Raw genomic sequence first — 144,179 nt, 5'->3', positions numbered from 1 at the left:
TACCACAAGTGAGTGAGCTATTCCTTCGTGGGATAGGCTCCGGAGAATAGGGTGAGCCTTCGTGGCGTGGGGAATCCTTCGTGGGACCTCCACCCCTCCAAACGTGACGTACCTTGTTGCAAAGCAAGGGAACACGGGAATACATCCTCGTCTCCGCGTGCTATCGGTTATCTCTAACCGAACTCCTTACTTGTGATTTAAACTGCCTGAGAGAGCCTTCGTGCTCGAGATAGTTGTATCTTCATATAGGTTGCTTCATCTAGTTTGCATTAGGCTCACCTTTATATTCCACAAAGCCTAATATTGCAAAGAAAGGATTAAAATCTGTAGAAACCTATTCACCCCCCCTCTAGGTTTACCATCTCTATACTTTCAATTGGTATCAGAGCCTGGACTCTTATTAAGGGCTTCACCGCCTTAAGAGTGAGATGGAAAAACTATTCGAGGGTCTAGATGAAAACTCTAACCTTTCGGTTAAAGAGATGAAATCTAGATTCTTGGCATATGATGCCGAGAAGAAGAAAAAGGAGGATGAGCTACAAAGCCAAATGGCAGAAATGTCTACCATGCTTAAGAACTTGACTAGTGGGCCTCCTAGTACGGCTTCGGCCTCACTAGGGAGCTATCGCGAAGTCAACCATGACTATCCCAAAAACACTTCACCCATGCCTCATATAAACCATAGTGGGAATGTTCCCCACTTTGATGGAACTCACTTTCCTTTTTGGAAATCTTCTATGGAATCTCATATTCGCAGCTGCAGCGTGGAGTTGTGGGAGATCATTGTTCATGGATACCGGGAGCCACAAGATCCCATTCGGTTGACCTCCACCGAATTCTATAACCGTCAACTCAACGCCTCCGCCCGTGACAAGATTAGGAGTGGCATCAACCGCAAGCTCCTTGATCAAGTCAATGACATAGAGTCCGCTAAAGAGTTGTGGGATCGATTGGTAGTACTCCAAGAGGGAACCGATTTGATCCAATCCGCTCTTTATGAGACCGCAAAGCAAGAGGCTCATCAATTCATGATTCGAGAAGGAGAGTCCATGGCCGATGCTTATGCAAGACTCGGTGCTCTTAGAGTAAGGGTCAAGGGACTCGGTGTTGAGAAGTACAATGACGGCTTCGAGATGAATGAAGCATTCATAAAGTCCAAGGTCATTGCTATGATTGCCGTCAAACAAGAAGACACCAACCTTGCACTCAACTTGCAAATCATGACCAAGAGTGCCGACCTCAACTCCGATGATCTAGTCTCCTATGTGGCCGCCAATGAAAACATGGCCAAAGCGGGAAAGAGGCTCATGGCAATGAACCGTGTTGATGAAGCCTCACACAACCATGAAGCGCCACGCAATCTTGCTCTCAAGGCTAGGGCCGATCATGGAGAAGAAGAAGAATATGAATTTGAAGAAGAGGAAGAGATGACCTCAACTAGTGACATTGTTACCGACTTTGCCTTCTTTGCCAAGAAGTACAAGGGAAAGCTTCCAATGCTCTTCAACGACAAGAAGAAGAAGAGAACTTGCTACAATTGTGATGAAGATAGCCACTTTGCAAATGAGTGCCCTTATGAGAAAAGGGTAGACAAGCCAAAGTTCATCAAAGGGGTCAAGCCAAGGTTGAAGCCAAACCCAATCAATGATCGATACAAGAAGAACAAGGGAAGGGCCTTTGTTGGGGCCGAGTACTTGTCCGATGATGAAGAGGAAGATGAGGAGAAGGAGGCCGGGGTGGCCGGTTTGGCTTTCTCTAAGCCCGGGTCACTCTTCACATATGACTACTCCAAGGACTACTCCATGGAGAATGATGTTGGATCCTCTTTCATGGCGAGGATAACTCAAGATGATGACTCCGATGACTCTACCTCATCTACAATCATTGGCTCTTGTCTTATGGCAAGGGAAACCAAGGTAATGGAACCTCCACCTTCCCTATCTAGTGTTCTAGATGATGAGAACGAAAATCAAGATGAATTAATTGTGCTTAAGGAACTCTATGATGTTAGATTCACCCTTCGTGGTGAAGCTCTTGTCAAGTTTGATTTCTTGATGGACTCACTCAAAGAAAAGGATGAGTCCATTGAGGAATTAGAATATCAATTGAATGAGAAGGAACGGAGATTCAACCTCCTAAGACAAGAGCTAAAAACCGAAAGGTGCATATCTCAAGGCCTTAAGCAACAAATTGAAACTTATGAACTTGATAAAGTTAAGGACCTAGAAACTATTGATAGGGCTCAATTATTGACCCAAGAGCTCAATGCCTCAAAGGAGGAGCTTGAAGTTGCTCATGCTTCTCTCACTAGGGATCTTGACCACCTTGAAAGAGCTAACAAGCTTGTCAAGGATGAGCTCAAGAAACTTGGAGAGAACCACGATCTACTTCAAGAATCCTACAAAAAGGCTCTTGGATCAATGAAGGATCCCATTGATATTGAAAAGCTTGCTTGTTCCTCCATTTCCTTTACTAGTGAGCATGCTAAACTTGTTGAGGAACATGTTCGTTTACAAGAGGAACTTTCTTTGCATGTTGAGACCAATGCATATCTTGAGTCCTTGGTGACCAAATATGGTCTTGACTATCATCCTAATGAATCTTCTTGTGAGCAAGCATCTATTCTTGAGGAAAATGTTAGGCTAACAAAGGAACTTGTAAATTTCACCACCGCCAAGAACAAGATGGGATTGGATGACCTCTTGAGTAAGCAAAGGTCAAACAATCAAAAGTATGGACTTGGATATGCTCCCAAGTCCCACAAGAAGAACAACTACAAGAAGGAGAAACCCGCTCAAGATAAGAACAAGAAGGTCACTAACAATGGCAAAGCCTCAAAGGGAAAAGCCACTAGTGGTGACCGCACGGGGCCAAACGATCACTATGCATTATTTGTTGATTATTATGGTGATGTCTATGCTAACTATGTTGGCCCTCCTAATGGCTATGCTTATAGAGAGTACTCAATTTGGGTACCAAAAGATATTGTTGTCATTGCAAAGGAACCCATTAATCGATGGGTTCCTAAATCCTCTACTTGATTTTGTAGGGGTATTCCTCCGGTGGTCCAAAATGGGTGTTTGATAGTGGATGCACCAATCATATGACCGGAGGAAAAGGTGTGCTTGATCAATTCATTGAAGATATCAACAAGAAGTCAAGCATCACCTTTGGTGACAACTCAAAGGGAAAGGTACTTGGATATGGCAAGGTAGCAATCTCTAAGGACTTGTGCCTTGAGACGGTTATGCTTGTTGAACACCTTGGCTATAACTTACTTTCTATATATCATCTTGCCGATGCCGGTTACAATTCATATTTCACTAAATATTATGTGCAAGTCTTTAGGAGTGACAATCTCAAATTGGTCCTTGTTGGATATGTGGAGAACAACCTTTACGTGGTTGACCTCTCGAAAGAGAGCCCCTCTTTCTCCACATGTCTAATGGCGGCCAAGCATGACGAAGGTTTGTTGTGGCATCGCCGCCTTGGTCATGTTAACATGAGGAATCTTAAACAACTCCTAAAGGGTGAGCATATTGTGGGACTAACCGGCATTTCTTTTGAGAAAGATCGTGTTTGTAGTGCATGTTTAGCCGGAAAGCAACTCAAGAAGAAGCATCCCATCAAGAGTATTGTTACCACATCTAGGCCTTTGGAGCTCCTTCATTTGGATCTCTTTGGGCCATCACATTATGATACTCTTGGTGGGAGCAAGTATGGACTTGTCATTGTTGATGATTACTCAAGATACTCTTGGGTCTTTCTCCTTAAGTCTAAGGACGAGACCCATAGAGAGTTCATCACCTTCGCCAAGAAAGCTCAACGTACGTATGAATCCGAGATCAAGGCAATTAGGACCGACAATGGCACCGAGTTCAAGAACTACACTATGCAAGAGTTTGTTGATGATGAGGGCATCAAGCATGAGTTTTCGGCGCCATACACCCCTCAACAAAACGGTGTTGTTGAAAGGAAGAACCGGACTATCATTGAGATGGGAAGAACCATGTTGAGTGAATTCAACTCACCCCACAACTTTTGGGGAGAAGCCATCTCTACGGCCGTCCACTACTCCAACCGGCTCTTCCTCCGTCCCCTCCACAACAAAACCCCATACGAGCTCCTTACCGGTAACAAGCCTAACGTCATGTACATTCGTGTTTTTGGATGCAAATGTCTTGTTAAAAACAACAAAGGAAAGCTCGGTAAATTTGAAACTAGAACCATAGAGGGTATATTTGTTGGATATGCGGAGAACTCTCACGCCTATAGATACTACAACCGGTCCACCGGGACTATTGAAGTATCTTGTGACGTGGTGTTCTTGGAGGATAATGGCTCCCAAGTGGAGCAAGTTGTTCCATGTGTTGCAGGTAATGATGATGATCCATCTAGTGCCATCAAGCATATGGGCATTGGACACATCCGGCCCATGGAGGTTCATAATGATGATCAAGATGATGGAGCAGATGTTTCAAGCACGCCACAAGTGGAGCCTAGCTCAACTCAAGTCGAACCATCAAGTGCAACTCAAGAACCATCCTCTACTCAAGATGAGTCACAATCCGAAGAACAAGAAGAAGATCCTCATTCCACGGAGCAAGACCATGATGATGATCAAGAAACATCCTCAACTCATGATCAAGCTCAAGTGGTTCCTCATGATCAAGTACTAGCAAGAGATGAATTCATTCATCATGAAGGGACCGTTCGGAAGATCAAGGCCGCTACAAGGGCAAGTGACATGAAAGTGGATCAAGTCCTTGGTAGCATCTCAAGAGGAGTGGTAACTCGTAGACACCATGCATTACTTATCACTTATTGTCAACATCATGCTTTTGTGTCTAGTTTTGAACCACTTAAGGTACATGAAGCCTTGGTCGATCCGGATTGGGTAATTGCCATGCAAGAAGAATTTGAGTGTTTCACTCGTAATGAAGTATGGTCTCTAGTTGAGAGACCCAAGGATCATCGCATCAATGTCATTGGGACCAAATGGGTATTCAAGAACAAGCAAGATGAGAATGGCATTGTCATACGAAACAAAGCAAGGTTAGTGGCACAAGGGTTTGCCCAAATAGAAGGTATGGATTTTGAGGATACCTTTGCGCCGGTAGCCCGTCTTGAAGCTATTCGTCTTTTGCTTGCATTTGCATCTTTCCACAATTTCAAATTATACCAAATGGATGTGAAAAGTGCATTTTTGAATGGTCCCCTAAAAGAAACCGCATATGTGGCTCAACCCCCGGGTTTCGAAGACCCATGCCGACCCAACCACGTGTATTTACTCCATAAGGCACTCTACGGTCTCAAGCAAGCTCCACATGCTTGGTATGAGTTCCTTAGGGATTTCTTACTACATGATGGGTTTTGCATGGGTACGGTCGATTCCACCCTTTTCACCAAGCGGGTTAAAGGGGGTGGCCTCTTTATATGTCAAATATATGTTGATGATATTATCTTTGGTGGAACTAACCCCAATCATAACAAAGCTTTTGAGCTATTGATGACTAGGAAATTTGAGATGTCCATGATGGGAGAGTTGAAGTTCTTTCTAGGATTCCAAGTGAGGCAACTTGCAAAAGGCACCTTCATCTCTCAAGAAAAGTATGTGAGGGACATGCTCAAGAAATTCAACATGACCAATGCGAGTCCAATGAAGACACCCATGCCCGTAAAGGGGCAACTTGGTTCATGTGACGGTGAGAAGGATGTGGACATAAAGGTATACCGCTCCATGATAGGATCCTTGCTCTACCTTTGTGCCTCTAGGCCGGATATCATGCTAAGTGTAGGGATGTGTGCTCGTTTTCAATCCGCTCCCAAGGAGAGCCATTTAGTGGCGGTCAAATGGATACTAAGATACCTTGTTCTCACTCCTACTCTCGGGCTATGGTATCCAAAGGGGTCAACCTTTGAACTCATTGGCTATTCGGATTCCGATTGGGCCGGTGATAAGGTTGATCGGAAGTCTACCTCCGGGGCTTGCCAATTTATTGGCCGGTCATTGGTGAGTTGGTCATCCAAGAAACAAAACTCCACCGCCCTATCCACCGCCGAAGTCGAATACATATCTGCGGCATCTTGTTGCACTCAATTGTTATGGATGAAGCAAACCTTGAAAGACTATGGTGTGTCTCTTGGTACGGTGCCTCTTCTTTGTGACAATGAAAGTGCAATAAAGATCGCCAACAACCCGGTTCAACATTTTCGCACCAAACATATTGACATTCGCCATCACTTCCTACGTGATCATGTTGCCAATAAGGATATTGATCTCACTCATGTGGGAACAACCTACCAATTAGCGGACATTTTCACTAAGCCTTTGGATGAAGCCCGCTTTGTTAACTTGAGAGGATAACTTGGTATTCTTGATCCTAAAAACTTGGATTGATTAACTTCTTGCACTATATTCTTGCATTTATCTTGCTATCTAGCTTAGAGGCATAGCACATATGGGGATAGTCATCCTACCATGTCTTGGTATGATGCATACCTATGTGTGCAACATAAATAGACCCAATGTCATTATATGGACCCAAACATGTCTCTTCGCGGTCACATGACATTTGCGCTTTCACATAGGGGGAGTAATCCCCCGCCCCACATTGAGCCTTCATTACAACTTGATTTGACTATATAAGGCCAAATGATCTTATTGCGAACATCATTACCAAAATGACTTATGATTCTTGATATATACTTCGAATCATGCCCATTGTTGCTATTCACATCTTATTTGGATTTTTCTCTCCAATGGGTATGCCTAGAGAACTTTGTGTTTCCAACCCCATGTCCATGCTCATCTCATTATCATCTATCTATCTATATGTACATGTCATCATTTGAGCACTCACACACGTTTACACAAAGCATAGGGGCAAAAACGAGGCAAAATTAGACAAACCTGGGCTGGCCGGTCCCTGGCCCGGTTGGACCGGGTCCCTGACCGGACGGTCCGGTTGACCGGGCGCCAACCGGGTCCTGAGCCGGGTCAGCCGGCGCCAGGTCCGGTCGACCGGGCGCCCGACCGGCCGCGCAGCCTACTATATATTGGGGAAGGGATACCCCTTGGGGTCATCTTCCCCATTGTTCCCCAACCTCCACACTCCATGGCCGGCGCCCTGACCATCTCCACCACAGCCTAGGTCCTTCCCACCACTAGTTTCTCCCCAAACTACACCCAACCGTAGATCGGGATCTCTCAAGCTTCTTCACCGAAGGATTTGGTCCTTCTCAAGCTCGTTTTGGAGATCTTGGGGATTTGTCCCTCAAGCCCTCTTCACGTGTTCTTCTTGCTCACTTGGGCAACAAGGACAATGTCATCGGGTAAATCTCCCTTCCCTTCCATTCCCTCTCCTTCTTGCTTTCCCTCTCCCATTGCCACATGTTGAGGAAAGTTGAGAAAAATTAGGGTTAGGGTTAGGGTTTGTATGTCCTCATGCCTTTAGAGTGTCTCACACCACAATGCACTTACTCCACTATATTGCTATAGTCTATATTCAAGTTTATGAGTTTTTGCATGAATTTGTGGTAGAAAATCTGGGCAAAACTTCACACCTCGACAGATCCGGTCACCAGCCCGGTCGACCGGCCGCTCAACCGGCCGGCCCGGCGTACGGCCCGGTCAACCGGGCGCCAACCGGCTTGTCCGGTCTGCTGCCCGGTTGGACCGGCCTGTGCGCCGGGTTGCCCAGTTTTCGCACAATCTCATCACTACACTTGGATATATGCTATGCTCTTTTGGTTTCCCTCTTACTGATGACATGTACACTTACCCCACTGCTATCCTTGCTCTACTTTCTAATTCACAGGTAGTTGGAGTGGTGAGCCACACCGTGGCAATGTTGCCAAAAGAGGAAGGACTGCTGATCCTCCCCGCCGTTCTAGTAGTCGTGCACCCCCTCAAGCTCATCAAGGTACTGACATTGGCAGCTCAGCTCGGGGTAGATCCAAGTCTGTTGCTAGCAAGAAAAAGGATAAGCATGTCGCCCAAGAGGATGATGAGATAGTACCAACTATCAATGTTGGCAATGCAAACCGTGTTGAGTGGCAGGAATGGAGGACAGTGAATCCGTATCGCTTTGAGAAACCGACTTACACTCGTGGGGACAAGGCCTTCTGGACCAAGACACAAGCAGCCCTCTGGGATGGTTACTATGATTCTCATGAGTTTATGAAGCATGGTAATATTGTATCACCCAAGGCCATCAATCCTGACGAGCTTGCCTTGCATGACGCCACGAAGTACCGCTTTGTGGTTCAAACCTTGAAGGGTATGGGATTGTATGACCTTGTGTGCCTCAAGCCTGATGATACCCAAGACGATCCTACCTTCTGTCCCCTCCTTGTCCGTCAGTTTCACTGCACCGTCTTCTTCCATGATGATGCGGACCGCACTCTCACCTGGATGACCGGCAAGGAGAAGTACTCATGCTCCTACTCTCAGTTCCGTGCAGCCATGGGTTGTGGTGATGACAGTGTTCCAGGGTACAAGATTCATTCACGGTCCAAGCTTACTAAGGGTGACATCTCCTTCTGCTATCCTGCGAACCCTACGCCTGGACCTCCCACTATCTCTGGGATGTACTACTCCTATCTGGTACTTGCCAAGATGTTCCGTGAGAGCCTCATCAGCAAGTCTGGCGACTCCAGTGAAGTCCGGAACTATCACCTCAACTTGATGTACTATTGTCATCCTGACAGGGTAAGGAAGATTGATGGCTGTGATCTTATCTACTGTGAACTGAAGAGAGCAATAATGGACCGCATGACTCCCAACTACGCTCAGTATGTTCAGCGGCTCATCAACTACATTGTTCCCGCTCCTCAGAACGTTCTTGGTGAAAGAGTCATCATGGACCCATTCAGGTTCCCCATTCAGGAGGCCACTCGTCCAGACGTTCCCTCCATGATGCCCACCACTGAGCGCCGTTCCAAGGCACACCATGATCATGATGCTAGCTCCAGTCACTCTCGGCGCTCCCAGCATGGGGCCGCTCGATTCTTCTCCAGCATGTGGCACATGTGCAAGAACAGCACTGATGTTGCACATCGGACCCTTACTATGACCCGGGAGACACGGAGGCGCGGGGCCCGAGTTCATGGCCTCTAGGAACCACCCTGTTCCTCCTCCTGGACCTGAGATGGAGCCTGTGGTAGCACCTCAGTGGGAGATGCCTCCTCTTACCGATGAGATGATCCAGAACTTCGACTTCTCCGTCTACGCTCATGGTGCTCTCCCTACTAGGCCTGCTCGTGCTCCCACTCCTGCTGATGATGATGATGATGGTGATGACGATGAGGTTGATGTGGCTGCATGCGATGGTGATGGCAAGAGCTCCTCCTCGATCGGGCTTGGTCACTACTGATGGGTGCGATAGCATCTCTCCTCTTTTCTTCGCCTTTTTGGTGTTCCGATGCCAAAGGGGGAGAAGAGAGTAGAGTCTAGGACCACGGGGTTCTTTGATTACCACAAGCCATGGGAGTTGCTTTATTTGGATTTTATATGGCTTGTGCTTGTTTACTTTGAGTTTTTCAAGAACCATTTGCTATCTCCAATAATTCGTGTATGGATGTGTATGGACGACTATTATGTGTGCTACTCTATGTTAGGATGATTATGTGTACTATGCTTATATATCTTGATATGCACATCTCCATACCATGCTTGTTTCCTAAAGATATTGGGGGAGCTTCTCATGTTTCACAAATGGTGCACTTTGCATTCAAACGCAAATTCTCCAAGTGCACACATTATGGGGGAGCTGTCGTAATATCTTATATGGAATCAAGGTTTAGAGCTTATCATAATATCTATTTGTGACTCTAGCTCGGTTTGTCATCGTATACCAAAAAGGGGGAGATTGTAAGGGTATTTTACCCTTATCCATTATTTTGGTAATGATGACACCGTGCTAAAGTATTTGGCCTAATATGTTTATAAAGATAATCTCAGGTATTAGGCAATGAGGCGTAAATGGTGTATCAAAGGAACAAGAAGGCTAAAGGAGACCCCCCACTTCGACAACAATCAAAAAGGGTCTACAGGAAAAATCCGGTCTGCAGCCCAGTCGAACCGGGCCAGCAACCGGCCAGTCCGGCGTGCTGGCCGGTCAACCGGGCGCCAACCGGGCTTCAAACGAAGAGCCAGCAGATCCGGTTGCCGCCCGGTCAACCGGGCAACTGACCGGCGGGTCCGGCGCTCCGTCCGGTCAACCGGGCGCCAACCGGGCTTCAAACGAAGAGCTAGCAGATCCGGTTGCCGCCCGGTCAACCGGGCTACTGACCGGCGGGTCCGGCGCTCCGTCCGGTCGACCGGGCGCCAACCGGCCACCAACCGAAGGAGCGCCAGGACGACGCAAAGGAGATCCGGTCGCTGATCCGGTCTGACCGGCCTCACGACCGGGTTGTCCGGTCTGTGGTCCGGTCAACCGGGTTTGTCGAGGAAAATGCTGAGGTGGCAAGTTGCAACGGCCAACCGGGCTACTGACCGGCGGGTCCGGCGCTCCATCCGGTCAACCGGGCGCCAACCGGGCTTCAAACGAAGAGCCAGCAGATCCGGTTGCCGCCCGGTCAACCGGGCTACTGACCGGCGGGTCCGGCGCTCCGTCCCGGCCGAGGCGCCAACCGGCGCCAACTGCCACCAACCGAAGGAGCGCCAGGACGACGCAAAGGAGATCCGGTCGCTGATCCGGTCTGACCGGCCTCACGACCGGGTTGTCCGGTCTGTGGTCCGGTCAACCGGGTTTGTCGAGGAAAATGCTGAGGTGGCAAGTTGCAACGGCCAGATTTTGAAGAACACTATAAATACCCCTTCTCCTACCTTGGAAGGGTTAGGCAACATACTACAAGCTGTTCTTGAGCTCTCTCTCTCTTACTCCATTATTAGAAACACCAAAAGCCTCCGATCTCCCTCCTCCTCCACCCAAACTCAAATCCCTCCGGGGAATCACTAGAGGAGGACCCGATCTACTGTTCTACCAAGCCAAATCTCATTCCCCCCTTGTATTCATCGAGAAGCTTGCTTCCTAGGGTTCCTTGGAAATCCTAGGTGGGCAAGAGGAGTCCGGAAGCATCCGGGCTGTGGATTTGCTCCGGGCAAGATTGTGAAGGTTTGGAGGCTGCCTCAAAGTCTCGAGATAGTTGTATCTTCATATAGGTTGCTTCATCTAGTTTGCATTAGGCTCACCTTTATATTCCGCAAAGCCTAATATTGCAAAGAAAGGATTAAAATTTGTAGAAACCTATTCACCCCCCCTCTAGGTTTACCATCTCTATACTTTCAGCAACAAGGGTCTTTGGAACCCAAATAGACCAAGCAACATAACCAGCATATGGACCAACATATTTAGCATAAACATCACCATAATAATCTTTAAAGAGAACATAGTGAGGGTTATCTATTCCCGCACCATCATCATTAATGGTTTTGCCCTTTCGGGTTTCACCATTAGCTTTCTCATGTGCAGGCTTGGTCTTTTTCTTGTTTGCCTTTTTAGCCTTGGTATTATAACCAAGTCCCTCCTTCCCATTGTTTGACCTTTGCTTACTCAAAAGATCATCCAAGGAAAGTTTACTTTGGGGAGAGGAGGCCTTAGCAAGTTCATCCTTCAACCTAGCATTTTCCTCAATAATATTTGCATGATCACATGAAGGAGTAGAGGTACTAGGTATGTCATATGAAGCAAGCCTAATTTGAAGTTGCTCATAAGACTCGGAGAGGAGAGAGTATTCACTCTTCAAGGCTTTGTGAGCCTTGTCTAGTTCATCTAGATCCTTCACAAGTTTCTCATGATCAACACCAAATTTGGCCTTTTCCTTTATAAGCACTTTAGTCTTAGCTCTAGCAAGATCTCTAGCTTTAGTGAGCTTGTTAAGTTTATCTTGAGGTTCTTCAAGATTTTCTAGCTTCTCTTCAAGAGATGCTATAGTTTCTTGACATTCCTCAAGAGCATTTTTAAGAGCATGTATTTCTAGAGAGTCTTCTCTCTCTATTTGGCACTTTTTCTCAAGAGTATCATTTAGTTGAGCCATACGTACCATGAGACTTGAAACATGCTTCTTAGTGTTACCTTGTAGGTTACTAATGAAATCATCAAACTCTAGCATTTCTTGTTTCACTTTTAGACTAGCGGGGTCAACCCCTAGATCATTAGAAATGTTAGGCATAGAGGGGTTAGGAGATGATACCTCGGAAGATTTAGCCATGAGGCAACTTTCTTCCTCCACATGAATGACCTCATTGGGAGATTCACTTGTTGATGAAGAGTTAGTAGAGAGGGAGGCAAGGGCAACCAATCCATTTGAGGTTGCATCTTCTTCATCATCAACATCTTCATCTCCGGAGGTATACTCTTCTTGAGTTGATAGCACAATAGATGTGTCCAAGGTGGACCTTGCCATGAAGCAATGTGCATTCTTGCGTTGAGGGTTCTCATTGGGTGAATCAAAGAGAGAGGAAGATGGAATGTTGGTGGTGACAATGGCGGCCACTTCTCTTGAGCTTTCCTCATCATCATCACTAGCACTTGCAATCTCATCAGAAGAGTATTCTTCATTAGCCACTAGCACAATCCTTGAGGGCCTTTTGCCCTTCTTGTTCTTGTTATAGAATTTCTTGTTGGGGGCTTTGAATATTTGCCCTTTGAGTCTTTGCTCTTGTCCTTGGGGATGAGCCTTCCACCATGAGTCTCCCTATTCTCATAGGGACATTCGGCAATGAAATGGCGCTTGTCATTGCAATTGTAGCAAGATCTTGTTCTTGGGCCCGAGCTTGAGGGACCCCTTGAGTTGTTTCTCTTGATGTTGTCCTCCTTGGCCTTGGAAGGATCAATCCAAAAGGTGTTTGCATGGAACGCCATGTGGTCATGGTAGTGGTGTTCCAAGTCATCCGGATAGGTCATGCTCCAAGATGCCCTATAAGATTCTTGAGGAATCACTTCTTGCACGGGGTTGACCACCAAGGCAAGGTTGGACCCTTTTGTCATCCCAATGGCACGATTGCGGGAATCATGAGAGTTTTGCTCAAGCACCTTGAGAGCTTGCATCTCGTGCACGGCTTGTTGAGAGGTGAGAGAGGCATAGCATTCTCTTCCGACAAGAGTCTTGACATCAATAGGCTCGAACGGCATCATGCACTCAATGTACTTCTCCTTGATCCAAGAGTCATTAATGTGAGTGGCTCCAACATTCCGGAAGGCGTCGACAACGGTGAGAAGTCTTCCATACATGTCTTCATGATCTTCATCAGGAAGCCTCATGAATCCTTCGGCTTTATTCCGAAGAACATTATACTTGTTCCTTCTTGTGCTCTCACTTCCAATGCAACTCGCGGCCAAACCATCCCAAGAATCCTTGGCGGTGGTGAAATGCCGAACACGAGACAACTCCTTTGTCCCCACGGCAGTTTGAATCATGTGCAAGGCGGTGTTGTTGAGTTGACTATCAACCGCTTCTCTTCTAGTCAACTTGTTGGGGTTGTAAGGCTTGAAGCCTTCCTCGATGATTCTCCAAAGTTCATTGGAGGCACTGCGAACATGAGAGCTAAACTCAAATTGCCAAGTATCGTAATCATTAACGGAAAACTTAGGTGGGTCACCCTGGATGTTTATATGAGGATGGGGAACCGGTATATCGGGTGATTGGAAAGGTGGATGTACTCGATTGTAGCTCTCAATTCCACTAGTTCCCTTGGGAGATGCAATGGGGGGTTTGATAGTGTTTAAGTTATCACCATCCATGGGTGTGGTAGCGGAGGGTAATACCGAAGTATCACCCTCTACAACCACATCCGTGACATTAACCTCTATGGTGGGAGCCACGGGACGGGGAGGAGTCAAAAGCTCGGAAATCATTTTTCTCATGCTTTCCATTTGAGCATCCATGGATGACTTCAACGAATTGATATCATCCATGGTGACCGACCTAGCCTCCCCTTCCGAAGGTCCATCGTCCGGCATACTCTTAGGCGGTTAAGCCCGAAATAAGAGCCGAGGCTCTGATACCAATTGAAAGGATCGTATGCCGCACCTAGAGGGGGGGGGGGTGAATAGGTGCTAACCAATTTTTAGTTCTTTTTCAATTTAGGCTTGACACAAAAGGTAAATTCTCTGGATATGCAACTAAGTGAATTTACCTATATGACAAGGCTAACAACTAAGCAAGATATAGCTAAGCAGTATAAGAGATAGAATAGGATAGAGGTAACCGAGAGTGGAGCACGCGATGACACGGAGATGATTCCCGTAGTTCCCTTCCTTTGCAAGAAGGTACGTCTACGTTTGGAGGAGTGTGGTTGCTACGAAAGCCAAACCAACAGTCACGAAGGCTTCACTCAGATCTCCGGTGAGCAACGCCACGAAGGCCTAGCCCACTTCCACTAAGGGATTTCCTCGAGGCAGAAACCGGGCCTTTACAAGGTTCTTGGGGCACACATCCACAACCGAATTGGAGGCTCCCAAATCTGTTACAACACAACAATCAACAACAATACATCAACACAAATCAACTAGGGAACCAAATAGGAACACTAGCATGAGATCCCTCAAACAAGAGAGGGGGAAATGAGAATCGCTTCGGTGAGGATGTAGATCGGTGTCTTCTCCTTCGAATCTCCAAAGATCAAGAGCTTTGGTTGGGGGAGGAAGGAGATCTTGCAAATCTTGTGTTCTAGAGGTGGCTCTAATGGTGGTGAAGCTTGGCAGATTTTTCTTGCAATGATTGAGCAACTTGTTCCTTTGGAGAAGAAAGCTATTTATATGATTGGAGCTCTCAGATCTGACCGTTGGGGACGAATTCCACTTACACCGGAAGTTCCGGCCAGGATGGCCGGAAGTTCCGGCTTCCACCGGAAGTACCGGCCATTAGGGCCGGAACTTCCGCCTTCGATATTTGCCCTGCACAACAAAACATGGGGCGGAACTTGGGCGGAACTTCCGGTGACCGGAAGTTCCGGCCAAGTTCCGGAAACTTGCGAAAACTATACTGGACAACACAGAGCCTCAAACACGGAATTCCGGAACTTGTCCGGAAGTTGGGCGGAAGTTCCGCTGACCGGAACTTCCGGCCAATTCCACCGGAACTTCCGGTCAGGAAGAAAAAAGCTGAGCACATACTGCGCTGAGAAGCTTCTGCTGAACAAGCCAGGGCGGAACTTCCACCTGCTGGGGCTGGAACTTCCGCCAGAGACAGAAAAACCTGCAGAACTTCAGAACAGCCATACCAATTCACCGATCCAACATATTTCTTGATAGCTTGTACCTGTCTACATCAACACACATAAAAATATACATAGTGTTGACATCAAACACACAAAACCCAAAAGGGTGGGAAATGTTCTTTCAATCTCCCCTTTTTGGTGTTTGATGACAACACAAGTATTTGCAAGGAATGGATAATGTAAACCAACAATGTGAGAGATATAGAGGAGCTCCCCCTAGATATGAGCAATGGTACATAAGAAGCTCCCCCTATATCTTGCATCCGTCTTCCAAGGGTTAGCAAAACAACATGGTGATAAGCATCTGGATAATAGGATCATGCACACATTGATTCCTACATACTTGCATATTGCACTTGTTATATTACTTTGCATTGACAACTATCCATGAGATATACATGTTACAAGTTGAAAGCAACCGCTGAAACTTAATCTTCCTTTGTGTTGCTTCAATACCTCTACTATGAATTATTGCTTTATGAGTTAACTCTTATGCAAGACTTATTGATGCTTGTCTTGAAGTACTATTCATGAAAAGTCTTTGCTTTATGATTCATTTGTTTACTCATGTCATTTACATTGTTTGGATCGCTGCATTCATTACATATGCTTACAATAGTATGATCAAGGTTATGATGGCATGTCACTCCAGAAATTATCTTTGTTATCGTTTACCTGCTCGGGACGAGCAGAAACTAAGCTTGGGGATGCTGATACGTCTCCGACGTATCGATAATTTCTTATGTTCCATGCCACATTATTGATGATATCTACATGTTTTATACATACTTTATGTCATATTTATGCATTTTCCGGCACTAACCTATTAACGAGATGCCGAAGAGCCGATTCTTTGTTTCTGCTGTTTTTGGTTTCAGAAATCCTAGTAAGGAAATATTCTCGGATTGGACGAAATCAACGCCCAGGGGCCTATTTTGCCACGAAGCTTCCAGAAGACCGAAGGGAAGACGAAGTGGGGCCACGGGGCGCCGCCACACTAGGGCGGCGCGACCCAGGGGGGCCCGCGCGGCCCTAGCATGTGGGGCCCCCGTGTGGCCCCCTGACCTGCCCTTCCGCCTACATATAGTCTTCGTCGCGAAACCCCCAGTACCGAGAGCCACGATACGGAAAACCTTCCAGAGACGCCGCTGCCGCCAATCCCATCTCGGGGGATTCAGGAGATCGCCTCCGGCACCCTGCCGGAGAGGGGAATCATCTCCCGGAGGACTCTTCACCGCCATGGTCGCCTCCGGAGTGATGAGTGAGTAGTTCACCCCTGGACTATGGGTCCATAGCAGTAGCTAGATGGTTGTCTTCTCCTTATGTGCTTCATTGTCGGGTCTTGTGAGCTGCCTAACTGTAATACTATATGTTGTGTTTGTTGGGATCCGATGGATAGAGAATACTATGCTATGTTGATTATCAATCTATTACCTATGTGTTGTTTATGATCTTGCATTCTCTCCGTTATTAGTAGAGGCTCTGGCCAAGTTTTTACTCTTAACTCCAAGAGGGAGTATTTATGCTCGATAGTGGGTTCATGCCTCCATTAAATCTGGGACAGTGACAGAAAGTTCTAAGGTTGTGGATGTGCTGTTGCCACTATGGATAAAACATCGATGCTATGTCCGAGGATGTAGTTGTTGATTACATTACGCACCATACTTAATGCAATTGTCTGTTGTTTGCAACTTAATACTGGAAGGGGTTCGGATGATAACCTGAAGGTGGACTTTTTAGGCATAGATGCATGCTGGATAGCGGTCTATGTACTTTGTCGTAATGCCCAATTAAATCTCACTATACTCATCATATCATGTATGTGCATTGTCATGCCCTCTCTATTTGTCAATTGCCCAACTGTAATTTGTTCACCCAACATGCTATTTATCTTATGGGAGAGACACCTCTAGTGAACTGTGGACCCCGGTCCATTCTTTAACATCGAATACAGTTCTACTGTTTTCTGCAAACAATCATCATCCACACTATACATCTAATCCTTTGTTACAGCAAGCCGGTGAGATTGACAACCTCGCTGTTTCGTTGGGGCAAAGTACTTTGGTTGTGTTGTGCAGGTTCCACGTTGGCGCCGGAATCCCTGGTGTTGCGCTGCACTACATCTCGCCGCCATCAACCTTCAACGTGCTTCTTGACTCCTACTGGTTCGATAAACCTTGGTTTCATACTGAGGGAAAACTTGCCGCTGTACGCATCACACCTTCCTCTTGGGGTTCCCAACGGACGCGTGTTGTACGCGTATCAAGCTCTTTTTCTGGCACCGTTGCCGGGGAGATCAAGACACGCTGCAAGGGGAGTCTCCACAATCCAATCTCTTTACTTTGTTTTTGTCTTGCTTAGTTTTATTTACTACTTTGTTTGCTGCACTAAAACAAAATACAAAAAAATTAGTTGCTAGTTTTACTTTATTTATTATCTTGTTTGCTATATCAAAAACACAAAAAAATTAGTTACTTGCATTTACTTTATCTAGTTTGCTTTATTTACTATGTGTTGTTTATGATCTTGCATGCTCTCCGTTATTAGTAGATGCTCTGGCCAAGTTGATGCTAGTAACTCCAAGAGGGAGTATTTATGCTCGATAGTGGGTTCATGTCTCCGTGAATCTGGGGGAGTGACAGAAACCCCTAAGGTTATGGATGTGCTGTTGCCACTAGGGATAAAACATTGATGCTATGTCCGAGGATGTAGTTATTGATTACATTACGCGCAATACTTAATGCAATTGTCTGTTGTTAGCAACTTAATACTGGAAGGGGTTCGGATGATAACCTGAAGGTGGACTTTTTAGGCATAGATGCATGCTGGATAGCGGTCTATGTACTTTGTCGTAATGCCCAATTAAATCTCACTATACTCATCATAATATGTATGTGCATGGTCATGCCCTCTCTATTTGTCAATTGCCCAACTGTAATTTGTTCACCCAACATGCTATTTATCTTATGGGAGAGACACCACTAGTGAACTGTGGACCCCGGTCCAATTCTTTACATCTGAAATACAATCTGCTGCAATACTTGTTCTACTATTCTCTGTAAACAATTATCATCCACACTATACATCTAATCCTTTGTTACAGCAAGCCGGTGAGATTGACAACCTCACTGTTTCGTTGGGGCAAAGTACTTGGTTTGTGTTGTGCAGGTTCCACGTTGGCGCCGGAATCCCTGGTGTTGCGCCGCACTACATCTCGCCGCCGTCAACCTTCAACGTGCTTCTTGACTCCTACTGGTTCGATAAACCTTGGTTTCTAACTGAGGGAAACTTACTGCTGTACGCATCACACCTTCCACTTGGGGTTCCCAACAGTCGCGTGCTGTACGCGTGTCAAGCTAAATTTCTGGCGCCGTTGCCGGGGACGTGAAGGAAAATTACACCACAGAGATTGCCAACTCCCACGGCAACAGCTAAATTTCTGGCACCGTTGCCGGGGAGATCAAGACACGCTGCAAGGGGAGTCTCCACTTCCAATCTCTTTACTTTGTTTTGTCTTGCTTTATTTTATTTACTGCTTGTTTTCTCTCTTTATATCGAAAACACAAAAAAATTAGTTACTTGTTTTACTTTACTTAATTCCATGCATGTTTTTATTTCACTAGTTAGGCTTAATGGAAAACAACAAAAATATTAGAGATCTTTATAGTATTTATCTTGAGTTAGGACATGAGGTGTTTGAAGAGAAAATTAAAAAACCTATGGAACTTTATATGCGTGCTAATGGAAATGTTATTAGTATGAATGCTTTGAACACTATTATTGCTAATGCTATGGAATAATTTAAGCTTGGGGAAGCTGGTTTTGATGAGCATGATATTTTTAGTCCCCCAAGCATGGAGGAGAAAATTTACTTTGATGATACTTTGCCTCCCATTTATGATGATAGTGGTATTTTGATGCCATATACTATGGAGGATAAAGTTTATTATGATTACAATATGCCTCCTACATTTGATGATTATGGTGATGAGAATAATAATGATAGCTACTTTGTTGAATGTGCTCCCACTACAATTAATAAAAATGACTATGCTTATGTTGGGAGTAGTAATAATTTTATGCATGAGACTCATGATAAGAATGCCTTATGTGATAGTTATATTGTTGAGTTTGTTCATGATGTTACTGAAAGTTATTATGAGAGAGGGAAACATGGTTATATGAATCCTAATAATATTAAGTTTCCCCTCTTTATGTTGAGAATCTTGAAGTTGAGCTTGTGTTGCCTTCCTATGCTTATCACTTTGTTCTTCATGAATTTGTTTATTTACAAGATTCCTTTTCATAGAAAGTGGGTTAGACTTAAATTTGTTTTGAATTTGCTTTTTGATGCTCTCTTTTGCTTCAACTCTTATTTCTTGTGAGTGCATCATTGAAATTACTGAGCCCATCTTAATGGCTATAAAGAAAGCACTTCTTGGGAGATAACCCATGTGTTTATTTTACTACAACACTTTTGTTTTATATTTGAGTCTTGGAAGTTGTTACTACTGTAGCAACCTCTCCTTATCTTAGTTTTGTGCATTGTTGTGCCAAGTAAAGTCGTTGATAGTAAGGTTCATACTAGATTTGGATTACTGCGCAGAAACAGATTTCTTTGCTGTCACGAATCTGGGCCTAATTCTCTGTAGGTAACTCAGAAAATTATGCAAATTTACATGAGTGATCCTCAGATATGTACGCAACTTTCATTCAATTTGAGCATTTTCATTTGAGCAAGTCTGGTGCCTCAATAAAATTCGTCTTTACGAACTGTTCTGTTTTGACAGATTCTGCCTTTTATTTCGCATGGCCTGTTTTGCTATGCTTGATGGATTTTTCGATTCCATTGACTTTCAGTAGGTTTGTGAAATGTCCAGAAGTATTAAGAATGATTGTGTCACCTCTGAACATGTAAATTTTGATTGTGCACTAACCCTCTAATGAGTTGTTTTGAGTTTGGTGTGGAGGAAGTTTTCAAGGATCAAGAGAGGGAGATGATACAACATGATCAAGGAGAGTGAAAGCTCTAAGCTTGGGGATGCCCCGGTGGTTCACCCCTGCATATATCAAGAAGACTCGAGCGTCTAAGCTTGGGGATGCCCAAGGCATCCCCTTCTTCATCGACAACATTATCAGGTTCCTCTAGTGAAACTATATTTTTATTCCATCACATCTTATGTACTTTGCTTGGAGCGTCGGTTTGTTTTTGTTTTGTTTGAATAAAATGGATCCTAGCATTCATTGTGTGGGAGAGGGACACGCTCCGCTGTTGCATATGGACAAGTATGTCCTTAGGCTTTACTCATAATATTCATGGCGAAAGTTTCTTCTTCGTTAAATTGTTATATGGTTGGAATTGGAAAATGATACATGTAGTAATTGCTATAATGTCTTGGATAATGTGATACTTGGTAATTGTTGTGCTCATGTTTAAGCTCTTGCATCATATTGAAAGGATCGTATGCCGCACCTAGAGGGGGGGGGGTGAATAGGTGCTAACCAATTTTTAGTTCTTTTTCAAATTAGGCTTGACACAAATGGTAAATTCTCTAGATATGCAACTAAGTGAATTTCCCTATATGACAAGGCTACCAACTAAGCACGATATATCTAAGCAATATAGAGAGAATAGGATAGAGGTAACCGAGAGTGGAGCACGCGATGACACGGAGATGATTCCCGTAGTTCCCTTCCTTTGCAAGAAGGTACGTCTACGTTTGGAGGAGTGTGGTTGCTACGCAAGCCAAACCAACAGCCACGAAGGCTTCACTCAGATCTCCTGTGAGCAACGCCACGAAGGCCTAGCCCACTTCCACTAAGGGATTTCCTCGAGGCGGAAACCGGGCCTTTACAAAGTTCTTGGGGCACACATCCACAACCAAATTGGAGGCTCCCAAATCTGTAACAACACAACAAATCAACAAGCATACATCAACAACAACAACTAGGGATCCAAAGAGGAACACTAGCAAGGGGGCCCTCAAGCATAAGAGGGGGAAATGAAGAACGCTTCGGTGAGGATGTAGATCGGGGTCTTCTCCTTCGATTCTCCAAAGCACAAGTGATTTGGGTGGTTGAGGGAGGAGATCTGACGATTTTGGAGTTCTTGGTGGCTCAGCAATGGAGGATGAAGTTCTTAGGGTTTGAGCAACCTTCCAAGGTAAGTGAAGGGGGGTATATATACCCCACCTACTTTTCTGCCCGTTGGAGAGAAGAAACGCCGGCAGTGCCGGCCTTGAGACGCCGGCAGTGCCGGCCACCCCGGCAGTGCCGGCCTTGAGACGCCGGCAGTGCCGGCCACTTTCCTGATACGGCAGATCGACAGACAGGCCGGCAGTGCCGGGCCAAAGATGCCGGCAGTGCCGGGGAGTGCACACCGGCAGTGCCGCCCGGAGTTGCCGGCGGTGCCGCCACGGCCAGGTGACAGCTTCTTCCTTCTTTTCTTTTCTTCCTTTTTGAGTGGGTCGAGATTTTCCGAGGTATCTTTTCCATAACTGTAAACCACTTAGCACACGGTTAAATTGTCACCGGTGTTGTTAACAAACACACAAAACTCAGAGATCATGAAATGTTCTTTCAATCTCCCCCTTTTTGGTGTTTGATGACAATACCGGGATTATGCAAAGAGTAGAGCAAGAATATCTATATGTTTGGCAGCAGAGAGAAACTCCCCCTAGATGTGTGCATGCGAGAAATTTAGTGCAAGAATATATATATGCACACATTAGGTATAGAGCAACTTCAACTAACAACATAGTAAGCACAATGCTCATAGGACATAAAGCATAATATGTATGGGAAAAGATAAGAGATGATAAGTTAAGATCATACCTTTTCATATTGACATCCTTAACATTTCAAGACAATAGCCTCAATAACATGAACAAGAATCCCATAATCACATCAAGTATCAATTTGAGATAGATCCATAGACAATATGAGATATAAGATGATCATACCAATCCATGATAATACTCTCAACCATATAGAATACCGAAACCATAGTAATAGTTCACCACACAAAGGACACATAAAACACAATATAAGGTTCAACGAAATATAGAAGATAAAAGGAGGACACAAGCTTTAACGGAATGATAAAAAGCAAATGCTTGTGCCCTCAAACCTCCCTAGCAAATCCCGTGCAAGTCCTACTAGACCTTCTTCTCCCCCTTTGGCATCAAGACACCAAAAAGGAGAAAAGAAGCGATGCTACAACGTCCCATGAGAGCTCACTCATCCTCCGTCTCTTCATCGTCCTCCGTCTCTTCATCTTCTTCAGACTCGGCGGGCTCAACATCATCACTAGGAGGACGCCGACGGCGAGAGGGACCGGGAAGACCAAGCTGTTCAAACTCAGCCACATTGCCATGCTTGGAGAGCCATTCTTCTTCAGGAGTGATGACCTCCTCAGATCCACTTTCAACAGGAATATCCAACTTGCGCATGATGAGCTTTGTGTTCCTCCTGTCCATTTTCCGCTCCCTATGAGCCTGATACTGACGCCTGTTGATGTCAGACTTGAGGCAGAACATCTTGGCCAACTTGGCCTCTATGCGAGCAAACCAGCCATTGTCAGCAGGAGGTGCAAACTCAAAGTCAGAATCTTCTTCAGCAGAATCCTCATCATTGGGAAGACGAGGAGGGTTGTCGTGAGTCTTGACCTTGAGATCCTTAGCCTTGTGAGGCACCAATACTACCTCATCAGAGAGTATGCCATATCCAGCATCGTCCCAACGTGAGCAAATGAAGCGCATGAAGTAAGGTGCAAAAACAGGAGCCTTGCGAGCAATAATGCATGCCCAAAACTCATTCCACAGAAAGTCCATCACATCAAGCTGAAGCCCAGAGTCACGGTGCTGATGAGAGAGATATAACAAGTTCCCAATGTATCCATAGATCTGATCAACGCAACCCACCTTGGGATTAAGGACCTCTCGATAAATGCGGAGGAGGATGTCATACACCGGGCGAAGGAATTTCTGAGAACCATATACCACTTCTCCTTCAAGATAAAGGTCAGCAAGGAGAGCCTTCTCAATGGGCTTGGGAGTGTTGTGAGCTCTAAAATATCCATCTGCATTGGCTGGGAGCACAGGATAACCAAGGCAAGCTGCAAATTGGTCCCAAGAGCCATGTAGCAAGCGACCCTCTGTCATCCAAGTCATAGTCTTGGCATCATCAATGTCAACATACACTGTGGCAAAGAATTGCCCAATCACATCCACACTGTAAGGCTGCTCGAACTTCATAAGAGGAAAGAGACCAAACTGCTCACAAATCTCTCGAGCTTCTGCAAAGTACTGGGCATGTTTATCCATGTGAGAAAAGTTGATGTGATGCATAGGAGCGACTTTGTAGGTGGCATGAGCATAGAGATCATCAAAAATCTTCTCTTGATACTTAGTCCAGAACAGCTCAGAGCAATTGGTGGCCTTGGGAGTGGTGTAGATGACGGTCTGACGCAGTCGAGCATACTCGCATGTCGGGCCACTTCCCAACAGGCATGCCTCTCAACCTCCTGATGAGATTAGCTCGAGGCTCAACCGGAGCCATGTTCTTCTCCCGACGAGACGACTTCTTTACAGGAGGGATTTCAGCTTCAAAGTTGCTCGGTAAAGCCCGTTTTCCTGGGTTGAAGCGATGAGGGTCACCACCTGCACCTGTGATAGCAATGGATGGAAGAAGCATAGGATAAGGTACACTAAAACACAGCAAATTATGATAATCAAAGCATGGTGAATGAAGTGTTTAAGATTCAACAAGAAAAAGGCTAAAGACGATCTGGGCACAGCTTCACCGGCAGTGCCGGGGAGGTACGGGCGGCGATGCCGGCCCGACCGGCGATCTTGCCGGTGAGACGAGGCGGTGCAGCCGGCCACACCGGCAGTGCCGGTGGGGAAGCGGCAGCGATTGCGGTCAACAGAAAAAATGCCAGATCTGCTCTAGACTCAAACATTGTTCCTCAAACTTTCACAAAACCATGCTCAAGGTTATCTACCTCTATGGCAAAACTTTCGGAAAGAATCGTCCACCCATCTTTCTTCTAGAGAGGTCTACCCAATCTAGAGAGGGAGAGAGAGGAGGAAGACTAACCGGAGGAGGAAGCCATGGAGGGGAGGGGGGCCCTGCCCGGATGAACCACCCAGAGGAGGGAGGAGAGCCCGGGCCGGCGGCCGGAGGGCAGGGGCGACGGCGGCGGTGGCTGGAGTCGGATGGGAGGAGGAGACACGCGCTGGGGAAGAAGAGAGCAGTTGCCCTAACCCCCTGGCGGGTCCACTACTTAACCCACGCCGACACCGGCAGTGCCGCCCAGCCGAGGCCGGCAGTGCCGGCCCCACCGGCAGTGCCGGTGTGGGCATGCCGGCAGTGCCGCCGAAGCAGCCCACTGCCCAAAAACCCTCGAAAAAAAGCTGAGTTTTAGAGTATGGAGATAGATATGGTTTCTTTAGGAAAGTTGAGGCTTAGGATAGATACGCCAAACTGTGAGATGGTACATGATCACTCATTTTTGCAAATAAATCAAATGAAGGCCAAAAATGAGTGATTTCCCATAAACAAGGAGATGTCAAAAAGATCCAATGAAAATCCAAACAACTCCAACTCTTCACAAAGAAGAGTGTGGTGGCCTAGGCCACCATATATGAGTGATGTGACATGACACCGCGAAGATATATCTTGGGTCCAAGTCACTACTCATCATTGAAGCTCACATATCAACACATGATATTAAGAGAATGATTTCTTAATGTTGGCATTATGGGGGGAGGGATAGCTCAATAATTTAAACCGCACTCCCCCTATTTCCATGCCCACATCTAAACCAAATAAAGTTTTGAGACGAAGGTGTGTTTGCAAGATGGTCAAGCTATACTCCTTGAATCGATGATATTTAGCTCATTCCTCAAATAAGTGAACCTTGCTTCATCAAGAGGCTTCGTGAATATATCGGCAAGTTGATCTTTGGTAGGAACATAGATAAGCTCAATATCACCACGGGCAACATGATCCCTAATGAAATGATTCCGGATCTCAATATGCTTCGTTCTTGAATGTTGCACCGGATTATAGGCAATCTTGATGGCACTTTCATTGTCACATAATAGAGGCACTTTGTCACAAATGACACCGTATTCCTTTAAAGTTTGCCTCATCCATAACAATTGAGTGCATCCACTTGCGGCGGCAACATATTCGGCTTCGGCGGTGGAGAGAGATATGCAATTTTGCTTCTTAGAAGACCAACACACCAAGGACCTACCAAGGAATTGGCAAGCCCCGGAAGTTGATTTCCTATCATCCTTGTCACCCGCCCAATCCGCATCGGTGTACCCATTGAGAATAAAACTTGAGCCTTTGGGGTACCAAACACCATATCTTGGGGTATCAACCAAATATCGAAAGATCCTTTTGAGAGCTATCATGTGGCTCTCCTTAGGAGAAGCTTGATACCTTGCACACACACCTACACTCAACACTATGTCCGGTCTAGATGCACAAAGGTAAAGCAAGGATCCAATCATGGAGCGATATACCTTTTGATCCACCTCTTTACCATTGGTATCAAGTGCAAGATGACATTTGGTAACCATAGGAGTGGCAACACCCTTCATCTCGGTCATCTTGAACCTCTTGAGCATGTCTTGGAGATATTTTGCTTGATTGATGAAGGTTCCTTCTCTTAATTGCTTGATCTCAAAACCAAGGAAAAACTTCATCTCTCCCATCATAGACATCTCAAACCTATCGGTCATAAGCTTTGAGAATTCATCATTGAAAGCTTTGTTAGTAGAGCCAAAAATAATATCATCAACATATAATTGGCACACGAAAAGCTCCCCATTGACCCTCTTAGTAAAAAGAGTGGGGTCGATTAGCCCAACATCAAACCCACGGTCTACCAACAATTCCTTAAGGTGCTCATACCAAGCTCTAGGGGCTTGCTTGAGACCATAAAGTGCTTTATCAAGCTTGTAGACATGGTTAGGAAAGTTGAGATCCTCGAACCCCGGGGGTTGCTTAACATACACCTCTTCATGCAAAGGACCATTAAGAAAAGCACTTTTCACATCCATTTGTTGAAGCTTAAAGTTATGATGTGATGCATAAGCAAGAAGGATACGGACGGACTCAAGACGAGCCACGGGAGCATAGGTCTCTCCAAAGTCAATCCCTTCAACTTGAGAGAAACCTTGAGCCACCAATCTTGCCTTGTTCCTCACAATATTTCCAAACTCATCTTGCTTGTTCTTGAATATCCATTTAGTGCCTATAACATTGCGGCACTCCTTTGGCTTCTCTACTAAGGTCCACACTTTGTTGCGCTTGAAGTTGTTGAGTTCCTCATGCATAGCTTCCACCCAATCCGAATCTTCAAGAGCTTCAAATACTTTCTTGGGTTCCACTACGGAGATATAGGCATGATGATTGCTAAAGTTAGCCAATTGCCTTCTTGTGGAGACTTTTGCTCGAACATCACCTAGGACCTTATCATGAGTGTGTCCACGAATTTCAAGGGTCCTATCTCTTCTTGCTAAACGACGGGCCTCGATCTCCTCCTTGGTTCTTCGTGGCCTTGGAGGTGTCACTTGATCATCTTGACCATTTGGGTCCCCGTTTTGACCTTCAACTTGAGCTTCCTCAATTACTTGAGGTTGCTCATCCTCATGTGCTTGATCTTGAATGTTGAAAGGATACTCATCGGATCCATCATGAATCCGTGGTTGATCTTGTTCTTGATCTTGTCCTCGATCTTGTCCTTGATCTTGTCCTTGATCTTGCACACAAGGGGGAGGGTTTTGTTCTTGTTCTTGGGTTGGTGCATCATTTGCTTCACTTGATGGGGTTTGTTGATGTTGAGAAGATGAGGGCTCCACCGTGGTAGAGCATAGTCCTTCCCGAGACGCCACACCGTGTCCCTCAATGGGGCGGAAAAATCCCACACCCATTCTTACTATGGCATCTTGAGGTATTTCATCACCTGCACAAACATCAACTTGCCCCACTTGGGAGCCATCATTTTCTTCGAATTTCACACTACAAGATTCAATGATAATCCCGGAGGATACATCAAAGATTCTATAAGTGTGAGATTCGGCACCGTAACCAACAAATATACCCTCCAAAGCTTTAGGAGCAAATTTAGACAAACGAACTCCTTTGATTTGGTAGAAACACTTACACCCGAACACCTTGAAGTACGAGATATTAGGCTTGTTCCCGGTGAGTATTTCATATGGAGTCTTGTTCAAGCCCTTGCGGAGATAGAGCCGGTTGGAGGAGTGACATGCGGTGGAGATGGCTTCGGCCCAAAAGTTATAGCGGGATTTATACTCCGCCATCATAGACCTTGCCATATCCATAAGAGTCCGGTTCTTCCTCTCCGCAACACCATTTTGTTGAGGGGTGTAAGCAGCGGAATATTGATGACGAATCCCCTCATCACTAAGAAAATCATTGAGTGTGTAGTTCTTGAACTCGGAGCCGTTGTCACTTCTTATTGCCATAATGAGGAGGTTGTGTTGGCGTTGCACCTCGGTAGCAAAGTCAATGAATATTTGTTGAGTCTCATCTTTCGTCTTGAGAAAGTAGACCCAAGTGTATCTTGAGTAATCATCAACAATCACCAAGCAATGTTTCTTCGCACCAAGACTTGCATGAGTAACGGGACCAAAGAGATCCACATGAAGGAGCTCCAAGATCCTCTTGGAAGAGATGATGGTCTTGCTTGGATGCGGAGAGTCATGCATTTTGCCTTCAACACAAGCCCTACAAACACGATCTTTGGCAAAAGACACATTTTCCATTAGTCCCACAATATGGTTCCCCTTGTGAAGACTTTGCAAAGATCTCATGTTGACATGGGCTAGGCGGCGATGCCACAACCAACCCACGTCCGCCTTTCCGAATAGGCACATCGCACTTGACGTGGTGGTCCCCGAAAAGTCCACCACATACAAGTTGTGTTCGCGATACCCAACGAATGCGACTTTTAGAGTCTTGCTCCACAAGAGGACCACAATATCATTATCAATAAAGACGGCGAAACCCATCTTGCCAAGGGCGGAAACGGAAAGCAAATTGTAACCAAGGGTTTTGACAAGCATGACATCCACAAGAGTAATGTTGTGTGCAACCACAACCTTGCCAAAACCCAATACCTCGGATGTAGAATTATCGCCAAAGGAGACGGTGATATCATTTACATTAGGCCTCAACTCCTTGACGAGGTTCTTGCCGCCGGTCATATGACTTGTACATCCACTATCAAGTACCCATTTTGAACCTCCGGCGGCATAGTCCTACATGAGATCAATTCTTGGATTTAGGTACCCATTTTTCAATGGGTCCTCTTTTGTTAGCAACAAGGGTCTTTGGGACCCAAATAGACCAAGCAACATAACCATCATATGGACCAACATACTTAGCATAAACATCACCATAATAATCTTTAAAGAGAACATAGTGAGGATTATCTATTCCCGCACCATCATCATTAATGGTGTTGCCCTTTCGGGGTTCACCATTAGCTTTCTCATGTGCGGGCTTGGTCTTTTTCTTGTTTGCCTTTTTAGCCTTGGAATTAAAACCAAGTCCCTCCTTCCCATTGTTTGATCTTTGCTTACTCAAAAGATCATCCAACGAAAGTTTACTTTGGGGAGAGGAGGTCCTAGCAAGTTCATCTTTCAACCTAGCATTTTCCTCAATAACATTTGCATGATCACATGAAGGAGTAGAGGAGCTAGGCACATCATATGAGGCAAGCCTAATTTGAAGTTGCTCATAAGACTTGGATAAGCGAGTGTATTCACTCTTCAAAGCTTTGTGAGCTTTGTCTAGTTCATCTAGATCTTTCACAAGTTTCTCATGATCAACCTCAAATTGGGCCTTTTCCTTTTTAAGCACTTTAAACTTAGCCCTAGCAAGATCTCTAGCTTTAGTGAGCTTGTTAATTTTATCTTGAGGCTCTTCAAGAGTTTCTAGCCTCTCCTCAAGAGAAGCTATAGTTTCTTGACTTTCCTCAAGAGCATTTTTAAGAGCATGGATTTCAAGAGAGTCTTCTCTCTCTATTTGACCCTTTTTCTCAAGCATATCACTTTGTTGAGCTAAACGAACCATGAGGCTAGAAACATGCTTCTTAGTGTTACCTTGTAGGTTAAGAATGAAATCATCAAAATCTAGCATTTCTTGTTTCACTTTTAGACTAGCATCATCAACCCCTAGATCGCTAGATAAGTTAGGCATAGAGGGGTTAGGGGATGATACCTCGGAGGATTTAGCCATAAGGCAACTTTCTTCCTCCACAAGAATGACCTCATTGGGGGATTCACTTGGTGATGAAGAGTTAGTGGAGAGGGAGGCAAGAGCGACCAATCCATTAGAGGTTGCATCTTCTTCATCATCAACATCATCATCTCCGGAGGTATACTCTTCTTGAGTTGATAGCACAATAGGTGTGTCCAAGGAGGACCTTGCCATGAAGCAATGTGCATTCTTGATATGTGGATTCTCATTGGGAGATTCAAAGAGAGATGATGAGGGTGTGTTGGTGGTGACGATGGCGGCTAATTCCTTTGAGCTTTCTTCATCTTCATCGCCACTAGAACTTTCAACTTCATCGGTAGAATATTCTTCCCTTGTTACTAGCACAACTCTTGAGGGCCTCTTGCCCTTCTTGGTCTTGTTGTTGTAGAACTTCTTGTTGGGGGGCTTTGAATATTTGCCCTTTGAGTCGTTGCTCTTGTCCTTGGGAATGAGCCTCCCATTATGAAGCTCTCTATTCTCATAGGGGCATTCGGCAATGAAGTGGCGCTTGTCATCACAATTGTAGCATGATCTTGTCTTTGGACCAAAGCTTGTGAACCCATTTTTGTTGTTCCTCTTGATGTTGTCTTCCTTGGCCTTGGAGGGATCAACCCAAAAGGATTTTGCATGGAAGGCCATGTGATCATGGTAGTGGCATTGCAAATCTTCCGGATAAGTCATACTCCAAGATGCTCTATAAGATTCTTGAGGAACCACTTCTTCAACGGAGTTGACCACCAAGGCAAGGTTGGAACCTTTTGCCATCCCAATAGCACGATTGCGAGAATCATGAGAGGTTTCCTCAAGCACCTTGAGAGCTTGCAACTCGTGCACAACTTGTTGAGAGGTGAGAGAGGAATAGCATTCCCTTCCCACAAGAGTCTTGACATCAATGGGTACAAATGGCATCATGCATTCAATGTACTTCTCCTTGATCCAAGAATCATTGATGTGGGTGGCACCAACAATGCGGAAGGCATCGGCAACGGTGAGAAGTCTTCCATACATATCTTCATGATCTTCATCCGGAAGCCTCATGAACCCTTCGGCTTTATTCTTGAGAGCATTATACTTGTTCCTCCTTGTGCTCTCACTTCCAATGCAACTCGCGGTCAAACCATCCCAAGCTTCCTTGGCGGTGGTGTAGTTCCGGACACGATGCAATTCCTTTGTCCCCACACTTGATTGAATCATGTGCAAGGCGGTGTTGTTGAGTTGACTCTCAATGGCTTCTCTTCTAGTCAAATTGTCGGGGTTGTATGGCTTGAAGCCCACCTTGATGATTCTCCATAATTCATTGGAGGCACTACAAACATGAGAGCGGAACTCAAATTGCCAAGTATCGAAATCCTCAATAGAAAACTTAGGTGGGTCGCCCCTAATGTTCAAATGAGGCATGGGAACCGGTATATCGGGTGATTGGAAAGGTGGAGGTACTCGATTGTAGCTCTCACTTTCACTAGTTCCCTTGGGAGATGCAATGGGGGATTTGATAGTGTTTAAGTTATCACCTTCCACGGGTTTGGTAGATGAGGGTAAGTCCGAAGCCTCTCCCTCATGTAACACACCCGTGTCTTTAACCTCTACACTAGGAGCCTTGGGAAGGGCCGGAGCCAAAAGCTCGGCAATCATCTTGTTCATGCTTTCCATTTGGGCTTCCATGGAGGACTTCAACGAATTGAATTCTTCAACGGAGACCATCTTGGCGGCCCCTTCCGAGGACTCCTCGTCCGGCATACTCTTAGGCGGTTAAGCCCGAAATAAGAGCCGAGGCTCTGATACCAATTGAAAGGATCGTATGCCGCACCTAGAGGGGGGGGTGAATAGGTGCTAACCAATTTTTAGTTCTTTTTCAAATTAGGCTTGACACAAATGGTAAATTCTCTAGATATGCAACTAAGTGAATTTCCCTATATGACAAGGCTACCAACTAAGCACGATATATCTAAGCAATATAGAGAGAATAGGATAGAGGTAACCGAGAGTGGAGCACGCGATGACACGGAGATGATTCCCGTAGTTCCCTTCCTTTGCAAGAAGGTACGTCTACGTTTGGAGGAGTGTGGTTGCTACGCAAGCCAAACCAACAGCCACGAAGGCTTCACTCAGATCTCCTGTGAGCAACGCCACGAAGGCCTAGCCCACTTCCACTAAGGGATTTCCTCGAGGCGGAAACCGGGCCTTTACAAAGTTCTTGGGGCACACATCCACAACCAAATTGGAGGCTCCCAAATCTGTAACAACACAACAAATCAACAAGCATACATCAACAACAACAACTAGGGATCCAAAGAGGAACACTAGCAAGGGGGCCCTCAAGCATAAGAGGGGGAAATGAAGAACGCTTCGGTGAGGATGTAGATCGGGGTCTTCTCCTTCGATTCTCCAAAGCACAAGTGATTTGGGTGGTTGAGGGAGGAGATCTGACGATTTTGGAGTTCTTGGTGGCTCAGCAATGGAGGATGAAGTTCTTAGGGTTTGAGCAACCTTCCAAGGTAAGTGAAGGGGGGTATATATACCCCACCTACTTTTCTGCCCGTTGGAGAGAAGAAACGCCGGCAGTGCCGGCCTTGAGACGCCGGCAGTGCCGGCCACCCAGCTGTGCCGGCCTTGAGACGCTGGCGGTGCCGGCCACTTTCCCGATACGGCAGATCGACAGACAGCCGGCAGTGCCGGAGCCAAAGATGCCGCGATCTGGGAGTGCACACCTGCCAGCCGGCCCGGAGTTGCCGGCAGTGCCGGCCACGGCCAGGTGACAGCTTCTTCCTTCTTTTCTTTTCTTCCTTTTTGAGTGGGTCGAGATTTTCCGAGGTATCTTTTCCATAACTGTAAACCACTTAGCACACGGTTAAATTGTCACCGGTGTTGTTAACAAACACACAAAACTCAGAGATCATGAAATGTTCTTTCACATATACTTTGCACCTATTAATGAAGAAATACATAGAGCTTGCTAAAATTTGGTTTGCATAATTGGTCTCTCTAAGGTCTAGATAATTTCTAGTATTGAATTTGAACAACAAGGAAGACGGTGTAGAGTCTTATAATGTTTACAATATGTATTTTATGTGAGTTTTGCTGCACCGCTTCATCCTTGTGTTTGTTTCAAATAGCTTTGCTAGCCTAAGCCTTGTATCGAGAGGGAATACTTCTCATGCATCCAAAATCCTTGAGCCAACCACTATGCCATTTGTGTCCACCATACCTACCTACTACATGGTATTTCTCCGCCATTCTAAAGTAAATTGCTTGAGTGCTACCTTTAAAATTTCCATTCTTCATCTTTACAATATATAGCTCATGGGACAAATAGCTTAAAAACTATTGTGGTATTGAATATGTACTTATGCACTTTATCTCTTATTAAGTTGCTTGTTGTGCGATAACCATGTTCCTGGGGACGCCATCAACTACTCTTTGTTGAATATCATGTGAGTTGCTATGCATGTCCGTCTTGTCTGAAGTAAGGGAGATTTACCGCTAGAATGGTTAGAGCATGCATAATGTTAGAGAAGAACATTGGGCCGCTAACTAAAGCCATGATCCATGGTGGAAGTTTCAGTTTTGGACAAATATCCTCAATCTCATATGAGAAAATTAATTGTTGAATGCTTATGCATAAAAGAGGAGTCCATTATCTGTTGTCTATGTTGTCCCGGTATGGATGTCTAAGTTGAGAATAATCAATAGCGAGAAATCCGATGCGAGCTTTCTCCTCAGACCTTTGTACAGGCGGCATAGAGGTACCCCTTTGTGACACTTGGTTAAAACATGTGCATTGCGATGATAATCCAGGTAATCCGAGCTAATTAGGACAAGGTGCGGGCACTATTAGTATACAATGCATGAAGCTTGCAACTTGTAAGATATAATTTACATGACACATATGCTTTATTACTACCGTTGACAAAATTGTTTCTTGTTTTCAAAATCAAAGCTCTAGCACAAATATAGCAATCAATGCTTCCCTCTGCGAAGGGCCTTTCTTTTACTTTTATGTTGAGTCAGTTCACCTATCTCTCTCCACCTCAAGAAGCAAACACTTGTGTGAACTGTGCATTGATTCCTACATACTTGCATATTGCACTTGTTATATTACTTTGCATTGACAACTATCCATGAGATATACATGTTACAAGTTGAAAGCAACCGCTGAAACTTAATCTTCCTTTGTGTTGCTTCAATACCTCTACTATGAATTATTGCTTTATGAGTTAACTCTTATGCAAGACTTATTGATGCTTGTCTTGAAGTACTATTCATGAAACGTCTTTGCTTTATGATTCATTTATTTACTCATGTCATTTACATTGTTTGGATCGCTGCATTCATTATATATGCTTACAATAGTATGATCAAGGTTATGATGGCATGTCACTCCAGAAATTATCTTTGTTATCGTTTACCTGCTCGGGACGAGCAGAAACTAAGCTTGGGGATGCTGATACGTCTCCGACGTATCGATAATTTCTTATGTTCCATGCCACATTATTGATGATATCTACATGTTTTATACATACTTTATGTCATATTTATGCATTTTCCGGCACTAACCTATTAACGAGATGCCGAAGAGCGATTCTTTGTTTTCTGCTGTTTTTGGTTTCAGAAATCCTAGTAAGGAAATATTCTCGGAATTGGACGAAATCAACGCCCAGGGGCCTATTTTGCCACGAAGCTTCCAGAAGACCGAAGGGAAGACGAAGTGGGGCCACGGGGCGCCGCCACACTAGGGCGGCGCGGCCCAGGGGGGCCCGCGTGGCCCTAGCGTGTGGGGCCCCCGTGTGGCCCCCTGACCTGCCCTTTCGCCTACATATAGTCTTCGTCGCGAAACCCCCAGTACCGAGAGCCACGATACGGAAAACCTTCCAGAGACGCCGCTGCCGCCAATCCCATCTCGGGGGATTCAGGAGATCGCCTCCGGCACCCTGCCGGAGAGGGGAATCATCTCCCGGAGGATTCTTCACCGCCATGGTCGCCTCCGGAGTGATGAGTGAGTAGTTCACCCCTGGACTATGGGTCCATAGCAGTAACTAGATGGTTGTCTTCTCCTTATGTGCTTCATTGTCGGGTCTTGTGAGCTGCCTAACATGATCAAGATCATCTATCTGTAATACTATATGTTGTGTTTGTTAGGATCCGATAGATAGAGAATACTATGCTATGTTGATTATCAATCTATTACCTATGTGTTGTTTATGATCTTGCATGCTCTCCGTTATTAGTAGAGGCTCTGGCCAAGTTTTTACTCTTAACTCCAAGAGGGAGTATTTATGCTCGATAGTGGGTTCATGCCTCCATTAAATGCAGGACGATGTGAGAAAGTTCTAAGGTTGTGGATGTGCTGTTGCCACTAGGGATAAAACATCGATGCTATGTCCGAGGATGTAGTTGTTGATTACATTACGCACCATACTTAATGCAATTGTCTGTTGTTTGCAACTTAATACTGGAAGGGGTTCGGATGATAACCTGAAGGTGGACTTTTTAGGCATAGATGCATGCTGGATAGCGGTCTATGTACTTTGTCGTAATGCCCAATTAAATCTCACTATACTCATCATATCATGTATGTGCATTGTCATGCCCTCTCTATTTGTCAATTGCCCAACTGTAATTTGTTCACCCAACATGCTATTTATCTTATGGGAGAGACACCTCTAGTGAACTGTGGACCCCGGTCCATTCTTTAACATCGAATACAATCTACTGCAATACTCGTTCTCTTTGTTTTACGCAAACAATCATCATCCACACTATACATCTAATCCTTTGTTACAGCAAGCCGGTGAGATTGACAACCTCGTTGTTTCGTTGGGGCAAAGTACTTTGGTTGTGTTGTGCAGGTTCCACGTTGGCGCCGGAATCCCTGGTGTTGCGCCGCACTACATCTCGCCGCCATCAACCTTCAACGTGCTTCTTGACTCCTACTGGTTCGATAAACCTTGGTTTCTAACTGAGGGAAACTTACTGATGTACGCATCACACCTTCCACTTGGGGTTCCCAACGGTCGCGTGCTGTACGCGTGTCACTCGCTCGTCTCGACTCGACTCGACACGACACGTCACGACGCGCGCCGCGCTCGTGGTGAGTGGATTGAGCCTCGAGCCGAGACTTTCCTTTCTTTTTGCAGTTCAGGAAAACGAATAGAGTCCTAGACGGACGCGTCGCAGTTAGTCGGTTCGGGTCGCTCCCGGACCATGGGCTTTCTGTAACCGACTCGAAACGTGCGCGCTACGTGGGTGTGCCCCACGTTGCCTAGGGTTTCCTGAGCCTATATAATCTCCTGCACGGCTACCGCAGAATCATATCTAATACACGAGTTAGAGTTTCCACCTCTCTCTGCTTGCGCCGCTATCGTAGCCTACTCCATCCCGCGCGCCGACGTGCATCGGCGAACGGGAGAGAAAGTCTCCGGAACCGCTCGTCCTTGCGATCCTGTACGGGAGAGGGCGAATTAGGTTTTTGGGAAGCGCTCTGCGCAACTGCTCAAGTTCTTCATTACGGGTCACCTTCCGTCCAAGTCAGGCGGTGCTGCCTACCGTCGTCTTCAACGCCGTCTACTTTGACCCATCGTCCCCGTCATTAACAATGTTGTCATCAACAACGTTACTACTGCGACATCGTCTGCTACACCTTCACCGCCACCTCCACCAGATCGGTACGTGCGACATATCTCGATCTGTTTAGCGATAGATGTTGTACTGTTTGCTCTACTACTGTTCATGTTGATCACTGCATCTAGTATGTTCGAGTTTCACATGTTAGTAGTTACTGTCGTCATGCTTAATATTCTGGAATTAATCATGAAAATTGTGCCTAATTATCCAACACCATCATCCCATGTCTCGATCGTCAGGTTTTGCTAGCATCTGGTTCCCCCGCCACCTTGCTGGATCAAGCTCAACTCCGACGGTTCATTCATCAGCCAACGTACTCCTTCCATGTCATGAAGGTTATCTGAAATTTATCAAAATTTAGATATATCTAGATATAGATACATCTAAATTTTAACAAATCTTGAACAATCTTCGTGGGACGGAGGGAGTACCTCAAGTGGAGCTGGGGCGATCGCCAGAAACCACCTCGGCGGGATTGTGCTTGCAGCCTGCTCCCCTATGTTGGGCTGTTCTAATGCTGAAGATGCAGAGGCTAAAGCAGCGCTGAAGGTGAAGGGACCTATGTTACTAGTTGGTTCTGGACATGACAAAATCATCCTTGAGCTTGATTGCGCTAGGGCAGTTGTCGCACCACGTTCCTCCCTGACTGACCGATCTGTGCAATGGGCTACCTATGACAGAGCCAAGTCGCTGATTAAGACTTTTCTGAATTCAGAGTTGATTCAGTTAAAAGAGAGAGTAACAAGGTTGCAGATTGTCTTGCTAAACTAGCCAGATCGGCTGGTAGTTGTATCTGGTTTAGTAACTTTCCAGATGTTGTATACGACCTTGTAACACAGGATTCAAACCGTGATGTCATTAAGTAATATATGGCTCTGTTACTCACAAACAAAAAACAAAAAATGCATCCGTGGTTCTGACTGAATCGCGAGTGCCAAACATACTCAGTGACTTTCTGCTCAAAATAAATACTCACTGAATCACCTCGGCATTACCAACCGGAAGAAGGGCATGCTGCTTGGTTACCACTTTTGCTGTGAGCATGGTTAAACTAGCAAAACAATTTATTTGGATCTTCTTATTTTGAGTAAATTGTACAGCTATTAGCAACGGAAGCAGGACATACTGCTTGGTTGGCACTTTGGCTGTGAGCCGGATTTGTAACCATAGTTAAGACATCAAACTAGCTCACCAATTTGGCTAATCGGACGCACTGATTTCGTTGGATCTTTTTTTCCTTTTGAGTACGGTTTACAGATATGATGATCTCGCAATCCAAACAGGTCGGTGTAGTCTATGCCGTAGAATTATTTTTCCAAAAGAATTTCTGTTCTGTGGTTCAGGTATAAATAAGTTTAGATTGTTATTTCTCTCAAAACTATGGCACCACATCATCAAACGGCGTCGCTAGCTTTCACACCCCCCCCCCCCCCCCCCCCCCATCCATCTTATTTCCTGTCCGAAATGCGCCAGGTCATCAGCAAGGAACAGAAGCGGTCACTTTCACCCAAAATCTCACAACCATTTCATTGAGCTCTCCACGCATGAAGACCACTAGAATTTCACCAAATATCTAACTGGAATCCTCCTAAACAAACACCACATAGGTTACATATTATATTCGTTTGCTTTGTTTTGTGTAGGTCATCACAAAAGTATCAAGACTTCTTTTATATACTTCTGAGAATGAAACATTAGACGTGCACTTATATGGACTAAAGTAATCACTGACCCGGGGCATGACAAAAGTGATCTTCCGATGGACATTTTCTGTTCTGCAAATGATTTAGACGGGGCTCCTGTTTGTATTCCTCTTACTTTTATCTCTTGCTCAGTAGATTTGGTTGAAAGTCTACAAGGGCAAACAATTTTGCTCCCCCTGGTGAGCAAACTGCGATCTTGAATTTGGTGGCAATCGATGTGCGTTGACAATGTTACAGTTACCACATGGTCATCCCAAAACCCAATCATCTCGTGCCTTCTGCCAGCCTATAAGAAAACTCGAAGACAGTTGCGACCGAGGAACGCCGCGACGAAACGGTCTATATCATCTAACTTTGCCTGTTGTGAGGCAAACAATATGACATGAAGAGGATCCGACAGTTTCGTGCACTGTTGTTCGTCTACCTTTGATCCCCTCACATTCTAGCTCATGGCATGAACAGAGAGGTTGTCACTCACCGGGGAACAAAAACAAACTCAGGACGCCATTAGGCGAAGCGTGCATTAGAACAGAAATAAATACAGCTAGCATGCCAAAAAATGTAGACTGAAGATCGGTAGGGAAAAAAGGGAGGATTTTACGCATCCCAAAGAAAGGAAAAAAACTTGCCCATGCTCACAAAAAGAAACTCCATCTTTCCTCAAATTTAACACCACCTGTATATTAAGAAGATGCACTAGGCATGATGAGCAGGTCCATACCCTATGCCGCGAAATTTCAAAGAATTTCTGCTATATCATTTAGCAACATATGGGATTGAATTGTTTTCTTTTTTCTCAAAATTATGTTATCACTTCATCAGAATGCATCACTTTCATCCCCTCTTATGTCTTGTTCCAAATTGACCAGGTCATCAGCAAGGGACAGAAACAGTCACTTTCACCTAAAATCTCACAACCATTCCATTGCCTTCCCACTTCATGGATACCAACTAGAATTTCACCCAATATCTAACTAGACTCATCCTAAACAAACACCTCATAGGCTACATATTATATTCTATTGTGTGGGTAAGATACCCAAAATATAATAATGTTCAGACTCTTTTAGATATATTTTTAGAATGAAATAGACTTGTAGCTTATATTGCTTAGTCATGCCAGATTAAACTAGCTCACCTGGGCATTACCAGCGGAAGCAGGGCTACCACTTTTGCTCTATCACTTCATCATAATACATAAGCTTGAATTGCTATCTCTCAAAATTACGGTATCACTTCATCAGACGGCATCGCTTTCATCCCCATTTTATTTCCTGTCCGAAATGGGCCAGGTCATCAGCAAGGAACAGAAGCGGTCACTTTCACCCAAAATCTCACAAACCGTTTCATTGCCTCTCCATGCATGAGCACCAGAATTTCACCAAAATATCTAACTAGAATCACCCTAAACAGACACTACATAGGTTACATATTATATTCTTTTGTTTTGTATAGGTTAGATACCCATCATAAAAATATCCAGAATTGTTTTAATACTTTTTAGAATGAAATGTTCAGACTTGTACATATGGACTAAACTAATCTTCTGACCAACCCAGAGCATGACGAGAGTGTTTTGCAAATGGATCTCCTTAAGCTCGAAAGTGGTTAGCACCGTTTTGAAACAGTTTAGACTGCTCCTATTTACGTTCTTCCTATTTTTACCTCTCTTGCCCAGCCCAGTAGATTTAGTTGAAATCTACAAGGGCAAGCCATTTTTTCCCCCCTGGCGGCTTAACAGCAAACAACTCGTGGAACAGTTTTTTGTATTTCACCATACCCGTTGGTCAAAGGAATCCACCGAGAGGAAAAATAGAGACGTGACGACATTTCTTGTTCGAAATGGGCCAGTCATCAACAATGAACACAAGGGGTCGTTTAGAACAGAAAATATTGCAGCCAACATAGCCAAAATTGCAGATTGAAGACCCATAGCGAAAGAATGGAAGATTTTACGCATCCCAAGAAATGAAAAAAAAAATTGCCCATGCTCAAAAAAAGGAACTCCATCTTTCGTCAAATTCAACACCACATGTATATTACTATGATCCACAGGCATATGAAGGTCCCAAAACACTTCATCATGCTCACCTGATCAGTGATCACTGTGTCGGAACGCAATAGTTTTATCAAACAAATGTACTTAATCTATCCCCTCTGCGCACGGAAAGGGAAAGCTACTCTTCCAGAGTATATGCCGAAAATCCGATGTTTGGAGTGACCATGAACACACTGCTTGAGACCCTTCTTTCGTGAGACAGTTGTGATTCCGCTTTCATGTTTTGGATTGAGCTTTGTCACTCTTTCTTTTTCTTGGAGGACCTTCCCACAACACACACGCGGCGCTAAGGTTCTCATGGCAACTGAACTAGGATTCGAAGTCTCGCCTATAAATATTTTGCGGGAGAAGAAAGAAGCCATGGATATCGCTGCAAGACTTTCCTTCATTTCTCAGGAAATTCTCAATATAGAAAACAATAGGCTCGAACTAGAGCAAATCCTGGGTGTCATGCTTTCACTAATAAATCATCTAGTTAACCTTTGAGTCATCCTTGATTTTAAGATAATGTATTTATTTTAGTTGCCATGTTTTCAAGAAATATGTTTGGTATTCCTAAATAATAGATATGCTTTCTTTTTTTACTTTTTCATAACTATTTTTTTAACAGTTTGATTTTCTTATAGTTTTAAAAATATGAGGTATCGCGTTCCAAGCAAGTCCATACCCTGAGGCCTGAGCCATGTAATTTCAAAGAATTTCTGCTAGTATAGCATTTAGCAACATTTGGGCCTGAATTGTTTTCTTTCTTTCTCAAAACTACGGTATCACTTCATCAGAATGCATCACTATCATCCCCTCTTATGTCTTGTTCCAAATGGACCAGGTCATCAGCAAGGGACATAACAGTCAGTTTCACCCAAAATCTCACAACCATTTCATTGCCTTCCCACTTCATGGATACCTACTAGAATTTTCACCCAATATCTAACTAGAATCATCCTAAACAAAAAAACTGGTAGGATACATATTATATTCTACTATTGTGTGAATCAAATACCCAAAATAAAAAATAATATTCAAACTTCTTTTAAATATATTTTTAGAATGAAATATTCATAGACTTGTACTTCTGGATTATTATATTAAACACTAATCACTGGCCCAGGGCATGACAAGGGTGTGGGCTGCACCAGCCTAAATCATGTCTCCCATGTTCGCCAACCAATCTTAGTCTGCGCAGCTGCCAAACGCAACGGCCAATTAAGCATGTTCCTCACAATATTATGCAATTTCACTTGCAAACAAGTACACCGGGTGTTCTATACTGTAACAGCACCTAATGTCTGAACAAATTAAGAACTAATAGCAAGATGGCCTACTCATATGTGCCTTTCAAAAAGAACCAAACTTTTTTTTTCTCTCTTGTTAAGACAGTGCCACAAGGTGGTGGCATATTCTGCCTACATCCACAGACTTCTCTATCTAGCTTTTCTGGACAATCCTATACACCATCCACCCCTCAACAACCAATGACAAGCTGTGACTTGAAGATTTAGAAGAGGCTGGCTATGTATGAAGTGTACAGAGACATCTGGCAACGCCAGACTTGAAGCAAAGCAATGATTGAGGAGTTATATTCACATAAAATTAGCATCCTGACCAAGTCATTACAATAAGATGGTGGCAGAAAAGAAAAGAAAAAAGATCTATCACATAGCTATGATATAATAGAAAAGAATGGGAGGTGAAAAATTCCTCTCTGGATGTAGTGCCATTCGTCCATTACTCGGGAATCAGCTTCAGGATAAGTGAAGTAAGTTTCACCGTCCCACACAGCGTCATCCGCCAGCGACGCCATCATCGGAAGCTGCCTCTGATCTATCTAACAAGAGACACATGTCTCCGAGCTAGCAGAGCACCTCTACTCCCTGACCTGTATGCAGCACATCGATGGAGATAGCTCGATAATGTAATGCCGATGAGGTGTGATGCTCAGAAGTCCAGCACGGTCGAAGTGAGGTTCATCAACGGCCCCAGAGCGCTAGGGGCGAACTTCCTGGCGAAGAGGTAGCAGACAGAAGTATGCTTCGAGTTATAAGTGCACTGGGTACCATTGTTCCTGATGGCCTTGATGAACTCCACATTGATGTTCCCAGCACCGTATCTCGCTGGATGCGGGCCTCCTCTCGACCAATCCACCCATGTGATGGTCCTGTTGGCGTTGAGCGCCCCGTGGAACAGATGGAGATAGGTCGGTATGTAATGCTCGTCGGGGTAGCAAGACGGCCTGCAGTGCTTCCTGAAGATGGAGTAGTACTTGTAGTCGGCCACCACGCGCACGGCCAACTCACGGTTGAGCTCGAACCACTCCGACCCTTTCCTCCACTGCTCGGCCAGGATGTGGGGCGCCATCCGGCGGTTGTAGCGGCCGGCGCTCTGAGGGGTGTCGATGTTGTAGGACTCGACGAAGCTCTGCTCCGAGTTGATGAGGTACTCGTAGACGGTCGGGAAGTTGAACACCGGGATGCAGCTCTCCGAGAGCAGCACGAAGCGCTCGTTGGAGTAGTCCAGCAAGGCGTTGGCCAGCAGCCGCTTCTCCGCGTCCACCAGGGTTATCGATCCCCAAGACACTTCCTGCATTGACAAGAGATAAGAGATGAGAATGTGGAACGATAACTAGCCGTTAACTGCACATGGAGGCAATTGCAAGTTGTAAATACTAAACGGATGCAGAATTCATCAAAACTGAAGTTGGAACTTCTGCCCCCCAAAAAACTACTAGTGTATAAGGAAGAATCAGACAGCAAAGATTAAATATCCCCAGTCCCAACCGTAAGACATCCCCAATGTCTTGACCAATTGTTTAGTAACAACCAGAATATCTTTGGACTAAAGATATCTAAATCACAACATAACCAGCAAATATTCGTGAGCAGCACTAGTTTGAGCATCCTCCATCAAGTAGTTTGGCCACCATCCTGGCATGGGGTCAAGCAAAGAAAGCATATTCCCCTAGGAAGAGAGCACACACATCTCAATCATCAACAACCAAGTTGAGCACATGGCAAGCACCAAGTTGGCACGGCGGCCAACGGCTCACTCCAGCAAGGAACCAGCTAGGTAGCTAATAACGAATCAATCAACCCCCAGCAGCGCACGACAGGGTTCAACTAATCCGCCTCGATTGGAGTATTGCAAGCAATTCACTGGTACGGTCGTAAAGCAATGCGGACGACGATGACGATGCAGTAAAGTAGCAATTAATTAGCCATGAAAGCAAGAAAGAAAGATGATGCGCAAGTACCTCGCTGGGGATCTGCCGCCCGTAGAACGGGGACGCCTTGGAGACGTTAAGCTTGTAATCCGGTATGGTGTGCACATACACAGAGAACAGCCCCTGGTGCCCTCTAAAGAACTTCTCCCAGAGCGGCGCGAAGGGGAGCGGCCCCCGGGTCATGAAGAGGAAGGCGACCTTGGGCACGCGCTGGAAGGGGAACTCGTCGGCGGCCGGCACGAGCGTGGCGCGCCAGAAGAGCTCGTCGTCCGTCATGGAGTGCGCGAGCGTGGGCGGGTGCACGAAGGCGCGGAACCCCGGCCCGCAGTCGCCCGAGGCCCCGCGCCGGTCGCAGGCGCCGCTGCTGTAGGTGGCCGCCGGGAAGAAGAGCTCCGTGTGCGAGTTGTAGTAGTAGCGCGACACGTTGGCGCTCACGGAGAGGCCGATGACCACCCCCGCCATGAAGATGACCATCGCCGTGACGAGCTTGAGCAGGCCGGTGGACCACCAGTCGGCGCTCCCGGCCTTCCGTGGGGCCTGCGCGAAGTAGTCGCCGGTGTCGTCGCCGCCGGCGCCGGAGCGGGATGGCTTGAGCATCGGCTTCGTCTCACCCCACAACATCGCGGCGGCGGCGGCGAGGATCGAATCGAGAGCGCTGCCCGCCGGCGGGGGGATCGGCGGCGGGGATTTGTGGATGCCGGAATCCGGAGAGAGAGGAGGGGAGGAGCCGATCTGTTTATGTGGTGCCGCCGGAAATCCCAATCGGATCCAGGCGGAAAAAGGCGGGGCCTTTATGGCGCGGGGGCACGCGTATGTAGCAGCAGCGACGCCGACGGGCAGAGGACGACGGCGGAAGATGGGAGGAAGGTGGGGAGGCCGGCAGTGTTTCCTTCTCTCTTTGTTTCTTTGTTTCTTAGTGGGTAAGGAGGAGGTGGAGGAGGAGGAGGCGGAGTCGGGGGAGGTCGCTGTCGTTTCCGATCCAGCTCCGCTCGGGCGAGGTGAGGTGGTATTTATGGAGCAGATTTCTCCGAGTGGTCGTCGAGGAGGACGGCGATGCGATGCGAGAAGAAGGGGATGCCTGGCCCTGGCGGGGGATTAGATTAGATTAATCCACGACGATGTAAACATAAATCGATCGAGCGAGATTAATAGTTGACGATGATTGTTGGATTTGGGTGGGAAGAAACGGTCTAAAACCGGGGAGGAGACGCGGTGACTTGGTGGGGCCAGACTGTCAGGGAGACAGACTGGTTCACGTGGGGCCCGGCTGGCAGTAACGGTGACTGGTAAAAGAGTCGCTTTTGATGGCCTGGAATGGTCGGCCGGCCAGCCAGCGAGTGGACGTGGTCGCGTAAGGTGCGTAGCTGACATGTGGGGATCGTGTGGGTACCCCGTGGCCCACATGTCAGTGGTGGGACACGATGTGACGGGAGTAGCGGCGGCCGGTTTTTTGTGCCCTTGGGATGCGGCCGTTTTTCTTTTCTTGCCACAGCCAACACTCTACACTTCCAGCTCCGGTGCAGTTTGCAACGGCAATGCATGTGCGCGGTCGTTGCGTATCAGATGCTACCTAGCTAATGTAAACCTTAATATATTTTAGTAGTATACCGAACAGAAAGTGTTTTTGATACATGGGCACCGGTACTCCCTCTAATTTCAGATTTTTGAAAGTTTTAAAATCTCACACTTCTACATCTCTAAAAATTATGATGTTTTAAAAAATTTAAAATCTGAAAATGGAGGGACCACTGGTGCCCATGTTGTTGCAGTCAGAAACCCACCGGCGAGCAGCGACGGGCAACACAGTAGAGCCGGAGGCTCCGAGGACTACGGCTGGCCCTAGTCCCTCCGAGCGACGGCCCGCAAAGACTCGGCACGCACGTCTGATGCTGGTGCAAGGGCGTGCCACCTGACCTATACCTGGTCAGGAAGGTGATGGATGTGCCTCGCTTAGTTTCCTGCATGGCATACACGTAAACATTAAATACGAGCCTCGATCGGCTCTCAGGTTGTCCTGTGAATCGGCTCAAAGAGTCGATCCACCCATGATCCGTACGAGGTGTACGAATATATGGTGGTCCTGCTTGATCAATATAAAGCTAAAACGACCTACTACGATTTAGGGTTTTCACCACATAATCGGAACATCCTACTCGTGATTGAGCCTGACGGCCACGCACGGTGATCGTAAACCGACCCTAGACAAGGCCTAAAAACCAACACGAAGTTGATCCCCGGAACATCCTGTCTAGGGCTAGCAAACTACACCCTACGCGCCACTGGATCCTTCAACCCGTTTGTAAGGCCTAACTATGCAGATATTAAACTAATCCTTGAAGAACAAGGAGCAATCATAACGGATCGGATCTACTAAATAATGATCAAGCGGGGTGCCGCCCTTACACCTAAGATAGGTGTAAGGGCGGCTAGACGTCTAAGGGTTGCACGACGACAGCATATGATACGATGAACAATGCTAACCCTAACACATCTAAGATAACTACGTTGCTCGCCATCAACAAGGCTTCAGCACGAGCAACGCATGAACAGCGAATAAACGTGTACTGCCTAGATCGCAAGATGCGATCTAGGCAGCATGATGCTTACCCGGAAGAAACCCTCGAGACAAGGGAGTTGGCGATGCGCCTAGATTGGTTTGTGGTGAACGTGATTGTTGTCCATTTCATAAACCCTAGATACATATTTATAGTCCGTAGACTTTCTAACGTGGGAATAATCCCAACCGGGCACGAGCCAAACTCTATCTAATCGACACGTATCCTACTATATTACAGATACACGGGCAAACTAGCCCAAACTTTGCATATAAGGCCGATTCATGTATTCCTTCCATGTATATTCTTCAAGCCCATCTCCAATCGCGGCCCACCTCTGATCCGGTCAAATTCTGGTGATAACACATGCCCCCTGGTTTTGGAAATGACAATTCCAAAATCATTCTGCTTTTCCTTCGTCGGGTCATGTCGTGGCAGAGCAGAACCGTCGCAGTATCCATCATCATGATGCCTTGCCTCCTCCGCTTCTCCGCGTGACCTGGCAAAAAAAAAATTCTTTGGGCACCACTTCCTCGGAAACTGTTGTGGCATTGAATCTCCACCGTATCCTTTTTATTTAACCGCATTGAGCAATTCGCTTCTCTATCCCCTCCTCATCCTCTATTCCTCTGTAGCACTCGAAAAACCTTCTCCCACCATGGACTCTTCCTCCTCTTCCTCCTCCGGTCTTTCCTACCGGTCTTCCTCCTCCCGCGAGCCGACGCCGGAGGACATACGCGCCCCGGAGGAGTGGGATCAGGAGGACCACGCCTCCTCCGTCGGGTCCGAGGACGACAAGTCCTTGACCAGCGGAGATGAAGACCTCCAGTTCCTTGCTGATGGGGAGCTGGAGTCGGAGAGCGAGGACGACTCGTTCTCCTGGGACGGTTACACCTCTTCTGAGGAAGAGGAGGAGGAAGACGACGACGACAACTCCCTCGAGGGTTACCCGCCGGCGAAACCTCCGCACCCGGTGGGATGACGACGACAGCGACGACGAGGAGGAGGATGAAGCTCCCGTAGAGGGCTACGGGAGCAGCGACGAGGAGCCCGCCGGCAGCAGTGCCGACGAGAGCTCCGAGGACGACGACGAGGGCAGCGACGGCCCGTAGACTAGGATCTACTAGTATAGGCCTAGTAGTAGTAGATTGGTCAATAGACCTTTCTTTTGTTCTTCCTTCCTCGAGCAATCGGCTCTTTCTTTGTAAGAAATCCCATTATCAATGAAGAAGTATTTCCCCATTAATTTTGCTTTCTTGTCAACTTTTCCGATTGTCGAACAAAGTCGCTGTACAGAGAGCCGATGGCAGGGCATCGGCTTGCACTAGTTGCCTATTCACATGGTCAAACAGGTCCAGCCCATGTCCAAACCATCCTCCAACCTTAACTGCACAGATTCAACTCCTCAGTAAATCCACTAGGAGATTTATCTCAAATATCATGATCTCTGATCTGAATCCGATCTGTTAACCTGCTCAATTGAGCTTGTTCCTCTAGAGGCGATAACAATGCATCGGCTTTGATTATTCTGAAGTCGATGTCCGTGCATCGGCTGTACTAGCATACTTGTTGTCTTCGCATATTTTCTCAAGTCGATGTACGTGCATCGATTTGTGATTTGTATGTACACACACACATTAATTTTTTTACCGGCCGATTTAAAATCGGCCCCCATATCTCACTGTCCATCATCCCACATGCTTGGGAAATACTTCTTGAGATGTTGGCCATTGACGGCCACTGGGAACTTCACACCATCCAACTGTTCAAGCATGTAGGCATTGCCCTTCAGAACCTGGATGACTTTGTAAGGACCGTGCCAATTAGGAGACCATTTGCCATATGCTTTATCCTTGGTTCCTAGTGGCAACACGGCTTCCCATACTAGATCACCAACTTGAAACTCCTTTGGTCTCACCTTCTTATTGTATGCCCGAGCTACCCCTGGCTTTGTTCTCTTTAATCTTCTCCAACGACCAAAGTCTGAGTTCCGTTGCATCCTCAATAGTGTCACTCATCAGGGTTGCATACTCTTCAGGTGTCAGGTCATTCTGAAACGTGACACGTCTCGATCCAGCCGTAATTTCCCAAGGTAATACGGCCTCCTGCCCATAGACAAGCTGGTACGGCGAAGTCTTTATAGCTCCATGGCATGACATTCGATAGGCCCACAAAGCTTCTGACAACGTCTCATGCCACACCCTAGGGTTCTCGTCAATCTTCCTCTTAATCAGCTTGATCAGGCTTTGATTGGATGCTTCGGCTTGCCCGTTGGCTTGAGCATAGTATGGAGATGATCGGATTAGCTTAATCCCCATGTCATCGCAGAACTTTCTGAATTCTTTAGAGACAAAAACCGAACCTCCATCGGTCGTGATGGTTTGGGGAATCCCGAACCTATGAATGACATGTTCTTTGACAAATTGGATAACATCTTCCGATTTTACCTTCTTCATGGGAACGGCCTCCACCCATTTGGTGAAATAATCTGTAATGGCCAGAATCCACTCGTGGTTTTTGCTCGACGGAGGATGGATTTTGCCGATCATATCCATGCCCCAACCTCGAAATGGCCAAGGTTTGATGATGGGGTTCATCGCTGATGCGGGTACCATCTGAATTTTTCCGAACATCTGACACGCTTGGAATCCCTTGTAGTACTTGAAGCAGTCCTCAAGCATGGTAGGCCAATAAAACCCTGATCGCCTAATTAACCACTTCATCTTATGAGCCGATTGGTGAGTTCCACAGGCGCCTTCATGCACCTCATGTAAGAGCCGATTAGACTCAGTTGGTCCCAGGCATTTGAGTAGTAACCCTTCCAACGTCCTGTAGAACATGTCATCTCCTATAAGGACATATTTCGTAGCCTTGTATCTTATCCGTTTAGGTGCCCCCCGAGCCGGATCCTTCAAATAATTGAAGATATCGGCTCTCCAATCATCGTGTTCCAGGAACTGCACCTGAACTTCTGACCCGTCTGGTACGTCCTTGTATCCCGACGCCATCTGTGCGAGATCATTGGTGTCGGTATTCTGAGACCTTGGGACCCAATTGAAATTGATGTACCGAAAATGTGTCATCAGCTCACGACATTCCATCCAATATGGAAAAAGTGACTCACTCTCGCACTTGTATTCGTCCGTGAGTTGGGAGATCACCAACTTCGAGTCTCCAAAAAGCTCCACTGCCTCTGCCCCGGCTTCCAAAAGCAACTCTATTCCCTTGCGCACTGCCTCATACTCAGCAACATTATTGGTGCAAGGGGTAGATAGCCTGATGGCGAAAGAATATGTTGCCCCCCGAGGCGACACGAGCAGAATGTCGATGCCACAACCATCGTCACAAGCCGATCCATCGAAGAACATAGCCCATGCACGTACAGATAGTGCTGCTATATTAGTATTAATCCGTTCAGCTATAAGATCGGCCAACGCTTGTCCCTTGACTGCTTTCGCAGGCTGATACCGAAGATCGAACTCCGACAACGCAAACATCCACTTACCAAGTCGGCCTTTCAAAACAGGGGCCGACAGCATGTGCTTGACAACGTCTGACTTGCATATGACGATGATCTCTGCCATCAAAAGGATGTGATGAAGCTTGGTGCAGGTGAAGAACAGGCAAAGGCAAAGCTTCTCGACCTCAGGATACCTTGTCTCCGCGTCCAACATCCTTCTGCTGAGGTAGAAAACGACCTTTTCAACACCCTCATAGAGTTGCACCACCACCGAAGCGATGGACGTGTCAGCTACTGATAAGTAGATATAGAACGACCTGTCTTGTTGGGGCGGAACTAGCACAGGCGGCGTTGTCAGATACCGCTTAATCTCATCAAACGCCTGCTGCCGTTACCGCCCTGATGAAACTCGTCATCAGATTTAATTTTCACCAGCGCTATGAACGGCTCGATTCGTCCTGACAGGTTAGAGATGAATCGTCGGACAAAGTTGATCTTGCCGATAAGACGTTGGAGCTCCTTCTTCGTGGTGGGCGGCTGCATGGTACGCACTGCCTCTTGACTTTTCAGGCCGATCTCAATTCCCCGTTCATGAACCAGAAAACCTAGGAACTGACCGGCCGTCACACCAAAAGCACACTTCTTTGGATTCATTCTCAGTCCGAACTTCCGAGTTCGGTCTAGGATGCGTCGCAAATCATCCAAGTGTCCCTCCATGGAGACAGATTTGACTACCACGTCATCGATGTAGATTTCCACCAACTTGCCGATCAGGTCGTGAAATATATAATTCATGGCTCTCTGGTACGTTGCACCAGCATTCTTCAACCCAAAGGTCATGACTACATATTCAAACAAGCCTATCGCCCCTGGTACTCTGAATGCGGTCTTGTGTATATCTTACGGAGCCATGAAGATTTGGTTATAGCCGGCGTTGCCATCCATGAAGCTCAACACCTTGTGGCCAGCAATGCATTGATCAACGTTTACGCACGAGCATCGGATATTCATCTTTTGGAGTGGCTCTGTTGAGATCTCGGAAATCGATGGCCACACGCCATCGGCCGTCCTTCTTCTCTACCGGAACGATACTGGAGATCCATTCAGCATACCTGCATGGCCTGATGAACCCGGCGGCCAACATCTTCTCGATCTCTTTCTTGACCTCTTCCAGAATTTCGGCCTTCATCTGACGTGCTCGTTGTTGGAACGGCCGAAATCCCTTCTTAAGGGGGAGCCGATGTTCAATGATGCTCCTGTCTAACCCAGGCATCTCTGTGTAATCCCATGCAAAGCAATCTGGGTATTCTTTTAACAGAGCTATCATCTGACCCCTAAGATGTGGATCTAACTTCTTGCTGATAAAAGTTGGTCGCGGCTTATCCCCAGGACCGATGTCGACTTCTTCTAGCTCATCAGCCGATGTAAACCCATACCCTAGCTTTCCGTCACCTGTGAGGTCGACACTAAATACAGGGAGAACGTGTGGTAAGGATAATACGGGCCGATTGCTGGAATCGGCCTTCATCTTGATTGTAACCAGGATTTTTTGGAAGTGTCGGAGCCGATCGCGTGGAACGGCTTCCTCCTTGTCCTCGCTATGAGAGCAGCTGCCCTCGTCTCTGTCCTTACCAGGGTGGCGCCCAAGTCCTACCATGTTGATGTTGAACGAGAATCTTGGCTGGCACCTCCCAGGGTACGTGCATTCCACCATGTTGATGGCGTGTATTTCACACGTTCGTTGGGCAACCCCAAGAGGAAGGTATGATGCGCACAGCAGCAAGTTTTCCCTCAGAAAGAAACCAAGGTTTATCGAACCAGGAGGAGCCAAGAAGCACGTTGAAGGTTGATGGCGGCGAGATGTAGTGCGGCGCAACACCAGGGATTCCGGCGCCAACGTGGAACCTGCACAACACAACCAAAGTACTTTGCCCCAACGAAAGCAGTGAGGTTGTCAATCTCACCGGCTTGCTTTGTAACAAAGGATTAACCGTATTGTGTGGAAGATGATTGCTTGCGAAAAACGATAAAAACAGTATTGCAGTAGATTGTATTTCAGTAAAGAGAATTGGACCGGGGTCCACAGTTCACTAGAGGTGTCTCTCCAATAAGACGAACAGCATGTTGGGTGAACAAATTACAGTTGGGCAATTGACAAATAAAGAGAGCATGACCATGCACATACATATCATGATGAGTATAGTGAGATTTAATTGGGCATTACAACAAAGCACATAGACCGTCATCCAACTGCATCTATGCCTAAAAAGTCCACCTTCAGGTTATCATCCGAACCCCCTCCAGTATTAAGTTGCAAACAACAGACAATTGCATTAAGTATGGTGCGTAATGTAACTAGTGACTACATCCTTGAACATAGCACTAATGTTTTATCCCTAGTGGCAACAGCACAACACAACCTTAGAACTTTACATCCTTGTCCCCGGTGTCAATGCGAGGCATGAACCCACTATCGAGCATAATGACTCCCTCTTGGAGTTACAAGCATCTACTTGGCCAGAGCATCTACTAGTAACGGAGAGCATGCAAGATCATAAACAACACATAGCATAACTTTGATAATCAACATAACAAGTATTCTCTATTCATCGGATCCCAACAAACGCAACATATAGAATTACAGATAGATGATCTTGATCATGTTAGGCAGCTCACAAGATCCGACAATGATAGCACAATGGGGAGAAGACAACCATCTAGCTACTGCTATGGACCCATAGTCCAGGGGTAGACTACTCACACATCACACCGGAGGCGACCATGGCGGCGTAGAGTCCTCCGGAGATGATTCCCCTCTCGGCAGGGTGCCGGAGGCGATCTCCTGGATCCCCCGAGATGGGATCGGCGGCGGTGGCGTCTCTGGAAGGTTTTCCGTATGGTGGGTCTCGGTACTGTGGGGGTTTAGTCACGGAGACTTTTTATGGGCGGTAGGGCAGGTCCAGAGGCGGCACGGGGGCCCCACACTACGAGGCCGGCGCGGCCAAGGGGGCCGCGCCGCGCCTATGGTGTGGCCCCTCCGTGGCCCCTCTTCGTCTCTCCTTTGGACTTACGAAGCTTCGTGAGAAAATAGGCCCTGGGCTTTGATTTCGTCCAATTCGAGAATATTTCCTTACTAGGATTTCTGAAACCAAAAACAGCAGAAAAAAAGAATCGGCACTTCGGCATCTTGTTAATAGGTTAGTTCCAGAAAATGCACGAATATGACATAAAGTGTGCATAAAACATGTAGATAACATCAATAATGTGGCATGGAACATAAGAAATTATCGATACGTCGGAGACGTATCAGCATCCCCAAGCTTAGTTCTGCTCGTCCCGAGCAGTTAAAACGATAACACAGATAATTTCTGGAGTGACATGCCATCATAATCTTGATCATACTATTTGTAAAGCATATGTAGTGAATGCAGCGATCAAAACAATGTATATGACATGAGTAAACAAGTGAATCATATAGCAAAGACTTTTCATGAATAGCACTTCAAGACAAGCATCAATAAGTCTTGCATAAGAGTTAACTCATAAAGCAATAATTCAAAGTAGAGATATTGAAGCAACACAAAAGAAGATTAAGTTTCAGCGGTTGCTTTCAACTTGTAACATGTATATCTCATGGATATTGTCAACATAGAGTAATATAATAAGTGCAATAAGCAAATATGTAGGAATCAATGCACAGTTCACACAAGTGTTTGCTTCTTGAGGTGGAGAGAGATAGGTGAACTGACTCAACATTGAAAGTAAAAGAATGGTCCTCCATAGAGGAAAAGCATCGATTGCTATATTTGTGCTAGAGCTTTGATTTTGAAAACATGAAACAATTTTGTCAACGGTAGTAATAAAGCATATGCATCATGTAAATTATATCTTATAAGTTGCAAGCCTCATGCATAGCGTACTAATAGTGCCCGCACCTTGTCCTAATTAGCTTGGACTACCGGGTCATCACAATGCATTGTTTTTACCAAGTGTCACAAAGGGGTACCTCTATGCCGCCTTTGTACAAAGGTCTAAGGAGAAAGCTCGCATTGGATTTCTCGCTATTGATTATTCTTCAACTTAGACATCCATACCGGGACAACATAGACAACAGATAATGGACTCCTCTTTTATGCATAAGCATATACCAACAATTAATAATTTTCTCATTTGAGATTTGAGGATTGTTGTCCAAAACTAAAACTTCCACCATGGAGCATGGCTTTAGTTAGCGGCCCAATGTTCTTCTCTAACATATGCATGCTTAACCATAAGGTGGTAGATCTCTCTTACTTCAGACAAGACGGACATGCATAGCAACTCACATGAAATTCAACAATGAATAATTGATGGCGTCCCCGATGAACATGGTTATCGCACAACAAGCAACTTAATAAGAGATAAAGTGCATAATTACATATTCAATACCACAATAGTTTTTAAGCTATTTGTCCCATGAGCTATATATTGCAAAGGTGAATGATGGAATTTTAAAGGTAGCACTCAAGCAATTTACTTTGGAATGGCGGAAAAATACCATGTAGTATAGGTAGGTATGGTGGACACAAATGACATAGTGGTTGGCTCAAGTATTTTGGATGCATGAGAAGTATTCCCTCTCGATACAAGGTTTAGGCTAGCAAGGCTTATTTGAAACAAACACAAGGATGAACCGGTGCAGCAAAACTCACATAAAAGACATATTGAAAACATTATAAGACTCTACACCGTCTTCCTTGTTGTTCAAACTCAATACTAGAAATTATCTAGACCTTAGAGAAACCAAATATGCAAACCAAATTTTAGCATGCTCTATGTATTTCTTCATTAATGGGTGCAAAGCATATGATGCAAGAGCTTAATCATGAGCACAACAATTGCCAAGTATCACATTACCCAAGACATTTATAGCAATTACTACATGTATCATTTTCCAATTCCAACCATATAACAATTTAACGAAGGAGAAACTTCGCCATGAATACTATGAGTAGAAACCAAGGACATACTTGTCCATATGCTACAGCGGAGCGTGTCTCTCTCCCATAAAGTGAATGCTAGGATCCATTTTATTCAAACAAAACAAAAAAAACAAAAACAAACCGATGCTCCAAGAAAAAGCACATAAGATGTGATGGAATAAAAATATAGTTTCAGGGGAGGAACCTGATAATGTTGTCGATGAAGAAGGGGATGCCTTGGGCATCCCCAAGCTTAGACGCTTGAGTCTTCTTGATATATGCAGGGGTGAACCACCGGGTGCATCCCCAAGCTTAGAGCTTTCACTCTCCTTGATCATGTTGCATCATACTCCTCTCTTGATCCTTGAAAACTTCCTCCACACCAAACTCGAAACAACTCATTAGAGGGTTAGTGCACAATATAAATTGACATATTCAGAGGTGACACAATCATTCTTAACACTTCTGGACATTGCATAATGCTACTGGACATTAATGGATCAAAGAAATTAATCCAACATAGCGAAAGAGGCAATGCGAAATAAAAGGCAGAATCTGTCAAAACAGAACAGTTCGTATTGACGAATTTTAAAATGGCACCAGACTTGCTCAAATGAAAATTCTCAAATTGAATGAAAGTTGCGTACATATCTGAGGATCATGCACGTAAATTGGCTTAATTTTCTGAGCTACCTACAGGGAGGTGGACCCAGATTCGTGAAAGCAAAGAAATCTGGAACTGTGCAGTAATCCAAATCTAGTACTTACTTTTCTATCAACGGCTTAACTTGGCACAACAAAACACAAAACTAAGATAAGGAGAGGTTGCTACAGTAGTAAACAACTTCCAAGACACAAAATAAAAACAAAGTACTGTAGGTAAAACATGGGTTGTCTCCCATAAGCGCTTTTCTTTAACGCCTTTCAGCTAGGCGCAGAAAGTGTGTATCAAGTATTATCAAGAGACGAAGTGTCAACATCATAATTTGTTCTCATAATAGAGTCAAAAGGTACCTTCATTCTCTTTCTAGGGAAGTGTTCCATACCTTTCTTGAGAGGAAATTGATATTTTATATTACCTTCCTTCATATCAATAATAGCACCAACAGTTCGAAGAAAAGGTCTTCCCAATATAATGGGACAAGATGCATTGCATTCAATATCCAAGACAACAAAATCAACGGGAACAAGGTTATTGTTAACGGTAATGCGAACATTATCAACTTTCCCCAAAGGTTTCTTTGTAGAATGATCAGCAAGATTAACATCCAAATAACAATTTTTCAGCGGTGGCAAGTCAAGCATATTATAAATTTTCTTAGGCATAACAGAAATACTTGCACCAAGATCACATAAAGCATTACAATCAAAATCTTTAACCTTCATCTTAATGATGGGCTCCCAACCATCCTCTAGCTTTTTAGGAATAGAGGCTTCGCGCTCTAGTTTCTCTTCTCTGGCTTTTATAAGAGCATTTGTAATATGATGTGTAAAAGCCAAATTTATAGCACTAGCATTAGGACTTTTAGCAAGTTTTTGCAAGAACTTTATAACTTCAGAGATGTGGCAATCATCAAAATTCAAACCATTATAATCTAAAGCAATGGGATCATCATCCCCAATGTTGGAAAAAATTTCAGCGACTTTATCACAGGCAATTTCAGCAGTTTTAGCGATTTCGCAGGTTTTTCGCGCTTTGCATTAGAAGTGGAAACATTGCTAACACCAATTCTTTTATTAGTATTAGTGGGAGGTGCAGCAACATGTGTAGCATTAGCATTACTAGTGGTGGTAATAGTCCAAACTTTAGCTATATTCTTTTCTTTAGCTAGTTTTTCATTTTCTTCTCTATCCCACCTAGCACGCAGTTCAGCCATTAATCTTATATTCTCATTAATTCTAACTTGAATGGCATTTGCTGTAGTAGTAATTTTATTATGATGATTCTCATTAGGCAAAACTTTTGATTTCAAAAGATCAACATCAGCAGCAAGACTATCGACTTTAGAAGCAAGTATATCAATTTTCCCAAGCTTTTCTTCAACAGATTTGTTAAAAGCGGTTTGTGTACTAATAAATTCTTTAAGCATGGCTTCAAGTCCAGGGGTGAACTCCTATTATTGTTGTAAGAATTCCCATAAGAATTACCATAGCCGTTGCCATTATTATAAGGATATGGTCTATAGTTGTTACTAGAATTGTTCCGGTAAGCATTGTTGTTGAAATTATTATTTTTAATGAAGTTTACATCAACATGTTCTTCTTGTGCAACCAATGAAGCTAATGGAACATTATTAGGATCAATATTAGTCCTATCATTCACAAGCATAGACATAATAGCATCAATCTTATCACTCAAGGAAGAGGTTTCTTCGACGAGAATTTACCTTCTTACCTTGTGGAGCTCTTTCCGTGTGCCATTCAGAGTAATTGATCATCATATTATCAAGAAGCTTTGTTGCTTCACCAAGAGTGATGGACATAAAGGTACCTCCAGCAGCTGAATCCAATAAATTCCGTGAAGAAAAATTTAGTCCTGCATAGAAGGTTTGGATGATCATCCAAGTAGTCGAGTCCATGGGTTGGGCAATTTTTAACCAGAGATTTCATTCTTTCCCAAGCTTGAGCAACATGTTCAGTATCTAATTGTTTAAAATTCATTATGCTACTCCTCAAAGATATAATTTTAGCAGGGGATAATATCTACCAATAAAAGCATCCTTGCATTTAGTCCATGAATCAATACTATTCTTAGGCAGAGATAGCAACCAATCTTTAGCTCTTCCTCTTAATGAGAAAGGGAACAATTTTAGTTTAATAATATCACCATCTACATCTTTATATTTTTGCATTTCACATAATTCAACAAAATTATTAAGATGGGCAGCAGCATCATCAGAACTAACACCGGAAAATATCTCTCGCATACCAAGATTCAAGAAAGCAGGTTTAATTTCAAAGAATTCTGCTGTAGTAGCAGGTGGAGCAATAGGTGTGCATAAGAAATCATTATTATTTGTGGTTGTGAAGTCACACAACTTAGTGTTTTCAGCGTTGGCCATTTTAGCAACAGTAAATAAAGCAAACTAGATAAAGTAAATGCAAGTAAACTAATTTTTTTGTGTTTTAGATATAGCAAACAAGATAGCAAATAAAGTAAAACTAGCAACTAATTTTTTTGTATTTTGATTTAGTGCAGCAAACAAAGTAGTAAATAAAACTAAGCAAGACAAAAACAAAGTAAAGAGATTGAGAAGTGGAGACTCCCCTTGCAGCGTGTCTTGATCTCCCCGGCAACGGCGCCGGAAAAAGAGCTTGATGGCGTGTATTTCACACGTTCGTTGGGCAACCCCAAGAGGAAGGTATGATGCGCACAGCAGCAAGTTTTCCCTCAGAAAGAAACCAAGGTTTATCGAACCAGGAGGAGCCAAGAAGCACGTTGAAGGTTGATGGCGGCGAGATGTAGTGCGGCGCAACACCAGGGATTCCAGCGCCAACGTGGAACCTGCACAACACAACCAAAGTACTTTGCCCCAACGAAACAGTGAGGTTGTCAATCTCACCGGCTTGCTGTAACAAAGGATTAACCGTATTGTGTGGAAGATGATTGCTTGCGTAAAACGATAAAACAAAGATTGCAAGAGATTGTATTTCAAGAAAGAGAATTGGACCGGGGTCCACAGTTCACTAGAGGTGTCTCTCCCATAAGACGAACAGCATGTTGGGTGAACAAATTACAGTTGGGCAATTGACAAATAAAGAGAGCATGACCATGCACATACATATCATGATGAGTATAGTGAGATTTAATTGGGCATTACAACAAAGCACATAGACCGTCATCCAACTGCATCTATGCCTAAAAAGTCCACCTTCAGGTTATCATCCGAACCCCCTCCAGTATTAAGTTGCAAACAACAGACAATTGCATTAAGTATGGTGCGTAATGTAACTAGTGACTACATCCTTGAACATAGCACTAATGTTTTATCCCTAGTGGCAACAGCACAACACAACCTTAGAACTTTCTGTCACATGTCCCGGTGTCAATGCGGGCATGAACCCACTATCGAGCATAAGTACTCCCTCTTGGAGTTACAAGCATCTACTTGGCCAGAGCATCTACTAGTAACGGAGAGCATGCAAGATCATAAACAACACATAGCATAACTTTGATAATCAACATAACAAGTATTCTCTATTCATCGGATCCCAACAAACGCAACATATAGAATTACAGATAGATGATCTTGATCATGTTAGGCAGCTCACAAGATCCGACAATGATAGCACAATGGGGAGAAGACAACCATCTAGCTACTGCTATGGACCCATAGTCCAGGGGTAGACTACTCACACATCACACCGGAGGCGACCATGGCGGCGTAGAGTCCTCCGGGAGATGATTCCCCTCTCCGGCAGGGTGCCGGAGGCGATCTCCTGGATCCCCCGAGATGGGATCGGCGGCGGCGGCGTCTCTGGAAGGTTTTCCGTATCGTGGTTCTCGATCGGGGGTTTCGTCACGGAGACTTTTTATAGGCGGAAGGGCAGGTCAAGAGGCGGCACGGGGCCCCACACTACAGGCTGGCGCGGCCAAGGGGGCCGCGCCGCCCTATGGTGTGGCCCCTCCGTGGCCCCTCTTCGTCTCTCCTTCGGACTTACGGAAGCTTCGTGAGAAAATAGGCCCTGGGCTTTGATTTCGTCCAATTCCGAGAATATTTCCTTACTAGGATTTCTGAAACCAAAAACAAGAGAAAACAAAGAATCGGCACTTCGGCATCTTGTTAATAGGTTAGTTCTAGAAAATGCACGAATATGACATAAAGTGTGCATAAAACATGTAGATAACATCAATAATGTGGCATGGAACATAAGAAATTATCGATACGTCGGAGACGTATCACATGTCAACGGCGTATGCCGGTGAATTCGGCACTTCTGGTGCTGCCAACGCGAATGGCAGCGGCGGTCGGGACTGGAGTGGCGTCTCTCCTTGGTGAGTCCCTAGAGCTGGTCCTGACGGAGAGTACTGATGCCTCATGATTTCCTGGATCACCCGAAGAGCGACACGCTCCAAAGTGTTCACCAGGCTCTCAGAATGGCGGTGTAGCGAATGAGCTACCATGAAGTTAATCTCCTGACGCAGAGACCTGGTGCGTTCTTCTGACGGGGCGGACAGGTCCACTCCATCGAGCGCGCCTTCAGGTGAGAACCCTTTCCACCTGATGCCATGTGAGCGGGTTCTGTGAAAAGAGCCGATGAGGTCGGCTTTGAGGATTGCTTTGACCTCGTCATAGTTCTTCTTGAGCTCCTCGGTCAGATCCTCGTACGTGATTGGAGTGCCTTCCGCCATCTCAGATGTAGATGGCGATGCGGTTGATGTCGAAGACTGTCCCACCGGGCGTGCCAGAATGTGTTGCGGTCAGAAACCCACCGGCGAGCAGCGACGGGCAACACAGTAGAGCCGGGAGGCTCCCAGGACTGCGGCTGGCCCTGGTCCCTCCGAGCGACGGCCCGCAAAGACTCGGCACGCACGTCCGATGCTGGTGCAAGGGCGTGCCACCTGACCTATACCTGGTCAGGAAGGTGATGGATGTGCCTCGCTTAGTTTCCTGCATGGCATACACGTAAACATTAAATACGAGCCTCGATCGGCTCTCAGGTTGTCCTGTGAATCGGCTCAAAGAGCCGATCCACCCATGATCCGTACGAGGTGTACGAATATATGGTGGTCCTGCTTGATCAATATAAAGCTAAAACGACCTACTACGATTTAGGGTTTTCACCACATAATCGGAACATCCTACTCGTGATTGAGCCTGGCGGCCGCGCACGGTGATCGTAAACCGACCCTAGACAAGGCCTAAAAACCAACACGAAGTTGATCCCCGGAACATCCTGTCTAGGGCTAGCAAACTACACCCTACGCGCCACTGGATCCTTCAACCCGTTTGTAAGGCCTAACTATGCAGATATTAAACTAATCCTTGAAGAACAAGGAGCAATCATAACGGATCGGATCTACTAAATAATGATCAAGCGGGGTGCCGCCCTTACACCTAAGATAGGTGTAAGGGCGGCTAGACGTCTAAGGGTTGCACGACGACAGCATATGATACGATGAACAATGCTAACCCTAACACATCTAAGATAACTACGTTGCTCGCCATCAACAAGGCTTCAGCACGAGCAACGCATGAACAACGAATAAACGTGTACTGCCTAGATCGCAAGATGCGATCTAGACAACATGATGCTTACCCGGAAGAAACCCTCGAGACAAGGGAGTTGGCGATGCGCCTAGATTGGTTTGTGGTGAATGTGATTGTTGTCTATTTCATAAACCCTAGATACATATTTATAGTCCGTAGACTTTCTAACGTGGGAATAATCCCAACCGGGCACGAGCCAAACTCTATCTAATCGACACGTATCCTACTATATTACAGATACACGGGCAAACTAGCCCAAACTTTGCATATAAGGCCGATTCATGTATTCCTTCCATGTATATTCTTCAAGCCCATCTCCAATCGCGGCCCACCTCTGATCCGGTCAAATTCTGGTGATAACACATGTGCACCAAATCTCTATCCTATACCAAAAGAATACTTTTAAGGCCGTCTCTAACAGCTCAATCTATCCCGGTGGGCCGCCCGCAAGAGGACTACCTTCATTGCCGTACAGGTGGCCGAGCGGCTATGGGAGGACGCGGCGGCAATGGCCGCGCGGTAGACAGCTAGGGATGTCGAAGTTGAAGCGTTTGCCGAAGCGACAACGTTGACGGTGACGGCGCAGAACGAGAGGCCATGATCTAGCCACGACCGAGAGGATGTGGCGGGCCAACAATTCTATTATGTGGTATCTGGGGGCGATGACGAGGGCCAATGAAACTCCCGTAGCACGATCGGTAATACGACAGTTGACGAGTGACAAGAAAATGAGGGCCAAGCTAGCTATGTCGATGCCGGCAACAAGGATCCAATAGAGTTTAGTTTAGATTAATTCATGTAAAATGTAATAGTTATCAACAAAGTAATAAAACTATCCGGTTCAAGTGACTTGCGGGCCAAGGAGGGACACGTGGCAAGTCCACGTGTTGTCCACCACACCGCAAATCCAGCCTAAATTTGGGCTGAGAATGGTGAAACGAATCCGTTTGAGGTCACCGTTAGGCCTTGCAATCTGTCCCGCAGATGGCCAACGTCCTTTTGTGTGGGAGTGTGTGGGCCCTCTGTTGGAGATACCCTACCTCATAATACTTTCTATTGAAACTAAAACGATTGCATAGATGCACTAAAATATATATAGATGCTCATGATTCAACGAGAAATATTATTAACAAAAGGGAAGGGAGTACACAAATCTTAATAATCTATTTGAAGACAGCAACATCACTGTTGGATCGTGAACCGTATCGGCGGACGCAATCACCAGCCATGATTAGATCAGTTTGCGGTGCTGTGCATGCATAGGTGTCTCCCCTGTTGGGTTCGTGGAATAAAATGAGCCTGGCTCCGTTCATCGTCACCTCATCCTGCAACAAAACAGCTAGCACCTCCCCAATTAGAAAAATACAGCTAGCACAAAACGATGAACTATGTGCTATTCCACCAACTCTGGTGACTGTGAACACCTTGATGAGATGCTGGCATGGTGCTTACTCGATCATCATCGTGTTAACGGCCGTTGCTCTCCTTTCATGCAATGCTTAGTTTTTTTTTTTTTTTTTTGAACAGAATGCAATGCTTAGTTAGAGACAGCTAGCCCTCTAACAGTTCATCTCTTTTCAAAGAGACCTCCTCGGTGCTCACCGTGGATGAGGTTGACTTGGATCGTTAGGATTTAGGAATGCCCGAGTCTGCACTGACCACTTCTATATGAGGACATATATGTGTGGCTTGCTCTCAACCCATAAGCCCCTATCCGAAAGTCGTACTGAAACCATGCATCGTTGGCATTATGTTTATTTATCGTGACACAATATTTAAATGATGTATTTTCATGTACATATTGAAATAATCTGCTATAGCACTTCTAATCACATCTCATATTTTGTTGGTATCATCACAACCATACATAGGAGGTAACCAAATCTAGTATTCGAGTTGAAAAAGGATCCGAATGGATTCTTATCAAACCCGTCACCCAGGTCGCTCCTGGGGGCGGCTCGGGAAAAACCCTAGCATCGTCACCCCTGACCTCTCCCTCAACTCGCCACCGCTAGAGGAGGCCACCGAGCTGCCGTGCGGCGGACGACAGTGGGGCCTCTTCCTTGAGCGCGCCTTCTCGGTGGGAAGGCTCAGGCCCTCCTGGCGTGGCATGGCATGGAGATCGGTGGGGTCCCTTGTAAAGCATCGTGCATCCAGCATCCGACGCGGTGGGGCTTCGGGCTCCTGTGATGAGGAAGCTCCTGCATCCGACAGTTGGGGTTGTGGCAGCAGTGGGTTGTGTGGGCTTCGACCATCAGCTCGTTTCTGATGAGACGAGGCAGGGTGGCAACCTCTTGTCCAAGAAGAGGTGAGGACAATTCGTGTGGGTGGCGTCGCTTTCCTGCTTTGCGACGTAACGGCGAGTGGCTGCCAGATCTGGTTGGTCTCAGTCGGATAGGGCTCGCTAGAGTTTGCATTCGGCAAGGTAGGTGGCGGCATATGCGTATTGATGGCCCTGTCACGATGTCGGGGGGGCGGGACGGGGGTGCGCAGTGGAGGCGCGGCTCTGGCAGGTTCGTGGGGTGGTGGTCCTGAAGCTTTGAGAGAAAGTCTGCTTGGCTCTTGCCTGCCGAGATGGCGGCGGCACCCATGGGCATCACTCTCCTATTTGGAGGGGTCGTTATAGAGTCCTCTTCCAGCCTCGCCCTTGGATCAAGCTCTTCAAGTGAAAGCCTAGACTCGAATAGGTTAAGCGATGTGCTCACACCTGTTTTCTTCTTTGGGACGTCCCCTTAAAAACCTCAATCACGCCTGACGAATGATGCGCATGGTTTGGAGTCAAAAGGTGGCCGATGGACAATGTGTGAGTTCAACTCTTGCGTGATTCCAAATATCCACGTATTCAACATTTTGGCTCAACTGGTATGTCATTCTACCAAATATTCAACATAGTTGCAATATATACGGTTGACAGGTCTCAAAAGAAATAGCCATACCAAGAGATAAGGATGATACAGGCTACCAAAGACACTCTAAAGCGTGTCAGCCCCATCAAATTGGAGAGCCACTCCCATGATGGCGCCAACTTATGGGCGGGTTTGCTCCCCACCGGGGAGTGCCTTCTCATCCCCATCCCCATTTAATAATCGGGGAAAATTCTCATTCCCATCCCCACCGGGTTTGGGGAGGGGATCGGCCTTGTTTGATACTAGAGTGTTTGTAGGAATTAGTGTGGATAATACTCTAGAGTATTGGGTGAACCCCTATCGTCACCCAATCCCCGCAAAACCACATCCCAATCCACTAGGTAGAGGTAGAGTATTGGGGATTGAAAAAATGCACTAATATTTAGGGAAAGTGAGGGTAAGCGAGGATTAAACTCACTCAATATTCTAACGCCAAACATACATTTAGAATAAGTAGGGATTTGGAGTTTGCTGCAGATTATCCCCGCTAATCCCCAATACTCTAGCACCAAACAAAGCCTAAGCTAAATTCAAATTATATTCTCAAAATTTTATGATCTTACATGTTTTACACATATACAAATAAGCAACTTTATAATACGTACGTGGTAAAATACAAAAAAACAGTATCATATTTGCTAAAATGTATTGAAATATACTACACTATACATAATATTACAACATATTTCATATTAAAATATGCTAATTTATATGTATATAAAGGTATAACAGAAGATTGCAGGAACAGATGTGGGGAGACTTTTTAATCCCCATCCCCATTTTAAATAGCAGGGATCAAAATTCCCCAATACCTATCCTCTAATATATGAATTCTCCACGGGTTTGCAGGGAACATGGCCATTGCCACCCCTACTTATGGTGCAGGAGGAAGCCAAGCGTCCCACGCACGTAGTATGATGTTCACTTGGTAGTAGTACAAGCAACCGAACAAATACATTGTCTCGTACACAAATATAAGCAACCAAAGCATGTTCCGAAGTAAGTAGGGATCAGTTGGAGCAAGTCAATGACATGTACAGGGCACATGCACGTGTACGCGTATTTTGCAATCTGGTAGGTTCGTTGCAGGAGGGGAGCGGAGCGACCATGTCACAGGTCAAACCAACCCAGGCAAAACGCGGTCAAATTAAGCGGCTGACTAAAAATGTACTGTAATACTGATAGGGACGGAACAGGACCTTCAACGTGTCAGATTACAGCGACTGCCCAGGTTACAACAATCTATCTTTCTTTTATACTATATATATCAATCGAGTTTAGCTGTACTCTGACCAACTTTTAAGAGCTAAATATCTTGACTGAAAACATAAGATTCATCATTCTCCAGTCTCATTTGCCTAGTGTGTACTGGGCATCTCATTTGCATCTGGCGGATCCTCTTGTTGCTGTTGATGTTTCCTTTACAACTAGACCGACATTGGCATGCTCCACTCTCCGTACATGAAATGAGAAGTTGAGAACACATATCTGCTTTGGTTCCGGTGCATACCATGTTGCCATCGAACTCTACTGCACTGCAGGGTGCTGGCATGGAACTGAGTTTTGCGGTCTTTGCTCTCTGCTTTCCACCTGGTGCTGAACTGCTCGAAACTAATCGATTTATTTTGGTCATCTTTACCTGTGCATGTACAACATCAACACTACATACATTGATGAACAAGTTATACACAGCAACTGTTGGCCCCTGATTCTATGTGCAACGCTCATTCGCCCAAAATGTGTGTTCTTTACTCCCGTGTCTGGTGTCAGAGTGAAGAGGATGTTCCAGATATATACCCATCAAGAAGCTTCACAGTTTGCATCGTCCTCCGTTTTTCTTGAATAACTTTTCACTTTTCTAGAGAACTCTTTAACTGATGAGTTATCAGAAAATGTCAAGGGGGTGTCTTCAGCAATTGGATCCCTCACATAGAATAGTCTAATGGGCGGTCTTCCAGTTGCATCAGTTGGAGGTTCTTCAGGTATATCACGGTACAAATGTTTGATCATGAAGAGAGCTGTATCATGATCTCGCCAATAGTTGCTACAGGAATAGACCCACAGGCTTGTTAATGTGAGAAATAAACACGGGAAAAAATGAGCAAACCAGACAGAATGATGAGTGAGCTCACGTATGAGATCCCAGGGCAGATAAATATGGATGTTGAAATGTTTTCTCCTGCAATTAGATTATTGAGATTGTAAGCTCCGAAATATCTGCAGTTACTGTATATGTATACAAGAAAACCTAACTAACTATGCCAAAATGGAAGCAGGGAGGGGAAACTGGGTCACAGTGACAGAGGGGGTTAGGCTGGTGCCAACGCGGGCGTTAGAGCGGGCGGTACCGCCCGCCCGGAGGCGAGAGCGGGGCGATAGTGAGGCGAGACGGTAGCGGCGGGCGGTGGTTCCACCGCCCGGCGGTAGGGGGCGGTACCGCCCGCCTATAGCCCGCGTTGGAGGCGAGAGCGGGGCGAGAGGGAGGCGATAGCGGTGCTAGTGGGGGCGGTAGGGAGGCGGTAGGGAGGAGAGAGGAAGTGAGAGCTGGCACTATAGCCCGTGCACTGGCACCGTGGGGTGAGAGTGAGGGTAAAAGCTGACGTGGCGACGCTATAGTGGGGTGATGCATTGGCACCAGCCTTAGCAATCCTGGTGGGGATCTGGGGAATCAGGCAGTTCCAAACTTGCCACTAGGGACTTGATATCTGTTAGCCTCAATGTAATCTTGTTGTGTGCAGGCTGTAGTGTGAATAGCACACATAGGTTGTGTGTGTGCTTGCTATGTGTGAACAAGGCACATGAGTTGTGTCCTGTGTGAGTGAACAGTGCGCATAGGTTGTGTACTGAATAGATAGGCATGTATGCCATTCTAGAAGTATCCAGGGCATGTAGGGAGAACTCTAGAATTAGTGCACATAGGTTGTGTAGGCATGTCTAGAAGTGTACAAGTATAAATAGGGGGTACCACCCCTCCCATGTAAGAAGGGGAACTAAGCATGAGTTGCTATCCTAGCATAGGTTGCTGGGGTAAGCATGTGGTCCTAGCATAGGTTGCTGGGGTAAGCATGTGGTCCTAGCATAGGTTGCTAGGACAAGCATCGGTTGCTCAGTTCTGTAGCCATTCGTTGCCAAGTATTGTTCAGCATCCGGGGAAACTACAATCCGCAACTAGTTGCGTGTGCACCCCATTTCTTTGGGAAACTACAATCCGCAACCAGCATCCATTGCTACAAGAGCTAACAGAAGAAGAACACATCCGTTGCTACACCCCATTTCTCCTCTGTAGTTTTAGTCCTTCATTTTCTGCTTTTACTCAAGAGAGAGAACAGAGGGAAGAGAGAACAGAGAGGGAGCACTAACAATATATCCGCCCCTGGAAGTCCTGAGCTGCTTTTTAGAAACGGTCTGAGAATTTAAAACACATGGGGTTGTGCATCTCCAAGATACAGGGCCTGTTTGGTTTATGCCCCCAGCTCACCTTACCAAAATATTGGTCATGCCAAATCTCCTCTCACTTGTTTGGTGTGTTGCCAATTTTTTGGCTGCCCATGGGACCACTGCTGCTGCTCTCACAGATTCTAGCCAAAATTTTGGCCAACCCACGGCGGCAGAAATCTGCGCCAAAAAGTTGGCTTGCCAATTTTTGTAGGGCTGCTGTGGGCATCATCAAAACGTACCCACAAAACCACGCACGCCTAAGGATCGCAAGATACCTTTCCCAACGCGGAGTGGAGCACACAGTTTAATGCCTATACTAAGCAACAACGCAACAATAGAAACTGTAGAAATTATATTGATTTAACTGCAAGAGCTCAATAACCTGAAGCACATGATCAACCCGACCATCAGGTGAACCTGTCAACCTTTCCATCATCATGGAACCATATGATCTCTCTTCCTCCTTGGTACTCTCACCGTCCTCTGAATAATAATAAATGATCAGAACGCTGCTTGTTTGTGGCTTGGAACGTGTAAAAGCTAATAAACACCGATATATCAGTACCTTCCGCGTCATGTTTGCCCATTGATAGGAAAGCAGCTACAGCTTTAACCTAAACAGAACAAACATACAACTCCTTAAGCAAGAGCCATGCCAGCAGTTCTTTATCGTTCACATGTATCGGAGGTTAATGTATCAAACCCCACCCAGATTCATGTTACTGTTTCTAAAGTGTATGTGTTATATTCACATGAGCATTTCAGAATAAAGAGCAAACCTTCAGTGACTTGAATTGTCGGGCTATAGCTTGAGAACGTGCAGCAACATCTTCTGTGAACTCCTGTAGCATATCAAACCAAATTACTTATATGAGGCAAAACAGCCTTAAATTAGAAATATAAGCACGCTTCTCTGTTACCGCAGTTAAAATGACATACTACACACCTGCACTCCAACATGTATCCTCTTTCCGCCTCTATGGTAGGGTATAAGGACAGGGCGCTTGTTCACGTAATCTTCACATACAAGTGGTTCAACTCTGCATACACACGCCAACGTAGATTTATGAGTCTCCTCCTCACTGTGCAATAGATAAGTTCATTCTCTTCCAGTGAAATAAAGGAACATGTCTAAAAGTGATGAAGCTTAGTGGCTTCTGGGACAACTGATGAAAGTGACCACGATTGCATAAGATGTTAATTCCTACCAGATTGGTATTATTTAGTTTCATCATGATATTGCATATTTAGTCAGCTCTCTAAACATAAGGTTACAAAAACTATATGCAGGGAAGCTACAAACCTGTATGCCACAGGATCAAAAGGATGAAAAATATTGAACATCTGCCGGCAGCATGGCATCTCTTCAACTATGTTCTTGTCTTGCCAATAATCTTGTCCCCTGCCTTTAAAAGAAGCTATGAATTCCAGAAATAAGACAATGATTGCCAATTACCAGGGGCAATGACAAATCAAATCATAAGCTGGGCCCAGGTCCCCCGTACACCTCTCAAATATGACAAATCATCAAGACACTGACAACTGGACAGGAACAATAGCTACATAGAGGAAGAGATGCTAATAATGACTTGATAAACATGAGGACACGGTGCATGCTAATACAGCGGGAGCCACGCCACAATTCATCAAAAAAGAATCATTCAGAAGAATAACATTCTGAGCCACACCGGCCATGTTAATCCCTGCTTGTAGCTTATTTACTGGCCATTGTTTTATGCTATTATGCTGAAAACAGCATAGATAATTCTTCTAGCAGCTATGCAACAAACAAATCAGTATCCCAATGCTGAAAGTTTTATACATAAAATATATGCCCATTGTTAAGTAATTGGTTACTAAATGTCAAAAATACTACATATAGTATAGTTCTAAACATAAGAAAAGTGTCATGGAAAGTATCTAAACCAAAAAGGGGTAAAAGTTTCGACACTGGTGTAACAAAGCATTTATTAGCCAAAGGTTACATACCAACACCAATACGAACATTCCGCAGGGACAGAAAGACTCCTACAGGGGATCCAGCAGCAAAGAATGTGTCGACCTGATTATCCAAAAAATGATGTGATGATGATATAAAGTACCAAAAGTAAAAGAACATCACTGAACAATAAGGATATGTTACCTTAAAATTTAGCTTAGTGTATCTAATGTGTGGTCTGTAGGACTGACTTGTGCTGCTTTGCCCGATGTTAAGTTTGCCTGATGCAAGGCTCACTGTATAATTAGAATCTGAACACATAAATATCTGAAAATAAACCCTCGCAGATGCAAACATATTCTTCCAGGAAACACCATGGAACAAAAGCAACAATTACCTTGATGAGACTCAACATTACTGATGCTTTCACTCAAATCATTATGTCGCTCCAGTTCTGCTAGTTTAGCTTTAAGACGTCTCACCTGAAGTGAAGATAGAAATCTAGGCATCAACACAATATGTAAGTTGGGCAGTTGCTACGCTCCAAAATAAAACCCTAAATTTTGTGTTCTGAAACAAGTTATCAATCATAACTACAAATATTGTTCTGATGAGTTGATCTCAAGGTAATCAGCATTGTTAGCCTTCTTATGTAATTTAAAAAATCCTAAATGATAAGCACATAATATTTAGCAGAATTCAATAAATTCACACCTCTTCTTCCAATGATGAGATTGATTTGTCTTTGTCAAGGATCTTTTCATGTAGTTCTACAGTAGATCTTGAAACAGACTCAGCATCTTTTGTGCTTACAGCTGAAGTATCCCCTTCTTCAGTACAAGACATCTGATGATTCTCATCCTGATTTCCGACTTCATTTTGTACCCCATCAACTGCGATAGGTGATGCTAGTGTGTCATCATGATTTGGCACATTCTCAGACACACATGGCGAGGCGATCTTGTCTGTAAATGAGCCGTCGGTTCTGTTGTTGTCTTCATCTACATCATTTACATTATCAGCAGAAGAATGTCCTGAAGTGGAAGAAGTATCATGTTCTTTTACGCCAGAGTCATGAACAGCAGTCGTGTTGGGTGCCTTTCCTACTTGGTCTTCATCAGACGGAACTTCCATCTTAAAATAATCTGTTGGAAATGGGGCGGAAAGGGTTTCTTGGTGGCAAAGTATATCATATGTTAGAACACTTCCCAACGAGTGGCCATACAGCGAAACCTGCCAAAAAAAAAGGCAAGCAGCTTCTTGTCTAACTGACAGAAAAAGTATAATGTTCAAAAAATATAATGAAAAAATCTATGAACAGCAAACCTTTCCATTGTAGCCAGGATTTCTCTTCAAAAACTTCATATACAACTGGTTCAACTGACTTGAAACCTGTTATATATTTGAATTATTAAATCATCATCCTCACTAATTAAAAGACTTGGTGGATGGGGCGATGGTCGTCCCTTTCCACCTCAAAAAAAAAATGCAATAAAATACCATGTCATGGCACAAAAACCTTTTCTCAAACATCCATGACACACAAACTAACTCGTAACAGAGAAAAAACACATGAGATACTACTCCATGTAAAAAAATAGTAATTAATATATATCTGAAATTTTCTTGAAAAGTTGCTGACACTTTTGTTCCATAATTCCATCTCAGCATGTGAACTTCGTACGGGTTTCATGTTCCAATGCAGAAACTATTGAGGTGGAATATAAGAAAGGGGATATACTCAGAAACCAACGTCTGAAGTAGAACTACTAAAAGTATGTTCTATTGCTAAATGGAAATCAAGGAATTAATGGAAATGACTGGAAAAAGTGTGCCTAGAAAGCAAAATACCGAGTCAATTATATGCTGGCAGTAGATAGGACTCATATAATACAAAACATCATGAACGGTGGCGCCTAACGCTACGCGGAGACCTTTAACTCCATCCAAGGTGATCTTCTCAACCGTGCGTTCACCACCAAGCTTCAAGCTCTTCCTCCACTGCAATAATAATCATCACTATTAAACATTCCTCTACTGCAATGATAATCACCACTATGAAACATAAAAACCACCAGTGAAAACATGGAGGAAAACGGATTTCATATCATGTAGAACAAAAGGGCAGCATGCTACTGTGTAAGTGCAATATACTTAGCTATACACATATGCTAAAGTCATTGCTGATTAACTAGATAAGTGTGTTTGCCTAAAAGCAATGGATGACAGACATGACAGAGTATATAAAAAGCTCCCAGTGCTCATAGGTGATCAATACCAACCTGCCATATGTGCCATCCCCTTTCTGATAAAATTAATGAAACACAATGTAGTCACAATTCTAAGTAACACTGTACAAAGTGATACACATGTTTAAGTTCCAGTAGATGATAAAGTTGTCAGATTCGCACTTGCTTTATCATGCTATAGACAATTCAGCTGTTTTATCCTTTGCAACAAAGGGATCAACAAATAATGATGCTAGAGATTTCCATATGTGGTATCAGAACAAGTAACTTAGTTTTAATAATTTATTAATGTTACCTGACACGGAATGAATAGAACCCTCTGTGTACTTCTTTGATAGGGAGTTAAGTATCTATCAGCTAGGTTAGCAGTGATACGGCGGAAATCGACAACATCATCAACAAGATTAGCTTTCTCCAATCTCTGTCCAATGCCATGAACCATGAATACCAGATGACCAACTGGAACCTATTAAGACATAATCAGGAGGTACGTCAGCATCTCCAAATTTCCTTAGGCAATAACCTTTGTAAAGTTTACGGTAACTTCGTTCACATGCATTTAAGGGGGAAAGCGGCAGCCCCAGCATACATTTTTCATTTGTGTGACAATCATAGGTGTAAGGTGGATGCCTAAGTAATTCAGACATGTAAGAAATTAGTGCATACAATCACAATAATGTACATGTGTGTTAGGTGTCATGACAGTTTGGTTTGAGGAACCATCTATTATTCAGATGGATTACTTTGCTTGGGAGATGATAGAATAATGATTATGGAAACTAATGTATAAAGAGAAAAGATGCCTGACAAAAGAAGTACCTGAGAGCAGTAATCATCTGTTTCCTCTTCTTTCTGCTGACGCAACTCATCCTGGCAGAGTATCAAATAACAATTATACACCACGCACACATGCTGTGTTTGGATGCACTAAAACGAGTCTGGAATTGAATTGGATAGTAAATTCCAAATCCAAGATGGAAAGGAAATTGTTTCAAATTCAAATTATGTTGTTTGGGTGTAAATGGAATTTGATGTTGGAATCAGAAGATGGTACCAATTCAAATTTCTGTTTGGATGTAACAACCACGAAATTAGATGGTTTGGTCAATTTGGATAATATAAACTTATGTACATGTACGAAAAATAGCATGTGTATATTAAAATGTATACATATTATTTTCCACAAAAATACATACATATCGGTATGGTCGGCTGGCAACGCAGAATAACAATTTCTTTTGCTGACCGTATCATTTCAGTACAGACTGATCGTACATGCAAGTAGTATCATATACTGCTACCTCTGCAAATGTTGAACTGCTTTTCAAAGCCATTAATCTACTTATCCATCTCATGGACCAGAAGCCGATTAACACATGAATCAATAGACCGGTTCATAAGCTCCTGCCTCGTAGAGTCGTAGTAACAAGATGTGGCTATATCAATCGTAGACAAAAATCGATCAGATCGAGTTGTCACTGATACTAGCACATGAACCAATCCACTGGCCACAGGCGCCGGCTACAGTGGCGGGGGCGGCGGCACGATGTCGTGGAACTGCACTAAGTGTGGTACCATCTGGTGCGGCATCACCAATTCACCATGGCCTAGACAAAAATCGATCAGATCGAGTTCTCGCTGATACTAGCACATGAACCAATCCACTGATGCCAGTGGCGGGGGCGGCGGCACGATGTCGTGGAACTGCACTAAGTGTGGTACCATCTGGTGCGGCATCACCAATTCACCGTGGCCGCAACCCTGGGCGGCACGAACGGCATGGCTACCCAAATGAAGCGGTGGCTAAATCTGGAACTGGATCAGCGTCCGAATCCAAAACGTAGATGTCCATTGAATGTCCAGTCTCGCATGGTCCGATCCATCTCCAATCCACGCTACAGTGACACATATCCACGTCCGTCCAAGTCCAACCATCTATAATAATGGATATCCAAGGTCCAAATGGAGCTTACTAATCATCACGATTTGTCCCTCGCGAGCGCACCTGGCTCTCTGTTCTGCCTTCGTCAACCTCCCGATCCCCATCCTAAAAATAAAAATAAAACTCCCAATCCCCTGTCCTGTCCCGATCCCTGTCCTGCCTAATACCAGGAGAGCTCGCCGTCTACAGGAGCTGTGGCCGCCCGCTCGTGGAGGTGACCGGCGGATGCCGGCTAGATTGGCGACGGAGGCGCGCCTGGGCTTCCTGCGCTGGCGCGGGATGTTGAATTGAAGGCGTACAGGAGCGCCGGCGACGCGGACGTGGTGTCGGACGAAGCGGAGGAGGAGCGTGTTGAGTTCAGCTTCTCCGTTGACGGCGACGTCGCGTTCGGCGGCGCCGAGGTGCTGGCCGTGGAGCCAGTCGGCGAGGACGGCGGCGTCGCCAACGAGGCGGCGGAGGCTGCAGGCGCCCCAGCCTTCGGATGCGGTGCAGGCGAACAAGGCCGAGGAGCGGCGCTTCGCCAAAGAGGTGGACGGCAATGGACTCGCACTCGCCGGCGCTCCGGTCTGGTGTCCTTTCTCGTCGACAGGATAATGGAGTCCCACTGCAGACAGGAGACAAAACGACCACGGCAGATGCATTGTGCATCGTGTGTCCAGTGGATTTTGGATCGCCCACTCTTTAGGTCCACGGCCCATCCAATAGTGCTGGACCAAATGTCCACTAATATCCACGTCCAATGTAATCCAATCCAATTGTGTCCAACAAAAATAAGTCCATAGTCCATTGGACTATGCTGATCCAGTTCCAGATTTAGCGGTGGCGCGTGCGATGGAGGGCGGAAGTGGCCAGCGGCGGCGCCCATGACTCCTGCCGAGGGGGGGATAGGAGGAAGAGGAGGCTTGGAGGTGGGGAAGGATGAACTGTTTTTGGGAACAAAACGGTTCGCTCAATTTCAAGCCAACACGGAGGTCCCGAGCTCTGTATTCCCTAGCACGGGCGGACACGCGCGGCGGGGTGGGCTTGGAATTGAGGGTAGTTTCCGGGCGTAAATTCTATGACTAACCAAACAGCAGAATTAAGTATTCGAATTCTAAAATAGCTAATTCCAGGTCTAATTCAATGCAACCAAACACAGTGTCATAAATAAGAAGATAGCTCCAAGCTTACAAGGGAACGCCACAACGAGGTGGCAGGTTCTCATTCTAGATTTACACTAGCAGGTATATGAAATCGTACATTGAATACTTAGCTATAAAAGAAATGGGCACAGATAGAATAGGCCCCTTTTTGCTGCAAAAAATTAAGCAATGATATCGCTAACAATTGACGAGATCACAATCTTCAGCTATCTAGTCCACAGTATGTCAGAAGTCAGAACACAATTCATCACGAGCAGCACCAGCTCAATTAACATATTTAATGGTCAGTACGATACATCACTAGTTTGTCAATCCTTCTTGATGCTGTTAAGTATCATACAGCCTCTACAGCTAAGTGTAAACCACCCAGAGGCCAACATTTTGTGCTCACAAACCAAATGGGCTATGGGCATTAACATTTAACAGGCCATGATTTAAACAGTAAAGGTATCCCATTATTTCGGTTCATAAACGATTTTGATTTCTCTAAGCTATTCAACATTGTGAGGTTGAGAGCAAAGCTTAGGATAGACATAAATAGCATTAAAACAATTAACATGGTTGTTCACCTGGGTGGGATTTGCAGCTCCAGAAGAAGAGAAACCACGCCTTATTTTGATTGTGCTGCTACCTAACTTAGGACCTGTATCAAACACAAGCCAAGCCTCCCAAGTATCATCCTCTCCAGTAAAAAAAGCATGCAAGCCCTGCACAAGATATACTTCAGCCTCCATCCAACTTCTCCTTCTCATTTCTGGGAATGTTATATCAGTATATTACATACCGGTGTACTTCCTTGGAGATCAACCCGTGCAGCAAACAAGCCTGAAGGTTGAAATTTGCGACGATGCCAGACCTAGTGCGACAACAATAGGGTGTTCAACTATTTTCTGAACACAGGGAATTATAAAAGGGAGTCTGCCTATGGATAAATGGAGAAACAGACACTGCAACATGCCAATCTTTCTTTATATGGAAATGGTATATCCAGCCTGCAGGTGCCCATCGCATACATAGTTAAATGGCATTCCTTGCCACCATTACCATCTATTGAGACAAGTTTTGGCTTTCAGAATTAAGCTCACAGCCCACTGAACTGATTTATACTATCTAGTGAGACAAGTTTTGGCTGTTTTTTCTAGAGCATTCCAACTTACAAGTATATTATTCACAGCAGTGCTAGCAAAGCATCAGTCCATAATATAGCTATTTATCCAATAATGTTACGAAAGAATAAATACGCAGCGCACTTACGGGATAATGTTGCTAAAAAGTAAGGACATAGCATAATTCCCTACCTGGCAATTATATGCTAACTCAAGTTGTTCAGAAACATCTTCACGCAAAGGAATCCAATCAAGACCTCCTTTTCGAGCAAACCAGTGGCCTCTCAAAACACGTCTATTCTCACCATTCCAATATACAGGGAAGCAATGACGCCTCATCAAATCAACCTGCAGCAGTGTACGCTGTTACTATAAAACTAATTCAATAGCTAACATACTTGAAAGTGAAGAACGGCGCCATATTTACAACCACATAAGCAATACTCTAGTGCTCAATTTTACTGATCTTACTTGTTACCCCTACTCAGTCAATAGTTATGAGTAGAATGTAAATATGGATAAATAGATCCATAACTGGTTTTGCGAACACAAATAAGAAATCCTGGTAGCATATGGGTAGTAATAGAACATATACAAACCTCATACAGTCCACCTTTCACAGGAACCCCAACCCGCTCCTCCTCCACCTTATACAGATGTTCAGAGTCTGACATATCAGTTTTCACCAAGGAACCTGCTGGTCCTTCGCTGCATTCGGCATACTCCCTCCACCAGTAACCAAGCAGCGATTCCTCTCTCTACAAACCAGTAACACAATAATGATGTACAAAATGTAAATTTCGCCTAATATTATTCAGTAGATTCAGGCTATGAGAACAAAACAAGTTATTAAATAAACACACACACACAGTGTTAACTACTGTAGATAAACTAGCACAAACCCAAACCTAGAAAGCCCCACTGGAGATCAACTATGTACAACCGATACTGCTTCGAAACAAACTGTATTTCAGAAGTTATAGAATTGTAGCTAGCTAGCTATCACAAAGTCATTGCAGCTTATGTGATCCTGTAAGTAAACACTCAGCAGTACACAGGCATTGAAGTATTGACCTCTAAGAAAGACGCCTCCAACGCCAGACAGTCCCTCATGCTGAACCTGAAATAGTCCCCTTTCCCAACTATATCCGTCTGCGGGACTGAAGCCGAGAGCACTGCATCAACAGAAAATCCACAAAAGCACACCGAATGTCAGTCCGGTAACAAGTTTAGCTCGCACGAGTTCGTTGATTCAGCAGTTCACTCCACACGGACAATCGACGTTATAACGGCAAAATGATGCTGAAAAATGATGTACGGAGGCATGTCGTTCTCCAAAGTAGCTGGTTGACTGGCCGATGCATGGATCTTAAATTACAACCCAGCCAGAAGATTCAGGGGACCGCACTGCGCACGGGTGCGCCTGTTTTGACATCGACATTTGTTAGAGTCAAATTCTGAAAGAGTTTGACACGGAACCTACGCCCCAGATAGCGTCAGGTGATCGTGGGATCAGCGAAACCAGGCGTAGATGATGACTACGAATGAGCCGATTAATTAGCGCTATTCAGTAGTACAGATGAAACTAGAGAGTCTGGGGTCTGCACGCGAGGAGGAGGAGGGGGAGGAGGAGGGGGAGGCGCACCTCTGTCGGCGAGGGGGAGCTTGCAGAAGTACCATCGGACGTCCTCGCCGTCGGAGGGGCTCTTGGTGCGGGCGAGGTACTTGCGTCGGGCGGCGCAGTTCTCGATCGCGTCCTCGAGCCTGGCGATGTTGGACGGCGTGTTCTGCAGCGAGTCCGGCGACGGGGCCGGCGCCGCGTGGCTCGTTGACGCGTCGTCCCCCGGGGAGGGTTCCCGCGCCCAGCTCTCCTCCGGGTCCGCCATGCGCGCCGCTTCGAATTCGAGACGACCGGCGAGGGGAGGAGGAGGCGGCGGTGGAACGAACGGGAGTGAGCCGGCGAGGTGGGTCTCCTCTGCGGAGCCGCCGTGGGCCGGAAGGAAGGAAGGAACGGGACGGATCCGGATGGTTCTGACTCGGATGCTCTTTTGGTTGGGCTCTCCCCAGCTCAACCGCCGGTCGTGTGCTCGTGGCACGCGTGGGTCGGACCACCTGTTGCACCGCATCCGTTTTTTTGGCGTATGCATTTTGAAAACATTTTTTTTCTGAAAAACATATCTTCCTTTTTTTTAAACATAGTGGACTTCAACATCTAACATCACATTTTTTTTAGAGAAGCTGAGTGAAAAGACCTAGCTTGCATCTTTATATGGTGACAAGACAAATAAGTTGTCGCTCGATAACACCGGTGATGAAAGCTGAGCAGGGAGACTCCAGACGATGGTTAGGATATCAGAACAAACCTGACAGGTAGGTGAGAATGGATCTTGTTGAAGTTCCGAGTTAGGGTTAGGAAGTCCATGAGAGTCAACCAACATAGGTTGATGCTTGATCTAGTGGCTAAAGTCACACATACACAAAAAAGCGAGCCAATGTTAGTCTAGGGATATGGTGAGATCATATCCAATAATCTGAGTTCGTTGAGTACTCCTACTGGTCGTAAGATGCATAAGCAATGAATGGAGTTTTTTTTGTATATTTGTTCAACTACCATCGCCTTAGCAATTGTTTTTTTAGGACACTTCATGGCAAGTCGCGGCTAGGTAGATCGATCGATCAATCTGACGTGGGCAAAGGAACAAGATGGCGAGTCACATATAAACATGTGCATATGGGCTCCTTTTGTTGATGGTTGGGCTTTGATATGCTTATGCAATTGGATTAGTAATGAATTTGGGCTTAAACGCGATTATTAGTGCATGAACTACTATCTACACTACTTAAAAAGAACGAAGCGGTTCCTTATTCTGCCAATACGTCAAACCTATTCTCCCCAGGCAGTCATCCGTTTTCGTCGTACTCCGTCGGGCTTCGCTCGCGTTGAAATGGGCCAAAGCCCAACGTCGCCTCCTTGCCTGAAAACAAAACGTCCTTCCTTTCCTCTCTCTCACGAAGCACCTTCCTAGGGTTCGGCCCCGCCGCCGTTTTCTTCCACACCGTCTCCTGAGTCCTGACCGTGCGCCGCCGCTTGACCGCGCCGACTCCCACGTATCTGCCGCTGCTCGCCCGCTCGCTGGACTAGCGCCCCTCCACATGCCCCGCCTGTGCTAGAGATCCGCCAGGACATGAGCTAGCCCGACCGACCGGCACACCCAGGACCTGGCAGGGCATCAGGGGAGCCAAGCCGGTGGAGATCGCCGGCGCTGAGCGTCGGAGCACAGCTCGTGAAAGCCGGGAGGTATCCGACCCAGCCCAGATCCTGGAGTCGGCCGGTCGGCGTCGGCTAGCGGAGATGCAGCCCAGCCACGGTCGCCGTAATGGAACCCAGCGGTGGCCTGAACAGCTTCGGCGCAGGTGAATCTTTCTCTCTGGATACGGTGATCGTTTGCAATGAATGACGTTGGCTGTCCTCTGAATTTCATTCGCGGGTGGTGTTCTCTGAAACCTTCTCTTTTTTAGGGACTCTGAAACCTTCTTTTTGGCTCTCTGTATCCGCGCAGGTTCTTTGAATCCTTGTTTTGATCGGTTAGGACTTTTCTACCCGTTGCTGTGCAGGTGTATGTAGTAGAGCCGGACTAGAGATAGTCGTGGTATGTGATCGATGAAGTTAAATCCTGCTGGTGATACTGCACCACAGCGGCGCGGCGGCAACAGCCCAAATTTGCACGATCCGGCCGGACGCAGCTATACATGGATGATCTCAGGTATGTGACTCTTGTTCCTTTTCCAATTAGGCCAACACCTATTGATCAATCGATGCACTTCCAAGGAGCAGCAACTAGCCTGGTGAAGTCGATGGCTAAGAGATACGAGAAAGTTATGCGTGGGATATCTCCTGGATGCACCTGTTGGGGCACAAAATCTACATGGTCATCGTACTAATTGGTAGCTGTTAGGTGCCGCTCGCGCTGTCTGATGATATCATGCAAATTCTTGATCTATTCCTAATTAATTTGTTTTCGTACTCATATGACTAATTCTGTTGAAACTAATTTCTTCTGGTTCCTAGCTAGAATATATTTCTCACAAATGAAAGTAATTCTTGAAGTTAAAATTATAATTTATTGCTTAAGTAGTACTTTGAGTCTTAGATTGCCTCAATGATTAAGAGAGAGGAAAAAGCTATTGCTGTTTCAAGCAATGGAAATCATTTGGTGTAATTCATCTGTCTAATTTCTGACAGTAAGCCAATCTAATTTCTACTTTAGTTAATCTAAGTATATAAGGCATTTGTCCAATTTTTTTTTTAACTTTAACAAGTACAAAATCCTTTGTTCTTACTTTCATCTTTGTCTCCCGTGCTCATGTACATACAGCCAAGGTAGATTAGGCCCCTGCTAAGTATTGAAGAGTTGTAGGTCCAACCATTGGGAATCCTTCGGTGGTACTTAAAAAAATACTTATGATTTGTTCTTTGGTGGTACATGAAAAAATATTTATGAGTTGTTCTTTCTGCTACCGTGGGGTTGGAAAGGATGCTAATTGCGGTAATCACTTTTGTCAAGAGAGTACTGTTTGATTAATGTTCTTAGTTCTGTTAATTAAAGAACAAAAAGTAGACAAGTAATCATGTGTGTCTATGTTTTGTTTCTAAATAACTGTTTAATCAAGCTCCTACATGCTCTGTCTAGCTATTGATTTTTTTGTTTTTTGGGGATTATTTCCAGGTTTACTGGTGATGCTGAATTAGGGGAGAGATGCGTTGCCCCATGCCACAGCTAAAATTTGAAGCTGGTAATTCCAAGTGCTTAATTGTTCTTAGTGTTGTTATTTTCCTTATGCTAACACAATTATTCCGCAAATAATTGTTTCAACAGCTTACTGGAAGGAACATGTGGTGCATTATGAGAACATCAGACGACTTGCTGTTGCCACTCAGTAAGGTGCTTATTTGGTACCATTTCTTGCACTATGAGAACAAAGATGCCTTCCTACTAAAGATGCATTCAGCTTTTAGGCTACTGCATTTCCTACCATCGCTTGAAAGGCCTACCAAGCCATCTTTGTTGTTAAACGTCTATACAGTAAAATTTTCCCTGGATTACATGCTTTTGTGGTGTTGCGCTATTTTTCATAAAGTAGATGCATGGTAGCAAAATTTCTTTCAGACCAGACAGATTGAAAACTATGTACTCGTGTATGTTCCGGGAATGTACAATTCCAGTATTAAATGTACAAAAAAAATTAATAGGGATCTGGCGTAGAACCAACTTATATGTGACATTTCAAAGCTTATCTATCGAAATGAAGTTCTGCATACATGTAAGTTACCCTGCCCTACACCACATAGTTTTTCCTTTCTATTTACCCGATCGGTAATAGGAGAAGATACTAGCATTTTGTCATATTTATCTTCATAGGTTTCAGCGGTAATTCACTTACTGGAACCTTGTCACCTTATTTGTGCTAGCTGACTTGCATGCGGTACTTGTAAGTTCTATCCTTACTCGGAGATGCTGCTTCATATCATGCTAATTAATCTTCATTTAGGAAATACAGGTACATTTCATATTACCAAAATTTTCAGAAAAATGCCATACAACATAGGTTTCTTTCTGGCAGCCACAGTGTAATCCCTTCTGATTTCGTGCAAATTTCATATACTTTACCTTTTGTACTCTTGCAATATATTGTTATATACACATTTCGAGTTAAGCTTCATTTTTTCATTTTTGTTTAGCAGATCCATAAGATGAACATATGCTTGTTGCTTGAGAGCTATTGAAATGTACTTGTATGGTCCACCATGGTGCATTGATTAATTAACTATATCAGTTACATATGCTTGGTAAGATAGGTATCACCTATCAGTTTATTACCGATGAAATTCTTAGCTTCGTTTACTTACAAATGCTTTGGAGGTGAGGGAATGCACTTATTTGGTTCATGTATGTTTTTAGTTTATTTCTTGGTTAGCGTCAAGTTGAATTGATTGGTGCAATGAAACAATTACAAATGCTTAGGAAGGGAATTATCATCCAACGGTTTATTAGTGATGACATTTCTAGCTATTAGTCTTTCCAACAAGTTTCATTTTGTTTATTTCAGTTTTGAATATTGTTATTTGCACATGACTATATAAAAATCTAGAACATAACTATTAATTATCCTCTTGGAAAATAAAATTCATGTTATCTTGCAAGTGAAGTTTTTCCCTTCCATACCATATATGCAACTTGAAATAGAAGGAAGGTGAAGGATATATGTTACGAAATCCATCTGCACCAGTGAATGATACCACCCAGTCGGTCAATTTACATGACTTAATTCTCACAACCAATAAATAAAATTTATTTATGCTGCATAAACCTCCCTCTATGAACATTTGTGTGTAGCTACAAGCCGATCCAACCTCAGATTAGAAGGGCTGGTACGAGCGAGACTATCGAAGGTAAGTGTGTCACTACTATGCCTGCCATTTATTAAAGCAAAGCGACGCACATATATCCATTATTACTGATATGAAAATACAATCAGCTGGGTTAGAGTAGTGTACCTCATGGGTGGAGTTGTATCAGAAGGCCTTAGAGCTATCTTTAATGAAATTATTATGAAGAAAACCATGTACTATGTGAGCCCTTAAAGGTATCTTGTCCAACGGCTCTCTAGATTAATCGCGAGATCATTCCCTGGTTATTCCTAGAAGCCAAAGATGGATGCAAGTGTTTCATGGAACTTCCCGCGAGTTACATTGTTCTTAAACTGCATGTGCACTTTCGTACTTAACATATCAGTTTTCCATTGTAACTATCCCATGTGTGCATCTAACTTTTGTTTGTAATAAGCCCTGTTACCTCTTTGAAGTTCAGAGTAAAAAAAATTTGTATTAATATCCCTTGATAAAAGAGCATTATTGATGGGCATTATTTTTCTTGAATTTCATGCTGTTATGACCAAATTAATAAAATTCACACTCTGATACTTGATAAATGAGCACCCGCAACTATTTTCTATCAAATCACATGCAAGAATGATTATTTATGTTGTAGTCATAGTACTTGTGTTAGGAGAGTGTCAAGAAATACTTTTATTTTCTAATGACAACTAGAATCAGATGCAAAGGTCTTTATGTGCTGGCTACTATGATGTATGCTATAAAGATATTTGCTTAGACAAACAATTTATGTTTTCCCTAATTTGTCGTTCATGTATGTACATGTGTATGATATCTATAGGCTCCAGTCACCAAATAAAGTCTGTTTCTCTTTTAGACTATAGTTACCAGGCTTGCATTTTAGCATCATATACAGTTTGTTTGCAAAGTTGCTACTTTTATATCGAAAGAAGATATATATTGGAAGCTTGTCACCTGAAACTGATGCAAATGCTTGGTGGTGTTTATTCTTTCCATCATGAATAAATGCTAGGAAGACCACCCCTGTGAGCAACATCCGGCGGCCAGTCAATTCCTCCCTTCCCTACAACACTCTTGACCCTGGTAGTGTGATGTTATATGCAAAACTCGCATCTTCTTCCTAGCTTGAAGGGTTGTCCCAGCAGATGAACTTGGGATTTTTGCTACCTGTGAATAAAACTCCAACTTTATGAGGAGATTTTGTAGTTGGCTTCCTCCTGTAGGATCATAGATATGATCAAAATCTATTGATGACATAGTGGCCAATTTTCTTGCTTTGATCAATAATGCAATACTGAAGAAGCAGTCCTGGAATGAGCATCCTGAATAAACAATTCTGATGTAATGTTCAGTAATTTTTCTAGTGTTGTTACATGTAAGTTCTTATAATACTGGTTGTGGTGTATTCTACCAGGTTAAGTGCGAAAGCAACAATGTCATCTAGATCTTTGATTTTATCTGGATAGTTTGGTTCTTGGATGAATAGAATGTGGACTATCTCGATTTTATTAGGTCCAAGTTATTTCCATTCGGATTTTTCATAGCACAGAGACTTTGACCAATACTGTAATATGAATCAATACATGGCTTGCAGGTTGCATATCAATTTTTTTATTCCTTTGTTCCTAGGTAAGGAACTGTGGGAAGAGCATAGCTACTATCATTGCCAAGAGGCCATGATCTGGATCTGCCTCAAGAAGCCATATCAAGCCCCGCCAGAAGATGAGTGTTGTTGAGGTATATTTCTAAAAGGGTATTCTAATTACTTCACTCATATATTGTGTTTCCTATGCATCTGGCGGAATCCAATTGATCATTACCGTGTTTCTTGTGCGCGACAGCATGCTGGAAGGTGTGCGTGGAGAGGTTCGCAGGGGCGTTGTGGTGACCCGGCATACCACTGCATGGTGTAGTATGCAAGTCTGATATAACACCAATGAAACACCGTTTCACTAGTATCATATCGCTCAGAGTGGTACAACAGAAACATATGCGGGTCCAAGGCATGTCTATAGAATTACATACAGACTCTGTTACATAAGATCAAAGACAAACCTCCTACTTTACAGTGAGGTAAATCTGCAACTAAACTCCAGAAGAACGACTCGTAGTCTAATCCTAACACGAACTCTATTTGTAGAGTATTTAACTAACTTCAGAGGCTAAGAATAGATTCTAGCTAAATAGGAGCTAGGTCGAGGAAGCTAGTTCCCTTCTATGGCTAAACTAGGTCTTCTCCTTGTTGGATGTGGTATATGACTCCTCTGACAGTGTCCTGTCTCTTGAAGTAGTTGTTATCTCCTCGGTCTTCGAGTTGCTCTGTAGATTCTCCTTCGATGCCTCCATATCTAAGCAGGGGATTTAAGAGTGGGATGAGTACGAGCGTACTCAACAAGTTCATTATAGGAAAGAGGTGTTTAATGCACTAGCTACGGCATTAGACCAGAAAGTCTAATACCAATGCAAGTTTTCATAACCATTTCTTCAAAAGGTTGCTTTTATTCAGAAGAACTATGTCCGTCAGCCTTCACCGGTTTACTAGAACTTCATGGAGCTCCTTTCCGGCCGCGTTCGCAGTTCCTTATCCCGGAACAGGGAGTGACAGGTCACGGTTCTTTACACTCTGCAGAGGTGTGTTGCTTTACCCATAAGAGATCTTAACCTTGGTGCCAACCGGGTGATCTTCCCGTCCACACTTCCTATGGTGTGAGGCCCGGTATAAGGTCTAGCCAATCATGTTCCTCCGCTACCTCGAACACCCACCCTTTGTTGCATACTCCGACCCCACGGGTCCACGCCGGCCCCATTATTCCCATATATTTCAGGGTGGACTCCGACCACGACGTCAATGCAGGGCTCTACCATACATTCCTACGCCGGCAGATGCAACCCATCATAGACCTCATTACCGTTGGGACTTCTACGGGTTCCCACCCCTGCATCAAGTCTCGCAAGATCATGAGCACCCGGTAATGAGCATCCGTTGATGAACGAGAGGTGGAAACACTTTTGACTACTCCGTCCCACTCCGGATCTTATGGTTAACACGGGTATTACGGCACAAGAATCACTGGCGACATTTGTTATTTAATCCTAGATGGATATAAACCCTTGCAATGGAACCTCCATCATATCAACACAATCCATGGTTCCATTGCCCACCACATAGTCATATTCATAGTTATGAAAGTAGTGGTTTTGATTTTTATGCAATAGTGATAACCATAATATTTTGCAAGTAATTTGATAGAAATACTCAAATGACATGAGCAAGCGATGAACTTGCCTTTCTTGACTGCAAGATTATGCAGGCAAGGTCTTCGATACGTGATAACTCCAAATTCTGAAATAGCATCATCGTCCGGTAAGGACGATGTTTGAAAGATTGGCAAGGATGCAATAATGCATAAGAATGAGATGCAATCGCTCTAAACGTGACCTAACCCCGATGATTTAGGATCAGTAAGTTGTAATGATTGGTTCAGGGTGTGTTGCACTTTTAGAGTGATTCACATACAAGGTTCTTATTCAGGTGTGATTACTTGGTATTATCAACAGGTAAATAATAAAGCATAATAATCAATTGAGCACACAAAGAATGATAATTGGCATAATGTTAACAAGTAAAAAACAAAGGGTCAGTTTTAGTACTATATGGCATGGTTAATGATTAATTGTCCTATACTTTAAAAGAATAACTTTTGAAGAACATGTTCTTAAATAAAGAACAAGTATGATAATTAGGTTGATGGGGTTCTATGGTTGACTATGGTTTCATTTAGTTGCTGGAATAGGTTTTGAATGGATCCCAACAAAGTTGGATTCGTCAACACCTAGGGCTTGTAAGGTTAAGATAAGCCTAGGCATCCTAAGCAATTCATAATACATGGTTGTTGTCAAGGTTGGTTTATCTTGCTAATGATAGCTAGCTAAGGTTGATAGGTCTTTATAAGCAGGGTTGGTGATGATTCTTTATTTACTTCAAAAGAATAACTTTTGAAGAACATACTTCTTAAGTAATAAGAAGTATATCAATTAGGGTTGAGGTTGTCTAGGTTAGCTATTTAATTCCCTAAGTAAAGATTGGTTGGTTCCTAAAATAGGATGTTTGATAAATATCTAACACTTAGTAGGGTTTAGTGGAATATGGTATGTAAGGTAATCATCAATCATGGTTACTATTAGGGTTCATCACAATTGTGTGATGCTAAATAAATATGGATATTTAAAATTGTTGCCTCTAAGTATAGGAACTAGGGTTGGTCCTATTTGATCATCTAGGTTGGATAGGTATGCCTACATGGACTACCAAATTATTGATAATAGGGCTCCTACAATTTTATGTGGCATGGCAAGAATGTAATTGCTATTATGGTCTTATGTATGAAAATTAGAACACCATGATTACATAAGAGGATCTAGGGTTTAGGTCTTAGAAGTAAATTAGGGTTCAAAAGAATTAGTGGAGCTAGGGTTCCAATTTGGATTAGGGTTTTAGAATTACACATGAAATGATAGGGTTGTACTATCATTCAATATGAAATTAGGGTTTGCTATTTACCATGTAGTTCTATGATTAATAACCTCATGGTAAGGTTGAAGTTATCAGTAACTTGAAAATAAAAATAATATTGAAATTGGTATTTTATTCTTTTTAAACAATTAATAATTAGGTAATTATTAATTAGGGTTTAAATCCCTATAATAAAGATTTAACAAATACTAATTAAAGAAAATAAGGTTTCATGTTTTTCTTTATTTATTTATTGGTTTTTATTTGATTTGGATAATTTTCCTAATTTCTGAATTTTAATTGTATTAAGAATTTAAAACAAAAAGCTTAAATAACAAGTATTAATAATTGAATTTTTATTAAAAATAAAAATTTCATTTTATATTTTTATTGGATAGAGTTTACTTTTCTAAGAATTTTGATATCTTATTTATATTTTTCTGAGCTATAAATAATTTTCTAAATTATTTCAAAGTTGCAGGTATTTTCTGGAATTTGAATTTAAATGAACTAACTAAATCTACCCGGGTTTCTTACCCACGAAGACACTGACCAGTGGGCCAGTCGCCACGTTGGCTGCCCCCGTGGCGGTGAGGTGGCAACCAAGGCCCTCACCGGCCGGTGGCGATGGTCGCCGAGCTAGAGCAATCCCTAGGGGCACGCGCGGTACTCGCTGGAACCAAGCAGACCGAGGCGAAGTGAGTGGTGGCGCGCCGCTCCGAAAAGGTCACCGGAGCGTGCACGCCGGCGAGGCAACGCGGCGGGGTCTGGTTTGCGGTGCGGCGGTGCTACGGCATGCGATTGAGCTAAGCGAGCATGCTATGGGCATCAGCGACTCACCAGGAGTACGCAGGACTTGATGGCGAGCTGAATGGCGGTCGGCATCGCCGGATTTCACCGGTGCCGGTGTCGGAGAAGAAGGCCAAATTCTCCATCCCCAGTCCCTCCCTGCAAGCACGCGACGACGAGAAGAACAAGGAGAACGCGGTGGTGATGGGAGTATCTACGGCGAGGCACGGGGTCGCCTCTATCGCCGGCGATGAACGGGCCGGCGAGTTAGGGTTTCGTCCTTGGGGAGGAATAGAGCAGAGAGAGGGAAAATTGGAGGCTTCCGCGCCATTTATACGTTCACGGGAGTGTGCTGGCGGTCAAGAATACCGGCGGCGACCGCGGACGTGGCCCTGGGCGTCGCGGTGGCGAGCACCTGGGCGTCCAGAGAGGAAGACGAAGACGAGGACGTCTTCCTCGTGTTTATCCTCGCGAAGGGGTACGAGGGCTGGTGATGGGCTGTGTTTTGAGCTGGGCCTGGCTGCTTGGTGGGCTGCGGCGCTGGGCTGCTCGTGGGCTGCGACGGCAGGTATGGTCCAGGTAGGTTTTTCTTCTCTCTTTCTTTTTTCTGTTTTCATTTTCTGTTTAATAATTCCACTGTTAATTCAGATTTGAATTCTTTTCTGTTTGGCAGATATTTGATAATTTGAATTTCATTAGGACTAATAAAGAATCATTGTAACACTGAATTATCTTTGAATGAGCATTTAATATGTGTGAACCTTTATTGCAAATTTCAATTAAACATGAATTATGCTCTCATTTTAATTTCCATTTTATCTTGTGAATCAAATCTGTTTGGAAATATTGGAGTTGCTATTTTCAACTTAAAGTATTTCAGAGGTTGTATTAGGACTTGACTTCCATTTTGGGAATTGGTCACTTGCATATTATTTTATGTGAGCAACATTTTATTAGGGCTTTATGATTTCTATTTGAGAAATTATTCATTTGCATGTTATTTCATGTGATCACTTGTTGATTAAGGTCTTGTGATTTATTATAACCATATTTCAAAGGTAGCATTAGGATTATATTTAATAATACTTTGGATTACCTAGAGTAGGTATTACTCTCATCATGGTTTAGTCTTGGTTATAATTATGAGTGGTTGATCACCACCATGGTTCTAATCAGATGGTTTAGCACTAGGTTATTCTTGAGTTCCATAATGAAGCATGAGCTTTAATTAGTGAACAATTATAGGGTTCTCATCATATTCACCTAATGGCAATTGGTTTGGAGCTCACTTAGGATCTGGTTTTATAATTGTAATCACCCAAGTGGTTCATAACTTGGTTTGAGATAAAATTCTGGGTTGTAGAATTTAGATAACACCATAGTGCATTGGCTAGGTTTAATCTCCCCTAACCATGATAATATGATTACTTGCTTAATATTTCATGTGCTTTTCTAATTACTAAGGATTTGAGAATTGGTTTTATCTTCTACCAATTAATTTCTATTATTACCCCCAACTTATCCTTAAAGTAACTTCATTGATTATAGTTCTTTTTATAGTTAACTTTGGTCATATGGATGTATGGTTTCTCACCATAAAAAGTATAGAGATTACTCTATGGGTTCCTTATGTTTCTTTGGTGAAGAATAAGTGGAATGTAGATGTGGTAGAATTCTACTTATGATCACCAAGTGGTTCACAAGTAAAGGTTGGGATATAAGTCTAGGTTTGCTTACTAGTGATCTCCTTATGATTTTATGTGGTGAATAGTATCCACTAATCATATAAGTGTTAGTATTTGGATTATTCTCCTACTTCTCCAAAGCATGGTCATGGATTAGGCATGATCCACTTGTTCTTAATAACTCTACCTCAATTCCTTAGGGTTTATGATCATTACACAATTTATAATGATCAAAGTTGGACTTACTAAGGTATCTCTCCTTGAATGGTTTCCTCACTCCCAAAATCAAGTGTTGTCTTGATCAATTAAATATATACCTTCTTTTATAGTTTCTTGAATGGGCATGGTTATGGTTGTCTCAATTATCTTGAGTATAACACCATAGATTGAGCTTTCTCATTTAAGAATGTTTATTCTAGGGTTTATGGGGTACTCCTAATATCTCCTTAGGTATCTAGGCTAAGGTTTCATTTGTCTAGCTCAATTGGGTTAGTCTCATTTCATTTAGTATTTGGTTATCTCACCACTTCAAGATGAAATGGTTAATCTCTTAATACTTTAGTTCAAAGGTTGGCCTTTATTCTTAAGTAGGTAAAGCTTGGATTGGTATGCATGGTCTCTCTCATTTGGGAAGGTCTTTGATACTAACCTGAGGTTAGGCTCTATAGAGATTGATGTGTTCATCAATGTCTATATTAAATATAAATGGTTTATCTCTCTAGGAATTGTCTTGGATAATATCCTAGGGTTCCTCTTAAAGATGATGATTTGAATACTTGGATATATATCCAAGGTTTAGCTCTAGGTTTGTTATTACTACTCTAATAAACAATATAGAACTCTCACCTCTCTAGGTTTGATGTATATTAATATGGAATAGAGAAGGATCTATATTTCTTAGGTGGATCTCTTTGTCTTGTTTCCAATATTAAAGTAGAATGAATACCATGAGAGTTCACATGTTGTGATCTTTAATAAGATCAAGTAGTTGATCCTTGATTAATATGTTATTGTGTTTGTTGAAATTCCATTTGATCTAACCCTTCAGATCAAATCATCTCTTCAACAAGGTTTTAACAAAGTCACATTGAGGTTTATGGCGCTTGACTTGATGAGCTACTTCAATTCCACCAAGGTCAAGTGAAACTTCAGTTACTGTGACTGTTTTACTTTAAAGCGCGAAAATTCCCCAGATTTTCTATGCATGAATGCAATGCACACATCTGTTTCCTCTATTTTTTTGTAACCCCATTACCTGGGATATTACAGTCTCTACCCCTTAAACTAAACTTCGTCCTCGAAGTTTGATATCTCTCACGTTTCGGAGTGTGGATCTGACTTATGCAAACTTAAACTTTTCTAGAACTCCACAGTGATCTCACTGGATATAATTGAATATATCCCTTGTCCAGATTCTTCCTGGAATCCATTAGGGTTTGTCTCCGAACATTAGTTTCTTACTCCAGTTCTATGATTTTCTTCCTGGAATCTAATAATATCTGTCTCTGAACCATGGTTCTTACTTTGATTCATTGATCTATTCCAACTTTATAAGCTTGTTTCCTTTCTCATTGAAGATTCAATGATTAAGACTTCTTCTTGTCCTAACAGTCTTAATTGAGGACTAATTGGATAACATTCTCCTATTTTGATAATATAGGTCCTTGTTTTTCCCTTACTACCAAAACTGCAATAATGGTACTAAGTAAGGTACTAACTATGGAATTGATCATGGTGGTTTATTCCTGTAAGAATGGATTAGACTCATTTAGTCCATCCAATCATGGTTTATAGTTGATGCCTATAACTATTTTGTATTCTTTAGGTTCCATGAAAGGAATCTTTCAAATAGACTTTAGTGTTGGTATGGTCAATCTTCTTCATTCTTTGGCCTTCTTGAGATGTATTTGGTCTATAGTATTTCCTTCGTCCAACTTCTTTATGCTTGACTTACTTGAGTTTTAATTCTTCTGAGTAAGTGCTACTCACTTTCTCAAGTTATAGTCCACATCTTACTTCCTCGAGGTATGAACCTCGGCTTCTGGTCTGACATACTTCTGAAAGTAGTGTCAAACAATCTTATGAAAACAAGATCGAACTTCCTCTCAGTTCAGACCTTCATCAACTATCTTACTCAAAATATTGAATTATTGTACAGTCAACTCAATGTTTACTCTACCCCTTAGAGTTTTCTTATGGTCTTCAACTCCTTTTCTTCCAACTGTTGGACTTATGGTTGGAATATTGGTCTGATTCTAACTTATGGGTTTTACTTCTTCTACGGTCTTGCGAAGAATATATATGGTGCATCCACTCAATTGTGGACATCCAATGTTAATCCTTGGACCAAATGTTTATAGGTCTAGCTATTTGGCTGACAAGATTTTTATTTGTTCACGAACTTTTGATACAAATAACTAAATCGTGGACTACTTGTAATACCCATTGATACCAGCTGTGGTTATTATACCAACTGTGGCTATTTGATATCAGTGTGAGTTGTTTGATACCAACCGTGGTCTTCTGTTACCAACTACGGTCTTCTTATATCTACTATGGTTTCACAAATCATCTTCCTTCATTCAGGGTTTATTTTGCAAGAAAACCACTAGCTCACACTATGATTATAGTATCCTAAGTGATTTCCCATGCATTCCCTCTTCTATGTTGACTATGGATCTGCTTCAGCTTCACCATAATCATTATATTTCTCACATTCATGCTTCCCATGTACTAAAGTACTCCTCTGTTGAGGTAAAGCATGAGTTTTGATTGGTACTTTCTTCACAGTATTGTGGTTGCTTCCCACAACTTTACTTCCTTTTTCTGATGAACCTTCATCTTGTCTTCGGAATCTTCCAGAGTTCGTCACTTCCTCACACGAATACCATTACCCTCTAGATCTATAGCACCAAGTAAGGACTTGATATTGCAACATGCATTTGCATATCAACGTCAAACTTCATGTATGGATCTAGTCAAACAATGAAAATCCAATAAAATCCAAGAAGATTCAGCTTTGTGCTTATAATACACATCATCTTAAGCCTGAATATGATAGTTGAGTAAGACATCTCTAAATATCAGGCTCTGATGTGTAGTATATAACACCACATAATATAGGTTTATATTGTAATACTTAGCACAAGTATATGGAATTCTACTATTGGTCTCAACATTTACCTTAATTGCACAATTGCAATGAGATAAACTTGACACAAAGTGGTTTGGGAATGGTTAAGGTTAATCTAATTTTATCTGGAAGTACTACTTAACTTCCATTTTGTTGAGGACTACTACACATGCTGTCTCTAGATTCTAATATAGCTACTCTAAATTACTCCTAACTATTAGAGCATAGTTCCTACACTTCCAAGTGTTTATACTATCATAAGACTATGGTTATGATGTGCTTGGCACACTTCTTATTGTTTTGGAACACAATCCTACACTATTGTTGAACAACTGGCTTCTTATTGTACTCATCTTAATTATTTATGATGTTCTAGTCCATCACATAATGATTCTCAAGTGAATCTTATATGATTACTATCTCTACCATGCAGATAGACATATTTTATTCCTATCACTCTTCCTTACCTCCCATGATTGACTCATCATGGTCTGAACTACCTCATATCACTTGTTTGCATCCCTTACTATCAGTTGTTTCACAAGTTTAGATAAATTTTTCTTACTCATTACTTAACTATAACATGTGTTGGTACACATCTTCCAATAGGATAGTTTCCTTATGGTTGTATCCTCTCTTTGGACTACCATGTATTGTATACCAACTATGATCTACTCATCTATTGTTTAAGGACTTAATGGTACACTACATGTTTGGGATTAGCTAACTAACTTCACTTAATCTTGGTAAGTTAGGTAAGAAATGTTGACTCAAGTGTGTCAGGATTATTCTCAAGTGAATATCCATCTCAAGTCATAAGAAAATTTGGTTCAACTAAGACAACTTCCTATAGACACTACCAATCCTATAGGTCTCCTTTAAAGGGTTTTAATCCTAAGGTCAAAGCATTTGCTCTGATACCAACTGTGGTGACCCGGCATACCACTGCATGGTGTAGTATGCAAGTCTGATATAACACCAATGAAACACCGTTTCACTAGTATCATATCGCTCAGAGTGGTACAACAGAAACATATGCGGGTCCAAGGCATGTCTATAGAATTACATATGTACTTCTGTTACATAAGATCAGCACAGCCTCCTACTTTACAGTGAGGTAAATCTGCAACTAAACTCCAGAAGAACGACTCGTAGTCTAATCCTAACACGAACTCTATTTGTAGAGTATTTAACTAACTTCAGAGGCTAAGAATAGATTCTAGCTAAATAGGAGCTAGGTCGAGGAAGCTAGTTCCCTTCTATGGCTAAACTAGGTCTTCTCCTTGTTGGATGTGGTATATGACTCCTCTGACAGTGTCCTGTCTCTTGAAGTAGTTGTTATCTCCTCGGTCTTCGAGTTGCTCTGTAGATTCTCCTTCGATGCCTCCATATCTAAGCAGGGGATTTAAGAGTGGGATGAGTACGAGCGTACTCAACAAGTTCATTATAGGAAAGAGGTGTTTAATGCACTAGCTACGGCATTAGACCAGAAAGTCTAATACCAATGCAAGTTTTCATAACCATTTCTTCAAAAGGTTGCTTTTATTCAGAAGAACTATGTCCGTCAGCCTTCACCGGTTTACTAGAACTTCATGGAGCTCCTTTCCCGCGTTCAGCGATTCCTTATCCCGGAACAGGGAGTGACAGGTCACGGTTCTTTACACTCTGCAGAGGTGTGTTGCTTTACCCATAAGAGATCTTAACCTTGGTGCCAACCGGGTGATCTTCCCGTCCACACTTCCTATGGTGTGAGGCCCGGTATAAGGTCTAGCCAATCATGTTCCTCCGCTACCTCGAACACCCACCCTTTGTTGCATACTCCGACCCTGGGTCCACGCCGGCCCCATTATTCCCATATATTTCAGGGTGGACTCCGACCACGACGTCAATGCAGGGCTCTACCATACATTCCTACGCCGGCAGATGCAACCCATCATAGACCTCATTACCGTTGGGACTTCTACGGGTTCCCACCCCTGCATCAAGTCTCGCAAGATCATGAGCACCCGGTAATGAGCATCCGTTGATGAACGAGAGGTGGAAACACTTTTGACTACTCCGTCCCACTCCGGATCTTATGGTTAACACGGGTATTACGGCACAAGAATCACTGGCGACATTTGTTATTTAATCCTAGATGGATATAAACCCTTGCAATGGAACCTCCACCATATCAACACAATCCATGGTTCCATTGCCCACCACATAGTCATATTCATAGTTATGAAAGTAGTGGTTTTGATTTTTATGCAATAGTGATAACCATAATATTTTGCAAGTAATTTGATAGAAATACTCAAATGACATGAGCAAGCGATGAACTTGCCTTTCTTGACTGCAAGATTATGCAGGCAAGGTCTTCGATACGTGATAACTCCAAATTCTGAAATAGCATCATCGTCCGGTAAGGACGATGTTTGAAAGATTGGCAAGGATGCAATAATGCATAAGAATGAGATGCAATCGCTCTAAACGTGACCTAACCCCGATGATTTAGGATCAGTAAGTTGTAATGATTGGTTCAGGGTGTGTTGCACTTTTAGAGTGATTCACATACAAGGTTCTTATTCAGGTGTGATTACTTGGTATTATCAACAGGTAAATAATAAAGCATAATAATCAATTGAGCACACAAAGAATGATAATTGGCATAATGTTAACAAGTAAAAAACAGTGGTCAGTTTTAGTACTATATGGCATGGTTAATGATTAATTGTCCTATACTTTAAAAGAATAACTTTTGAAGAACATGTTCTTAAATAAAGAACAAGTATGATAATTAGGTTGATGGGGTTCTATGGTTGACTATGGTTTCATTTAGTTGCTGGAATAGGTTTTGAATGGATCCCAACAAAGTTGGATTCGTCAACACCTAGGGCTTGTAAGGTTAAGATAAGCCTAGGCATCCTAAGCAATTCATAATACATGGTTGTTGTCAAGGTTGGTTTATCTTGCTAATGATAGCTAGCTAAGGTTGATAGGTCTTTATAAGCAGGGTTGGTGATGATTCTTTATTTACTTCAAAAGAATAACTTTTGAAGAACATACTTCTTAAGTAATAAGAAGTATATCAATTAGGGTTGAGGTTGTCTAGGTTAGCTATTTAATTCCCTAAGTAAAGATTGGTTGGTTCCTAAAATAGGATGTTTGATAAATATCTAACACTTAGTAGGGTTTAGTGGAATATGGTATGTAAGGTAATCATCAATCATGGTTACTATTAGGGTTCATCACAATTGTGTGATGCTAAATAAATATGGATATTTAAAATTGTTGCCTCTAAGTATAGGAACTAGGGTTGGTCCTATTTGATCATCTAGGTTGGATAGGTATGCCTACATGGACTACCAAATTATTGATAATAGGGCTCCTACAATTTTATGTGGCATGGCAAGAATGTAATTGCTATTATGGTCTTATGTATGAAAATTAGAACACCATGATTACATAAGAGGATCTAGGGTTTAGGTCTTAGAAGTAAATTAGGGTTCAAAAGAATTAGTGGAGCTAGGGTTCCAATTTGGATTAGGGTTTTAGAATTACACATGAAATGATAGGGTTGTACTATCATTCAATATGAAATTAGGGTTTGCTATTTACCATGTAGTTCTATGATTAATAACCTCATGGTAAGGTTGAAGTTATCAGTAACTTGAAAATAAAAATAATATTGAAATTGGTATTTTATTCTTTTTAAACAATTAATAATTAGGTAATTATTAATTAGGGTTTAAATCCCTATAATAAAGATTTAACAAATACTAATTAAAGAAAATAAGGTTTCATGTTTTTCTTTATTTATTTATTGGTTTTTATTTGATTTGGATAATTTTCCTAATTTCTGAATTTTAATTGTATTAAGAATTTAAAACAAAAAGCTTAAATAACAAGTATTAATAATTGAATTTTTATTAAAAATAAAAATTTCATTTTATATTTTTATTGGATAGAGTTTACTTTTCTAAGAATTTTGATATCTTATTTATATTTTTCTGAGCTATAAATAATTTTCTAAATTATTTCAAAGTTGCAGGTATTTTCTGGAATTTGAATTTAAATGAACTAACTAAATCTACCCGGGTTTCTTACCCACGAAGACACTGACCAGTGGGCCAGTCGCCACGTTGGCTGCCCCCGTGGCGGTGAGGTGGCAACCAAGGCCCTCACCGGCGGCCAGTGGCGATGGTCGCCGGAGCTAGAGCAATCCCTAGGGGCTGCGCGGGTACTCGCTGGAACCAGCAGACCGAGGCGAAGTGAGTGGTGGCGGCGCCGCTCTGAAAAGGTCACCGGAGCGTGCACGCCGGCGAGGTAACGCGGCGGCGGGGTCTGGTTTGCGGTGCGGCGGTGCTACGGCATGCGATTGAGCTAAGCGAGCATGCTATGGGCATCAGCGACTCACCAGGAGTACGCAGGACTTGATGGCGAGCTGAATGGCGGTCGGCATCGCCGGATTTCACCGGTGCCGGTGTCGGAGAAGAAGGCCAAATTCTCCATCCCCAGTCCCTCCCTGCAAGCACGCGACGACGAGAAGAACAAGGAGAACGCGGTGGTGATGGGAGTATCTACGGCGAGGCACGGGGCTGCCTCTATCGCCGGCGATGAACGGGGCCGGCGAGTTAGGGTTTCGTCCTTGGGGAGGAATAGAGCAGAGAGAGGGAAAATTGGAGGCTTCCGCGCCATTTATACGTTCACGGGAGTGTGCTGGCGGTCAAGAATACCGGCGGCGACCGCGGACGTGGCCCTGGGCGTCGCGGTGGCGAGCACCTGGGCGTCCAGAGAGGAAGACGAAGACGAGGACGTCTTCCTCGTGTTTATCCTCGCGAAGGGGTACGAGGGCTGGTGATGGGCTGTGTTTTGAGCTGGGCCTGGCTGCTTGGTGGGCTGCGGCGCTGGGCTGCTCGTGGGCTGCGACGGCAGGTATGGTCCAGGTAGGTTTTTCTTCTCTCTTTCTTTTTTCTGTTTTCATTTTCTGTTTAATAATTCCACTGTTAATTCAGATTTGAATTCTTTTCTGTTTGGCAGATATTTGATAATTTGAATTTCATTAGGACTAATAAAGAATCATTGTAACACTGAATTATCTTTGAATGAGCATTTAATATGTGTGAACCTTTATTGCAAATTTCAATTAAACATGAATTATGCTCTCATTTTAATTTCCATTTTATCTTGTGAATCAAATCTGTTTGGAAATATTGGAGTTGCTATTTTCAACTTAAAGTATTTCAGAGGTTGTATTAGGACTTGACTTCCATTTTGGGAATTGGTCACTTGCATATTATTTTATGTGAGCAACATTTTATTAGGGCTTTATGATTTCTATTTGAGAAATTATTCATTTGCATGTTATTTCATGTGATCACTTGTTGATTAAGGTCTTGTGATTTATTATAACCATATTTCAAAGGTAGCATTAGGATTATATTTAATAATACTTTGGATTACCTAGAGTAGGTATTACTCTCATCATGGTTTAGTCTTGGTTATAATTATGAGTGGTTGATCACCACCATGGTTCTAATCAGATGGTTTAGCACTAGGTTATTCTTGAGTTCCATAATGAAGCATGAGCTTTAATTAGTGAACAATTATAGGGTTCTCATCATATTCACCTAATGGCAATTGGTTTGGAGCTCACTTAGGATCTGGTTTTATAATTGTAATCACCCAAGTGGTTCATAACTTGGTTTGAGATAAAATTCTGGGTTGTAGAATTTAGATAACACCATAGTGCATTGGCTAGGTTTAATCTCCCCTAACCATGATAATATGATTACTTGCTTAATATTTCATGTGCTTTTCTAATTACTAAGGATTTGAGAATTGGTTTTATCTTCTACCAATTAATTTCTATTATTACCCCCAACTTATCCTTAAAGTAACTTCATTGATTATAGTTCTTTTTATAGTTAACTTTGGTCATATGGATGTATGGTTTCTCACCATAAAAAGTATAGAGATTACTCTATGGGTTCCTTATGTTTCTTTGGTGAAGAATAAGTGGAATGTAGATGTGGTAGAATTCTACTTATGATCACCAAGTGGTTCACAAGTAAAGGTTGGGATATAAGTCTAGGTTTGCTTACTAGTGATCTCCTTATGATTTTATGTGGTGAATAGTATCCACTAATCATATAAGTGTTAGTATTTGGATTATTCTCCTACTTCTCCAAAGCATGGTCATGGATTAGGCATGATCCACTTGTTCTTAATAACTCTACCTCAATTCCTTAGGGTTTATGATCATTACACAATTTATAATGATCAAAGTTGGACTTACTAAGGTATCTCTCCTTGAATGGTTTCCTCACTCCCAAAATCAAGTGTTGTCTTGATCAATTAAATATATACCTTCTTTTATAGTTTCTTGAATGGGCATGGTTATGGTTGTCTCAATTATCTTGAGTATAACACCATAGATTGAGCTTTCTCATTTAAGAATGTTTATTCTAGGGTTTATGGGGTACTCCTAATATCTCCTTAGGTATCTAGGCTAAGGTTTCATTTGTCTAGCTCAATTGGGTTAGTCTCATTTCATTTAGTATTTGGTTATCTCACCACTTCAAGATGAAATGGTTAATCTCTTAATACTTTAGTTCAAAGGTTGGCCTTTATTCTTAAGTAGGTAAAGCTTGGATTGGTATGCATGGTCTCTCTCATTTGGGAAGGTCTTTGATACTAACCTGAGGTTAGGCTCTATAGAGATTGATGTGTTCATCAATGTCTATATTAAATATAAATGGTTTATCTCTCTAGGAATTGTCTTGGATAATATCCTAGGGTTCCTCTTAAAGATGATGATTTGAATACTTGGATATATATCCAAGGTTTAGCTCTAGGTTTGTTATTACTACTCTAATAAACAATATAGAACTCTCACCTCTCTAGGTTTGATGTATATTAATATGGAATAGAGAAGGATCTATATTTCTTAGGTGGATCTCTTTGTCTTGTTTCCAATATTAAAGTAGAATGAATACCATGAGAGTTCACATGTTGTGATCTTTAATAAGATCAAGTAGTTGATCCTTGATTAATATGTTATTGTGTTTGTTGAAATTCCATTTGATCTAACCCTTCAGATCAAATCATCTCTTCAACAAGGTTTTAACAAAGTCACATTGAGGTTTATGGCGCTTGACTTGATGAGCTACTTCAATTCCACCAAGGTCAAGTGAAACTTCAGTTACTGTGACTGTTTTACTTTAAAGCGCGAAAATTCCCCAGATTTTCTATGCATGAATGCAATGCACACATCTGTTTCCTCTATTTTTTTGTAACCCCATTACCTGGGATATTACAGGCGTGCATGATTGAGCCTTGCCGCTATACGTGTTGCTACTCTACCTGCACATTTGAGAATCCCCATTATCCAGTAATTTATACCAATGCGCCGCCTTACCGGACAGCGATAAAGAGAATAGTTTCTTCCTCACTTCATCCATAGCAATACCTGCACATTTGAATAACCCGCATAATTCATGCAAAAACAGTAAATGATCACCAGGATGGACAGTTCCATCCCCTTCATAGCGGTTATCCATAACACGTTCAATAATTTTCATAGGTATTTTATATGGTATCACTTCCTCACCTGGCGCTTCATCCACTACCGTTGCAGTAGTAGTAGATTTCCCAAATAGAAAATGAAGAGAAGATCTCTCCATAATGACTTATAGCAGCGAGAAATAAAATCAGCACAACAAGAAGGTTTTCCTTACCAATTCCACTTACCAATAGCGCTTCACTCCCCGGCAACGGCGCCAGAAAATAGTCTTGATGACCCACAAGTATAGGGGGTGTATCGTAGTATCTTCGATAAGTAAGAATGTCGATCCCAACGAGGAGCAGAAGGTGTTGACAAGCAGTTTCGATGAAGGATTCACTGTAAATGCTCACAGACAAGTATTCAGGGGGTTTTGATGTAACAGTTGAATAAAGTACGAGTATGTAAAGTGCGAGAGTAATAATTGCAGCGAGTGGCCCAATCCTTTTTAGCACAAAGGACAAGCCGGTTTGTTTACTTATAATGACCAAGCGTTCTCGAGGACACACGGGATTTTAGTCTAGTGCTTTCGCTACATACGGCTAAATAATCTTCATTGTTGTGATAAGTGTTGTGTGGGTGAACCTATGCTAATGTACCGCCCTTCCTAGGACTAATACATACTTGTGATTATACCCCTTGCAAGCATCCGCAACTACAAGAAAGTAATTAAGAATAAATCTAACCACAGCCTTAAACTCGAGATCCTGCGATCCCTCCCGCATCGATATACCAACGGGGTTTAGGTTTCTGTCACTCCGGCAACCCCGCAATTAGCAAACGAATACAAGATGCATTCCCTAGGCCCATAAATGGTGAAGTGTCATGTAGTCGACGTTCACATGACACCACTAGAAGAATAACACCACAACTTAAATATCACACCATTGAATATTACTCAACCATAGTTCACTACTAACATTTAGACTTCACCCATGTCCTCAAGAACTAAACGAACTACTCACGAGACATCATATGGAACATGATCAGAGGTGATATGATGATGAATAACAATCTGAACATAAACTTGGTTCAATGGTTTCACTCAATAGCATCAACAACAAGTAGAAATCGACACGGAGAGTTTCCCTATCAAACAATCAAGATCAAACCCAAATTGCTACGGCGGTGACGGTGTCCAGCGGTGATGACGGCGGTGATGATGGTGGAGATGATGATGATGGTGATGGCGATGATGTCCAGCTCGATGACGGTGACGATGGCGTCGATTTCCCCTCCCGGAGGGAATTTCCCAAATGATTCCTCGCCCGCCGGAGAGCTCTTTTCTCTCTGGTGTTCTCCGCCCCGCAGAGGCGGTCTGTAACTCTTCGCGAGGTACCCTCCGTGGCTTAGGTCTTCGGGACGAAGGGTTTGGCGAAGAAAAGGAGGCGAAAAGGGTCGTGGGCCCCTGGACCACAAAGCCGGCGCGGCCAGGGCTTGGGCCGCGCCGCCCTAGGGTGTGGGCCCACCCCGGCTGCTCTCGGCTCCCCCTTCGGCTTCCTTCGTCATCTTGAAAAATAGGATTTTTGGTATAATTTCCTTCCAGAGTTGATCTTCCGAAATATTGCGTTCGACGGTGCTTTTTCCAAAGTAATCCCGGCTCCGGTGTTCGATCCTCCAATAATGATGAAACATGCAAAATAGATGAAATAACATAAGTATTGTGTCCCAATATGAAATATATCAATGAATAACAGCAAATTATGATATAAAATAGTGATGCAAATTGGACGTATCAACTCCCCCAAGCTTAGACTTCGCTTGTCCCCAAGCGAAACCGAGCTCGATAGACATGACCACATGTTTATGGAGTGAAGAGTCGATAAATAAAATACGGACAAGAAGCATCATATTCATTCACACAGGACATTATATTAGACAACCTCTTATAACTCATATTGAAACAAGTATAGGGTAATCACAAGTAAAGGTGCATGAGAAATCATAATTGGTGATGGCAAACTTCGTTCTTGGTCAGAGAACAATTAACAGATTATATTTATCTCATTGAGCAGCGCTCTCATGTTAAAGTTTATAAGGCACAACTTGCATACTCAATCATAATGGTCTTCTCATGATCATTGATAACTTGCAAAGCTATATTCATTCAGATAAAACTTGTACTAAACAAGGAAGAATAAAAGACATGATGTAGCAAATCACAATATAATGGTTTGATCACAACTACTCAAATGCTTGCTTGAGATGGAGAGAAATAGGTTTATCGACTCAACATAAAGTAAAAGACAGGCCCTTCGCAGAGGGGAAGCAGGGATTAAATCATGTGCTAGAGCTTTTTCAGTTTTGCAATCATATAAAGATAATAAAAGTAACATTTTGAGAGGTGTTTGTTGTTGTCAACGACCGGTAGCGGTACTCTAACCCCTTGCCGGACAACCTCCTAAGAGCGGCTCCCATATTATTTTCATTTTGTGTGGCACTCCTTCCAACCTTTCTTTCACAAACCATGGCTAACCGAATCCTCGGGTGCTCGCCAACAATCTCATACCATGAAGGAGTGCCTTTTTACTTTGTTTTATTATGATGATGACACTCCCCCAACCTTTGCTTACACAAGCCATGGCTAACCGAATCCTTCGGGTGCCGTCCATCAATCACATACCATGGAGGAGTGTCTATTTAGTTTGATTAATTTGGGACTGGGAATCCCATTGCCAGCTCTTTTTGCAAAATTATTGGATAAGCGGATGAAGCCACTAGTCCATTGGTGGAAGTTGCCCAACAAGATTGAAAGATAAAACACCACATACTTCCTCATGAGCTATGAAACATTAACACAAATAAGAGATACTAAGTTTTGAATTGTTTAAAGGTAGCACATGAAGTATTTACTTGGAATGGCAGAAAATACCATGTAGTAGGTAGGTATGGTGGACACAAATGGCATAGGTTTGGGTTAAGGTTTGGATGCACGAGAAGTATTCCCTCTCAGTACAGGTCTTTGGCTAGCAAGGTTAATTAGCAAGCATAAGAGCCGAGGGAAACAAACAAATATACATATGGTAGAAACAATCATGCATCTTCCTTATAAGCACAAACAATTTTAACTTCAGAATAATAAGCTATGAGCTAACAAGAAAGACAATGAAACAACTACATGTATTTCTCTTTTCTATTTAAACCTCAAAGTGTTGTTGCTATTGACCAATGCTAAGTTTGCCAAAACCAAATAGATTTATTCAATGCTCCCAAAGTGATACCAATACTAACAACAAGATGAATCATAGAGATTGCAAACTAAAATAAGATGTGCAATATGTAAATGATAAGACTTCTCATTAATATTCCATAACGATAACTCACACCAAGGGATACATAGATAACCAACTAAAGGAGAGACACTTCCAACTGCAACCCATCTTATACGATAACTTCCCTACTCATGATATGACACTACTTGACAATAAAAGTAAAAGGTAGTGATAATGTGATACCGCGGCACTCCCCCAAGTTTGGAACAAACCAAGGGGATGCCAATACCGATGATGAATTACTCCTTTGGCGATGGTGGTGATGAATTCTTCCCGAGCTTCTTAATAAGCTCCTTCGTCTTCAGCTTCTCAGCTTGATAATTCTGCACTAAGATTCGAAGAGATTCATTGTTATCCGAAGTTGGCGATGACGACCTTGTGACGCGAATCGAGTGGTATTCAATCAATCTTCGGAGACGGCAGTTCTCCTCCTGGAGTATCTCCACTTCTCTTCTCAGAGCCCGATATTGATCACAAAACTCATCGGTAACCCGTAGAACTTCTTCCATCATGGGGAAGGAGTCGAGGCTGAGAGCGGGTGGTAGAGGTCCCTGCAAGTTATGAGAAAAAGAACGTCGAGTGTCAACAGATCCCACCAAGATTTGCTTGCTCCCTCCGGCTTGCTGATCTTGTCTTGATGGCACCTCCTTCACTTCTTCCTCCGAAAGCCCCTTGCCCTTGTCGTTGGAGGCCATGGTGCTTCTAGACTGAAAACAGATCCTGGCAGAAACAGCTCGAAACAAAACACGTCGAAAACACGATATACGGACCTCCAGGGGTCCGGGGGATTATATAGCAAAATTTTTCACGACATAAGGAAAGTACCAGATCGAACCGTAGTCGGAAAGAGGGGACGGGACGGCCAAACCATAGGCGGCGCGGGCCCAGGCTTGGCCGCGCCGGCCTATGGTGCCGCGCCCTCGTGCGTCCTTTCCACTCCGTTTCGAACTCGTAATTTCTCATATTTTCCAAAACAAAGCAAAAATATAGTTCGGAAAGTAAATTGCGTACTTTTCATTACCAAGATCGTTACCTATTCAAAGTCGAGTTACGGCGGATTGTCAATTTGCCCTTTGATGAAATCCTCCGGTGTTTCCACTTGAATAATATCAACATCAACATTATAAGAATCACCCGAGATATAATGCTTGAGTCTTTGTCCATTCACCACTTGCGTAGCATTGCCTTGGAGAGAGCTAATTTTGATTGCTCCTGAACGATACACCTCCTCGACAACATATGGTCCTTCCCATTTCGAGAGTAATTTCCCCGCAAAGAATCTCGAGACGAGACCGATACAATAGGACTTTATCCCCAATATTAAATTCTCTTTTGATAATCCTCCTATCATGCCATTTTTTAACTTTCTCTTTAAAGAGTTTAGCATTTTCATAAGCTTCACTTCTCCATTCATCTAGAGAACTCAATTGCAACAATCTCTTATCACCTAAGTTTAGGATCTTTATTTAATTCTCTAACAGCCCAATAAGCTTTGTGCTCTAGTTCTAAAGGTAAATGACAAGCTTTCCCATAAACCATTTTATAAGGTGACATTCCCATGGGATTTTTATAAGCGATTCTATAAGCCCAAAGTGCATCCTTCAATTTACTAGCCCAATTCTTTCTGGTTTTATTAACAGTCTTTTGCAAGATAGATTTAATCTCTCTATTTGATAATTCTACTTGACCACTAGTTTGAGGATGATAAGCGAAGCAATTCTATGATTAATACCATACCTAGCAAGAGTTTTTCTAAAACCTCCATGAATAAAGTGAGAACCTCCATCGGTCATAATATATCTAGGTACTCCAAATCTAGGAAAAATAATTTCTAAGAGCATTCTTAAAGAGGTCTCACCATCGCACTTTTTGTAGGTATAGCTTCCACCCATTTAGTAACATAATCAACAACAACGAGTATATGAGTGTTACCTTCGAAGACGGAAAAGGTCCCATGAAGTCAAATCCCCAACAATCAAACGGTTCAATAACAAGAGTATAATTCATAGGCATTTCATTGCGTCTGGAGATATTACCAACCCTTTGGCATTCATCACAAGATAAAATAAACTTTCTCGCATCCTTGAAGAGAGTTGGCCAATAAAAACCTGATTGTAGAACCTTTTGCGCGGTTCTTTCTCGGCGTGATGTCCTCCATAAGCACTACCATGACATTTACTCAATATCTCCTGTTGTTCATATTCGGGAACACATCTTCGCATAATACCATCCACTCCTTCTTTATATAAGTGTGGGTCATCCCAGAAATAATGCCTCAAATCATAAAAGAATTTCCTCCTTTGCTGAGCTGAAAAGGTTGGAGGCAAGTACTTGGAAACAATAAAGTTAGCATAATCAGCATACCAAGGACCTGTCTCGCGAGCTCACCTTTATTACAGCCAATTGTTCATTTGGAAAACTATCATTAACAGAACAGGATCATAAGCAATATTTTCCAATCTAGACAAATTGTCAACAGGATTATCAGCACCTTTCCTGTCTACAATATGTAGATCAAATTCTTGAAAAAGAAGCACCCATCTAATAAGCCTAGGCTTAGCATCTTTCTTTGTCATTAGGTATCTAATTGCAGCATGATCAGTATGAATGGTAACTTTTGAATCAACAATATAAGATCTGAATTTATCACAAGCAAAGACTACAAGCCTAATAATTCTTTTTCAGTTGTAGCATAATTTCTCTGAGCAACATCAAGAGTTTTACTAGCATAATGAATAACATTCAGTTTTTTATCTACCCGCTGTCCAAGAACAGCGCCTACAAAGAAAATCACTAGCATCACACATAATTTCAAAGGGTAAGTTCCAATCGGGAGGTTCAACTATAGGAGCAGTTGTTAAGGCTTTCTTAAGAGTTTCAAAAGCTTCCTTACAATCATCATCAAAAACAAATGGTACATCTTTTTGAAGAAGATTAGTAAGAGGTTTTGAAATCTTGGAGAAATCTTTAATAAATCTCCTATAAAACCCAGCATGACCAAGAACACTACGAATACCTTTAACGTCCCTCGGATAGGGCATCTTCTCAATTGCTTCAACTTTAGCTCTATCAACTTCAATACCTCTCTCGTAAATTTTATGTCCCAATACAATTCCTTCATTAACCATAAAGTGGCATTTCTCCCAATTAAGAACAAGGTTAGTTTCTTCACATCTCTGCAAAACTTTATCAAGATTTCGCAAGCAGCTATCAAAAGAATTTCCATAGACGGAAAAATCATCCATGAATACCTCTACAATACTTTCACAAAAACCATGAAAAATAGCAGACATGCATCTTTGAAAAGTAGCAGGAGCATTACATAAACCAAAAGGCATGCGTCTATAAGCATAAGTTCCATAAGGACAAGTAAAGGTGGTTTTCTCTTGATCTTTAGCTTTAACAGCAATTTGTGAAAACCCAGAATAACCATCAAGAAAGCAAAAATGAGTATTTTTAGACAATCTTTCTAGCATTTGATCAATAAATGGTAAAGGGTAATGATCTTTCTTAGTAACCTTATTAACTTTTCGAAAATCAATGCACATTCTATACCCTACAACTACTCTTTGAGGAATGAGCTCATCATTATCATTAGGCACAACAGTCATACCTCCTTTCTTGGGAACGCAGGTGCACGGACTAACCCATCTACTATCAGCAATAGGATATATAATACCAGCTTCAAGGAGCCGTAATACCTCATTCCTTACCACTTCCTTCATCTTTGGAATTAGACGACGCCGAGGTTCAACAACAGGCTTTGCATCATCTTCCATATTAATAGCATGTTGGCAAATAGAAGGAGAAATCCCCTTCAAATCATCAAGAGTGTAGCCAATAGCGCCTCGATGCTTCTTCAATATTTCCAATAACCTTTCTTCCTCAATCTCCGAAAGCTTAGAACTAATAATAACAGGATATATTTTCTTATCATCAATATGAGCATATTTAAGATTATCGTGGTAAAGGCTTTAAATCAAAAACAGGATCTTCCTTTGGTGGCGGTGTTGTACCCAAATCTTCCACCGGTAAATCATGCTTGAGAATAGGTTGGCGAAGAAAAATTTCCTCAAGCTCATCTCTTTCTTTCCTAAAAATTTCGCTCTCGCTATCCTCTAAATGTTGCTGCAAAGGATTATTAGGAACAAGAACAATAGATGCACATTGCTCCATTTTAATATCATTACTAGGCAAATCAGCTTTATAAGGAGTTTTAGTAAATTTAGAGAAGTTAAACTCATAAGATTCACCAGCAAATTTAGTCAAAATTTTCTCTTTCTTGCAATCTATAATAGCTCCACAAGTATTTAGAAAAGGTCTACCAAAAATAATAGGACAATAATCACTAGCAGCAGAACCAAGTACCAAAAAGTCAGCAGGATATTTAATCTTACCGCATAAAACTTCCACATCTCGAACAATACCAATTGGAGAAATAGTTTCTCTATTAGCCAAATTTGAATAACCACATCAATATCTTCAAGTTCACAAGAATCAATTTCGTGCATAATCTCCGTGTAAAGCTCATACGGAATAGCACTAACACTTGCACCAATATCACATAATCCATAATAGCAATGATCACCAATTCTAACAGACATCATAGGAACACTAGCTTGTTTGGGTTTATTAGGATGTGAAACAATATTAGAAGCATCTTCCAGAAAATAATATGACCATCCTCCACATTTTCAGTCACAAGATCTTTAACTATTGCAACAGCAGGTTCAATTTTTATTTATTCTTCAGGTTCTACAGGTTTCTTTTCACTTTTATGAACCGCACTATTTATAACAGAGTACTCTTTCATTTTGGCGAGGGAAAGGAGTTTTTTCAATATAAGCTTCGGGAATAACATTATCACAGCTTCAACCACTACACATTTATTAATAGATGAATCAATTTTATCTTTATACGGTTCATGATACTTATCAAAATTCTTCTTTGGCAATTCATAATGAGAGGCAAAAGCTTTATAAAGATTTACAGCAACTTGAGAATCAAGACCATATGTAGCACTCATATTACGAAATTTATCAAGATCCATAAAAGCTTCAATGCATTTATAATCATAAATTATACCGATTCTCTATCCTTGTCGTTCTCCCAACCTTCAGTATTTTCTTGGATTCGATCAAGAAGGTCCCTTTTAAACTCTTCCTTGTTGCGTGTAAATGATCCAGAACAAGAAGTATCCAAAGAAGGTCTTGTCTTGAAAAGAAAGTCTTGCGTAGAAATTATCAATAATAACATTACCAGGAAGCTCATGAATGGGGCATTTGAGCATTAAAGACTTCAATCTCCCCCAAGCTTGGGCAATACTCTCTCCATCATGAGGCCAAAAATTATATATGCGATTCCGATCCTTATGAATTTCACTTGGAGGATAGAACTTAGAATAAAACCGGGGCACAATATCATTCCATTCAAGAGAATCCCCATTATCCATTAATTTATACCAATGCGCCGCCTTACCCGACAGCGATAAAGAGAATAGTTTCTTCCTCACTTCATCCATAGCAATACCTGCACATTTGAATAACCCGCATAATTCATGCAAAAACAAGAAATGATCACCAGGATGGACAGTTCCATCCCCTTCATAGCGGTTATCCATAACACGTTCAATAATTTTCATAGGTATTTTATATGGTATCACTTCCTCACTGGCGCTTCATCCACTACCGTTGCAGTAGTAGTAGATTTCCCAAATAGAAAATGAAGAGAAGATCTCTCCATAATGACTTATAGCAACAGTAGAAATAAAATCAGCACAACAAGAAAGGTTTTCCTTACCAATTCCACTTACCAATAGCGCTTCACTCCCCGGCAACGGCGCTTTAAAAATAGTCTTGATGACCCACAAGTATAGGGGGTGTATCGTAGTATCTTCGATAAGTAAGAATGTCGATCCCAACGAGGAGCGAAGGTGTTGACAAGCAGCTTTCGATGAAGGATTCACTGTAAATGCTCACAGACAAGTATTCTGGGGGTTTTGATGTAACAGTTGAATAAAGTACGAGTATGTAAAGTGCGAGAGTAATAATTGCAGCGAGTGGCCCAATCCTTTTTAGCACAAAGGACAAGCCGGTTTGTTTACTTATAATGACCAAGCGTTCTCGAGGACACACGGAATTTTAGTCTAGTGCTTTCGCTACATACGGCTAAATAATCTTCATTGTTGTGATAAGTGTTGTGTGGGTGAACCTATGCTAATGTACCGCCCTTCCTAGGACTAATACATACTTGTGATTATACCCCTTGCAAGCATCCGCAACTACAAGAAAGTAATTAAGAATAAATCTAACCACAGCCTTAAACTCTGAGATCCTGCTATCCCTCCTGCATCGATATACCAACGGGGGTTTAGGTTTCTGTCACTCCGGCAACCCCGCAATTAGCAAACGGATACAAGATGCATTTCCTAGGCCCATAAATGGTGAAGTGTCATGTAGTCGACGTTCACATGACACCACTAGAAGAATAACACCACAACTTAAATATCACACCATTGAATATTACTCAACCATAGTTCACTACTAACATTTAGACTTCACCCATGTCCTCAAGAACTAAACGAACTACTCACGAGACATCATATGGAACATGATCAGAGGTGATATGATGATGAATAACAATCTGAACATAAACTTGGTTCAATGGTTTCACTCAATAGCATCAACAACAAGTAGAAATCGATACCGGGAGAGTTTCCCCTATCAAACAATCAAGATCAAACCCAAATTGCTACGGCGGTGACGGTGTCCAGCGGTGATGACGGCGGTGATGATGGTGGAGATGATGATGATGGTGATGGCGATGATGTCCAGCTCGATGACAGTGACGATGGCGTCGATTTCCCCCTCCCGGAGGGAATTTCCCCAGCGGATTCCTGCCCGCCGGAGAGCTCTTTTCTCTCTGGTGTTCTCCGCCCGCAGAGGCGGTCAGTAACTCTTCGCGAGGTACCCTCGTGGCTTAGGTCTTCGGGACGAAGGGTTTGGCGAAGAAAAGGAGGCGAAAAGGGTCGTGGGCCCCTGCAGACCACGTGCCGGCGCGGCCAGGGCGGGGGCCGCGCCGCCCTAGGGTGTGGGCCCACCCTGGCTGCTCCTGGCTCCCCCTTCTGGCTTCCTTCGTCATCTTGAAAAATAGGATTTTTGGTATAATTTCCTTCCAGAGTTGATCTTCCGAAATATTGCGTTCTGACGGTGCTTTTTCCAGCAGAACCCTGGCTCCGGTGTTCGATCCTCCAATAATGATGAAACATGCAAAATAGATGAAATAACATAAGTATTGTGTCCCAATATGAAATATATCAATGAATAACAGCAAATTATGATATAAAATAGTGATGCAAATTGGACGTATCACAGGTATTTTCTGGAATTTGAATTTAAATGAACTAACTAAATCTACCCGGGTTTCTTACCCACGAAGACACTGACCAGTGGGCCAGTCGCCACGTTGGCTGCCCCCGTGGCGGTGAGGTGGCAACCAAGGCCCTCACCGGCGGCCAGTGGCGATGGTCACCGGAGCTAGAGCGATCCCTAGGGGCTGCGCGGGTACTCGCTGGAACCAGCAGACCGAGGCGAAGTGAGTGGTGGCGGCGCCGCTCTGAAAAGGTCACCGGAGCGTGCACGCCGGCGAGGTAACGCGGCGGCGGGGTCTGGTTTGCGGTGCGGCGGTGCTACGGCATGCGATTGAGCTAAGCGAGCATGCTATGGGCATCAGCGACTCACCAGGAGTACGCAGGACTTGATGGCGAGCTGAATGGCGGTCGGCATCGCCGGATTTCACCGGTGCCGGTGTCGGAGAAGAAGGCCAAATTCTCCATCCCCAGTCCCTCCCTGCAAGCACGCGACGACGAGAAGAACAAGGAGAACGCGGTGGTGATGGGAGTATCTACGGCGAGGCACGGGGCTGCCTCTATCGCCGGCGATGAACGGGGCCGGCGAGTTAGGGTTTCGTCCTTGGGGAGGAATAGAGCAGAGAGAGGGAAAATTGGAGGCTTCCGCGCCATTTATACGTTCACGGGAGTGTGCTGGCGGTCAAGAATACCGGCGGCGACCGCGGACGTGGCCCTGGGCGTCGCGGTGGCGAGCACCTGGGTGTCCAGAGAGGAAGACGAAGACGAGGACGTCTTCCTCGTGTTTATCCTCGCGAAGGGGTACGAGGGCTGGTGATGGGCTGTGTTTTGAGCTGGGCCTGGCTGCTTGGTGGGCTGCGGCGCTGGGCTGCGACGGCAGGTATGGTCCAGGTAGGTTTTTCTTCTCTCTTTCTTTTTTCTGTTTTCATTTTCTGTTTAATAATTCCACTGTTAATTCAGATTTGAATTCTTTTCTGTTTGGCAGATATTTGATAATTTGAATTTCATTAGGACTAATAAAGAATCATTGTAACACTGAATTATCTTTGAATGAGCATTTAATATGTGTGAACCTTTATTGCAAATTTCAATTAAACATGAATTATGCTCTCATTTTAATTTCCATTTTATCTTGTGAATCAAATCTGTTTGGAAATATTGGAGTTGCTATTTTCAACTTAAAGTATTTCAGAGGTTGTATTAGGACTTGACTTCCATTTTGGGAATTGGTCACTTGCATATTATTTTATGTGAGCAACATTTTATTAGGGCTTTATGATTTCTATTTGAGAAATTATTCATTTGCATGTTATTTCATGTGATCACTTGTTGATTAAGGTCTTGTGATTTATTATAACCATATTTCAAAGGTAGCATTAGGATTATATTTAATAATACTTTGGATTACCTAGAGTAGGTATTACTCTCATCATGGTTTAGTCTTGGTTATAATTATGAGTGGTTGATCACCACCATGGTTCTAATCAGATGGTTTAGCACTAGGTTATTCTTGAGTTCCATAATGAAGCATGAGCTTTAATTAGTGAACAATTATAGGGTTCTCATCATATTCACCTAATGGCAATTGGTTTGGAGCTCACTTAGGATCTGGTTTTATAATTGTAATCACCCAAGTGGTTCATAACTTGGTTTGAGATAAAATTCTGGGTTGTAGAATTTAGATAACACCATAGTGCATTGGCTAGGTTTAATCTCCCCTAACCATGATAATATGATTACTTGCTTAATATTTCATGTGCTTTTCTAATTACTAAGGATTTGAGAATTGGTTTTATCTTCTACCAATTAATTTCTATTATTACCCCCAACTTATCCTTAAAGTAACTTCATTGATTATAGTTCTTTTTATAGTTAACTTTGGTCATATGGATGTATGGTTTCTCACCATAAAAAGTATAGAGATTACTCTATGGGTTCCTTATGTTTCTTTGGTGAAGAATAAGTGGAATGTAGATGTGGTAGAATTCTACTTATGATCACCAAGTGGTTCACAAGTAAAGGTTGGGATATAAGTCTAGGTTTGCTTACTAGTGATCTCCTTATGATTTTATGTGGTGAATAGTATCCACTAATCATATAAGTGTTAGTATTTGGATTATTCTCCTACTTCTCCAAAGCATGGTCATGGATTAGGCATGATCCACTTGTTCTTAATAACTCTACCTCAATTCCTTAGGGTTTATGATCATTACACAATTTATAATGATCAAAGTTGGACTTACTAAGGTATCTCTCCTTGAATGGTTTCCTCACTCCCAAAATCAAGTGTTGTCTTGATCAATTAAATATATACCTTCTTTTATAGTTTCTTGAATGGGCATGGTTATGGTTGTCTCAATTATCTTGAGTATAACACCATAGATTGAGCTTTCTCATTTAAGAATGTTTATTCTAGGGTTTATGGGGTACTCCTAATATCTCCTTAGGTATCTAGGCTAAGGTTTCATTTGTCTAGCTCAATTGGGTTAGTCTCATTTCATTTAGTATTTGGTTATCTCACCACTTCAAGATGAAATGGTTAATCTCTTAATACTTTAGTTCAAAGGTTGGCCTTTATTCTTAAGTAGGTAAAGCTTGGATTGGTATGCATGGTCTCTCTCATTTGGGAAGGTCTTTGATACTAACCTGAGGTTAGGCTCTATAGAGATTGATGTGTTCATCAATGTCTATATTAAATATAAATGGTTTATCTCTCTAGGAATTGTCTTGGATAATATCCTAGGGTTCCTCTTAAAGATGATGATTTGAATACTTGGATATATATCCAAGGTTTAGCTCCAGGTTTGTTATTACTACTCTAATAAACAATATAGAACTCTCACCTCTCTAGGTTTGATGTATATTAATATGGAATAGAGAAGGATCTATATTTCTTAGGTGGATCTCTTTGTCTTGTTTCCAATATTAAAGTAGAATGAATACCATGAGAGTTCACATGTTGTGATCTTTAATAAGATCAAGTAGTTGATCCTTGATTAATATGTTATTGTGTTTGTTGAAATTCCATTTGATCTAACCCTTCAGATCAAATCATCTCTTCAACAAGGTTTTAACAAAGTCACATTGAGGTTTATGGCGCTTGACTTGATGAGCTACTTCAATTCCACCAAGGTCAAGTGAAACTTCAGTTACTGTGACTGTTTTACTTTAAAGCGCGAAAATTCCCCAGATTTTCTATGCATGAATGCAATGCACACATCTGTTTCCTCTATTTTTTTGTAACCCCATTACCTGGGATATTACAGGCGTGCATGATTGAGCCTTGCCGCTATACGTGTTGCTACTCTACTGCTGGGACTGCTTCATTTGAGAGGATGCACTGGGTGGATGCCACTGATGCTTGTATGTGTTGCTGCTGTCCTGGGCTATGCTGTTAGTAGTTTATACTAGCTGATGTTGTGTTGCTAAATTATAATTGATGTACTTCTTTTTTGCTATTTTTGCAGGTTCTTCGCCAAAACCAAAGGAGTTGCTGCTTTCCATGGTCGGCCGCGGCTTCTTCACCAAGGGCAACTACTTGGCAACCCAACGACCTCCTCCAACCCTTCAGGTGACTCCTGCAAATCGTGTTAGCTTTAAAAGATAAAACAACAAGACACCGTGCACTCCATATAATCTGGTTAATTGACATTATCTATTCAATTCAGGACGTTGTCATTCTTTAATTGTGAGATATGTAGTGATATAGACGTGAAAAGAAATATGAAGGCTGATAGATTGCCTCTTGTATTAACAGGGCTAGCTGCTAGCTATTGGATTTGGAGTGCATCTCTGGTTGATTCAACATCAGAATTAGTGAATGAGTTCAGATTGTTGGGCATCATAAGCTGTCAAAGTTCTTTCTTTGTTGGTCTGATGTTTAAGGTAACAAGGAGTAGTCAAAACTTCTGACTCAGGAGAGAAAAAAAATCATTTGTTGGTGCTTTTGTTTGCTAATAACTTAATTCAATTCGGCTCCCGGGTGCGTATGCTCCCTCTACCAACAAAACATATTTTGAAGTGTGGAAAAATTTTGACAAAAATTTCTACATGTACATCTCCATAATATATGTGTATGCGTCAAGTTTCATGAAAAAATAATAATTTTTGTGGCCTATGTAAAAAAGAGAAAACTTATCCAATGAAAAGCATTGTTTTCAGCACTGAATTTTGTCTTTTTTACACACGTCACATGATAAGTTCATTTTTTATGAAATGACTTTGTGAGCGTGTAGCACGTGAAGATGTACGTGCGAATTTTTTGTTTCAATTTTTTTGAAATTTAAAATATGTGTAAGATGCATTTCAAAATATAGGGAGCATATGCTCCCATGTTCCAAAACACCACTCCCATGATATTGAAATTCTAACAGATGAAAATAGAGCATATAATAGGATGTCCACCTGCTTCGTGAGAATTGCCCTCTGAAAGCTAAGTTTCTTGATCTTATACTCCTTGGGCAAACTATATTGTTACTTAGGTAGTCAATTTGGAGTGACAAAATGATCTGACTAGCTTGGAACCCTGAGAATGCACTGCTGTGTATGTTCTAATGAACATTGGACCTGAAGTGCTGTTAACATTTTGGTGCATGTTCAGTAAAAAGACAAGTAATCAGAAGTACTGAGTGCAACGAGTTAATACTCTACCAGTAGAATATGATCTATTGATTTGCTGCAGCTATATTAACCCAGACTATACATTTATTTGAGCAGATTCATCGGAGTCTTAGTAAGTATCTGTATCCACATGTTCATCAATCCCTTTTTCGTAATAGGTTATATGTAGTGGGATCCTGAAGTGGTCCTCAGGTCATTTAGGTAGATTATGCACATTTGAGTTCATGTTGTGCACCATCATGTCTCCTGAATGCTATACAGTTCTATCATTTCACAAGGACATTGCATTTTCTGCATTGAGGCCTGTAGTAAGTATCTGTATCCACATGTTCATCAATCCCTTTTCCGTAATAGGTTATATGTATAGTGGGATCCTGAAGTGGTCCTCAGGTCATTTAGGTAGATTATGCACATTTGAGTTCATGGTGTGCACCATCATGTCTCCTGAATGCTATACAGTTCTATCATTTCACAAGGACATTGCATTTTCTGCATTGAGGCCTGTAGTAAGTATCTGTATCCACATGTTCATCAATCCCTTTTCCGTAATAGGTTATATGTATAGTGGGATCCTGAAGTGGTCCTCAGGTCATTTAGGTAGATTATGCACATTTGAGTTCATGGTGTGCACCATCATGTCTCCTGAATGCTATACAGTTCTATCATTTCACAAGGACATTGCATTTTCTGCATTGAGGCCTGGGTTGACACCGCAAGGTAAAAAAATTGGTCAGAGACTTAACTGGGCGTCCAAATTTGAAAACACGATAGAAAATAATATGCTATAATTGGTAGTGTTACAGTTTAACAAACAATATTGGAGCACATGAAAATAGGTCGGCTTTGTCTGCCATTCATGTCATAGCAGTTGCCTTTTTTCCTTTACTTAACTCGGGAGGGTCATTTATTTTTTTTAAAGAATAATCAGGAGATGTGATGTGATTGTCTTGAATTTATCATCTTTCAGGCAAAGAAATTGATATTTTTTAGAACCAGAGAGAGAGATGGGTAGACAGAGATAGAGAAATTTATAGAGAGATGGGTCGACAGAGATAAAGAAATTTATAGAGAGAGATTCAGCTAGAGGGATGCTTCGCCAGGACCTCCATCGACAGCAGTCTCTCCACCGCATGCCTCCCCCAAGCTGCGTGCTCCACCACCCAACGGGCAACGGCCAGCGGCCAGCACGTCTACCAGGCCAGCAAGATCATCGCTGTCTCCAACAACATCAACCGCAGATCAGCAGTGTCTGCATGCAACCCTCGGGTGCTAAGTTACCTAATTTTACATGTGCAACTCTGGTAACTCTGCTGGATTGGTGAATCTGTACTAGATAGTTCTTATTCATTACACATTTGAATGTGCTCATATTTTTTTTTCTTCAAAAGTTGCCTGCTCATAATAGAATTACTCTTCGCATCCATGCTTCACTCCATGTGATGAAGCTATGCATATCTCAAGTATAAATTCCGGAAAAAATATAAGGCTCATAAGACAACACAATGGCTTTGTTTCCATCCCTTTACCTACTATGGATGCTGCTACTATACTTCTTTTTTTAGGGAAACAACAGTGGTGTGAGCTTTATTAAATATCAACAACGGTTGCATCTTTTATGAGATTGTTAAACAAAAAACTAGGGGGTCATCGTCTCAATTACAAGAAACCTTATTAATAAAACAGACTCTAGCTATCTCATGGGCTGTTTTCTTTGCTTCCCTACAATAACTGAACTTAACATTACCAACGATAGTAATAGCATCCACACAATCCGCATAAATCACAGCCAATTCCATCCACCAAGTATCTTCACCTGAGCATGCATTAGTCTCTAGGGAATCGCCTTCAGCTGCAATTGAGTTGCACCCAAGTTTTATAACCAGGTTGAAATCTTCCTTTATTGTCAGCGCTTCCGTCATTGATGCAGACACCACATGCGGTAAAAATTTGCACATGCGGTAAAAATTTGCTTTCTACCGCTATGAACTGGCCTTGATAGTCCCTGGCCACGGCCCCGACCGCTGCAGAGAAAGTATCTGCATAGAAGGTAGCATCGACGTTAATATTTACCTGCCTTGTCTTAGGTTTCTTCCACTTTGCTTCCTCGGTTACAGGATGAGCAGCCTTCGCTGCATTTGTCGCAACTCCCAGAATGGACATCTTGCACTTAAAAATCGGTGGGACAGCTTCGTCATGGGTACGTCGTCTTCTCATCCACCATAGATGCCGCTACTCTGCTTTGTTGATCCGTATAACGACATAAATTAACTTTATTAGAAACAATATCAGAGGTCAATGACATAATCTTTGTATTTTAACCACACTTTTAATTTTTTTGTGTGTGATGTCGCTCGTCCGTGGCAACGCACGGGCGTTTGTACTAGTATGTATACAAGTACAAATGTTGAGATGAGGTCTAGCCATGTTGGTTGCGGACGGAAGTCACCGAACGGGTCAAAAAGACCACATCCGCCCCGGAGACGAAGAAGTAGGATGAACTGCCGATGAAGCTCCTTGACGATCCGAAGATCCCCATAACCAGATGAAATCCTCGAAGACTGTACCATACCCACAAGCTTCTCGACGTAGACGTCCAGATGGGGTTGAAGCCGGGGAAATATTATTGCACGAGGCGCCGCCACCATCACCTGAGCGCCGCCCCTACAAAAAAACCCTAAAGACGGGGAACGAAGCTCTCAAAACTGGGAAACGCAGCCCTCCCGCCGACGAGAGTCGCGATCTACGCCACCTCCATGGCCCGAACTACTTACTTAGAGTATCTCCAGTCGCGTCCTTTAAAAAGCGTCTGGCACAAATGATTTGGGGCATGTTTGGGACCGCGCCGGACAAAAAAAGACCAAAAATCTGTACAAAAAAGAGGCTCTTCCCAGCCGCGTCCCTCAAACAGCGTCCGGATGCATGCATTTTAATAGAGGGGACCACCCCATGTGGGAAAAGTAGGTGAGAGAAAGTGTGGGGAAAGAGACTAGCATGTGGGGACTAGGGGTTGCATGCATGCATCCGGACGCTGTTTTTGTGTCCGGCGTCCCTGGTAGGACGTCGGACATAAAATGGGGCGCTATTTAGCTTTGGGGGACGCGACTGGGACGCGATTTTCCCCATTTCTTGTCCGCCGTCCCCCAAACGTCATTTGGGGGACGCGACTGGAGATGCTCTTAACATGCAAAGTGAAAGAGTGGATGCCGTAAACTTATAATCACACAAAAAATAACTTCAAACCTTTTATCCAAGTGTTATGTCCTTTTATTGATAGTGTACTTCTTTCTTGAAACTAGTGAACAAAGTACACTACGTTTTCTGGTTACGTATTCATAGGCTACTTGCAAATGTCAACTTATACGCTTTGATGATCAGCTTGCGAACTTCCAACAAATACGTTTCTCTTCACGGTGCGCGTAAAAGCTCCACGCTTTAAATAACCAGACAGGCCAGGACACGGGCTCCCTCTCTCGCACATCCGCCTCCCCAACCAGCACAGACACGAGGCGAAAACCCTCAAACCCTAATCCCCATGGCGGACTCCGACGCGACGGCGCCGCCGCCGGAGGTGGCGCCCGAGACGACGCAGACCCCAGCCGCAGGCCTCTCCGCTGACGCCGCATCCGACCCTGCCGTCCCCGCGCTGGAAGAGACCGCCCCGGAGGCTGCCGAGGGCGAAGGCGACCACAAGAGGAAGCTCGACGAGGTCGATGCGGGCGCGGATGCGAACGGCGACGCGGAGGACGCCAAGCGGCCTCGCGTGGACGGCGACGGAGCAGGTCAATCTCTCTCCCTCTCTCTGACCTAGGGTTTAGTGTCTCGGCGGCGATGATGCTGGCTTGTCAATCGTGGTCGGATTCCTTTAAGCTCGGGTTAGCCTGTCCTGATCCGGTCATTGTCTCTGCTGGAACCAGATGCGGAAAACATTGAGACCTCCGATAAGCCTGAGGAGCAAGCTCCTGCGGCTACTGAAGGGGTAGCAGATGCCGAGAACGGCAAGGCTGCTCCTGATGGGGGCTTGCAGACAAGCTCCGAGGACAAGCCGCAGGAGGCCGCAACAGACACCGTGACTGAAGCACCACCACAGCAGCAAGGAGGTGATGCAACCGGTGCTGCGCAGGAGACTACGCGGCTAATTGAGGTGCCCAATACCAAGGTACGGTTGGTGGCATATGTTAGATCGTATGTTTGGTTCTGCTTCATCTGTTAAATTGGAAATGATGTTGATTATATATACTCCAAGCGAAACTAAAGAGAAACATAGATAGATAGCATCAAACACAGATAAGAACACATGTGATGTGATCCGGAATGCAACGTTTTATTCTTATTCTGGAAATTCGTGCAGGTCGGTGTACTTATAGGAAAAGCTGGTGAAACGATCAGAAACCTGCAAGTGAGCTCAGGCGCCAAGATCCAAATCACAAAGGATGCAGATGTTTCTGCAGAGGCTGTTACTCGTCCAGTGGAATTGGTTGGAACTCTTGAAAGTATTAACAAGGCTGAGCAGCTTATTAAGAGCGTTATAGCTGAGGTATGCTAAACATATATGGTGCTTGTTAGTTCTTGATTTTAGCTTTATTTCTGTTTGTGGAAGTGACATTGCTAAGCCTTCCTCCAATGCATCTATTCCAGGCTGAGGCTGGTGGTTCCCCTGCCTTGATAGCCAAGGGTTTTGGGTCTGGACAGTCAGGTTCAGAACAGTTTGAGATGCTTGTCCCTGATAATAAGGTTAGGTTTCAATGTTTGTGAGGAGTCAAACTATTTCATTTGCTTAACCGACTTAATTATTTGCTAGGTTGGTTTAATTATTGGAAAAGGTGGTGAGACAATAAAAAACCTGCAAACTAGATCGGGTGCTCGAATCCAGGTAGATAACTTGAGTGTCATGTTGGCATCATTAACAATTGTAGCTTATGTTATCCAAGGTTTGAGGTTGGCAATAAATGTTTGTGTAGTTAATTCCTCAACATCCTCCTGCCGGTACTACATTAACTGAAAGGACTGTGCGTGTTACTGGCAATAAGAAGCAGATAGAAGCTGCAAAGGAACTGATTAAACAAGCTATGAATCAGGTGATGTGATCCTGCTCTGTGCCTTTTGTTGTTCAATTATTTTGCTGTGACGAAGTCACTGATCCTAGAGGGTGATATGATTCTGCTTTATCTTCATTCATCCATCTGTGCTGTGATCAACTCAGTATGCTACATGCTTGTCAATTGCCCATGTCCATTTGTGTTGCGATCAACTTTAGGATGCTTACCACTCTTACATTCTTGCTGTGCTGTTACCAACTTAGTGTTATGAAGTTTGTGTATTTATGTTGCATGATATAAAATCATATCATGAGTTACTGCCTGTGTATTTTATTGCTACCTTGGTCTGGTTGTTACACATATCCTTGCGCTGTGGTACAATTTTCGTTAATTATATGTTATTCACTGTGCTATATACTACTAATAAAGGGGATGTACTTTGTTCTCTTTTGTACCTTTTAACTTGTTTGTCAATTTGGATTGACATTAATTAATAAAACTGGTGATGTTTGGAGGTTATTAATTATTCACTTGGTTGGCTATTGTTGTAGAACATGTTTTTTTGTATACATAACTGAAAATCTGTCCTAGTTGTTGCTGTATTCATACCACCTCCACATCTAGTATACCTGAGCTAAGGTTGGTTGTGTATATGAGAACACTTTAGCAAAAATGCATTCTTCATTCGCAAACAATGTGGGAAATATTCTGTCAGTTGATCGTATTTTGGGGTGTTGACTTTTCCCCATCATGGAATCTGAATGATTATAGACTAATCTGTGTTTTCTACAATGGACTATCAGTCTTGAATTATAGGAGTGCATAATTGGACTGGAAGGTAAGTCCATTGTTTGCTCTATTTTCCTTGATCGATCAATCAGTCAGTGGCATGCCACCGCTTTTTAGGATTTGTAGTAGTTTCACCCACATCATTTTTTGTGGGGATATTTGTTATTAGAGCATCACCAATGACCCTCAAATATTTAAACCCTCAAATATTTAATATTGTATTTTTTATTTCTCATTGATATCTCTCCGTACCATGATGAAATTGTAGTGTGCTCAACACTTGCTCATCTAGCTACTGTGATTGTCATGACATAATGTACGTCACCAATTATATGGAAATAAAATTAAATCTCAAAAAAGTTCCAAGTTACAGGTAATAATAAAAGTAGTTCGTAGTGTAACTGGCTTCACAATTTTTGCAGTTCATATTAAGACTTAAACTTGGTGTATTAATTGAATTCAAAGTGGTGTTCGTAACTCACCATAAACATGGAAATATTTAACTGAAAGTATAGCACATGCTCCATTTGCTGAATGCTTTAGCATGATCCTTGTCTTTGGCTTTGCAATTACTCTGTACACATGGTTTGGCCAATTAGCTTCTTGCTAACTGCTAGATAAAGATCCGATTCTGTTTCCTACATAAGAAGTCATAGCTGACACATCAGGTTCTGTCCCTTCCAGTTTCCATGAATTATCTTTTGTTGAAGGTGCCAATTTGGAGTTGGCTGGGTGTCCTAATGCAGATTCAGCTAGGCTTTCCTGATGGGGTCATCTCCTTCATCCATTGCATGCACAGATGAGGGATATTTGATCATTATCCCTTGCCCTTGCATGTGTTTTGTAGTTGGGTTAACTGGTAAGGTTGCTTATGGCCAAAACAGAAAGAATAAACAATGTGGCATTGGAAGACTGCACCAAATGTATCATTGCCATGACAAGGATACTGCATCACCATGTCTAGGTTTGCTAAACTAAATTGTTTGCGACTCTTGTCTATAGAACCGCTTCCTCTATTGGTGAAAACTGTGTTTTCTTCTCACATCACTTGTCTTAGTTTTCTGATGTGTTGCTACTCACAACTGCAATTCTTGTCCCTTTAGGAAGTTGGGGCCAATTAACATTTGCTAGCATGTTGTGCTTTGCATGTCATCACACCATGTTCTTGAATATTTGAAAACATTGTTTCTTTAAACTTGTGAAGCTGTTGTTGCCTTATTTGTACTAAAGATCTTGTTGATATTTGCATTGTGTTATCAGTGTCTCCTCATTGACATTATTTGTTTATTATGTACCATGGTTCAGATGCCATTGCCCCTTGTTAATCTTTTCGCTCTAGATGTCCTGAGAAGTCATTGAAATGTTTAAAGATGTTAATTGTCATCTTTCTCTTGGTAGACTACTTCATTTGATTGATGTACCTATCAAGTTCATGCAGGTTACTGTTGTACACCGTTGATATACATACTTGCAGTTATCCTCTACATTGCTGTATTAGTGCCCTTTGTTAGGTTTTGAACTGCATTATCTGGTTTTTAACATCCTTTCTTGAACAGGCCTTTCCAAGAAATACAACTCAGACTGGTGGCTATGGGCCACAGCATCACCACCCTCAGAGTCATGGTGCAGGCTCTCAGTGGGGGCCACGTTCTCAGCCACAGCAGTATGGATATCCACCAAGGGGGCCTCCACCTCAGAATGCGCCATACTCTCAGCCACCCTATGGTGGCTATCCACAGCAGCCTCCGCCAAGAGGTGGCATGGGCTGGGATCAGAGGCAGGGTCCACCGCCTCATTCTTCACACCAGGGTGGTGGTTATGACTATTACAAGCATGGATCTCAACCATATGAAAGCCAGCCACCAAACTACCCTCCTGGACCAGGTAACTACAACAGTTATGGGCCACCATCAGCTCCAAGCTATGGACAACCTCCGTATCCGCAGTCTGGACCTCCACAGAACTATGGCCCTGGATATGGTGATCCTAGATACAGCGCTCCTGCACCAACCCAGTACTATGGGCAGCCACCAGCGGGTCCACAGCAAGGCTACCCTCAACAGCCAGATCCTTATGCCAGACCTCCATATGGTGGACCTGCACAATGGCCACCCAGAGGCGGCGCTCCTGCTGGAGACGGTGCTTACCAGGCGCCACCTCCTGCGTCTTATGCTCCACCAGCTCAGCAACCTCCTGCTTATGGTCAGACATACCCAGCAACAGGACCTGATGGGTATGCTCAACAGGGTTACCCACAGCAGGGTAGTCAAGCGCCGGCAACGTATGGTCAGAGTGCTCCGGCAGGACCAGGGTACAGTCAGCAAGGTGGCTATGCACAGTATCCTCCATCACAACCTGCATATGGTGGCGATCAATCAGCTCAAAACAGTGCCAACTACGGGTACCAGGCAGCTCCAGCTGATCCCAACTATGCCAATGCTGCCTACCCACAGTCGGGATATGCTGCTGCACCAGCAACTGGGCAGCCTGGATATGGTCAGGCAGGATACACCCAGCCACCTGCAAATCCGCCAAGTTATGATCAGTCAGCGCCACCACCAGCCGCTGCTCAAAGCGGTTATGCTGCACCCCCTGCGAATCCACAGCCTGCTGTTGCAAAGGGCGTGTCACCGCAGCCTGCCGCTGCTGCTGGATACGGCGGGCAGTGGACTGCATGAGTTCAGTTTCTGAAGCCCTGCTGATAGCAAGATACAATTGAACGCCATGTTTTGTCTCTTGAGCACCATCCTCTGTCGTGAACTGTAAGCTCCAGGCGTATAATTGTTCTGCTGCATCTCTGTAGTACCTAGTAGATGGTTACGACAGCTTTGAACTTCCTTTTCAGCTGAGAAGAGAACCTTGTGAGGTTATAACTGTAATTTCTGGATATCTTTTCAGTTCGCTTTGTCTTCACTTTGCTTGCTGATGCAATCGTTTCTGTTCTGGAAATATATTTCTTGGAATAATGCTATGATGCCCTTAGTTAATTTAATACACATCAGACTAAACTGCAACATTAGAACCAATAGGCATGGAATGCAAGTACACGTATATTACATATTCTAGTGTGGCAATTGCTTTTTGCTCTACTTAATAGAGCATTTTGAACTCAAATTGCAACTGGACGGACAATCATCATGGATTTGAATGAGTGTCGGCTTTAAAGAGGAGCCGATGACAGAAGTCCAAATGACCCCCATAAGTTTCAGAGTCCGGCCGGTAACCCCCTCTAACTTTAAAGTGGAGCAAATTACCCCCAAAACTACACAAAACCGGGCAAATTACCCCCCCAGAAGCTAATAGGCTGTTTTGTCTCTGGTTTTGCCATGGTGGAATCCGGTTTGGAGCCACGTCGGACGGTGGTCGAGCCAAACCTGGTCGCCATTCGTCGAGCCGCACTCCCCTTCGTCGAGCCGCACCAGACGCAGTCCCCTTCGTCGAGCCCCAAATCGTTGACTCCACCTCCCGTCGCCATTCTCCACCGCGTCGCCATTCTCCACCTCTTCCCCAAATCCCGCCGCCAGCATCCACCCGTCCGGCCGCGAGCGTCCTCCCTCGTCCCCAAATCCGGCCGCCAACCTCGTCCTCCTCCCCAAATCCGACCCCATGGAGGTTGAGGAGGGATCTCAGGTCGTGGGCAGGTGGTACATCATGCCGGCGAGGAAAGAAGCGGCGGAAATCGAGGAAGCGGCGGCGGCGTTGCTAGATCTTGCGTGGGTGGAGAAGCAGCAGCTATTTGCGCCTCGATCCCCGCTGGATATGCAGCGTCTGGGTGTGGAGTGCAGGCGCAGGGGAACCGAGCTGGTGACTAGGTGGGATTCCGATTTGAAGGTTCGTTGTCTAATGGAAATGCAGGCTTCTACCATGGCCTATTTGAGGGATGGCGCGGCAAAGGCGACGTATTGCTGTGAGTCTATGTCTTCCCCTGATCACCTATCTGATATGATTGAGATGACCAAGATGGCTGGAGTGGCTGGGGTGGGAGTGAAGTTCCTTTCAAAGATGGAAGTGGCTCAGCTGTTGCTGAAATCGTTGCAGTACCCAGCTGCAATGCTTGGGGTACCGAAGGCATGGTCTCCAGTAGTCCAAGAGCAACTGCCTGGATGCAAGGGCAAGTAAATGGCAAGGAAAAGTTCTTTCCAGTGATCAGCTTTTGGTGATGGTTGGAGTGAGTAGGAGTAGTGCAGTTGGTAGCTATGTGTTAGGAAAGTACTATCCAATGATCAGCTTTTGGAGATGGTTGGAGTAGATTAGTAGATGAGCACCAGTGGTGTAGTTAGTAGTAATGCTCATCTCTCTTTTGTAAATGAACCAAAGTTCTACTCTGTAATCAGACAAGCAATGTAATGCTGTCATCTTTTGGTGTGAATATATGTCACAGTTATGTCCAAATCGATGTGTGAATGATAAATTTGGCCATACCTCATTTGATATATTATTACATCACGATTGATTCGACTTGTCTCAGGTTTCTATTCCAGTGGTGATGGCGCCGCCAGCAGCGTGTGTGTCGCCGAGCTGCCCCTGTTTTCTATCAGGTACTCTCTATTTTTCTATCGATGTGTGAATCTCTTTTGCTGAAGATCAATGATTCAGTTCTTAAATATTGATACTGTACTGTTTCATGGCATGCCCATATATAAGTGCTGATGTTCTCTGGAATGTACATGTAGGAAGAGGTTCATGCTGCTGCGGTATGTACATTATTTATTCCCTCCCTATTATTATTTCAGAGTGTTTCAATTATGGATTGGACGATTAAATGATGCTACCGTAATTGTTCTGTCCTTTTCCAATAGTGCATGAAACCTGTACTGTTACGACGAAGTGCATATTACTTTCACTCATGATCTACTCAGGCTGAACAATCTACTCTGATCTCACTCATGATGAAATATCTATTCTCAATTAAACAGATTGGTGTCATAATGTTTGGCGGAGACGATGCGAGCCGTTGTGCTGCCATGGAAGCACTACATGCATATCCTGGTGAGAATATGTTATCTCTTGTGCAAATTGAAACAATATTATTCTATGATTGCACACTGGGAAAATTGAAAACCATGCAAGCATCAACATTCTATGATTCCATAATTTATCACAACCTTGTTTGACAAAACTAAAAACATAACTTCTGTGACAAAACTAAACACAAATTAAACACAAAACTTGTGTGAGAAAATTAAACACAAAATTGCACTATTCTTCTCCTCCTTGTTGACCTCTCTTTTCATTCCCCAATAAGAACCATTTAAGTCTCCCTTCCTTTGGCACTGATTCTGTCACAACATCAGACATTCGAATTGTTTCTCTCTGTCGTTGAGTAGATGGTTGACTATCTGGTTGAGAAGTGGACTGTCCAATTGCATGGGACGATTTCATTTGCTTTTTCTTTGGTGGAACAAAAGGTCGACGGCTAGGATCTTCGTGCATGGCTGGAGTTGGTTGCTGGCCACAAGCTTGTTGCATGGAAGGAGCTTCTTGATGTGCAGTCCGTTTCCTAGGGTTTGGAGCTATTGGCCAACTCTCTTTCCCCTCCACTGGTTGTAGTACTTGGCTGTACACCTGGTCATACAAATCAATGCTGTAGCAGGGTGCAATAAAGTCATCCAATTCTTTGCCCACTGTGTAAATAGCACTAATAGCATGGCAACATGGCAAACCAGAGAGCTCCCAATATCTGCAGCTACATGTAAATCTGTCCAAGTTCACAGTGAACCTTCTGTGTTCCCCTTCTTGGACCTCGAACCCTTCATCTCCATTGTACAATACTGTGCATATGTTCGATCGTTTCACATTTAACTTGAGTTTCTTGAAAATATTGGGGCATATTGTACCATGCCAACCCTGTGACTTTGCCTTATTCTCTACTATTCTAGCCATCACCTTTCTCCTCATGATTTCCATTGATGAAATTACTGGAAAAAATCTTGCTCGCATAATAGCATTGTTAAATGACTCACACAGATTATTTTCAACCGAATCACAGTAGGAACCTAGCCTAAAATTGGCTCTACACCAATGTGCAGGAGCAGTCTTCATCATGTCCTTTGCACCATCCGGTGTTTTCTGTGCTAGTTTGGCCCTATTGTAGTTGAACTGAATTGTGTCACTTGATTTGGCACAAGCCCAAAACAGTTTCTGGAAAATCTTGTCTCTATGCTGCTTTCTCCAATTTGCATATATATGTCTTGCACACATTCTGTGTTCAGCATTTAGGATAATCTCACTGACTGCCTTGATAAGGCCCTTCTGCTGATCAGACATGACAACCCAACCATCACCTTGGTTATTGATCTGTATGTCCTTTTGAAGAAGAGACAAAACCCAGTACCAGCTGTCATGGTTTTCCCCTTCGACTGTAGCCCATGCAATTGGGTACATTTGGTTGTTAGGATCTCGGCCAATTGCACATAGGATCTGACCACTAACTGCACCTTTCAGAAAACATCCATCAAGGCCAACAACTCTTCTACAGCCAGCAAGAAAACCTCGCTTGCAACCTTCCAAGCAAACATACATTCGTTCAAAGACCGGCCTGTCAGTTACATCCGGATTTAAAGTTACAGCCACTGTGCTTCCAGGATTGGTTCTGACCAATTCCAAGTGGTAGTCATACACTCTAGCATATTCTCCATTTGTTCCATCTATAATCCTATCCATAACTATCTTCTTTGCTCTTTTGCATTTTGATTCACTCACATCAGCCAATAAATCATTTAGCACTGCCTCCTGCATCTTCTCAATCCTCCAACCCGGATTATCCTTAATCTCCCTAAAATATTTCTCTGCTATCACCGTACTAGTAACCAACTTATTGTTCCTCCTTGGGACACAATGGTGCACATTGTGGTATCTGCTAACAGTGAACCATTCTGACCTGCTAGGTACTAGCGAGCCGTATATGCTCCATGGGCAACCAATCCAACTGCATTTCGCCAACACTCTTGTCCTCTCATCCTTGGGAAATATTAAGTGCTTGAAATTTTTCAATCCATAGTTGACTAGTGCTTGTTTGAATTGTCTACTATCATGAAAAGCCTGACCAACCTCGAACTCTTTCACATCTGCACTCTCATCATACACTCTGTGTTTTGTCTTTCTTGTTTTAACATTTCCATCACTATCTTCTTCAAATGAAAGTTCATCCTCACTGTCAAAGCAATCACTTTCTTCCTCTTCTGCAATACTCTCGGGAACAATGAATTCTTCTGGTACTTTGGTTTCTTTCGGATGTTCCTCCCCAAGCATTTTTTTCCTCACTCTCTCCTTCAGTTCCTGTGCATGTTTTCTGTAACACATGGCCTCTTCATCATCAGCACTACTATCTCCACTGTCTGCATCATGAACATCATCATAGTCACTATCTGAGCTGTCTTGACCATATTCAGCTTCATTGGTACAACTATCTTGAACTCCTTTGCCTTTGTCATGCAATGCTGCCCTCACAACTGCCAATTTCCTTGCTACATTTGGCTGCACTTCGAGTTGCTGCCATTGCTGGTCATGGTGGTAATCTTGTTGCTGATCACTTGCATCTTGCTGTTCAATTAGCTGCCCTTCTTCGTGGTCATGCTCAACCTGCTGCTCCCGCTGAAATTCCTGTTCAATTACTTGTTCTTCTTGCTGCTCTTGCTGAAATGCCTGCTCTTGCTGAAATTCCTGTGCTTCTTGCTCCTCAATTGCATCTTCTTCTTCTGAGCTATCGAACATTGATTTCTCAGGCATTTTTGCAAATATTTCAACAAAACCATCTGCTTCTCTTATCACATATCGAGCCATACTGTTGACAGATGTGTTGTCATCAATACTGCACATGAATTTCAAATTTTTCTTCTTCTCAATTAGCCTCCAAGATAAATTGACCTTCTCCAACTCTTCAACTGTAATTTTCATATGATCGCTCAAATGCCTCTTCAACTCTCGTAGTGACAGGCCTGAAACGGACACGGTTGAACATCCTGTCCTTCCCCCTAAGTATTGCCACTCCTTGCCATCATGTTCCATTCTCCCGCGATAATGGAATCGAACAGAAAGCATCTCCATCCTACAAAAAGATCAAATTTTGTCACTTTTACTGTCAAAATATCATATTTTATCATATTCTACTGTCAAAATATCATATTTTAGTGTCAAAATATCATATTTTATCACTGCAAATGAATTTGCACATCTGCTAACACTATTACTACTATGCAGCATCATAATCTGCCCTGAAAACAGAAAACATGTCACTGATCCATAAATCGGAAATCAGAAAAGTTGGCATATTTCAAAGCCACGGGTAGAAACTGGTGCAGATGCAGACAAGGGTTTGGGGATCGCACCTGCTTGTCCTTGGCGCCGCACTGCAATCAGAAGATCGTCCCCGTCGCCGCCGATCGTCCCCGTCGCTGCCGTCGAGAAGTAACCGTCGCCGGCGTCCAGGAGGTGCAGTCCACGCAGCTGCTTTCCAAAGCAGCCAGAGTGAGGGATGCAGCCAACAGATCATAGGGCGGAGGAACAAGGCTGGGCGCAGACTTCACCTTCTTCCCGTCGACCTCGCGCAGACTCCGCAATCTTCGCTGGGCGGCGGCGCAGACTTCGCTGCGTGAAGGTGCCGACCAGGTGCGTGAAGGCGCTGCGTGATCGATCATGTGCGGCTCAAGGACGAGGTGGAGTGCGCCTCAACCTGGTTCGGCTCGACCAGGGTCCGACGTGGACCAAAACCACGGTCCACGTGTCCAAAACCAGAGACAAAACAGCCTATTAGCTTCTGGGGGGTAATTTGCCCGGTTTTGTGTAGTTAGGGGGTAATTTGCTCCACTTTAAAGTTAGGGGTGGTTAGCGTCCCGATTCTGAAACTTATGGGGGTCATTTGGACTTCTTTCGGAGCCGATCGGCATTCCCCTGTCATCCCATGCCTACTTAATTAAACATAAGGCTCGAGCAGAGCCCGGCTTTAAATTAATAAAGCCCCAACGGCAGCATTCATACATCATCCATACACGAACCAGACACAACACGACAAGATGGAGGGATGCTCCACACAACCACCAACACAGGTTACAGGACCTGGACCGCACAAGATACAAGGTAAGCGACCAAGATCACCAGATGGATAGGCGACGCCCCAACGCCAAAGCCTGCCACCTAGAAACACCAGACGCCACCAGACACCACTTGGCCCCAGAGGGGAGCACAAGGAACTAAACACTATCTCTGATAGAAGCATGAAGAGCTCGGATCCTGCCAATCACCAGCTCCACCGCATGCCGGTCTCCTCTCCTAGCCAGAAGCTTCCACGCCTGCAGGTAAACAGTCATTTTGTACAAGCCGTTAGCCGGGTCAGTAGGGAAACTACCCTCAATGGTGAATTTGTTTCTAACATTCCAAAGAGACCAAAGCAGGGCAGCACACGCCAACCAAAGAACTCTCCGAGTCTGGCCGACATGGACGCGCATGTACCGAAAAATGTCGGCAAAGCACGAGGGGTTCCAAGAGCAACCAAGGAGGTCCCTAACCGCACTCCACATGAAGCGCGCCAGAGGACATCTAAAGAAGATGTGGTTGTTATCCTCCACCTCCAAGCAAAGGGCGCAGGTACCATTGGATGGACCCCTACGTTTCCGGATATTGTCGTTGGAGGGGAGTCGATGTTTCGATAATTGCCAAAGAAAGATGCGGACTTTGAGCGGCACCTTGATCTCCCACACTATCCCATAGTGTTTGTGGGGAATGCCTTGGCATAGGCTCTTATACAACGAACGCACGGAGAACTTCCCATTTGGCTCCAAGGACCACGAAATCCGATCCTGGGGTTCCGACAGGTGAATGGTATCCACCAGCCGGGCGACGTTGGCCAGCTCCACTCGCTCCCCCAAGCCCAGCTCACGGCGGAACGTGAGCCTGCACTGGTTTCCCAGGAAGAGCGTGGCCACCGAGGCAAGGGGTTCCGACGCAATGGCAAAGAGACCCGGGAACTGGTCCTTGAGGGGGCCCTTCTCATGCCACCAGTCCACCCAGAATCTAGTGGCGCGTCCATTGCGGATAGCATGCCGGGCCCCCATGCCGAAGACGTGCTTGATCTTTTGGATAGCATTCCAAAATTGAGATCCAGGCCGATGATTATCTACAAGGAGGTCCCTCTCCCCTAGATACTTAGCCCTAAGGATCTCCGCCTGCAGGCCTTGCTCCCAACAGAGCCTCCAAATCCATTTGGCCAAGAGGCAAATGTTCATAAATCTCGTATCCACAATACCTAGCCCCCGAGGCATTTAGGCTTGCACAACGCCGACCATCTGACCCAATGGTATTTGCGTTTAGCCCCATTCGCTTCCCAGTAGAAACGGGACCTGGCCTTGTCAAACAGGCCGTGAACTCCCTCCCCCAAGAGGCAAACCGCCATAGCGTGCAGAGGCAAGCTAGATAAGCAGGCGTTAATAAGCGTCAGCCTCGCCGCTGAGGACATCAGCTTTCCCATCCAGGGATCTGCACGCTTGGCCACTTTGTTAGTCAGCGGACCCCAATCCGAGGCTAGCAAAGCCCGGTCACTCACCGGAAGACCTAGGTAATTAAAAGGGAAGGTGCCTCTTTTGCAGTTAAGCATATTGGCAATCCTTGTCCCCTCGGTCTCATCCCCGCCAACAACCATGACCTCACTCTTGTGGAAGTTAATCCTGAGGCCCGACATATTCTCGCGAGAGAAGAATGTATTTGAGGTTGGCGATGGCCAGGTCATCCGGCTGAAACATGATGATGGTATCATCCGCATACGCAAATGAGACACCCCCCGGTATCAAATGTGGGATCAGCCCAAAGCAATGTGGCCCGCCTCTACGGCCCTGTCTGCACGGAAGCCAGGGCTTCCACCACAAAGTCAAAGAGGAGGGGGGACAGAGGGTCCCCCTGACGCACCCCGCGCCCATTACGGAAGAAGTTCCCTACTTCCCCATTGACAGAGATCGCTGTCTGGCCCCCCGAGACCAGCCCAAGCGCTCTGTGAACCCACCCGGGCTCAAAGCCTTTGCGGAGAAGCACCTCCCGCAAAAAGGCCCAACTCACCCTGTCGTAAGCCTTTTCAAAGTCCAGTTTTAAGAAGACTCCCCGGAGTTTCTTGGACTTGGTCTCATGAATGATCTCCTGCAGAGCCAGGATCCCTTCATGGATATGGCGGCCCCTAATAAAGGCCGATTGGGTCTGGCTGATCGTCCTATGCGCAATTGGAGATAACCTAACCGCGTAAGCTTTGGCCACAAACTTGAAAATAACGTTGATAAGCGCTATCGGCCTAAACTGTCTAATATCGTTCGCCCCAGGAACCTTGGGAATGAGAGATAAGACCCCCATATTGAGTCTGGCAATGTCCACCCTCCCCAGGGCAAAACCGTTGGCGATTGCCAAGATAAGCGGTTTAGCCAGTTGCCAGAACTCTTTGAAGAAGAACACAGGGAAGCCGTCCGGCCCCGGAGCGGTATCCGTCTTCATACAAGCCAAGACCGTGTCCATCTCCTCCCCGGAGAAGGTGAGCATCAAGCAGTCATTATCTCCCTCCGACACCCGCCGAATGGAGTGCCAGATGGAGGGGGAAAGAGTCAGGAAGCTCGGCGCCGCCTGCGCCCCCATCAGACCTCTGTAGAAGTCATAGATGTGAGCCTGTAGCTCCCTCTCGTCAGTAATGATCCCGGAGTCACTGACGAGGCTCGAAATCGCACACTTTCTACGCCGGCCATTGGCGAAAGCATGGAAGAAGGCCGTGTTCGCATCCCCCTGGATGAGCCAATTGGCCCGACTACGCTGCCTCCAATACTCTTCCTCCACCCTGGAGAGGTGAAGGAGTTGGCCCTCAAGATGATAACGCAGCGCCCAGCCATCGTCATCCAGGCCCGCATGGTCCGCGATCCCATCAAGATCCCGGATTTGCGCCAAGATATCAGCCTTGAGGTCCCGTTCCTCCCTCCCAAGGTTGGCCCCCCAGCCTCTGAGAAACTGCCTAAAGCCTGCGGCAATACGATGCCAGGTTTCAATCGGGTCCTGACACCACGCCACCTCTCGCGCCAACAGTTGCCAACGATGGGCCACCAACACGTGGAAATCCCATGCCTACTTCACCCAGCACATTAGGCATCACAGGAGTGACGATCAGAGCCGGAAGGGCTGCATCGCACCTTCATGTGCAAGTAGAGATAGGCCTCACCTGCGGTGCTCGAGCTCTTCTTTCTATAGCCTTCTCTCCTGAAACAGCGTCTCCTATCTGGGCTGCTCCGCCTTGCTGCATCTTTTCATCCCCAACGCCTCCCCCCTCCTCGGCTCGACCTAAAGCACCATGAAAGATCGTGATCATACCATCAAGCTCTCGGACGCAACATGCAACATCACTACAGGCCGATCGGGAAACAAGTTCAATCGATGACGTGTTTATTTCAGATTACCACGGTATCTTGAATACTGTAAGTAAGTGTGTACGAAAACAGTTCCACCGTTTCTGTACTACCTTGGAAGTGAGGATTGAATTTGTGAAAAGAAATGAATTATCTCCCACCCGTCCGGTTTCCACGGTTTCAGTTTTTGCACACCCTTACCCGTAATTTGACAACTCGTAACTACAATACCAAAATAACTTTCAAAAAAAACTTTGAATCCAAACGGGGCTTAACTATCAAAACATCGCCTTTTTCCAGAAAAAAACTTCTGCCAAAAGAAGAACAGTTTTTTACACCACCAATTTTGTTTGCTCAAAATAACCAGGCTGACAACCTTCCCCTGTGCTGTATCCAGTCAAGCCCCAGACATACTGAGCGAGTACAATGTCCATACTCCCATACATTCTAGTACAGTAGAAAAGTTGATCCACACTTTGAGGTGTACTGCAGAACCAAAATTAAGGAGCACCGACCAGTTTATATTCAGATTGAATTATCCGTGGTGGGTTGGTCCAATCTACATGCTACCAGAACAGCCACGCAAAGATCTTGACTTAATGAAGAAAATTTAGACTTCCAAAGGAACTTATGGGGCTTGATTTGGTCAATCACTTGGGCCTCTATTTGTAACAAGACTTAAGACACATCTTCTCTGTCATGAATCAACACAGCCACACAGGTTATATCTTCAGCCGCACATACAAATGGATGTAAATCATGTAGAAAAGAACTTGTATGTCCAGGTAAAGGAGGCATGGCAAAGCGATAGCATCATCCCAACGGTAAAAGAACAATCTTTTATTCTGAAGGACCAAGAATACTCCAACGGCAGTGTAGTCAATTGACTACACTTTTTTTTGGCAATATAGACTGAACATATGCGAAAAATAATAATAAATCGTACAAATATATGTATTTAACTACAAAGTTCAAACTGACTACACAACCTTATTGTCCTGGCTCCATCACTGACCAACACGGCACCCCTCACGCCCATTTCTGTTCATCGGATTTATTCGTGAAACTACCATCATTCTTTCATGCCCTGCAAAAGAAAAACATCATCCTTCCAGACTTGTTGAGTGAGTTGCACGCTTGCCTTCCAAGAATCATGCTGGGAACACCAACTGCCGGATAATATGGCATAGAGCCCGGAGGAATCCCTGGTGTTCAACTTCCTCAGGAAGCCTCAGCATGCTCGCCACCTTCTCAAACTTCTCCTGCCCAATGGAGGCATCCCCAGGTGAGGACAGTGGCCCGAGGTCCTTGTGGAGCTCCGGCGGCGACAACGCCCACTGCATAGCCCAGACAGAGAGGGGCCGCATGTAGTGTAGCCCACGGTAGCCACCCTCCGCCGTCCATGCCTCCGGCGTCTGGAACGCATACCTGAATATTAGTTAGATTTACTCATTGTCAGTCACTCGTCATGGGGTTCATTTCAGTTTTTAGGCACGGTTCGGTGTACTGACCCGAAGCCATCTTTGGACCAGCTGGCGTCGTGAACGCCCTTGGCCGTTCGGAACGCGGCCTCCAGCATGCCCTCGTGGATCATGCCGGCCGCGACGGCGTAGGTGGTGCCCGACCATATCTCCTTGGACTGCGTCGATGACATGTCGATGGTGCCGTCCGGCCGCATCCCGTTCACCGCCCCGACTGTCCCACCCTTCACCCGCATGACGTTGTAGTCGAGCACCGTCCCCAGCGCCCTCCGGGCCTTCTCCTCCTCCACGACCGGCTCCAGGCCGCACACGTGAGCATACCATTGCCCGGCGAGCTGGTCGGCCTGGATGGAGGAGCTAGTCTTGCCACCGCTGTTGTCGTAGTTGAAGTAGGTGCCGTTCCAGAGCTCGTCACTGTACACGCGCTTCGCCCTTTGGTGCCGCGCGCGGAAGTAGCACTCGGCGTCTCCATCGCCGATGATGCGTGCCATGGCCGCAGCGGCCTGCAGCGCGACGACCCAGATCCCGCCGGTGTAGGCGCTTACGCCGGACACCGACCATAGGTCGTATGTTTGGTCAGGGCGGCCCTCGTTCTCGATCATGCCATCCCGGTCCCGGTCAAACTGGTCCATGTAGGCCATGGCCAGGTACACTGCCGGCCACGTCGCCCTGGCAAAGGCAACGTTGCCTGTTGCGACAACGTCCCGGTAAATCTGCAGAACAAACTTCGGGTTGAGATCCTTCCAGCGCGACGGGTCATGGATCATGTAAGCGTTCAGCTCAAACCACGGGTCATTCAGCCCCACGTCGTGCGGCACCGAGCCGAGAACCTGCACATAGTTTTGTTCAGGTGAGGTCGTCAGGTGAAACTCTCCCACTGTTTTTCTCAATAAAATGGCAGGAAATAATAAATGGCGCCACCGCACTAGCATACCTTACGCGGCACGGTCTTGCCGTTTAGGGTGCGCATAGGGCGGGGGTCGTGGAGGAGGACGGCCCTAGCAAAGTCCCGCTGGAGGCTGAGCTCGATCTCCGGGAAGAGAGAGAGCAGCGCAAAGGAGGCATAGAAGTGGACGTCGTAGGTGTTCCACATGTGGTACTCCATCCCCTCCAGGTATAAGAACTGCCCCACATTCTCCTCGCTGTCGCCCAGCAGTGCTGCACCAAATGCTGCGGCCGAGTGCAGATTCTCTGTCACGGATGTCATCTCACGTAGGACGCCATCCGCCGTGGTCTTGCTCGTGCCGGTGGCGGTGCCCTGCAGGTCTGTGTGGAACACGTCAAGGGAGAATGGCTCAGTCCCTGTCCCAGATGAGGCAACACTGATCTTTGGAGGCAGTCCATCTGTGTCCCTTGTCATAGAGATGTATGGTCAGTTCCGTTCTAGGAAATTTGTAGTATAAGAGATCAGAACGTTGCCGAGAGTGAGATCCGCAAATTCGCAATCACCTGTCCATATGGTGCCTCCAGCATTCAGATAGTAAAGTTCGTTGAACAGTGCAATCGGATACCTGAAGACAGTTACGACAGTAGTTGTTAAAGATTAGAGGCATATGGTGTCAAGATTACGATATCAATACCAATTTTTTTTTAGCACCAATCAGTTTAGGTACTAAGTCTATAAATTACTTCGTGCCTAGTGATTTTATACCCTGGAAGACTCTGGAGAAAACTCTGAAGAGAGTAGTATGAAATGATTACCACTCAGGCAGTCTTTTGTCTTGCAGAATAGGTCTCTGCCACTCTTCAATTTTAGACTCCCAATCCAAGTGTTCTACATTGAGAGAAGGAAGAGCAAATGAGCGTCAGAATTCTGACCAACAGTGCCTTTTCCCCCCTGTGTCTAACAGTCAACAGATCTTACCAAGAAGGGCATCATGAGCCAAGCTCTCTGCAGCTGCATCTCGGTTGAAGCCATAGAATTTGGTGTACCTCCTGTTCCAGAATACCATGTCAGCGACAAGGAAAAATAGCTAATACTAGTAAACCATGCAGATTCAGCAAATATGCAGGCACATCACCTGTGATACGTTTTCCGGTCTGGGAACTTGACCTCGGGGCAGGACCACGACACCGCAAAGGACACCACGCGGGTTCCCCCAGCTGGCACCGTGGTTGCTGACGCAACAGCTGCTCCAATGGATGATCCAGGCTTCGACACCCTTGGCTCTTTGTCGGTGCGGGCTTCGTTGAAGGAACCATGCTATGTGCAGCAGATGTGCAATGATCAGAATATTACATGTTCAGAGAACATTGGCGCAAGTTGCGAACGAACTGGGTGGATGCTGACACGTGTTGAAGGTTGTGCATATGCTGTAAGTAGTACCTTCTTGATCTCCTCCCACATGTTCTTCGCCGTGAAGTCGCCGGAGTTGGAAGATCCCATCGTGAAGAAAGGGCAGTCTGTGACACGTACGTCCTCTGTTTCTTGAGATGCGATTGCAAATGTCACTGGCGGGTGCCCATCCGCAGTCCTACATTTGTGTCATCTCAAGTTCACTGTTACATTACAGTCTTTATCATTTGAAGTTCTGCACAATGAACTATTTAACATACCTGTGATGGAGAAGAACCCCATGCACACCATCGCGCTCTCTATGCAAGAACAAAGAGTATAATGGAAAGAAAATAATTAAGGTTGTCAGGGAGATTGATGAAAATGGCATGAAATAGAATTTGTGACGAAACAAAAGACAGACGATATTTGACGTTCATTACATCATCTTAGAGTTGGTGTGATTTCCTGTCAGCTCTGATTGCCCACCAACAGAATTCTAGATAAATAAACAAAGGTCAATTATTCACTCGAAAATGCTTTATCTTTTCATTGAAAGAGTAAAATGTTTGGCTTAAACTTACAGCCCATGTGAAGAGTAAAGTTACATCCGCAGCTGTGCTCCCAGAATTATGCACCTGCAAAACTCGGCAGCAGAAGTAAAAGAAGGAGCATCTCAATTAGCATCAATTACATTTGCAGCAGATAAAGAAAAAAATAGTAGAAGCTATACCGTAAAGGTGAAAACTGCAACAGGGAAGCTGCTCTCCCTGTAGTTGTGAGGGAGGAATGGTGATATCTGACGGCAGGTGATTTTGATTTCAGGGTCAGGTTCGCCTACGTTGCAATTGTGTTATCTTAATCAGTAATGGTGTACGTGATAACTTCTTCAGATAACTGACATGTATCTATCAGATAAGAGATAAAACTGCATATGGAACTTTATTGCAGTAAATTACCATCATATACTGTCCAAGATCTTGGAAACAAGGCATGGTAAGTGCAATTCTTCTCCTTAAGTTTCCAGTCCCAAGATCCAATAGCGGCCTTATCGACTCCCCTGCAAGTATGCATAATGAACGAAATCTCTGGATGAGTGGTCAGAAATAAGATTGTTGAGATTCAAAGCTTACTTGAGGTCATCAGCACTGGGTGCGGACAACACCGTGGAGTAGCTCTTTCCGTTGGGACGTGAAATAAAAGCCTAGACAAGTGAATAGTGGTAATCACTAATTATATGTTTCTTTACAGTTAAGAGTGACAAGAGGCATTGCAAATCAGGAAATGGAAGAGTAAAGTATAGTTACTGAAAACTGATTTGCAAGGATAAGCTTTTCTTCATATAATGCTGGGAATATCTGAAAATGCTGAAAATACCCTCTGTAGCTTCTCCCGATGCTTCCTGCACTGATAACATGATATGTTTTGAGAACAGAACTGTATCATCCAAAGTATAATCAGCTAGAGGAACATATCCGAGTTAAAATCACCAAGGCAAGGTTAAATGTGACAGAAAAGCTTATTCCTCCTGATGTATATGGAGGTTAGTTAATTTAGAATCTGCAGAGAAAAGGCCAAAGTATTTACCCTATTCCACCAAGGGGTAGGCCACGGCAGCAGTTGACATTCCATTTCCTGAAGATATCATAGATTGTATCCTTCACAGGTGAAGAATTGTTTGTTAAGTTCGGTGACAAGGCAGAGTAAATTTACTTCAATGCTTGAAGTAAGAAGAATGATGTATTTTATAAATGTTCAACACTTACTCGGCCTTTTCCCTTTTCTTCGGCATTTATCATCACTCCCTTGAGAATCATGGGTATCTGCAGTACCACCAGAAGTGGTTAGCGTTAAGTCCACAAATGAAGTAACATACGTATACTTAGTACTCAACGCACAAAAATAATGTTCTTCGACCTGTCAGTTGATGATATGACTGGGCATACCATTTGCAGCAGATATCATTAGCAACAGTGACAGGTTTTTCTTAATGAAACACTTGGTGAAGGCCCTCAAACAGAGTATTCTTTCGATGCTTTTGAACCATTTTTGCCTCATTTTCAAACGAATAAGTTTTCAAACTTTAACCACATCCGACCTCCAAACACAATGTCTCCTTGTGTAGCGTCGACCAGGAGGTGTTAGATGTGGTTTAAGTTTACTAATTAGTACGTTAAGAAAAAGGCGCACAAAAGGGTCACATTCTTCAAAATATACTCACACAGAAATCTTGGAGATATAGAGTATGTTCAAATACTTACAATTGATACCACATCATGCATGGTCATGCTAAACATTTCAATCTTCTTTCCTTCGTCATCAAATTTCCTTTGCCAAGTTCTTGTCGCTGGTTGTGCACAATTGATTTGTGAGTGCGTCTAAAGTTAAGGAACATTAGTATCATGCTAGTTTACTGTGGCAAAGACATTATGGATTGAAGCATGTGTAAAGAAGAGCCTTGATAAAAAAAAACTGCCCTTACCTCTGTTTGCTCTAACTCTGAAGTTCCCATCTTGGTATGGATATTGTTTGGGTTCAAGCAGAGGAGCTATACTGTTCTTTCTCTGTAAAGAAGGCATGCACAGTTAGAACGAAATAGCCGAAGATAAGCCACCTACATTGAAAAGGGCCTGAATCAAGATCCAGTTTACTGATCTATGATAAGTTTTGTAGGCATATCTTGTTTCATGACAATATCTACTTGGAGATCATTGTGTAACAGATAATGAATATTGTGATGAAAGTTTGGGATTTCAAAGAATCAAAATGCGAAAAACACTGACACCTCAGATTTCATTTGCACAAATATCTCTGTATTCAAACTAACCATTTCCTTTCTCCAAGAAAATAGAACCGTTTTGAGTAGGAAATAATCGATTAAAATCATGTGGTCCAACATTCAACTTTCAAGCAACTACAGATAACTAACAAAGCGAGAAGAACAACAGTACCTGGATCTGAATGCGTCCACTCTACAACACCTGCATTGCTTGGCTCTGATCCTCAGCTTTGCTTTATAGAACTCAATCACTCAAACATGTGCAACAGTGGGTCTTATTGTCAAACAAAATAATCCCCTTTTTTAATTCTTGTGTGTCAGCGTAGTTAAATAATGCTGTCCTTTTTGTTCCCTTATCTTAAGGATAATAATAACATATAGTACGGGTACAGATCACTGCTAAGGTCACTTACCTGTTGGGGTTGCCAATCAGAAACCTCGCCTTGTATTGCTATTTGTTCTGTTCGATAGCCTTTTATTGTCTTAACCCTATGATTATATCGGAGCTGGACTCCACATGCTACTTTGCCAAAAAGGAATAAAGTTTTACAGGTTGTAATCAAGAACAAGATTGGTACAAAAGAAAGATCCATGATGAAATCTGACTCATCAGGTACTACTACAAGAAACTGCTCTTAAAGTAGCAGGACAAAGATGTTATCCATGCCAATGAGTGAGTTGAAATATGCACTTTCGCTGGTTTGCCATTTTTGGTAGCTAATAGCAGTTTGAGCCTCTGCAATCATGCACATTGCCACTGGAAGTCAATCCAGATATAAGGGGCGTACAATGCAGAAAGCGATATCTAGCTCTAACATGTAATGTATTCATGATGTTGACAAGTAACCAAGAAGCTTATCTTGGACATTAGTTGCAACAAAATAATGAGATTAGTATGCTATTTGTAAGTTGAGTTGGGACAAAGGCCTCGGTAGGTGTGGACATTTGCATATCAGCATGTTGGCCATGTGCAGTTGGCACATTGCCATTGAAAACCATCCGCGCAGCACAATGTAGAACTTAAATGCATAAAGAAGGAGCGGCTTGGTGACCTCAACTTGCTGAAGATCGCAGATCTACTTAATTTCTTACGCCTCATATGCAAAGTTATTGCGAAATATTTGGCATATCACAGATTCGATTCGATCTTGCATTCTTGCTGATGAGGAATGAGCTTATCCGCTCCCTTTCCAGAAGAAACTTCAAAATTGCGAAAATGAAGTCCTTACTGTTGCAAATCGATCTCTCGAAATCCATGCACACGATGAACGCTTCTGTGAACTGAATCTGTTCTAGCTATTCTACTATCTTTACAAACAAACGAACCCGACACCAAGACGGCTGGACTGTTCTCGATCCCTGCTGCAGTTTGCTTCGAACGGGCTGGGGGGCCGCTGCCGTCGTGGTCCGGCCACCGCCGCTGCTGCCGCCGCATCCCGCCAGCAGGAATCGCCACCGGACTGGACGACCGGTCACCGCCGAAGCATCTTCTGGGAAATCGATCGGATTCTGTGGGGGATGAAACCGCAGGGCGTCATTCACTCTTGACTGACAAAAGCTGGGGGTAAAATGGTCCACACATAGGGTGTGTATGGTTTGTGCGGCTGTGCCCAAGATTGTCCTATCGACATTTTTTTTTGAATTATCCTACCGACATTTTGGTAGTTGAATGAGAACTAATTTTATTCTCGGTCAGACGATATCATCAAATCTTAAATACAACTCAAGTCAAAAAAGATCGACAAGTTCTCGTGAACGTTGGCGTTGAAGGGATCCTCCCTCCATCAATTGATGGATCATCATATCGTTATCGATGTTTATGTCTATGAGTGAACATAAAAAAATTATACTCCATGTGTTTGATTCAAGTATGCATGCCATGAAGATAAAGATATACCTTAAGTATTGGCATCAAGATCATCGATTTGAAGACATATATGTGATATGATAAAGAAGAAAAAATGAAGATGGAGTTCTTATGTGGAACTCAACATTAGCCATGATCTAGCTTATGTGTTAAGCAATGAATGATCAAGATCTTGAGTGCTTGATTTCAAGTGAATAATTCAAGATATCGCTCTAAGTCGGTGTCATGATAGTCTCATGAGTTGAGCTATGGTTGACTAAAATTTAGAGCATGCAACCAAATGAAGAGTTCTTTATACACCTCAAGATCATATGATAGAGCATGAGAATATACAAGGTTGACCAATACAAAGAGTGAAGAATAGATTCAAGTTTGGTCAACACATGAATCATGAAGAATGTACCACGTGAAGTCATGTGGTATGGTAAGCCTTGTCAATTATGCTTTATGAACTAACCCATCATATATGTGCTCTTGTGTTGTCTATGTGGGTTAGGTATCTTTTCATGGGCATGCATCAAAAGTGAGATCTCATATAGCCCATGAGAGGATGACATCAAGTGGTGATCGCCATCAAGGTTGAGTTGGGCAAGTTCAAGTTGAGCATCTCAAGAGGATCATATGCTTCAATCTTGCCATCCATTTGGTGAATGGACATGTGAATATGTGCATCAATGGAGCGTTCCCATCATGATGTATGGGGGAGCATTTGTGAGTCTTCACGAAGCAACAATGATCAAGTGAGGCATTCTGGCTTGAGTGGAGCTTGAAGAGTTATCATCAAGATCAAGCAGGATGCGCAAGGAAAAGGTATGGCCTTGCTAGGTTTTCCTTTTACCGATCTCAAGGTGGTTGTTGAGAGACCGGGTTATAGGATAGATAGCCGCACTATCAAGAGGGGCTTTCGGTTGGGTAACTTGATCACGTCGTCTTAGGGAGCTCAACCATTTGCATGCTTTGCATTCCATAAATATTCTTGCTTCTTGCTTTTTCTTTATTTGAGGTTCTTTAGTTTGTTGCTAGCTTTACAACAATTCCAAGTTCATCTAAAACGAAATTCGTATGCATCATCTATTGCGTTTTAATGGTTGGAGGTTTTACAGGTTTGATGTTTTATAGATAGGTAAAAACTTTTATATTATTTTTCTTACTTAATGGTTGTACTATGATGTTTCTATGCATAATGTTGTAGAGCTCACTGTCGTGATTCCAACGAGCCCAAGATCATCGAAATCGGAGTCCATATGCAAAAATTATCGCAGTTTCGGCGTGTGGCTCGGCATGCCGAGTGCTGCTGCCGGGTAGCCTGCTATCTGGCCCGGCATGCCGGGTGGGGTACCAAATTTTTTGGTACTGCCGGGTTCGGGCTCGATTTTGGCCAAACGGTCATATTTTGGAGGGGCTATAAAAGGGGCCTTCTTCCTCATTGTTCTTGAGGTTCTTGAGCACGTTTTTGACCACCATTGTTGAACCTCTTGAGCTTGCTTCCTCTCCCTTTCCTCCTATTATTCTTGCATATTGTTGGGGGATCTTAAAAAGGAGACCTAGATCTATAACCTCCTCAATTCCATTCCTCCTCTAAGTGAGGGGAACTCTTGGGATCTAGATCTTGGAGTCATTTGTTGATTTCCTCCTTTGTTCTTCCTCTCTAATCTCATCCTAGCATCTGTTGCTTTGGTGGGATTTGAGTGTGAACGATTTGAACACATCTAGTGTTCTTGCTTTGCATCATTTCATAGTGTTGAGCTCTCCACCACGATTAGTTCGAATGAGAGACCGTGAGCTTGTTACTCTTGGAGGGAGACCTCCTAGTTGGTTTGGCGGTTGGTGCTCTGGTGATCTCTTCAAGGAAGATTGTGAAGAGGCCCGGGCTTCTCCTTCGTGGAGCTTGTGAAGTGGTTTTGGAACTTGCCATCTCCAGAGTGGAGGAAAATCTAGCCATAAGGAAAGATCTATTCCTTCGTGGGATAGGCTCGGGAGAATAAGGTGAGCCTTCGTGACGTTGGGGAATCCTTCGTGGGACCTCCACCTCTCCAAACGTGACGTACCTTGTTGCAAAGGAAGGGAACACGGGAATACATCTTCGTCTCCGCGTGGCTCGGTTATTTCTATACCCGAGCTTACTTTCCTTGTGATAGGCATCGTGCTTGAAGTACATATATCTTGCTATCACTTGTGCTACATATATCTTGTCCCTATCTTGTTTAGATCTAGTTGTTGTTGTTGCACTTAGTTGAGCCTAGCATATTTAGGATTTGTGCTTGTAAAATAAACGTTAGTTTAATTCCGCATTCTTACAAGCCAAATATGTAAGAGTTTTAAAACGCCTATTCACCCTCCTCTAGGCGACATCTCGTCCTTTCAATTGGTATCAGAGCAAGGTTTCTCTTTGTTTTAGGCTTCACCGCTTGAGAGTAAATATGTCGGCTAGTAATATAGTGCACAATGACACAATTATCCTTGATAGCACAAATTATCTTTTGTGGAGAAACCGCTTGCTTTGTAATCTTCGGACCTTGTGTCCAAATATAGAGCGATTTCTAGATGTAGGTTTTTCTCCTCCGATGGATCCTCAAAATCTATCTTTAGAGGATGAGAAAAACTTACATCTTGAAGCTCAAGTATCTAATGAGCTTTTATTCTCCTTGAGACCAGATTTTCGTAGGTTCTTGGTATTTATAAAATGAAAGTCGTCTCATGAGATGTGGATCAAGCTTAAGGAAATGTTGGTGGATCCATTTCTCATTTGGTCGGTGGTGTCTCCGAGGAGCTCTCTTCCCCTTCACATCATGAAAAACTCCAAGTTGCTTCCACCTCCGGTCGTGATGTGTTCTCATATTCATCCACTTCACCAACGTGTTGCAAGACGCAAGGTAATGATACAGTGAGTGGTGAGGAAAATTGCAATGTTGATATTGTGCTCAATAGTGATGATTCTTCATCTCTATCTCATTGCAATATTTCCTCTTTGGACTTAAACACATCTAGCATTGAAAATGATCTACATGCTTGTGTTGATAGTCCTTGCATATCATGTACAAACACCTTACATAAATCCCATGATGATATGTTTGCTTTGTCTTCTTGCCATGAATAAAATGCTTCTATTTCCTCTAGTTGCTTGTTGCCTAACAATGTAGAGGAAATTGAATAATCTGTGAGGCATAAGACTCTCATGAATGAAGATTCCAAAACATCTTCATCATCTCCC

At 43.8% G+C, this 144,179-nt stretch overlaps 4 protein-coding genes and 2 long non-coding RNA genes across 36 annotated transcripts; 3 read left to right on the top strand and 3 right to left on the bottom strand.

Annotated features, from left to right (window-relative positions):
• Positions 1-41,465: 41,465 nt before the first annotated feature.
• Positions 41,466-44,173, bottom strand: LOC127314235 (glycosyltransferase BC10). Its single transcript, XM_051344688.2, has 2 exons — positions 43,164-44,173; positions 41,466-42,493 (listed from the first exon to the last, which is right to left on the bottom strand). The coding sequence occupies exons 1-2, from the start codon at positions 43,752-43,754 to the stop codon at positions 41,852-41,854; spliced, it is 1,233 nt and encodes a 410-aa protein (XP_051200648.1). The 5' UTR covers positions 43,755-44,173; the 3' UTR covers positions 41,466-41,851.
• Positions 44,174-64,383: 20,210 nt separating this feature from the next.
• On the bottom strand, positions 64,384-77,096 carry LOC127314236 (phospholipase SGR2). 3 transcript variants are annotated; one of them, XM_051344689.2, is made up of 21 exons: positions 76,689-77,096; positions 76,118-76,218; positions 75,643-75,801; positions 75,236-75,391; positions 74,722-74,793; positions 74,507-74,644; positions 71,673-71,723; positions 71,149-71,319; positions 70,456-70,605; positions 69,931-69,996; positions 69,319-69,837; positions 69,002-69,086; positions 68,809-68,915; positions 68,655-68,727; positions 67,969-68,071; positions 67,612-67,705; positions 67,445-67,507; positions 67,231-67,279; positions 67,048-67,148; positions 65,360-65,406; positions 64,384-65,271 (listed from the first exon to the last, which is right to left on the bottom strand). In XM_051344689.2, exons 1-21 carry the CDS (start codon positions 76,927-76,929, stop codon positions 65,028-65,030), a joined length of 2,790 nt encoding a protein of 929 aa, XP_051200649.1. In that variant the 5' UTR covers positions 76,930-77,096; the 3' UTR covers positions 64,384-65,027. The 3 variants fall into 3 exon arrangements, with proteins under 3 accessions (XP_051200649.1, XP_051200650.1, XP_051200651.1); XM_051344690.2 differs by having other exon boundaries at positions 68,809-68,900; XM_051344691.2 differs by having other exon boundaries at positions 68,809-68,885.
• On the top strand, positions 66,153-67,459 carry LOC127314237 (uncharacterized). Its single transcript, XR_011748917.1, has 2 exons — positions 66,153-66,277; positions 66,310-67,459. It is a non-coding gene; the product is annotated as an uncharacterized lncRNA (long non-coding RNA).
• Positions 77,097-78,011: 915 nt separating the features above from the next.
• On the top strand, positions 78,012-115,789 carry LOC127314238 (uncharacterized). Of its 23 annotated transcripts, none has more exons than XR_011749894.1 (10): positions 78,012-78,457; positions 78,659-78,807; positions 79,771-79,837; positions 79,921-80,602; positions 80,787-80,891; positions 81,439-83,195; positions 83,300-83,334; positions 113,029-113,125; positions 113,230-113,333; positions 113,520-115,293. It is a non-coding gene; the product is annotated as an uncharacterized lncRNA (long non-coding RNA). The 23 variants fall into 23 exon arrangements; XR_011749895.1 differs by having other exon boundaries at positions 80,784-80,891; XR_007859511.2 differs by having other exon boundaries at positions 78,013-78,457; positions 79,921-79,986; positions 80,295-80,365; positions 80,514-83,195.
• A 2,052-nt stretch (positions 115,790-117,841) lies between these two features.
• Positions 117,842-123,156, top strand: LOC127314241 (uncharacterized). The gene is made up of 7 exons (XM_051344693.2): positions 117,842-118,161; positions 118,297-118,538; positions 118,731-118,916; positions 119,018-119,113; positions 119,181-119,252; positions 119,341-119,457; positions 121,764-123,156. Exons 1-7 carry the CDS (start codon positions 117,915-117,917, stop codon positions 122,883-122,885), a joined length of 2,082 nt encoding a protein of 693 aa, XP_051200653.1. The 5' UTR covers positions 117,842-117,914; the 3' UTR covers positions 122,886-123,156.
• A 10,235-nt stretch (positions 123,157-133,391) lies between these two features.
• Positions 133,392-140,669, bottom strand: LOC127314242 (uncharacterized). 7 transcript variants are annotated; one of them, XM_071824580.1, is made up of 20 exons: positions 139,274-140,669; positions 138,805-138,886; positions 138,584-138,700; positions 138,089-138,145; positions 137,910-137,980; positions 137,630-137,729; positions 137,456-137,526; positions 137,282-137,382; positions 137,056-137,159; positions 136,907-136,960; positions 136,766-136,821; positions 136,604-136,642; positions 136,374-136,521; positions 136,069-136,250; positions 135,912-135,982; positions 135,749-135,821; positions 135,497-135,558; positions 134,982-135,391; positions 134,074-134,877; positions 133,392-133,994 (listed from the first exon to the last, which is right to left on the bottom strand). In XM_071824580.1, exons 2-20 carry the CDS (start codon positions 138,832-138,834, stop codon positions 133,818-133,820), a joined length of 2,727 nt encoding a protein of 908 aa, XP_071680681.1. In that variant the 5' UTR covers positions 138,835-138,886; positions 139,274-140,669; the 3' UTR covers positions 133,392-133,817. The 7 variants fall into 7 exon arrangements, with proteins under 7 accessions (XP_071680681.1, XP_051200654.1, XP_051200655.1 ...); XM_051344694.2 differs by having other exon boundaries at positions 134,078-134,877; positions 139,274-140,668; XM_051344695.2 differs by having other exon boundaries at positions 134,078-134,877; positions 137,700-137,724; positions 139,274-140,668.
• Positions 140,670-144,179: the final 3,510 nt, after the last annotated feature.

Source organism: Lolium perenne, chromosome 7 (assembly GCF_019359855.2).
Source record: "Lolium perenne isolate Kyuss_39 chromosome 7, Kyuss_2.0, whole genome shotgun sequence".
Lineage (NCBI taxonomy): Eukaryota > Viridiplantae > Streptophyta > Magnoliopsida > Poales > Poaceae > Lolium > Lolium perenne.
Note: the sequence above shows the minus strand (reverse complement) of the source record. Positions and strands in the feature narration are given on the sequence as shown.

Bases quoted from the DNA above. Each gene is read 5' to 3' on its own strand.
- LOC127314235 (XM_051344688.2), bottom strand. From the start codon at position 43,754: ATGTTGTGGGGTGAGACGAAGCCGATGCTCAAGCCATCCCGCTCCGGC. The intron at 42,494-43,163 runs GTACTTGCGCAT...TTGTCAATGCAG, and splicing joins GGCGGCAGATCCCCAGCGAG to GAAGTGTCTTGGGGATCGAT.
- LOC127314236 (XM_051344689.2), bottom strand. From the start codon at position 76,929: ATGGCGGACCCGGAGGAGAGCTGGGCGCGGGAACCCTCCCCGGGGGAC. The intron at 76,219-76,688 runs GTGCGCCTCCCC...CTGTTGATGCAG, and splicing joins GCTCCCCCTCGCCGACAGAG to TGCTCTCGGCTTCAGTCCCG. The intron at 71,320-71,672 runs GTACTTCTTTTG...ATGTCTTAATAG, and splicing joins CAGATGATTACTGCTCTCAG to GTTCCAGTTGGTCATCTGGT.
- LOC127314241 (XM_051344693.2), top strand. From the start codon at position 117,915: ATGGCGGACTCCGACGCGACGGCGCCGCCGCCGGAGGTGGCGCCCGAG. The intron at 118,162-118,296 runs GTCAATCTCTCT...TGCTGGAACCAG, and splicing joins CGTGGACGGCGACGGAGCAG to ATGCGGAAAACATTGAGACC. The intron at 119,253-119,340 runs GTAGATAACTTG...ATGTTTGTGTAG, and splicing joins GATCGGGTGCTCGAATCCAG to TTAATTCCTCAACATCCTCC.
- LOC127314242 (XM_051344694.2), bottom strand. From the start codon at position 138,834: ATGGGAACTTCAGAGTTAGAGCAAACAGAG. The intron at 138,146-138,583 runs GTAAGTATTTGA...GTGGTACTGCAG, and splicing joins TGCATGATGTGGTATCAATT to ATACCCATGATTCTCAAGGG. The intron at 135,822-135,911 runs GTAAGATCTGTT...CTCTCAATGTAG, and splicing joins GGCTCATGATGCCCTTCTTG to AACACTTGGATTGGGAGTCT.